Source organism: Pinus tabuliformis, chromosome 8 (genome assembly GCF_031772625.1).
Source record: "Pinus tabuliformis cultivar Carrire ecotype Pingquan chromosome 8, CPIR1, whole genome shotgun sequence".
In the NCBI taxonomy this organism is placed as follows: Eukaryota; Viridiplantae; Streptophyta; class Pinopsida; order Pinales; family Pinaceae; genus Pinus; species Pinus tabuliformis.
This window is the reverse complement of record NC_142294.1, coordinates 1,002,346,048-1,002,490,226: the sequence shown is the minus strand read 5'-3', so window position 1 is coordinate 1,002,490,226 and position 144,179 is coordinate 1,002,346,048.

Genomic DNA, 144,179 nt, shown 5'->3' with positions numbered 1-144,179 from the left:
ATATATATATATATATATATATATATATATATATATATATATATATATATATATATATATATATATATCTTGTTTGTCAGAGTTTGTTACATCAAAATCTTAAAAAATATTGTTCTGAGACACATGGCTTTCAAAGCCTACAACAATGCAGATAAACATGACTAGGAATAGGCTATTCGCCCACATGATGCTCATGATAGCATGAGACCACTCTAATCACTCGACCTAAAAACCGACCTAGTATCGTGGATACTCCTACTGTATGCCTCTTGTACCACAATGGCACATCATCTATAGTCGTGTACTCTGGAATCCCCAGAGTAATCACTTCCAGGTTTCAATCTATCTCTACTATAGGATCTTCTCCTTCCTCGTATGAAGAATATTCCTCTATTTGGTGTGCTACCCATCGTGCTATTGGGGACATATTGGGAGGTATTTCCAGTCCCACATCTGCAAAATTATCATAAGTAAACTCTCAAATACATTTAAAAAAAATCATAAAAGTTAAAAAATTCCAAAAACCAAGTTTTACTTGCATCGGTCCACTGTGCACCAGGTGGTAGATGACAATTTGGGTCTCCTCTAAAGTTTGTGCCCACATAGGCATAATCATCCACTACGATCAATTGTTGGTGTAGCCAACCAAAAAACGGTGGAGGGAAATTCATTCGTTGACCTCCTCCCCCTCAAGGCATGATCTCACCCCATCTAAGCAACCTCGGATCTCATGGAGGTAGATCGTCCGCCTCTACCCACTGGTATCAAAATAGGGGCACACTCTCCAAAACGAATGTGGCCAAGATTGATCCAAACCCAAACTGCTTCAAGTGTCTTGTTTTACCCTTGGTAAGTTGTCTCTTCATGTTGACCAACAGTCCTTTGCACCAGATAAATACTGTTGGAGAAAGGAAATCCACTACGTATTGGAACTATGATTTCATTGCCTCACGCAACTCTTGAGCCCCATCTATATGGGTCATGGTGTGAAAAATCATCCTCAATGGAATGTTATCAATGGTTTCTATCTTAACCTTCTCACCCACGGTTGTTTCTGCACCTGGGAAATGCCTTCTAATCAGGGTATTGGAGCTCTCTCCTCCAACACGAGCTCCAAAGAGTTGGACCATATCCCCTCTTCTAGATAATCCAGTGATAAAGTAGATGTCAGGTACTTCTAGTTCTAGTTCTTGATATCCAATGATGAAGATCTCATGATCGACATCCCATAATCAAATGAGATATTCTAGCATCTCATTCTAAGCTCTGAGTCCCTAGGTTTGAAAGAATTTAAGTAACCCACAGTCCCTCAAAGTAGTAACGCATTCATCACTTTGGGCAGCTTTGTGGTCTTCTACCTCGTGTCCTCTGTCTTTTCATTCGATGGCCATAATTGTCGAAATCCCCTGCAAACAATCCATAAACAATGTTTAGAAGCCTTTCAATGGATCCAAAATTTGAAAAAATGGATTCAAAGAGGAATTTTCATTTTATTTTACACTCGAGATAATTGCCCCCGATAATAAAAATTAAAATCCTCCCCTTCAGCAATCAAAACTTCTATGAAATGGAAAAAATGGTATAAAAATCAAGATAAGAGAAAGACCTCTTACTTGCAGTTGACAGTTTGTGAAATGGTGCCTCAGATCTCCCACATCGTTTTTCTAAAGAATCAAGGAAAATAGGGTAAAATGCACTCTCAAAATTACTCCAAGTGAAATGGTAAAATGTTTTTTTACTTTTTGTCTATTTATATGTTTTAAAATACATTTTACCAATATTTTATTATTTTCCTCAATGTCAGTGATATGTGTTTGTCTTTGTGTATTTACAGGACCTTTTGGGTGGTAACAGTTATCATTTTTGACTGATTCAACGAGTTTTTTTTTATCTCTTTTTTAGACTTGTTAAAAATAAATGAAAAAGGAACCCCCCTGGAGTCATATTTAAGCTCTTTTCTGACTCTCGAAAGATAAAATACCATTGAGTACTTTTCTTTTTGACCTCTTTAAACTAAATGAATTGACATCGTCTCAGTATACGTTTACCCCTTTTTCGGGTTGGAATTGGCTATTTACGAAAAAGGAACACCTTGGTCGACATGGTCAAGAGGTTCTCTCGAATATTGTTTTCTACTTTTTCAGGTTCGAAAGAAAAATTACAAAAAGGGACATGATGGAATTTTCTTTTTCATCTCTTTTTCACTCTCTAAATATGAAAAAGACATCGAGTTACTCTTCCTTTGGACTCATAAAAACTTAAATGATGAAAGACTTGTCACCAAGATGAGACCGAGTTTCTCCTTCCTAGGACTCGTAAAAATTACTAGGATTGATTCATTCGAATAATAGGCTTACATGACAAGCATATGCTATCCCCTTCACGCTTGTGATAAGAAATAATTGGGGTACTCACTAGAAATAGTGGGGGAAAATAAAATTGAAACATCTCTTGTATAGGCAGCATGTCGCTCTTGAACATGACACTCATATGTTTCTCATGTCAGGTTTGGGATATCCTCACTTAGTCACTTCTCCTATAGGTTTGGGTGATGCATTTTCCTTCTCATTTGACTATTCCACTTCATCATCATGACCCTTGGTCCTATGTTGAGTCAAATGCTACCACACTCTGGATTCGTGTCACTAATATGTTCAAGAGAAGTCCTATCTATGGTTTATTATCTATACATTATCTCACCTTTTGCCATAGTCTTGGATCATACTCATTTATTCCACTTTATTCCTTGTTTCATGTCGACAATGATGGTATCATTATGTATGTTCTTCGACGGGTCACTTCCTATCAAATTGAGCTCATTATCCAAGAATATGACTTAGGAACTCCCTTTCAGTACCTTATAGCTTTCATGCCTTAATGGCAAGTTCTTCGCATTAGACAACATGTTTTCATCATTGGCCTTCAATTGAATGATTCCACGAGTGTTCAACTTCAACTTTATTTTCACATTCATGGATTGTACTATCCTACCTTGAGAGCCATTGTCATTATTGGTGGCTTCTCTTGTGCTTGTTAACGGTTTGCATCATTAACCAGTAATCAGGTGGTTTTCTAACATGTTTGACTTCGACATATTCATTCGCATATTAGAATTTTCACTTTGATCGGGTTGGGATGGAGCACAAGACCTTAATTTTTGTCTAATATAACTTAGGCTACGTGGAGTTGTGTATTATTCATGATTGTATACATGTTTCCTCTATACAGATGGTTATTACCATACCATGGGACCTTATATTTATGATGATGATGATCCTTCTATATCAGGCAACTATGTCCATACTATGGATCCTAGACTTCTAGATGATCCTTTTCATTTAGATGGATGCGTGCATACCGTGGATCTCTTCACATGGTATTTTTTATTGGGATGGCTGCGTCCATACCATGGATTCATGTTTTTCTATATATGACAGAAATATCAGATATGTATATGTATATGTGTCCTTGATTTACAGGTCTCCTGACGATGTTTTTTCTCATCGTTGCAAAATCTCGTAAAGCATCTCAGCCATTACTCCCTATTCTCCCTTCATGCTTTAGGGGGAATCTATTACATAGTATTTTGTCACACCTCCTGCACTTCCCAGTGTCATACTCGAGAGTGCCCAAAACTTGACAATTACGTAGTGTACCCATCCTAATATGTAGTCCATATCTTCCCTGAAAAACTAATTAAAACATGCCTTGAGCCTTCCCTGAGGAAATGAGCTCAAAACCCTAATTTCAGGGTCAGCGCGACTATGACACTGCCTACTCGTGCTGATGGTGGGTTGCACCATACTAGCCTCGCACTGGTGGTGTAGTTTTTACCTAGATACTCCCGTTGATCCCTAAAAGTCAAGTTTTCCTAAAGAGGACAAGAAGCTTCATGATCTAGAAGCTTCCAGAACGATGAGTTGGATGTTGTTCTTTATGGATGTGGTCAAATTCTCCTAATATTACTCTTTGATCTTATCCCTATGAGCTCCCTCCTTGAGATGAGTACCTTCACCTATCTTTGGTGAGATCCTAACTCCCCCTTCCTGCCTATATATTCATCCTCTTCCATTCCAAAATGGTTGGTCTTTGATTATTTTCACCCTTATGCTGAGATAGTGCCTACATGTTATTCATTTTGGTTTGGAGAAGGAGTGCTTAGAGAGCTTGAGCTTGAACTTGGACATTCACACAAGGAGGGCTTACTAAGATCAAGGCCTGGGTTGTATGCTTCCTCTTTTATTCATTAATATATACAACTACTGGTTCAATTTCCATAAATTCTTCTGTCTGTTATCTATGATAACCCTAAATAAAAAAGAAATAAAATAAAATAAAATAAATAAATAAATTAGTTTGATTGGTCATTATAGATAGGGTTGTTATGTCTAGGTTCATGTGACAACTGTTATAGGGTCCATTCAATGTTTAATAAGGTAATAATAACAATAAAAGGTCACAATTCCATCCATTTTGAGGTCCTCACTTCATATTAGATTGGTCTAACACTTTTACAAACTTTCGCAGCAAATAGAGTTATGCAAACCCAGAATTTTTCTACTCTGGTCCACTTCGTTTCACTTGCCTCACTACGACAATTTCTAGTTGTATAATGGTTATTGTAAATGATTGTTAGTGATGTTGAATGTACTGAGTCATTATACATCTTGATTCCTGTGTCGTCCACTCCTTTTAATTCACTTTTAGCTCTCCTTTTTCCCTTTATACCATCTTCTCTTATCAAAGGGGTTCACAGGTGTTGTCATGGAATAGGGTTTTCTCTATCAAAACAATCTTAGTCGTGGTCTAAGTGAGGCCAAGGTGTTCTAAATTTGGTTTTCAGGTGAAGAGGAAGTAGCTCACAAGCATCTCTCGACGTGTTAGCAAGCATGGCCACCAAAAAACACTACAAAGGAGGGGATGTAGTATGTTATGAGCCCACAGACATGAAACTTCTTGAAGAAGACCCAACTTTTATACAATAATTTTCCAACGTGGGATGTCTTTGATTTTGTCAAAAATTTTAGGGTTTTCATGCACAAATCACCAAGGACTTCACCCTCAATTTCACAAGTATTGGCACAAAGATGGGCATCCTAAGTTTGAATGTTTCTCCAGAAACGATTGCTCATGCTACTAAAATCACAAGGTTAGGGGAAACATGGTTTAAATTTCAGAAGTTCCAGCTGCAAAATTGTGATGAATTCTTGAAGGAAGAATATCAAGGGATTGATATGACAATGGGCATCCCCAGAACTTGCCTTAAAGAAAATTATTCCAAGTTACTGATGGTTATCCAAAAGTATTTTACATGTGAAGGAAGGTTCCATATGGTCTACCAATACCACTTTAGGTTGATGCTTCACTTCACAAGTCAACAGTCCTTAGATATCACTTTCTATCTCTTTATAAGTTTTGGGAAGACGGCTGATAGCTAAACTAGATGCATGTGGTACCTCTGTTTTTCATCATGGTATTATCAAATTGTTAGTAGTTGAAGAGTTAAATATATTGAATAGGGATTTGATTACCCTTTGTTTCTAAGTGGATATGAACTAGATGTTGCTACTCCCTCTAGAAAAACTCCAAAATCAAAATCTACAACCCCTAAAGCAGAACAACAACCTAGAGAAGAACAACAGTCAGTGACAGAGCAACCTATAATTGAAGCTTCTACAAGTACTAAGAGGAGAATGACCAAAAGACAGAAGAGAGAACAAGAACAGAGTACAAATAAGGGAGGATTGACTGACATTATAGAAGCTATAGACATTGAAGAAAGCCCAATTGAGTAGCTTGTAGAAGTGACCCAAACTAAAACCAAGAATAAAAGTAAGAGAGCAAGGAAGTTAGATTTTACTCAAGAAGAACAGGGTTTAATTTTTAGGCCAAGGAAACCTATCACAAGGTCAATGCAGCAAGTTGAGAAGATACCTAAAGCACCATTGAACAAAATAGAGTTATCAAAGAAACCATCAAAGAAAAAGAAAGGAAAAGATGTTGTTCAATGAAAAAGTGAAATAGAAGTCCTACAAGAATAGTTAAGGGAGGCTATACAAGAAGTGATCAAGACCAAGATAGAGTTTGATGAATACCAAAATGAAGTGTTTAAGCAAGTAGACTTTTATGATGAAATTGGAGATAAGTCTAAGAATATGATAAAAATTACTTTGCCTTTACATGTAATGTTGGAACATATGTATAAAAGAAATATCTCGTTACATGCAGATAGAAAAAGCCTATAAGGACAAGTTACAACACTAGAAAGTCCAATTGACATGATCCAGGTTGAACTCAAGAAGGGAAACCTCAAGATTGTTGTTGAAGTAAGTGTTGCTCCATGATATGGCAAACTCTTCAATTTTGTCTTCTCTATACCTAATTCAATAAACTCAATCATATGTATATTCAACATGATATTAAGAGTCATAAGGGGGAATTAAAATCATGGAAAGTAGAAAAAGTATAAATTTTGGAACTTTCATAGCAACTACCCATATTGAAGCCGAGAATTTGCTACAAAACTATTGTATCTTTCCATGGGGGTTAAGGTTGGTCTAAAGTTCAGCAAAGGTCATTCTAAAGGTCTATGTTTAGCTTATAAGCATAAAAAAAGACCTCAGAACCAACAAAGGGAGAAAAATGGTAGCATAAGAGTGTTTTTTGAAGTTGCTACCAAAGTTTGCTATGAAACTATTGAAAACATTGTTTTTGCTATGAAATCATAAAAAATTCTGTTTTTCTACCTTTTTGAAAATTTTTGATATCAGACATCCAAGATCCAAGTGATAAAGGGTTTCCACGTCATCATGATAAACTCCTATTTTTCAGCCTGCCAAGTTAGCAAATAGCCACATCTACAAATTAGCCAGCTCATAAAGACAGTCAACAAAAAGGGAAATTAAATTGATGTCTATCAACAGTTTGAAGATGTAATGACACTCCAACAAATCTAGCTTGCAGTTGGATTCGGTTATCTACAACAATAAATAGTGGTTATGGTTTTAAAGCTAGTAGAGTTCTAGTTGAGTTCCAACTGTTGTAAAATAGAAAATCCCTATGAGGGCTCTATTAGTTAGAAGAAAAGTAGGAATAGGTCTCTAGAATAGTGGATCAAATTTGGCCTAGGAGGAAAGATATGTAAAGAGATATTTTCTCTTTAAATAAGTAGGTCTTCAACTTTGAGAAGGGTTGATGAAGAATGTGAAGAACTAACCTTTTGTAATATTTTGATCCTTTAATAGAAAATTTGTGGCTACTCTGTCTATGTACCTAAGATTCATGTCATGGCTTTTATGTCCTTTTACCATGTTCTTCAAGTATTACATAGTACCTTGATTACCTCGAAATCTTGTCAAACTACTCCAATATCCTTCATTTACTATGTATGGCTGTAGATGTTCATTTGCGTCAGTTTCAAAGCTATATATGCCTCAACTTCCATTAAACACTATTGTTGACCATAATTTGTTTTGATTTGACTCCATGCCCAATGGTAGTAGCCATCATCTTTTTCTTCACCTACAAAATCACAAAAAGAGATTAGAGTTAGTCATCTAACTTTTTCAATTTTTTCAAGAATATTTGATAAACATTTGAGAGAGCCCTCTCAGGTTGGAGGGATGAACTTCTTGTTCAAGTGGTCTAGAATAGTTGCACTAGGTTAAAGTTTGAAACAATCCAATTCTTTCTAGCCCAGTGATAATAGTGCCAATGCTTTATTTATCTTAATGCTCCTTGATATGTTAAGTGGATTACATTCGATTATGCTTGTTTCACTTGTATGATTTGTTGTGTCTTCGACCTCTTGTGTAGGTATTCAAACGTTGTGAGCAGTAAGGACTGAGCCTAAGGAGCAAGCAATCAAGATCTTCAACAAAGGAGCACATTATAGCATCATAACGAGGTAGGTATCCTTCCTCTTCTCTTATTTCAATTGTAATTTAGGAAAGTGTCTTGTAGATTGTCTAGTTTGTTGTTAGACCCACTCATTGGGATAGAGGGATTATCTCTATCTGTAGAGAGGATTTACATAGAAAACTGGGATTAATATTATAAATCATAGGTATATAAACCCTAATATAAATACTATAAACCCTAAAATAAACATGGCTAACCATGTTTTACCATGGTCAATTTTCATATTGAGACAATATTTGTGACAATGCAACCTTGGAGCATGGTTGACCATGGTTGTTTTTCATATTGAGACAATCTTGATCACAATGTGACACTGGACCATTGTTGACGATTGTTGATTTTGATATTGAGACAATATTTGTCACAATGTGATATTAGACCATGGTTGACCATGATTATAAACCCAAGGGATTTATATTAAACCCTAATATTAATATTATAAACCTTATGAATAATATTATACCCTAGTAATATGAACCCCTAGATTAATAAACCCAACGGATTGATATTATAAACCCAAGGGAACAATAAACCCAAGGGATTAATTCTAAAACCCCAAGATACTATAAACCCAAGGTATATAAACCCTAAGATAAATATTATAAACCCTTAAATAAACATGGTTGACCATGGTTAATTTTCATATTGAGACAATCTTTGTAACAATGCGATTTTTCACCATGATTGACCATGGTTGAGCATAATTGATTTTCATATCGAGACAATATTTGTCACAATGTGATGTTGGACCATGGTTGATTTTCATATTGAGAAAATATTTATCACAATTTGACATTAGACCATGGTTGACTATGGTTGACCATGATTATAAGCCCAAGGGATTTATATTAAACCCAAGGATTAATATTATCAACCCTATGAATAATTACACCTTCAGAATATGAACCCTTAGATTAACGAACCCAACGAATTGATATTATAAACCAAAGGGAATAATAAACCCAAGGGATTATAAACCTAAGGGGATAATATTAAACCCCAAGGGATTACTATTATAAAACCTAGGTATATAGGCCCTAAGATAAATAATATAAACCCTAAAATAAACATGGTTGACCATGGCATACCATGGTCTATTTTCATATTGAGACAATATTTGTCACAATGCAACATTGGAGAATGGTTAACAATGGTTGATTTTCATATTGAGACAATCATTGTCACAATGTGACATTGGACCATAGTTAACCATGATTGACTATGGTTGAGTATCTCCATGCTCATTCTCGTCACTTCCCTGGTAAAAAATTCAGGGTTCTCAACACTCTTGCCACCCATTCTCTAAGAATCTCCGATGATAGCCACCTTGATCAAGATAAGTGTCATCTCCTTGAATTTTCTTAAAATAATGGTGATAGTAGAATCGAAAGCCTCAAGGCCTTTCTCAAAGCCAGCAAAAAACCTAAAGCTAAACCCGCTCGAGTTGATCCTATCTTTAAGGTTCATCTCCCTTATATCCAAGGTACCACTGACAAGATTTCCCACATTCTTAAAAAGATGAATGTCTCCTATTCTTTCAAACCTCTCCAAACCATAAAAAACTCCCTTAGATCTGTCAAGGACCCTATCGACCCTAGAGACTCGAAAGGAGTTTACCTTATTCCCTTCTCGTGTGCTATCCCCTACATTGGAGAAACAGGAAGATCTATTAAGATGAGAATTGGTGAGCATGTTGCTGACATTAGATAGAATCACTCTTGCACATTAGCCCTTATCGAGCATGCAGAGAAATCAAAGCACCATGTCTGCATTGAAGAATCCAAAGCCATTGCTAGGGTGGATCATTTGCACCACAGGAAACTCAGAGAAGCGATTGAAATTGAGAGGCATGCCAAAAACCTTAATAGGGATGATGGCTAGAAATTGAGTAAAATTTGGATTCCAGCTCTCTCCTCTTGACTCTTCCTCCTTTCCTCTCCTTTCTCCTCTTAGTTCCTTCTGGTTTCCCCCCCTTTTTCCACCCTCGGGCCCTCCCTTTTTTCCCCCTTGTTTCTTTATCTTCATGTTGGTGAGCTTAGCTTATCCTGATTCTTTCCTTGTTATCCTTTAGATTTTTCTTAGGAAGGTTAGTTCACCTCTAAATATTTCAATCTTAATCAATCCAATTACCAATCCTATTTTCTAGTAAACCTTTAATTTCATATAAGATAAATAGGTTTTCATCTAATAATTTTAACATTAAATTATAATTATATTAAAATATTTTATCCCAAATTTATTCCAAGCTTGCCTTTAACCTAATTTAACTTGAATCAATTTCAATTACATCTCATAAACCTCTTAAATTATTATTTACTAATAATATGGGTAGATAATTAATTTATATTAACATAAATAATTAATTATTTATAGATAATATTACTATTACTAAATAATTAATTTCATAATTATACATTTCATAACGACTAGTATCCTCCAAATATGAGACCACTAGATTAGTCAAACCCTAACAAACAATTAATTATTCTAGATAATATAGAACTTGATATTATTTAATAATAAAATTTTAATAAATAATAAATATTTAACTAATATATAACAACTAGTTTCTAACTAAATTATTAACAATTTAACTAATTAATGACTATTTTTCAACTAATTAACATCTATTTCTCAAATGGCTAACTCTGGGCATGATACATCCCTGCTAATTCACTCTGATTGATCGATTTCCAACCCTGTCTTGAGGATGAACCACATTAGTTGGTTCGAAACGTCGACCAAATCCTAACAATGTGATTAATCTGAAAGACTGATATCTACATAATGGTTGACCATGGTTGATTTTCATATTCAAACAATATTTTTCACAATGTGGCATTGGACCATGGTTGATTTCCATACTGAGACAATCTTTGCCACAATGTGAAGTTGGACCATGGTTGACAATAATTGATTTTCATATTGAGACAATCTTTGTCACAATGTGACATTGGATCATGGTTGACCATTGATTACCTTGATTATAATCCCAAGGGATTTATATTAAACCATAGTATTAATATTATAAACCCTAAGAATAATATTATACCCTAGGAAAATGAACCCTTAGATTAATAAACCCAAGGAATTGATATTATAAACCCAAGGGATTAATAATGAAAACCCAAGGGAATAATATAAAACCTAGGTATATAAGCCCTAAGATAAATACTATAAACCCTAAAATAAACATGTTTGACCATGGCGTACCATGGTCTATTTTCATATTGAGACAATCTTTGCCACAATACAACATTGGAGCATGGTTAACAATGGTTGATTTTCATATTAAGACAACCATTGTCACAATGTGACATTGGACCATGGTTGAGTATCTCCATGCTCATTCTAATCACGTCCCTAGTCAAAAATTCGGGGTTCTTAGCACTCTTGCCACCCGTGCTCTAAGAATCTTTGATGATAGCCACCTTGATCAAGAGGAGTCTCATCTCCTTGAATTTCTTAAAAATAATGGTTATAGTAGACTTGAGAGCCTCAAGGCCTTTCTCAAAGCCAACAAAACGCCTAAAGCTAAACCCACCCAAGTTGATCCTATATCTAAGATTCATCTCCCTTATATCCAAGGTACCACTGAGCGGATTGCCCACATTGTTAAAAAGATGAATGTCTCCTCTTCTTTCAAACCTCTCCAAACCACAAAAAATTCCCTTAGATTCGTCAAGGACCCTATCAACCCTAAAGACTCGAAAGGAGTTTAATTTATTCCCTGCTCCTGTGGTATCTCCTACATTGGAGAAATAGGAATATCTATTAAGATGAGAATTGGTGAGCATGCTACCGACATTAGACACAATCACTCCTGCACATCAGCCCTTGCTGAGCATGTAGAGAAATCAAATTACCATGTCTGCGTTGAAGAATCCAAAGTCATTGCTAGGGTGGATCATTTCCACCACAGGAAACTCATAGAAGCAATTGAAATTGAGAGGCATGCCAAAAACCTTAATAGGGATGATGGCTGGAAATTTAGTAAAAGTTGTATTCCACCTCTCTCCTCTTGACTCTTCCTCCTTTCATCTCCTTTCTCCTCTTAGTTCCTTCTGGTTTCCCCTCCCCCCCCTTTTTCCACCCTCGGGATCCCCTTTTTTCCCCCTTCTTTCTTTATCTTCATGTTGGTGTGCTTAGCTTATCCTAATTCTTTCCTTGTTATCCTTTAGATTTTTCTTAGGAAGGTTAGTTCTCCTCTAAATATTTTAATCTTAATTAATTCAATTACCAATCATATTTTCTAGTAAACCTTTAATGTCATCTAAGATAAATAGGTTTTCATCTAATAATTTTAACATTAAATTATAATTATATTAAAACATTTTATCCGAAATTTATTCCAATCTTTGTGCCTTTAACCTAATTTAACTTGAATCAATTTCAATTACACCTCATAAACCTCTTAACTTATTATCTACTAATAATATGGGTAGACAATTAATTTATATTAACATAAATAATTAATTTATATTAACATAACTAATTAATTACAGATAATATTACTATTACTAAATAATTAAACTCATAATTATACATTTCATAACAGCTAGTATCCTCCAAATATGAGACCACTAGATTATTCAAACACTAATAAACAATTAATTATTCTAGATAATATACAACTTGATATTATTTAATAATAAAATTTTAATAAATAATAAAGATTTAACTAATATATAACAGCTAGTTTCTAACTAAATTATTAAACAATTTAACTAATTAATGACTATTTTCAAATAATTAACATCTATTTCTCAAATGGCTAACTCTAGGTGTGATACATCACTACTATTTATTCACTCTGATCGATCGATTTCTCACCTTGTCCTAAGGATGAACCACATTAGTTGGTTCGAAACGTCGACCAAATCCTAATGACGTGATTAATCCGAAAGACTGATATCTACATAATGGTTGACCATGGTGGATTTTCATATTCAAACAATATTTCTCACAATGTGGTGTTGGACCATGGTTGACCATGATTGATTTCCATATTGAGACAATCTTTGCCACAATGTGAAGTTGGACCATGGTTGATAATAATTGATTTTCATATTGAGACAATCGTTGTCACAATGTGACATTGGATCATGGTTGACCATGGATTACCATGATTATAATCCCAAGGGATTTATGTTAAACTATAGGATTAATATTATAAACCCTAAGAATAATATAATACCTTAAGAATATGAACCCTTATATTAATAAACCCAAGGAATTGTTATTATAAACCCAAGGGATTAATAATGAAAACCCAAGGGAATAATATTAAACCCAAGGGATTAATATTATAAACCCACGGTATATAAACCCTAAGATAAATACTAAAAACTCTAAAATAAACATGGTTGAGCATGGTTTACCATGGTTTATTTTCATATTGAGACATTCTTTGTCACAGAGTAACATTGAACATGATTGATATTCATATTGAGACAATATTTTTTACAATGCGACATTGGACCATGGTTGACCATGGTTCATTTTCATTTTGAGATAATATTTGTCACGATGTGACATTGGACCATGGTTGACCATGTTTGACAATGGTTGATTTTCATATTTAGACAATCTTTTTCATTATGTGACATTGGACCACAATTGACCATGCTTGACCATCGTCATAAACCCAAGGGATTTATATTAAACCCTAGGATTAATATCATAAACCTTATGAATAATATTATATCCTATGAATATGAACCCTTTGATTAATAAACCCAAGGGATTGATATTGTTATCCATGATAACACTTAGAAATAGTTTTTGAGTCAATTGGTCAAATTAGCTAGGGTTTTAAAGTTTCTCAAAATAAAGGTTCATGTAAAAAGTGTCATTTGGCCATATTTTCATTATGTAGGGTAAATGTGAGTTTAAATAGGGTCAATCATAAAGGTTAAAATCCAAACTTTCATGTGTGTCAGGCTTATTTGTTCATGACTAGCATTTTGACAGTTTTGCAGAAATTCGTAGCAACTCCAGTTAGGGAAACCGAGGGTTTGCTACGAAATTCCTGACACTTCCATAGCAAATACGTATCTTTGAACATATGTCCTACTACATAATTGTGCTTCTGTGGTAACGATATATTTTTTTTTAACACGTTGTGAGTCAAAGTCATGGTGGGTCATGAATACATGATATTTGTCTTTATCCATCATTCCCAAAATGCATACACCATATAACTTCATTCCCATATCGTTTTATTTCCATTTTAAATTGATCTTGTTGTCATAAACTCGGTCTTATTTCCATTGGAACTGCTTTTTCTATCAAAATCTCGGTTTTACTTTCATGTAAGTTGGCCTTTTTGTCCTTAGGATAGGTCTGTTGTTTTCAAATAAGATCTAGATGTCTTTAGGATAATTCGTAGGTGGTAAGAAGGAACTCTCTACGTGTTGCAGCCATGGCACAAAAAAAGAAGTATAAGGTGGCTCAGTTGTATGTTATGAACCCATAGACATGAAGTTGTTGTAGGAAGACCATGTTTTCATCCAATACTTTTCTAGCGTGGGATTCCTGCGTTTTTGCAAGAAGTTGTAAGGTTTCCATGCGTAGATTGCCAAGTAAACCTGTCACAAGATCACAACAGCCAATTGAAAAGATGCCTGATCTGTCCTTCTAAAAGATAGAGCCATCAAAGAAAAGAAAAGGTAAAGATCCTATACAAGAAAAATCCCAAATAGAGGTTTTGCAATAACAATTAATAGAAGGTAGATAGAGGTAATAGAAACGAAACTAGAAGTTAAGGATTTTAGGAAGGAGATTTTAACGCAATTAGATTTTTATGAAGAAGTTGTGGAAAAATCCAGGAAAATGGTGAAGAGGACTTTGCATTTCCACATAATCTTGAAGCATATGTATAAAAGGAATAGTTGGTTGTAAGCAGACAAAATAATATTGCAAGGACAAGTCAAAGCCTTAGAGACTCAAATTAAAATCATCAAAGTTGAGCTTTTAAAGAAAGGTCTCAAGATTTTTGTTGAAATAGATGCCACCCCTTGAAAATGGTATCATCCTTAATTTTTTCCTATGGTATGGTTAATGAATAGTTTTAGTAGTATACAAGCTTGTAAAAGCTATTATAAATGACATGGAGGTGGAAGAAGTCATGAAAATACAAAATCTCATAAATTTGACAGTTTTGTAGCAACTCCCCATATTGAAGGTGAATATTTTCTATAAAATTGATGTAGCTTTTTAGTGAGGAGAGTGCAAGTAAAAAACTTAGCTAAGGGAGTTATAATGGCATGTGTTTAGCTAAAAAACATCAGTGAAGACTTCAAAACTTGCAGAAAGATTAGAATGGTAGCAGAAGTGCGTTTTTTGTAATTTCCTACCAATTTTTTCTATGAAACTATTAAACTTTGTTTTTCTGCGTTATAAAACTTTTGATTGGGCATCAAAAAACAAGGCAACTAGATGGGCTACAATTCATAGGAGTGTCCACATCATCATACAAAGGACTCCTATTTTTCAAGAAGACATGTCAGTAAGTCAACCAGGTTAGCACATTCAACAGTTGGTTGGATTTGATAAGGTTAATCAACATAATTTTGTTGAGCTCATAAATGATGGAAGAATCCTATTTGTATTCAAATTGTGCAAAATAGAAAAATACCTACAAAGGCTCAATGTTTTGTAAATTGAATAGGATTAGGTCTCTTAGCTATTGATCGAATCTAGCCCAGGTGAAAGATTTTGTTAAGGAGATCTCACTCTATATATATGTAGTTTCTTGACTCTGAAGAGGTTGATCAATGCTGTGAGAAGGCCACTTTATGTAAATCTTTATATCAGTTAATATACATTTGCAGTAGACTTTGTTTTTCTACCTGAGATTTAGTTTTGGATTTATGTTTTCTTATCATACTTTTATGTTGTTATTAGTGTTCATAACATATTGACTACTTGGAATTCATGTCAGATTGCTCCAACTTCCTTCAATTTCTTGTGTTTTACTGTAAATGTTTACTTCACACCAGCTTAAAGCAAAAAATTCCTCTGCTTCCATTAAATACTGTTGTTTGTAATTGAATTTTTTCTTAATTGACTCCATTCCTAATGGTTGTAGCCATCACACTTTTGGCTTTATGTTTTCTTATCATACTTTTATGTTGTTATCAATGTTCATAACATATTGATTACTTGGAATTCATGTCATATTGCTTCAACTTCTTTCAATTTGTTGTGTTTTACTGTAAATGTTTACTTCACACCAGTTTAAGGCCAAAAATGTGTCAGCTTCCATTAAACAATGTTGTTTGTAATTGATTTTTTTCTTAAATGACTCCATGCCCAATGGTGGTAGCCATCTATTGTAGCGGCTATAGCCACCCTCCAAAATTTTTCCTTAACCTGTTTTGGAGCCTCCCTACCAACCTTACACAACACTTTGTCTTGCTTCATCAAGTACTCAAGCTTGAAGTGTTTTCCTCGCACAAGGGTAGCCTATCGATCATAGTTGATCCATTCCCCTCACATACTGCTCACCTGGACTTGGCCCAACTGCAGGTTGAGAAGCTTCCCCTTGAAAATTGCACATTTCTAGAGGGCAACCAGCCTTCCCTCTAGGAATTGCATAATCATCTCTGACAACCTGCTAGGCTCCAGGATTGCGCAATCCTTCCAGCCAACCCTCCCAGCAGGATTTGCACAAATCTGAGTAGTAGTTAGCTGCTCTACCCAAAAATTGCACAAATCTCTTGGGCAACCAGCACAAATCCCAACTAAAAATGTGCATTTTTCTCCAATAGACGAGCGGTGTCTTGCATGTGCAGCTGAGTTGACCGCGGGACTGAGAAAAATAGACTTGCATGCATGGACTGCTTCTCCCAAGGCAACATGCAAAGGCATCCCTTGTTTTAGGCATCCATGTTTAGCTGTTGGAGGTTACATGCAAGGAGAAATTCTGAAACCTCCCAACAAGTGTTGCTTCCCCTAGATTTGTGGCATGCATGAACCAACCTCGATGTTATCAAAACTCATCAACCAGATGCTGCAAAGCTCATTCCTCAAATCAACCTTGCAGCTCTGACATCCCACATCACATCTAGGAGCAAAAGGCACATTCAACTCAGCTATTTTGGGATAAGCCAGCTTCCCATGCCTTGAGCTGCATTTTTGTTGCTTTTTGTGTTTTCTCCTGTGGAGTACTATTTTCTTGATTTATTTGAATGCTTGTTGTTGTTTACATATAGACTAGCTTGTCCTAGAGCTGTTTAATTTTTTTTTGCTATCTCACTATTGTCACATGCATGAAACTGTTTTGCACAGACATTTGCCCAACTGTCGAACTACCTCACCCACATGCATGTTGATTTGTTTGTTGAATCTTTCATTCATGTTTTGCATGCACTATCAATCACTTATGCTATCACTTAGTGTAGCCATGCGTTCACTGAATTACTTGCTTTTAGTTGTCCGTCGGTGAGTCAGGCCAACCTTGGCCCGGGCTCTCCCTTCACCAAGGCTGCATTGTGTAATATGGGAAAGGAAAGCTCACCTTCCTCTCTAGATTTGCGCATTCCTGCCTGACACTAGCCTCCAGGACTGTTTTGCGCATCTCTGAAGGACAGTGGCTGCTTGGCGCCAATTGTTTAGATTTGTCCCTAGGCTAGCAATCCTTCCTAGCTTGAATTGCACATTGCACAATCCCAGCAGTCGGGAGATAGACTGTATTGTGCATTACGTAGTTCCAGTAGTCATCTAGTCTCCCAAAAGCCTTACTGTGCCTTGAGTAGTCTTGGCAGTCAGTTTCCCGATCTCTCGACTGAAATTGCGCAACCTTGATGATCATTCACCCAGGTATGTTTTAAGTCAGTTCTCATGTTCATTTTGGTTTTTGAATGACAGATTGATTACTATGAGTGTTTCCATGTCTCCAAGCATCTCAGGCGTTCATTTTCCTCTCAATAGTATAGGTACAATGGTTTCCTGTTGAGCAGAGATGAGGACACAGTTCAGAGCACGCTTGGGGATGCAGTCGATCAAGTGTCTATGAGCTTGCCTACTCACAAAGAAATCAAGTTGTTCATAAACAAGGACATCAAGTGGCAACATCACACTGAGCATAATCATGAACAATAGCCAAAGACATCATACCAAATGCAACAAATGCAAGAGGAGGGTTGACAACATGGAGGCAAAACAAGGTTGCAAGCTCAAGGAGGTCCATTGATGATGAAAGCAACTTTGGAGACTTCGGCTATAGAGTGACGACGTGACATAAGATCGTGTGAAGGCAGAATATGTAACAAAGAAGGAGTTGCATGTGTTGAAGCAGCAACTCAGGAAGAACATGAAGCTGCGTAGACATACGAATGAGTTATAGTAGGATCAGGAATAGCAGTGGGTGCAACATGCACTCACGGATGAAACTGCGCCCAGACAAGTTAAAGATACATCGTAGCAGCTAGCATGGAGTAGACATGGTGATCAGTGTGGTTGATCACATGCAAGGGATTTAGCAGCATGCATGTCATTGTCCACATGCATGCAACCCATTCAACACACTCACCAAGGTGATGATAAGAAGCAATTTCAACTGGAGCCGAACGGGTACCTCGACAAGTCAATGTGCGTGACCACCAACACACACTTGAAGATCAACACAAACAATATGTATCAGTGCGCTTTTGGTTCAACCACACCCAAGAGACCATGCACATGTTAACAAATGAGTTGGATGAAGGGGCCGAACCAATGCATTGGTTGCAATGAAAGAAATAGTTCGCTTCAGCAAGATGTCAACATGAGCTACATGCACACCATCACGGATGACCAAGCTTGAAATCAGCTCACCAGCTTCACCATCACAAGCATGTCAAAGAGTTGGTCTCACCATAGTGAACCGAGTAGCAGTGATGTCTTGGAAGGCTTTCTCAAGCCATGATGTCTCACATGAGTACATGTGCATTATAATGTTGAGTCATGTCAAGTGTAATTCAAGTGTCAACAATTGCATGTAATAGTCATAGAGTAGGTGAAGAGTCACGAGGGTAGTTGAATTGTCACAAAGGGGAATGTTAAGGGTCACCCCACCCTTTGCTATAAATAATCCCTCATAACTCATTGTATAGGATTTTGATCAGCCAATCTTCTACTAAGACTATCTTGAAGAAGGTTTAGACAGTATTGTAACACGCCTTGGCTTCTCCACCACCTGGAGCTAGTACATCTCTTTGGAGGAGCAGGCGGATGTGGCTGTAACGTTCCACTGTTGGGGCTAGGAGGTTTACATGGATGTATTGTATGATTGTGACTTACACTTCTTTAGATAATAAGAGCCAAAACATTTTCATGCATATGTTGTTATTGTAGTTGGACTGCTCCAATTGCTCTTACGATATATGTTGTTTAACTTACGTACTTGTGTATGAACTGATTCACATGAAATTATATGAATCTTGTTTTTAATCTAGTCATCGTCTATGTCAATTGCTCTACCGAACATCAGACATACCTTTCACTTGAACCTTTCCATAACAACCATCGTACTCATCGCGAACTAATCCATGAGTGTTGTACGTGTTATCTTACTTTGTATGATGTGACTTCCACATCCGAGTGGATTGCTTCACCAGAAGTTGTGCATGTCCTTTGTGTTGTGTGTTCCTAGCTGAGTTGGGATTGATCCCTTTCAACCTGGAACTCACCTTCACCTCCTTTCCCCTTCGAAATGTTGGAACCTCTCATACACCTTCCTTGATTCACTGCATCAGTCACACCCTTGTTGCTGTGCGACATCGTGGTCAAGGAATTACCTTACGACCCATTGCTGGGACTCCTACACCAAACAGTCTGAGGTCTAATTGGGACTTCTTATCGAGGATATCCCCTTGACATGTTGGCAGGTCCAACATCGTCAACATTTCTGGCCCTAGAAGGAGGGCCTGATGACAAGCTGTGTCCTCTCATCTAATTTTGAACCTTTGCATATCTTTCATGGAGTCTTGCACTCTTCTTCCCCCGAGGTGTTTTTTGAATCGTGAATATGTCTCCATGTTAGGGAAGATTTTCGATCTCTTGTCCACTCACACATATGATGGTGAAGGTGAAGTGGCTTGGCCTGAGCACTTATATAAATTAATTTTCATGATTTATGAGGAAGATGAGTTTTCTGACGAATTGGTTTGTTGCTTGCATACACACTTTGCGAATATCCATTTCGTTGGGTGCTTAGCCTACCAGCTGACACCGTGCACTCATTTGAGTAATTTTGTGATCTCATTGAAGATACGTTCTATCATTCTAATCCAGACTCTCTTGACCAGAAACTGTTACAACAACGGAAGGCTCCGCATGAATCCGTTATTGATTTTTGGCTACGCTTTCGTGACTTGCAGTTTCAAGCTTCGAAGACCCTGATGAAATTTGCTTATCTTTGGGACCAGTTCAAGTATTTCCTTAAGAAATATACCCATCCCAAGAGGAATCTTGATATCAAGCCTTGCTCGACATTCTTCATTGATGGAACTACGCAATCTCATGGGGGAGCGAGCACTATCTCAACTGACTGTCTGCCTCCCTCTCATTCAGCAGCTCCACCACTACTCAGTGATGTTGAGGATCATGTTCACACACATGTTCATCCTTCAAACTCTCCCAACATCACTCCACTCAATTTTTGCACAGATTTGGTTGTGATTCCTTCGAGTTCTCATATGCATTCTTTTCTTCGATCTCCATCTTCGCACTCAATTGTTCCTCTAGATGATGTTGTCTTGTATTCGTCCATTCCAGATTCTCAACTTTTTGTGAACAAGGAACAACCCAGTGACGAATTTGGTGTTGCAAAACCAACATGTGCTGTCATTCATGAAGAGTATGAGTGGGATCTTGAACATCAACACTCGGTGAAGGATTACTCCCTTATATCTGACTCCCCTCCATTCTTTCGTAACCTCTTTGGTGAACGTTCCATCCATGGTTTTGCATGTGTATCTTCATCCATGGATGCACCCATTTTTTATCACTCGCAAGACTCACCGGTTGTTAGTCCATCATTCAACAATGAAGATGATAAGTTACTCATTAAAAATCCACTTGGTCCTTCATTTGTCTTTTCTGGAAACATAGAGGATGAGTTTGTTCACTTTTCATCTACACCTCTGTGTGATTCATCCAACCATGAGGATGTCGACCAACATCTTGACTTTCTGATATTGGTTGTCGTGATTTCTTCACCTCGTCAGCTGATCATGATGTTGATCCACTGATTGTTAATCTGTCTAAGCCACTGGTCTACAAAGATCCATCTATCAACGAAGTTGAAACCCTGCAGAACATCAAGGCACTTCAGCCCGAGTTGATAGTTATGTCAGGCCCTCGCTGTCTTCAGGTTGGTTTCACTTCCGATCAGGAAATTTTTCAAACAGTCAAGGCTCCTCATCACTCATATGTATGCACTCAAGATCAATCCAACACTTAGATTTTACTTCCTCCACTCGAACTACACGATCCCATTGCTCATGCATTGGAGGAGTCTTACATTGCAATCACTCGTGCACGATGCAAGTTAACTTTGTTTCTTTCGTTTGCTTGCATCTCATAGTCAAGAGTGTGCTTATGCTTCAAATTTTCATGTAGTGTCACACAACACCATGATAAGTCCGCAGACTACCTGTCATGCACATGCACTCACTTATGTTCCGTGGGCACTTTGAATCATGAAGTGTGGTTGTCTTCATTATTATATCTTTCTTGCTTGCTGGTTTGCACAACTAGGTTGTTCGCGGACCAACCCTTCACCAACATGGGTGCACCAATGCACTAGTGGCTACATTGGAAGTATCACTTCATGTGATCTAGCCCATGTACCATTAGTGTAGGAGTAGGAGTAGTGTTTGCTTTCAATTGTTTGCTTGCATGCTTGTTTGCTTACGTGCTTTGTTTGCTTGTTTGTTTGCTTGCTTGCTTGTTTACTTGTCTCACTTTCATTTTTCCTTTTGCTCTTACTTTTATTTGTTGAATGTTAGTTTTTTCGCTTGTTTCGTTCATAGGTTAGTTTTGCATGAAACCATGTATGAATCTTAAAGCAAGCTCGGTAAAGTACAAGAGGGCTTGTACAACTATCACTACTTGGTTATCTGTCATGTTGCCTCTATATAATGATCTTGTTACTTTTATTCCATGATATGTCGAAGGAAAATATGTACTGTTCGAATTGAACCTTGGTGTAAACACAAAATTTATGCACTAACTAGTGTCACCTTCTCTAGTCGATTTTTTTTTGGTTAACCCTTGTAAGTTCAGTCAAGTACAGTAAGGTGAGGGGGAAAACCTTAACAAGCACGTCAGAGATATAATAAAATAATTCTCTTTTGGAACAACCTCTTCTACTCTCAATAAGCCTGGATCCCTCTTCCACCTATGAAATGAATAAGTGATATGCACAGTGAAAATGAAAAAAATGGAAAGTAAAAAAAAATCAAAATGAAAAATGATTAAGGTGAAAGAAGAGAAAGGCTTCATGTGCAGGGAGTGATGCAAGTAACTCTGCCGGGGTATTGACCAGGCTCACTTGGTAGTGGAGCCATGCTTGTCTTCCTATCTGACTCCACCGAGGTACTGTCCAGGGCTACTGGCAGTGGAGAAACGTCAGAGATGAAACTAAGACTCTGGCAACTATACTACTTGTGCACCTATATACCCCTCAACCCCAATCAAAACAACTGTGTTGCCTTGGCTTGGAATGTGTGTCAATCGACCAAGATTCTCATAGATGCTACATCTTACAATCAAACTAGTGTGAAGCCAAGATGAGCTGAGACTTGAACAATACTTTCGGAGGTGTTAGACTTACTTTTCATGAACAAGGTCCATTCAGAGAGCTATAGTTCTACCAGTGTGTCACCAAGTGTTATAACGACTACAACCACCCTCCAAAATGTTGTCTTATCCTGTTTTGGAGCCTCCCTACCAACCTTACACAACACTTTATATTGCTTCATCAAGTATGCAAGCTTCAAGTGTTTTCCTCGCACAAAGGCAGCCTGTCGATCAATGCACAATTTTCCCTCTAGGAATTGTGAAATCCTCTCTGACAACTTGTTAGGCTCCAGGATTACGCAATCCTGCCAGCCAACCATCCCAGCAGGATTTGCACAAATTTTCCATGTAGTAGGTTGTTCAGCCCAGGATTTGTGCAAATCTAGGCAGAAATCAGCTGCTCTACTCAGAAATTGCATAAATCTCCTTGGCAGCCAACCCAGCTCCCAGCTAGAAATGTGTATTTTTCTCAAGCAATCGAGCATTCTCTTCATGTGCAGTTGAGTTGACTGGTTCCCTCTAGGATTGAGCAAAACAAAATTGCATGTATGGACTACTTCTCCCAAGGCAGCATGCAAAGGCATCCCTTGTTTCAGGGATCTATGTTTAGCAGTTGGAGGTTACATACAAGGAGAAGTTATGAAACCTCGCACCAAGTGTCGCCTCCCCTAGATTCAAGGCATGCACATCATAGCCTCAATGTTATCAAAACTCATCAACCGGACACTGTAGAGCTCATTCCTCACATCAACCTTACATTTCTGACATCCCACACCACATCTAGGAGTAGTTGACACATTCAACTCAACTATTTTGGGGTAAGCCCACTTCCCATGCCTTGTGCTGCATTTCTATCACTTTTTGTGTTTTTGCTTGTAGGAGTATTGTTTGCTTGATTTATTTGAACACTTGCTATCATTTACATATATACTAGCTTGTCCTAGCTCTGTTTTAGTTTTCGTTGCTATCTCACTACTGTTACATGCACGAAAATATTTTGCACAAACGTTCATCCAACCGACAAACTATCTCACCCACATGCATGTTGATCTATTTGTTGAATCTTTCTTTCATGTTTCACATGCACTATTAATCACTTATGCTATCACTTAGTGTCACCATGCATTCACTGACTTACTTTCTTTCAGTCACTCGCCAACGATTCAGGCCAACCTTGGCCCAAGCTCTCCCTTCACCAAGGTTGCATTGCGCAATCTGGGAAAGGAAGGCTCACCTTCCTCTCTAGATTTGTGCATTCCTACCTGGCATTGGCCTCCAAGACTATTTTTCACATTTCTGGAGGACAATGGCTGCTTGGAGCTAGAAATTGTGCAGATCTGTCCCTAGGCCAACAGTCCTTCCCAGCTGGAATTGTGCATTGTGAAATCCCAACAGTCAGTAACCAAAATAGACTATGCATTGCGCATTTCCAGCAGTCAACTAGTCTCCCAGTAGCCTAGACTTTGCATTGAGAAGTCTTGGCAGTCAGTCTCCCGACCTCCTGGCTGAAATTGCACAACTTTCATGATCATTCACCCAAGTATGTTGCAAGTCAGTTCTCATGTTCATTTTGGTTTTCGACTGACAAATTTCTTGCTATGAGTGTTGCCATGTCTCCAGGCATCTCAGGTGTTCATCTACCTCTCAACAATATAGGTACAATGGTTTCCAGGAGATCATAGACGAAGACACCATTCAGAACATGCTTGGGGATGTAGTTGATCAAGTGTCTATGAGTTTGCCTACTCACAAAGACATCAAGCAGAAGCATCACAGTGAGCAACATCATAAAGAGCAGCTAAAGACAACATACCAAATGTAACGAATGCAAGAGGAGGGTTGTTGACAACACGGAGGTGGAACAAGGTTGCAAGCTCAAGAAGGTCCATTGATGATGAAAGAACCTTTGTAGACTCCAGCTATGGAGTGATGGTGTGACATGAAGATCGCGTGAAGGCAAAAGATATAACAAAGAAGGAGTTGTATGTGCTGAAGCAGAAACTTAGGAAGAACATGAAGTTGTGCAAACATACGAATGAGTTGCAGTAGGATCAAGAATAACAGTGGGTGCAATGTGCGCTCACGGATGAAACCACGCCTAGAAAAGTTAAGGATACATCCAAATAGCTAACACATAGCATATATGGTGAGAAGTGTGGTTGACTACATGCAAGAGATTCAACAACATGCATGTCATTGTGCGCATGCATGCAACCCATTCAACACACTCACCAATGTGAAGAGAAGAAGCAAGTCCAACTGGAGCTGAATGGGTACTTCGACAAGTTGATGCGCATGACCACCAACACACACTTTAAGATCAGAACAAACACTATGCATCAGTGTGCCATCGGTTCAACACCACCCAAGAAGACCATGCACATTTTAGTAGACGAGTTGAATGAAGGGGCTGAACCAATGCACTGGTTGCAACGAAAGCAATAGTTCACTTCATCAAGATGTCGACATGAGTTGCATGCACACAATCACAGATGACCAAGCTTGGCATTAGCTCACCAGCTTCACCGTCACAAGAATGTCAAAGAGTTGGTCTCACCACAATGAACTGAGTGCCAGTGATGTCTTGCAAGGCTTGCTCAAGCCATGTTGTCTCACATGAGTACATGCGAATTGTAATTTTGAGTCATGTCAAGTGTAAGTCAAGTATCAACAGTTGGATGTAATAGTCATAGTGTAGGTGAAGAGTCATGAGGTTAGTTGAACTGTCACAAGGGGGAATTTCAAGGGTCACCCCACCCTTTGTTATAAATAGTCCCTCATAAATCATTGTATAGGCTTTTAGTCAGCCAAGCTTTTACTAAGACTATCTTAAAGAATGCTTGGACAGTATTGTAACGCGCCTTGGTATCTCCACTGCACGGAGCTAGTACATCTCTTTGGAGGAACAAGCAGATGTGGCTATAACATTCCAATGTTGGGGCTAATAGGTTTACATGGATGTATTGTATGATTGTGACTTACACTTATTTATATAATAAGAGCCAACAAATTTTCATGCATATGTTTTTATTGTAGTTGGACTGCTTCGATTGCTTTAATGATATATGTTTTTTAACTTACATACTTGTGTATGAACTAATTCACATGAAATTACATGAATCTTGTTGTTAATATGTTGCATATGTCGTTAATGTTGTCACCATCTATGTGGATTGCTCTGCTGGACATTAGACAGACCTTTCACTTGAACCATTCCATAACAACTGTTGCACCCGTCTGAGACTGATCTGTGAGTGTTGTACATGTTCTTTTACCTTTTATGATGTGATTTCCGCATCTAAGTGGAATGATCTGCCAGAAGCTGTGCATGTCCTCTGTGTTGTTTGTTCCTGGCCGAGTTGGGACTGATCTGGGCCTCCTACACCAAACGATCTGAGGTCTAATTAGGAATTCTTACCAGGGAGATCCCCTTGACATGTTGGTGGGTCCAGCATTGTCGACACCATCACACTCTCTTTCAACTGCAAAATATTATATTTTTGAGTTTCATACAGTGTATTTTATACGTATTTTAAGAGAGCCCTCTCAAATTGGAAGGCCTAACTTCCAGTTAAAAGTTGGTTTGAAATAGCTATTCTTGGTTGGAGGTTGACATATCCCAACATGTTCTAACCTAGTGATAGCATATATTATAAACCCAAGGGAATAATATTAAACCCAAGGGATTAATATTATACACCCAAGGTATATAAACCTTAAGATAAATATTATAAACCCTAAATAAACATGGCTGACCATGGTTGACCATGATTCATTTTCATATTGAGACAATCTTTGTCACAATGCAATGTTGCACCATGATTTACCATGGTTAAGCATAGTTTATTTTCATATTGAGACAATCTTTGTCATAATGCAACCTTGGACCATGGTTGATTTTCATATTGAGAAAATATTTTTCACAATGTGACGTTGGACCATGGTTGACCATCATTATAAACCTAAGGGATTTATATCAAACCCAAGGATTAATATTATCAACCCTATGAATAATATTACACCTTAGGAATATGAACCCTTATATTAATAAAACCAACATATTTATATTATAAATCGAATGGATTAATACTAAAAACTAAAGGGATTATAAACCCAAGGGATTAATATTATAAACCCTAGGTATATAAACCCTAATATAAATACTATAAACCTTAATAAACATGGTTGACCATGGTTGATTTTCATATTGAGACAATCTTTATCACAATGTGACATTAGACAATGGTTGAAGTTGATGATGGTTGATTTTCAAATTGAGACAATCTTTGTGACAATGTGATGTTGGACCATGGTTGACCATGGTTGATTTTGATATTGAGACAATCTTTGCCACAATGTGATGTTAGACCATGGTTGATTTTGATATTGAGACAATATTAGTCACAATGTGACATTGGACCATTGTTGATCATGGATTACCATGATTATAAACCCAAGGGATTTATATTAAACTGTAGGATTAATATTATAAATCAAAAGAATAATAGTATACCCTAGGAATACGAAACCTCAGATTAATAAACCTAAGTAATTTATATTATAAACCCAAGAGATTAATACGAAAAACCAAAGGGAATAATATTAAATCCAAGGGATTAATATTATAAACCAAAGGTTTATATACCCTAAGATAAATACTAAAAACCCTAAAATAAACATGGTTGACCATGGTTTACCATGGTTTATTTTCATATTGAGACAAACTTTGCCACAATGCGATGTTGGACCATGGTTGACCATGGTTAATTTTCATATTAAGACAATCTTTGTAAAAATGAAATGTTGGACCATTGTTGAACATGGTTTATTTTTATGTTGAGACAATCTTTGTCATAATGCGATGTTGGACCCTGGTTGACCATGTGTGATTTTCGTATTAAGACAATATTTGTCATAATGTGACATTGGACTATGGTTGACCACCATTATAAACTGAAGGGATTTATATTAAACCCTAGTATTAATATTTTAAACCTTAAAAATAATATTATACCCTAGGAATATGAACCCTTATATTAATAAACCCAAGAAGTTGATATTATAAATGCAAGGGAATAATAAACCCAAGGGATTAATTTTAAAACCCCAAGGTATTATAAAATGAAGGGCATAATATTAAACCAAGGGATTAATATTATAAACCCAAGTTATATAAACCTTAACATAAATATTGTAAACCCTAAAATAAACATGGTTCATTTTCATATTGAGACAATCTTTGTCACAATGCAACGTTGGACCATGGTTGACCATGGTTGAGCATGATTGATTTTCATATCGAGACAATATTTGTCACAATGCGACGTAGGACCATGGTTTATTTTCATATTGAGAAAATATTTGTCACAATGCAACGTTGGGCTATTGTTGAAAATGATTATAAACCTAGGGGATTTATATTAAACTCAAGGATTAAGATTATAAACCCTATGAATAATATTACACCCTAGGAATATGAACCCTTAGATTAATAAACCCAATGAATTGATATTACTGGACCATGGTTTATTTTCATGTTGAGACAATCTTTGTCACTCTATGACATTGGACCATGGTTGACCATGATTATAACCCAAGGGATTTACATTAAACCATAAGATTAATAATATAAACCTTATGAATAATATTATATCCTTTGAATACAAACCCTTATATTTATAAACCTAAGGGATTAATTCTAAAACCCCAAGGTATTATAAACCCAATGGAATAATATTAAACCCAAGGGATTAATATTATAAACCTAAGGTATATAAACCATAGGATAAATATTATAAAGCCTAAAGTAAACATGGTTGACCATGGTTCATTTTCATATTAAGACAATCTTTGTCACAATGCAACGTTGGACCATGGTTGGCCATGGTTGAGCTTGATTGATTTTCATGTCGAGAAAATCTTTGTCACGATGCAATGTTGGACCATGATTGACCATGGAAAATGAGTTTTCCACAAAATTTGGAACCCCATCTACTTGCTCTTCTTTTTTTCCAAATGAAAAGGCTATATACCATATAATTAGCAATATAAAGAATGAAATTACTAATAGATACTACACAAATTTTAGTTATTTTTAACTGTATGGAATGAAGAAGTAGAGGCTTTGAAACCATGTCCATTGCATGCCACATTCTTGAACTTCTAGATCAATTGCTGACATTTCAAATAATAGAAAACATCCATAACCCTAACTTGACAACTCAACATCAAATAATATATGCAATAATATACAAACAAAGAATAAATGGAAATATCATATAAACAAACTGATAAGGCTATTGTCCCATGTTATGCATGGACATAAAGCGAATCCATGGTCGTAAAATGTATTCAATGGACATAATACAATTAAAAGGATGGTGGGAAACATATGGGTCTATGAGGGAAAAATCTTAAATTGTATTTCTAGAATGGAAAAATATATAATTAAAAATATATAATAAAGTTTAGGTTTACAAGGTCTTTATGAGATTATGCAATTAGTTTTGAATATTATAAACTTTTTCTTTGATTGAAAATGAATACATATTTACTTGAGATTCACAAGGTTTACATAGTATATATAAGTTTCATTTTAATATTTAAAAAATAGAATTAAATGGCTAGTTGCTAAGAAATAATCATGTTAAATATTATTTGTAGATAGATAAATTTAGTGGTTTTCTTTCCCATTTATCCTTTATTGTGTGCTGACAATCAACTATGTAAACTCAACAACTTAAAAATACAATTTCCTCAATTTTAAATCAATACTTAGATTGTACAAACTCGACAACTTAAATTAAAATTTTCCCAATTCCTAATCACATTTTAAACTAAATCAACCAAAAAATTACTTCATTAAACCAATACGTAAAAATTACAAATAACAATATAATAATAAAATAATTCCCATTAATAATTCAAATTCACTCATGCTTCTCAGAGGGTTTTCTTTAGATGAAGGTCGTTACGATAGCTATGGTTTAGGGATGCAAGATTCAGTATGGTAGGGTCCTGTCAAAGCAACCAACAAAATGTTAGGTAAACGTGGAGGACATGTTCCATCTTGTTTTCTGAGCTGCAGTCTCCCTCATCGCGACTATTTCATTGTAATGAAAAAACAATGTAAACCCTAGCTTGAATATCGAAGAGGGAAAGGTGGGATCTGGTGTGAAAAGAGCTTTTTACAATTGTGGAATTTTTTTGTACTACATATTAAAGGGAAAGGAGGAAGGGAGGATCAACTTGGAGCTAGATCCATTACACATCCTGGTAGTTTGGGGGATAAAATAAAATAAACAAAATTTAGAAAAGGTCCTCCCTCCATCTGAGACTCTAGTTGGATCAATTGCCGGGGTTTTGCAGTCCATGGAACTGAGAGTTGGTATGAGGAAGGAAACAATTGGAAAAGGACCAAGGGAAGAGTTAGAACATAGGAAGGAAAAACTTGCCAAGAAAGTCGAAGCCTTCTCTTTGAACTCTAAAATCTTCCATTTCAATAGGTCTCTAGTTCCTGAGGTAAGTAGGACATTTTCAGAACCCCTAGCCTATAATGTTTCATTTTCTCAAGGCATAGTTTTCTTGGGTGGGGGGGGGCGGGGGTGGGGGGGATGCAAGATGTGGTAAAACATTGTGCGTTGAGATTTAGCAGTGGGATTCAAAACTCAAGTTCTTAGAGGAGGGATTGTGGGCAGTTGGAGGAGAAAGGGGATCTATAGACAAATCTCAATCCTAGCAGAGAGTTAACAGGGTTACTAGGACAAAGTAGTAACTTGATAGTTGGGAAAGGATCTCAGGGTTTTATCTTATGTCTCCTCCGGTGAAAAAAATCTAGTGCACCTTGGGATATCAGTTTTGGGGGTGGAATCATAACAACCCACTCCAGAGGTTCGACCCTTCTCTGGATTAGGGAGGGGTCAAAGAGCCAGAAAATAGGTCTCTATGTAGTGAGGGTTTCCAACTTCATGTAGCCAAGGACATGGAGTTGTGGAGTCATGCATTCGAGGGTCAATTCAAGGCGTGGTTCAAGAGTTTGTGAGAGTGGGACCAAAAAGGAACAATGCAAATAGGTCTGGAAGCATTTAGAAGGAACAAGGGAACAATGACCTACTTGGTAACAAGGTTCAAGTAGAGGTTGATTTTGGATCAGAAGGAGAGGAAAATCATAGGAGTGGGTCCACGAGAAAAAATTTGAAAGGAATTTGTAGGAAACATGAATATAAAAAACCTCGTCCTCAGTAAGGAAGTTCAATTTGAGTTAGCCATGTCGGTGTTGAGGCATATCCTAGTGGGCAAGGGGAAAGGGAATTACTACACAACGAAAGAAGTAGAATATTGGGTTAAGCACACTTGGAAGAAATCCCCAATGTAGGAAGCAAAAGTAACGGTTCTAGTCATGCTTCAATTCAAGAAAGAGGAGGATGTGGCGTGGGTGATGGGAAAATTTTTTTTCATAGGATCATCCCCAATCCTTTTGAAGAGGTGGAGTCCCTTTTTCGATGTAGTGAGGGAGAAACTAGAAGTTCTAGTGTGGGTCCAATTATCAATGCTACCTCCCCAAATGTGGAAAAACGATGTCTTCAAGGCATTTGGCAATAATATAGAAGAATTTATGGAAGCAGACATGTCCTTCATTGCTTCAAGGACTAGAAGGATGGATAAGGTTATCATTAAGCTCTATCGTCATGAAGGCTTGTTTGAAAATATGAAACTTTCCTATGAAGGAGTGATGAGCCCTGGTATTGCACCAAGGATGTTGAAACTCCCAAGGGATTCTCAACTTCAATTATCAACCCGGGGTTCGTACAAACTTAGAGGTGACAGTACTATATGCACATCAAGTTAGGTTCTACTCATCTCACCCTCACTCATGAAATCAGAATAAGGTGTTCACAAACCAATCCTCCCACTAATGATAGTGAATACTTATTATGAAAGCATAAGTGAATTATTCAAACTACAAAGGTGAAAATGCCATTCATAAAATGTAAATGTTGATTGAAATTACATGAAAGGAAAAAGGATAATATGTTTGCAGAAGTACATCATGCCACTTACATGATTAATTTAAATCAATAACCTCCTTGTAGGAATAAATTATCTACTCACACTTGCTTGAAAATGTGGAATCCAATATTTAACATACCTATGAAGAAAATTACTAATTCTAAATATGTTTTTCCATCTGATGGTTGTAGTGATGAAAATATGAGGTTGGAGTGTTTAGAAAGTCTTCCCTAATCATCAAATCATAGTGTGGGGGCCATTATTCAAATTAAGTATGCTAGATTCAAAGTATGTAGAAAAATTGGTTGAATAAAACAATGTTATAGGTCTGCTACAACAGGTGGTACAGGAGGTCCTATATTGCTATAGGAGGCATTGTTTTGCTACAAGAGGAGGTTTCAAGAGCTTTTTGAGAAAATAAATGGTGTATTGAGAGAAAATGGAGGTGGATGAAGGTAAAAGGAGGTGAAAGAAGGGTGTTGGGACCCCTTAGCCAAGCCTAGTAGCCCTCATAGGTCTATCTTGTACCAAAGTTGATGTGAACAGTGTCCTTCATCTACCTTAACAGAGTGAATAAAGAGACAGAGTTTGGAAGCAAGGTGAGGTGCCTAAGAGGAAGATGGGAAGGTCCAGGTGGATGTGGGAAGGTGTGCCCACCCTTGCAAACTAGCACGGTTCTTGTAACTATCCAAGTACATGCATCAAATGACCATTATTGTAGCAAAGTAAATAATCCTTGAAAAGATGAGTTTATTTTTATTGAATTCTACCCTAACCTAGAACACAACTCCAATTTCCAAACCAATGCTACTAAATCCTAAGTTACAAAGATTATACATGTAGAGAGATTTCTATCTAATACCTAAGAATTTCCAAAAAATCATAATCAAATATTTTTGAGTTGTTATTGTGGATATTTCCAATCACTCTCACCGTAAGAGAGGTGATAGGAAATCCTGCAATTACAAGTTTTTATGTTATAATATCTACTAAAATAAGGAAATAATTTCAATACTTTGAAACAAGAAAAATAAATAAATACAAGAGGGGAACAAAATCCTATGGGTTGGGCCCAAACCCAAGGGTTTTAGCCCTCCAAAACTAACTCAGATGAAAACCAATAGTAACCTTCTCATTAACAGAAAATCATAGTCACATACATCATGAAAAATAAGAATGACAATGTCAAGCACTAGGCTCATAGTAGCTACTTCTAGCTACAAAAAAAATTCAAATCCTAATGAGCCTCTTGGTTGGTTTATTTATACAAAAAGGTAGTTGATGGAAGCTCCCTTGAAAAGAGGAGTGATTTCCTCCAAGATTTAAATATTTGTGGATCTGGTCCTCCTTGATCTTCACATGTACTTGGAGTGCCTTAACTACTAGTGAATTCGAGCTATGAGTGAGGGTTATGTGATCTCTAGCTGAGTTAGAGATTTAATGAGGTGGAAAATACCCCTATATTCTCTCTTGGTTGTCTCCATCAATCCCCTGCATAGTAAATGCCTCCAAAAATGCTTATTTTCCTGAAAATTAATCACATTAGGCCATACAATATGAAAAACATCCTTTAGTCTTCCTACTAAGCATATATGGCTAAAAATATGAATTAATGTGAGAAAATGATAGTTTTAAGGGTACACAATGTACCAATTTATGGGACCCATCATCATCCCCCTACTGAAGGTGTTTCTCACCCTCTAAGAAACTTAGTCACTGGTATGAAGCTCATTCATGGCCCTGGTGACCTTTCTGACATCCCAATACACCTCAGATGGTGTGTCTTGCTCTGGATAGAAATATGCATTTGCCTCTATGTCTGACCATTATTTTTATTCATATGTCTAGTTTCTTCCTTATTTGAGGCCAAATTATAAGGGAGGACTGAGTTTGAGTCCTATCCATTTGATCTTCAACCTTTTCATGATTCTTCTGTATAGTGGGTGTTAGGACCCTACATTGTCCCTTTTTGCTCTATATTTTGCTATCATTCCATCCTTTTTCAATCCATAATTAAAGCCCATGTTATTACTTTAATCCATTTTCCAAAGGTATATAACATTTTTTTTCATTACTATATGTTTAATTTGTTTTACATATAATTTTACATCACCTTCATAATTAATCGTTGATTGGATAGTTGTTGAAACAGTTTGAAGACTGTAGATTTATCATTGCAGTATACGTTGTTGAAATAGTTAGAACAGTGCACAAATCTTGTTGCTGAAACAACCCATGATTTGTGTTTTAGATTCGGTAGCAACAGGAGGAGATCATCGAAGGAGCTATAACACTGGCCATAACAACTATATTCCAAAGTCAGCATTGTCACAACCATTGTAACAATATTTTGTTAATGGAAGAATGATTATCCTATTTTAGCATATCAGGTTAAAGATAGGATTTATAATGTAATCAATTGTATAATAGATGTCTCCTCTTTAAAAATAGGAGACATCAACATTAGAGGGGATAGGCAGATTACGGGAAGGTCTAGCTAGGAGTAAAGGAACTTGAATCTTTTTGTAATGTGATATTTTGACAGATGAATAAAATATTGTTCTGATCATTCCTTCTTAAGTTCCATTTTCTGGGGAATCTTGTGAGAAGGAAAGGGCCCACCTTCATCACAAGATTCACCCATTAATTCCTATAGTGTGTTGAATATTGTTTTTCATTCATACCTTGTTAAACTCTGTTTGTTGAATTTGCTTATGCATTATTGGAACTCTGTATTTATTGTTAAAACTATGTTTCTATTTGATTATTGCACTGTTTCCATAAATTCATTCATAGGTGATCAACGATTATTTTAATTGGTTTTCCAGAGTGAGTTTGTGAGCATGGTAATCAGAAACAGGTGCTGAAGATTCCTGCTTGAGGAATAGGGTCCTGTTTTCTGTTAGAGCACAACTAGTCTTTTCCTTTGCAACTTGAATTCCTTTCATAGATTGTCCTTTTTTGTAATCCAGGATTCTTTTGATAATTGTCTGCAATAGAGAGATTGTTCTTGTTGTAACTTGAAGTAGAACTTTAGTTTGCAAGGTGTGATTAGAGTAATTGTTACTACAACTTTTCATTGCTTTTGGGATTGAGCATACACAGTGTGTGATTGCCTTTGAAACAAACAGACTTCCCTTGGTTGACAATTCATGTAGCACTTGGTTGTTTAAATTAATAATCAAATAAAGTGACCAAAATTTTGGTGCCACTGCGAGGGAAGGCAATTGTAGATTTCAAAAGCATTAATGTTTTTCTTTTATATATGCAGAATGCATGAGAGGACGCAAGAAAACTAACCATACAAGTGGCAAGGGCAAAGGTGGAGGAAGAAAGACCTTTATTGACGATAAAATAACAAAGGCTGAAACGTCTCAGAGGCTAATCTCTTGGAAGCCAAATCCTCAGCTCTCTCTTGAAACAAACTATGAAACAGAGGAAGTTGTGGGCTCTGAAAAGGTTGAGGAACCAGTAGAAGACATCAAGGAACCAGTCGTATACATTGAGGAACCAATCGAAGACGTTGAGGAGCCAACATAAAACATTGAAGACAGAGCGAGTGCAATAGGAGAAAAACCAATGGAAGAGAAAAATGAAGGATTATTTGGTGGAGGATAGGTAGAACCTGAAGGAAGAGATGAGAATTCTCTCTCTACCTTGGGATTTCCTATTGGTGATCTTCCCAGAGGAGCAACTCCCATGAAGAATATCCCACTTTCGGCCTTACCTAACTTCCATGGTTTATCTTTTGAAGATCCTGATGAGTTTCTTTTTGAGTTTGATATATTATGCAGAAGCTATGATTATGTTACTAATGCTCAAAAACTAAAGCTGTTTCTAGCAACACTAAAAGGAAATGCACTAAGATGGTTCATGAGTCTGGGAGGCCATGTAATCACAACATGGGAACAGATGAAACATAAGTTTCTACTCAAATATCAAGACTACTGCTGGACGAGAGAAAAAAGAGAGGAACTATTTAATATGGTACATAAGGAGGACGAAAATTTGGAGGAGTTTGTGGAAAGGCTACAATATAATTTGCAGAGATCCAATCATCCTGATGTAAGGATATTCTTAAAACAATATTATTGAAAGGGGTGAGGGATGGTTGTCTAGAAATGTTAAATATGCTTGGTAAAGGGGACATATCTAAAGAATCATATGATGAAATTTTTAACCTTTGTAAAAGATGTTCAAGAGGAGCTACAAGGAATAGATCAAACAACAAGGATAATACATATTCAAGAGTTCAAAAATCAGCCAGTGGAGGAGCAACAAGAGCTGAAATAGGTAATTTACTTGAGGAATTTAAAACTGAAATGTTAAGTTCTTTTTCTTCACAGATTGACGCCTTGTAGGTTAAGAAGAAACAAGAAGAAGCAGAAGCTGCTTTGGCTATCTTTTGTTCCAAATGCAGAGATAAACACCCACTAAGGGATTGCCCATTGGACAAAGTGCCAATTTGCACCCTTTGTGAGAGGGATCATGAAACAAAACAATGGCCTTATTTACTAGGAATAAAAGAAACATTGCAACCAAACGAAGAAGAAGTTGAAGCAGTTTATCTGCTGACACAGAGAAGGAAATGGTAACCATGAGGACAAGGTATGAACTCTAAGATGCCATTTACATTTTCTAATCGTTGGAACAATTATCCCTCTTTTAATCAAGCAAATTACCCACCCTTTAATCAGATGAAATACCCATCCTTCAATCAAATGAATTACCCACCCATGCAACAAACAAACCCTCCCTTTGTAGACCCAGCTATGTGGACTCCTTGGCCTCCACAACAACAATCTTACTTTAATAAATGGAATCCAAACTGGAGGGGTCAACAACTCCCGTTTCCAAATCAATTTCCTCAGTTTCAGCAACCACTCCCTCTACCATCAGGCGCTACACCAAATAATCAAATGATGAGACCCCAACTACCGGTACATCCAAAACCTAACCCCAATAATAAAGCTGTGCAAGTTATTGATATTCAGAACCAGCCTATACTTCCTGTTTTCCCTGTGCAGTGTAATGATATTCACTTACGATCTGGGAAAATAGTCAAACCCATTATTGATGATATTGCCTCTTCTGATTCTAATAAAGAAGAGGCAGAGAAAAATAATTCATGTAAGGAGGTACAACCACCCTCTAATAAGGGTGTTGAAATAGCAGAGCCACCATTCCCTGAGCGTTTAGCTTTGACTAAAATGCCTGAGCCACCTGCTTTCAATCTTTTAGGGGAATTACAGAATCTTTATGTTAAAATTCCACTTTTACAAGCACTAAGAGATGTACCAATTTATGCCAGAACTATGAGAGATATTTGTATTAAGAAACCCGGTAGGAAAGCTAAAGATCCCCATACAATTCATGTTATGGGTGGTCTATCAGCCTTAATGTCTGGTAAAGCTCCTCCTATTAAATATGGTGATCCCGGCCATCCTACTGTTACAATACAAATTGGAAAAACTATCATTTCACGAGTTCTGGTAGATTTAGGTGTTGCTATAAATATTATTACTCTTGAAATTTCACAACTATTACAGTTGAAGAATGTGATCAGAGAGACACCAACCATTCTAGAGTTAGTTGACAATTTTACAATCAAACTGGAAGGAGTCATTGAAGACCTAATCATCTCAATTGAATCCTGGAATTACCCAGCTAACTTTGTGGTATTAAAGACTAAAAAAAAGTTGGGGTGACATCCTCTAATTCTGGGAAGGCCCTGGTTGGCCACAGTCGATGCCTTTATCAGTTGTAGATCTAGTTCAATGACAATTTCTAATGGATGTGAAACCAAGCAACTTACTCTCTACCCTCATGCCACACCCATGATTGATAATGATAATTTTCTATGGTTGGACTATGATGATGATGCTACTCAACCTATTTTGACTATCAGACAATATTTAGGCCTTAAAGATACCATCAAGGATGAAGTAATTAATAATTTTATTTGTGAACCCTCCTCAGTCACTTCTGAAACACATAATCAGTTGACTGCAATTTTGAAATATGATACTGTTAAAATTGGCAACTAGGGAAAAACTTCATGTGGGTCATCTTATTCATGGCTGATAATATTTTTATTATATTCCTCTCATTGAAAGGTGTAGGATTGATATAAAAATCATCCGATTCCGATAAGTATTCATGGAGATATGAATTTATTTTGATTATGGAATTATTATCAAGCCGACCTACAACTCATGTAGGCTCAGAAGCCCAACAGTCGCATCTATTCACCCACCAATGTTGTGTATAAATATAAGAAAAATTTTCCTCATTTGTTCTCACTCATCTCATCACATCTCTCTCTCTCTACTGCGCATATATGAGTCTCTTCTCTACTGCGCTGAAATGGGTCTCTCTCTCTCACACATGTGAAGCCGGAAGCTGTTGAAACTGAAGCTGCAACTACATAAGTAAAGATTGACTTGTGTGGCCTAGAAGATCTCCTCATCTAAACTGCGCTATAGGTTCATCTGAACCTCCTTTGAAAGCTGCAACTTTTGGTGGTGGAATGAAGTCAATCCGACGAATGGTTTGCAAGATATCGACTGCCCTAGTTTGAAGCCGGAAACTACTGAAACTGAAGCTACAACTGCAGAAGTAAAGATTGACCTGCGTGGCCTAGAAGATCTCCTCATCTGAACTACACTGTAGGTTCATCTGAACCTCCTCTGGAAGCCGAAACTTTTGGTGGTGGAATGAAGTCAATCCGACTGTCGGTTTGTGAGATATGGTCTGCCCTAGTTTGATAATGAAGCCGCTAATGCTGATGCTACTGATCTAGGGTTTGCTACTGCTGATATGAATCAGATTTATTGTACTATTTCTCTCTGCTGAATTATTGAAGATAAAATAAGATTTGATCAAAGGGTTTCCCCATACATTGTGGGGTTTGTCCCTGGCTAGCCGCCACATCTTGTTTTCTGTCGATCGTTTAATGTTCTATCTGCACTTTACTTTATGTACAAGTGATTGCTAATCGGTGGAATATAATAAGAAAAAGAAGTAAACTATTATAAGCATAGAACATACCATAACTTAACATGGTACCAGAGCTGAGGTGAAGACAAAGCCCGAGCAAGAGCAAGAGCAATCATTGAAGAGAAGATTGGCAAGACTATTCTAAAAGAACTATGGGGTCCTCAACACTCTTCCCTGCCGAAGACAAGCTCCGTGAGAAAGTTGACTATCACAGATGGAAGATGTCTATCGATCTAACCCTTGAAGATCAAGGAGTGCTAGACCATGTAAGAGGCAATATTGTTGAGCCTTCATCAAATGCATCTGCTGTTGCCTGGAACAAATGGAAAAATGGAGAAGTCAAAACAAAGAAGATCATCCGGGACTCTATCGACAAGCGCTTGGTGGCCTACATCTCTGATCTAGACACCTCCAAGGAAATCTACGACAGATTGGTGAGTTTATTTAAAGTTAATGATGCAAATCAAGTTTTGTTTCTTAGAAATAAGCTGAGGGAAATCAAGAAGGGTAAAGATGAAAGTATGCAAGCATACTTCTTAAGAATCACCGAGATCAAGAACGATCTCCTATCTATTGGGGAAACTATTACTGATAGAGAAATGGCACTCACAACTCTTGAAGGATTACCATATGAATGGTATGTGTTCAAGACTACTCTTCTGAACTATAATGTAATTCCTGGTTTCGAGGAATTAATGGCTAGATGCATTCAAGAAGAAACAAGGGAAGAAGTGTAAGAAATTCCTCCTGCTGCCTTTTCTTTTCATGCAAAGAAAAGAAATAATTCCGAGACTAAATCAAAAGGAAAGGCTGGACCTAAGGCTAGAAGAAAATGAAGATGTTACATTTGCGATAAAGCAAGTCACTATGTATGAGATCATGAGCATCATGATGAATGAGATCATGGACGTAAAGGGAAACATGAGATCATGAACATATAGGATAGCATGATGATGATACACACTAGTTTGAGCAGCATTATGATGGATAAAATCATGGACATGGGCAGCATGATGATAATCATGATCATAGAAGCATGGTACAGTATGCAGTGGTGCAACTCGAAATCCCTCTGATGGCAATCAAAGGAATGACAAATTCAACAGCAAAGGTAAGAGGAGAGCTGAGAATCAAGGAAGAGGACAAGCATTCAAGAAGGCCAGAAATTCCAGGATGTATTAAATGCACCTGACCTCAAAAAGAACCTAGTGTCCATCTCGGGAACGGAAGACAAAGGCTACAAGGTAACCTTCAGTGATGGCAAGGTATGTATATGGAAAAATAATGTTAAAGATGCCTTTACTCTTGGGTTTAGTGTTGATTCATTAAATCAGGTCGATGGAAGTCTGCTAAGTATCATGTCTTATGACATATCTCTTCAGTCCAAACTTTGGCATTAGAGGTTTTCCCCCCTTCATTATAAAGCTATACTCGGTGTAAGACAAATGGTGATAGGGATGCCCGAATTCTGAATAGAGAATGAAGGTGTATGTCCAGGATGTGCTGAAGGAAAGCTCAAAAGGGGACCATTCCCCTCTGATATATTACAATTGGTTCACGCAGGCATACCTGAGGTTGGCATTAAGAGGGAGACTACTACACCACATACTCCTGAGCAGAATGGTGTGGTGGGAAGGAAGAACCGCACGATGATGGAAGCTGTCTGGGCCATGCTACATGATCAAAGACTTCTGATGTTTCTATGGGCTGAAACTACAATCACCGTCATATATGTACAAAATCGATGCCCTCATCGAGCATTCGGTTCCAAGACTCCTAAAGAAAAGTTCACCGCAAGGTGAACAATCTTTCGACTTTGAGGAGCTCTCAAGAAGCCAACACCAGGGAACCAAAAGAAAAGGATGATGAATTAATGCTTGATGTAGAAGAACCCATGGATCTAATAGATTCTCATCCACATGAGCCTTCCTCTTCTAGGAAGAGGCCTTCATGGCTTAGGGGGATACTTGATGATGCTAAAGGACATGCTTCACCCTGAGGAAGCTTCCGTCAAAGTAAGAAACTTAATAGGTATCAAGGATACCTGACCATTATGAGCACGATCATACAAAATGAGCCTTCGTCATTCTCAGATGTCGTCAAGCATCAAGTATGGAAGGATGTTATGACCATAGAATATGAGTCTATTATGGAGAATGATGTTTGGGAAGTAGTTCCCAGACCCTGGACAAGACAATTGTTACTTCAAAATGGCTTTACAAGATAAAGCATGCAGCAGATGGAAGCACGGAAAAGTATAAGGTTCGTTTTGTTGCTCGAGGTTTCTCCCAAAAGGAAGGTACAGACTATGATGAGATTTTTTCACCTGTTGCCAGATATACGACCATCCGCTCGATCATAGCCCTTGCCGCTTCACAAGGATGGAACCTACATCAGATGGATGTCAAGACTGCGTTCTTGCATGGATCGATCAAAGAAGAGGTCTACGTGGAGCAACCCGAAGGATTTGAGATTTATGATCGAAAATCTCATGTATGCAGGTTGAAGAAAGCTCTCTATGGGCTGAAGCAAGCACCCTGAGCATGGTATGAGAGGATCGATAGCTACTTGATAAAGCTGGGATTCACTAGGAGTGAAGCCGATCCTAACCTTTACTTTAAGGTTGAAGATGACAAGCCTCTCATACTGGTATTGTATGTGGATAACCTCTTTCTAACAGGTGTAGACCCTCTCATTCACAAATGTAAGAGGGAGCTGGCCTCTGAATTTGAAATGAAATACCTAGGACTGATGCACTACATCCTAGGACTTGAAGTATGGCAGAAGCCAAGGGAAATTTTCCTATCTCAAGGGAAATATGTGGTAAAGATATTGGAAAGATTTGGTATGATGGACTGCAAGCCTGTGACTACCTCGAGGATCTTAACTTTTAGAAGTTATATGGTAGTGATGTCGGACCAGATTTGGGAAATGCCTCTGAGTTTCATAAACTCATTCGCATTGATGTTCTTGGTGAACCTCCGTCCGAACATATTTTTTGCAATTAGCATTGTGAGCTCATATTTGGTTGAGCCTCACTGGATTGATGCCAGGAATCTTCTGAGATGTCTTCAGGACACAATCTCTCATGGATTAAGATACACTGCCAGAGATGTGAGACTACTTGGATATACCGATGTTGATTGGGCAGGCAGTGTTGTGGACCGTAAGAGCACTTCCGGGTGCTATTTCACCTTGGGATCTGCTTCGATATCCTGGATGAGCAGGAAGCAGAAGTCGGTGGCTTTGAGCACCACCGAAGCAGGATATATTGTTGCTAGCATAACCTCATGTGAGGTAGTCTGGTTGCGAAAGCTCTTCAGTGAGCTGTTTGGATTTACATTGGATACCACTGTGATTCTCTATAACAACCAGAGGTGGGATTCGATTATTGAGGAATCCCGTATTCGTCGATTGCTCTAGCAGATAGACATCATCTTGGATATGGTAAGTTGATGAGAAAGGAGGCTCCATCGCATTAAGATGATGTACAGGTTGATACACCTTGTCAAAGCCCCGAGGAAAGATCTAATCTATGATTTTCCCAAACGACTTGGAGTCAGTAAGAAACCCTTGTACAAGGGTCCTACATGTTGCATACATTGAGCTCTGGGAGCTCTGAGGGCTTGCGGTTATTACTGGAGCAACATACGACCACAGGGTGACTCACCCTCCCCTAGTGGTGCGCACTGGAACAAGATGATTCGCTCTCTTGTGGGAAAAGATGATTCGCTCTCTTGTGGAACAGGATGATTCGCTCTCCTGTGTAGCAGGATGATTAGTTCTCTTGTGAGGCCTGGATTGATGAGCATACGACCACAGGGTGACTCACCCTCCTCTGGTGGTGCGCACTGGAACAAGATGATTCTCTCTCTTGTGGGACAAGATGATTCGCTCTCTTTTGGAACAAGATGATTCGCTCTCCTGTGTAACAAGATGATTAGTTCTCCTGTGAGGCCTGGATTGATGTGTTCTCCATGGCAGCCTGGATTGATGTGTCCTCCATGGCAATTGTAGCAGGATTGATGTGTTCTCCTATGAGGCCTGGATTGATGTGTTCTCCATGGCAATTGCAGCAGGATTGATGTGTTCTCCTGTGAGGACAGGATTGATTAGTTCTCCTGTCGAGGCATCCTACCCATGCAGTCTGGGACTCATGGAAAGTACCTCTCATCTGATCAATGAGCAGGGAAATGAAGTTAGGGACCATAGTAGTACCGATGGATGCATCGTTGTAACTACCGTACTCCCTACACTAGGATGACCTCCATTGATCTGGCATCAATGATACTGGTCTGGGATCAGTGGTAGGAGTGGTACTTATTATGAAGCTGACTTCGGGTCGGCTGAGACTGGTCTGGGACCAGTGGTATGCACTCTGAGACTGACTTTGAGTCAGTGGAGGATGATACTGGTCTAGGACCAGTGGATTTGTACTCACTATGACGCTGACTTCGGGTTGGTTGAGACTGGTCTGGGACCAGTGGTACATACTCTGAGACTGACTTTGAGTCAGTATGATACATCCTCGATCATTTCTTCTTCTTCATAATTCGGACAAAAGCAAAGCAGAATAGAACAATGCAAGAGCAGAGCAGAACAGAGAAAAACAGTACAGATCAGTGCAGGGCAGAACAAGACAAAGAAGAACAGGTAGAATAAAGTAGAGCAGAATAGAACAATGCAAGAGCAGAGCAGAACAGAGAAAAACAGTACAGATCGGTGCAAGGCAGAACAAGACAAAGCAAAATAGGCAGAATAAAGCAGAGCAGAATAGAACAATGCAAGAGCAGAGTAGAACAAAACAAAACAATACAGATCAGTGTAGGGCAGAACAAGACAAAGCAGAACAGGAAAAATAGAGCAGAGCAGGGCAAGGGTCAGGCTGTACAAGGTAGTGCATTTGATGGATGAATAGTAACAACCGATAGACAGATTGCAGATGAAGTTCTCCATGGTTGAGAGGGAGTGTTAAAATTGGCAACGAGGGAAAAACTTCATGTGGGTCATCTTATTCATGGCTGATAATATTTTTATTAGATTCCTCTCATCGAGAGGTGTAGGATTGATATAAAGATCATCCAATTCCGATAAGTATTCATGGAGATATGAATTTATTTTGATTATGGAATTATTATCAAGCCGACCTACAACTCATGTAGGCTCAGAATCCCAACAGTCGCATCTATTCACCCACCAATGTTGTGTATAAATATAAGAGAACTTTTCCTCATTTGGTCTCACTCATCTCATCACATCTCTCTCTCTCTCTACTGCGCAGATATGAGTCTCTTCTCTACTGCGCTGAAGTGGGTCTCTCTCTCTCACACATGTGAAGCCGGAAGTTGTTGAAACTGAAGCTGGAACTACAGAAGTAAAGATTGACTTGCGTGGCCTAGAAGATCTCCTCATCTGAACTGCGTTTTTGGTTCATCTGAACCTCCTTTGAAAGCTGCAACTTTTGGTGGTGGAATGAAGTCAATCCGACGAATGGTTTGCAAGATATCGACTACCCTAGTTTGAAGCCGAAAACTACTGAAACTGAAGCTGCAACTGCAGAAGTAAATATTGACTTGCGTGGCCTAGAATATCTCCTCATCTGAACTACACTGTAGGTTCATCTGAACCTCCTCTGGAAGCTGAAACTTTTGGTGGTGGAATGAAGTCAATCCGACTGTCGGTTTGTGAGATATGGTCTGCCCTAGTTTGATAATGAAGCCGCTAATGTTGATGCTACTGATCTAGGGTTTTCTACTACTGATATGAATCTGATTTATTGTACTATTTCTCTCTGCTGAATTATTGAAGATAAAAGAAGATTTGATCAAAGGGTTTCCCCACACATTGTGGGGTTTGTCCCTGGCTAGCCACCACATCTTGTGTCTCTTGTCTTGGTTTGTTTTTTGTCGATCGTTTAATGTTCTATCCGCACTTTACTTTATGTACATGCGATTGCTAATCGGTGGAATATAATAAGAAAAAGAAGTAAACTGTTATAAGCATAGAACATACGATAACTTAACAGATACCCAGGAAAAGCTTAAATATGAAGATGTACCTCAAACATCAACTACCATCTCCTCTAAAAGCATAACAGTAGAAATTAAACCTGGCAAGTCATTGAACATAAACCCCAACTTGACAGATGCTGAAACACAACAACTAATGAAGTTACTTCGTGAAAATAAGGAAGCATTCGCATGGGATTATATAGATATGAAGGGAATCTCTCCTGAATTATGTACCCATTGCATCTATATCAAGGAGGGTTGCTGACCAATCTATCAACCCCAGTGACGCATGAATCCCAATTTGAGGGAAATTGTCAAAGAGGAACTTCAAAAATTGCTTAATGCATGGTTTATATATACCATATCTGACAGTGAATCGGTTTCTTCGTTGGTAATAGTACCTAAGAAAAACGGGAAATGGAGGGCGTGTGTAGATTATAGAGCTTTAAATAAAGCCACTCAAAAGGATCACTTTCCCTTGCCATTCATTGATCAGTTGTTAGATAGTTTGGCAGGGAAGAAATTCTTCTCCTTTTTAGATGGTTTTAGTGGGTATAATCAAATCAAAATTTCACCCCAAGACCAAGATAAGACCACTTTTACTAGTCCCTGGGGAACTTTTTTCTATAGAGTTCTCCCATTTGGACTATGTAATGCACCAGCAACCTTTCAAAGAGTAGTGATAGGAATCTTTTCTGATATGCTTAATGACTCTATGGAGATACTTATGGATGCTTTTACCCCTTATGGTGTGTCTTTTGAGGATGCATTACAAAACCTTAAAAAAGTACTTAAACGTTGTGTACAAGCTCACCTTTCCTTAAGTAATGAAAAATGTCACATGATGATGAATGAAGGAATTGTACTTGGACACTTTATTTCATTTCAAGGAATTCAGGTAAATCCATCCAAAATATAGGTAATTCACAACCTTCCTATTCCCAGAACACAAACTGATGTGAGAAGTTTTTTAGGACATGCAGGATACTACAGAATATTTATCAAAAAAATTTCCAAAATTGCTTCTCCTTTTGTTTGTGTTACTTATGAAAAATGTTGAATTCAAGTGGACTTATCTTTTCCAGAAAGCATTGGATGAACTCAAGCATCAACTATCTATAGCTCCTATTTTAAAGGGACTTGATTGGGCACTTCCCTTCCATATATCCTACGATGCGTCGAATACTGCAATTGGAGCTGTCTTGGGAAAAGAGGAAAACGATCTTCCTTATGCTATCTATTTCATTAGTAAGAATATGGCTCCTGTTGAGCTTAATTACAAAGTGACTGAAAAGGAATTTTTAGCAGTCAGTTATGCTATTAATAAGTTTCGACATTACATTACTAGTTACTCTACTTTTTTCCATACTGGCCACTCAACTATTAAGTATTTAATGAATAAATCTATCACAGATGCCCGAGTTACCAAGTGGTTATTATTATTACAAGAGTTTGATATTACAATTGTAGATCGACCAGGTAAAGAAATGTAGTTGTTGATTTCCTTTCTCAGTTAAAAGCTAATGATAATACTCCAGTAGATGATTCCTTTCCTGATGAATATTTATTTGCAGTATATGTTCACTCACCTTGGTATGCAGACATTGCCAATTATCTGGTTGCAGGAAAGTTACCATCACACCTATCACATCAAGAGAAAAGAAAGATCATTCAACAAAGTGCTCGATATAGCTGGATAAGTGAGTGTCATTTCCACACAGGACTTGATCATGAAATTCAGAGATGCATTAGAGAAGATGAGGTTTATGATATACTGAAAGCTTGTCATGATGGCCCATGTGGAGGGCATTTTTCTGATAAGAGAATGACACATAAAATTCTCAGGATGGATTATTATTGGCCCTCAATCTTCAAGGATGCAAAAAATATGTTGAGGCCTGCGATAGCTATCAGAGAATGGGTCAACCTAATCATAGAGATGAAATTCCATTGAATCCCCAGGTAATACTTGAACCCTTTGAAAGATGGGCTCTAGACTTTGTAGGTCCCATTAATAACAAAGTTATAGGAGCCATTATAACAAAAACAGTGAAGGAAAACAGGAAGGATTGGTCTCAAAGGCTCACTGAAGCACTATGGGCTTACAGAACTACCTGGAGGAATACTACAAGATTTTCTCCCTATGAATTGGTTTATGGTAAAAGTGTTGTTTTTCCTATGGAATTTGAAATTAAAACCTTAAGAACTGCTTTAGTTGTTAACCTTGATTTAACTAATGCACAAACAGCTAGGTTGCAGCAGCTTTAGGAATTGGATGAAAAGAGGTTAGATGTCATTCATCAAACAACTATGATACAACAACAAAGGACAAAATGGCATGATAAAATCATCAAGCATAAGCAGTTCCAAAAAAGGTAATTGGGCTTTATTGTATGATTCTCGGTTTGAAAATTTTCAAGGGAAACTACGTACAATATGGCTGGGACCTTACGAAATAGATACTGTTTTTCCCAATGGAACAATAAGGCTCCTAACAATTGATGATTCTAGAACAGCATTATTAGTAAATGATCATTGGCTCCGTCTGTACCAGCGACCCATTTCCAAAGAGGATTTTAAGGCCACTTGCATGGCAAAGTCACATTATCTCTTTTTGGGGGAGACTGCTGCCCCTCACTGCATTTAATTTCTGCATTGTGTTTTTAGTATTAGATTAGATTTCTTAACTAATAATCGTTGTCAAGGGCTGGCATGTTACAATTGATTATTTTGCAGATTCCAGATTTAGGAAAGGTTGATTGAAAAGGAAGATCCTACTACAAGCGGATCCAAGCTTCATCCTATGAAGCACTGACATCTCATTTCAATCCATCCAAAGTTCATTTACCCATCTTCCAGAAACATTCCCATCATTTCCCCTCCTTTATTTTCCCCATCTTTCCCATCATTTTTCAGCAACATTTTTCCTATTTGTTTCATCAATGAAATAGTACTCTTCAGCAATATCTTCCCTATTTTTCCCATTCCTGGAACACTATTTTTCAGCAACATTTTCCCTATCTTTCCTGTTGTTGAAACACCACCTTCGCCCATTTTCCTGTTACTAAAACACTATTCTTTACCCATTTTCCCATTGCTGAAACACCATTTCTTTTCAAAAGACATCACCACACAGTACTTTCCATCATGAAAATCACTTCTTCCATTTCTATGCTAATTCTATCCTTTCACTGCCTTCTCCTATGACTATACAGACCTTTAATATAATCACCCTCATGCCTCAGAAAGCTTCTTCCACGACTATTGATGATCTATTGTCATCAAGCACTATATTTTTTGAAATATGGATTAAAGGTAAACATGAGGTATGTAAATATTATGTGTAAATACTATTAAACTATGGTTAAATGAGAAGATTATGTCATTATTACCATGATCCCCATACATTTAAAGCCATTATTTCAGTCGTAGTTGGGGGGGGGGGGGGGTGTGTGGGGGAGGGGAATACCAAGATTATACGCTATCATTTCACAGCAAGCCAATTACCGTCATTTTTCTTACCCACTATCACGTCTTATCACGTCGCCTCTATGCTGTTACTCCATGATCTTATTCGCAAAATTTACTCTATCCGAAGTGTGGTAACTCGGTTTTTTACCGAAGTTGGTTAACTATGGTAGGACCCACTATTTGACATGAGCCTGGCTCAATAGCTCTACTCGAATTACATCCAGAGGTATATCAGATTTTTCAGCAGGCAGGCTGGGTAGAATATTTTCAGAGGCTTCAGGGATTTGATCCATAACAGGTCCTTGAATTTGCACGTAATCTATGGGAGGGCCATTCTACTATTCAGGGAGTTCAAATTCCGGTCTCAGAGCATGACATAGCACAGGTTTCAAGCCTGTCAGTTACTGGCATTCGATGGTTTAGTCACAAGCATATCATCCTGAATGCACAAATGGATTTTCTCCTGCCAGGAGAAAATGTCGAGCCCAAGGGCTGGGGTGTCCGACTTCACTCATTACCACCTCCATGGTCGACGGTTGCTGAATTCATCACACATTATCTCACTTGTGAAGGTCGCTACCAGGTAGTCTATCAACATTATTTTGTCTTATTATTAAATCATTTGAGACATGGTCGACTGTTAAATATTCCGTATTATTTACTTGGGTGTCTAAAGAATATGTCACATTACTATTGATAGGTAAAATTCCCACTACTTTCCCTCACCCATCATCATCTTGTCCAGCTACTAATTCAGAGGGGTTTTTCTCAACAAATCCCCCCTCTCAATAATCCACCCCTAGACCCTGAACAGGCTGCTAAAATTCCTCAGCAAGTTGCTGAAAATCTTCAAGAAATTCTTGAAAATACCCGTGAACAGCAACCAGAGAATATTCTTGATCCCCCGGAAATCCCACCAGCAGAATCAGTCAATCCAATTGACCCTCCCACCACATCAACTCCATCCCACAATTTAGCAAAATCATCTAATCTTACCATTCATATTCCTAGTGATGATTCTGAAGATAACCTTCCCATCGTTATGCTAAAAGGAAAAAGGCAAATTAAGATGGTTTTCCTACCAAAGAGACGAACGAGGGCCTCAACCAAAGAAGCTACCATTTCTGATAGCCCTCTCCCTCAGAAGAAACCCACTCATAAAGGAAAATTATTGCTCTCCTTGCCTTTTTACCTCGAAGATGAATGAGGGTGTTAACTGAAGCGACAACTGTTGCCACCATTCTAAATTCCCCACCTATTTGTCTAAAACCTCATACCCCACCACAGTCCTAAGTCCTTGAATCTTTACCTGTCTCACCCTCGGGCACTAAAACACAAGAACCAGATGCTCAGGATTTTACAACATGATTTATTTCAAAGCAAGTAGCTGTCACACAAGAACCAGCTACTCATGCAACAACTGTCACACAAGAACCAACTATTGATCCACAAAATCTAGATGCCCAGGATGTTGCACAACACACAGCTGTCACACAAGAACTAGCTGTTGATCCACAAAATCCAGATGCCCAGGATGTTGCACATGACGTAGCTACTACACAAGAACCAGCTACCCATTCAATAGCTACCACACAAGAACTAGTTGCTGATATACAAAACTCGGATGCTCAGGATGCTACACATAATGTAGTTGCTACATAAGAACTAGCTACTCATTCGGTAGCTACCACACAAGAACTAGCTACTAATTCAGTCGCTGCCACACAAGAACCAGCTACTGAGACTATGACTGATACACGAAGCCCAGTCACCCTAGCTTCCCTTTTACAGGAAAATGAGTTTCTAAAATTAGAACTAGAAGCTTATAAGCAGGAATTAGTCACAGTAAGGGAAGCCTATGACAGAGAGCTTAATTTGTACACTTTAGCCCATGCAGTATCCACGACCAAGAAAAGTACAGAGAGAGACCAGTACAAGGAATATATGTGCATCCAATGCGGTAATATTTATCATCAAGCAAGGTATAAAATAGTTGAAATTCCACTACCTGGAGCCTCCCCTACATCCACATCTTCTGCAATCAAGGAGGAATACCCTACTGTTACACAAGAACCAGTAGGGCCTTCAAAAATTTCTACATCCATGTCTCCTGCAATCAAAGAGGAATGCCCTACTGTTACACAAGAACCAGCAGGGCCTTCAAATTTTTTTGAAAAAGAGGCTAAACCACAAATACCTAGGCCTACTATGCCTATTAAAGCTGAAGATCCAGTACCTCGACCTGCAAAAACTGTTTTTACTCAGACTAGCAGTACTGAAGAACAAATTGATAAATGGAAAAAGGAATATGTTATGTCGTAAGATAAGATCTTGCAGGAGCATAAATCACTCTGAAAAAATCACATATATTCAAATTGGGAAGCCTTAGAGCAAGTACTCCAGCAATCTCACGCACAGAAGAAAGAGAATAAAGAGCTAAAGAGTAAACTTTCCTTATGTTTGATCTTGTTCACAAATTATTAGTTGCTAGGAAACCATCTTCCAATTATTCTCTTTTTCGTGCAGAACGCTTGGCGTTCTTTCATATAAAGGCAATTAAAAATGGGATACCTCATGAAGTAACAACACCTGAGTAGTTTGTGGAAAATTTCGCAGAAGCATCCACCACTGATCAGCATTTGCTCTATGAGTTGTATCTCGACAATAAGGCTATCCCTGAAAATAGGAAGATCAATCTTAACCCTTTGGTTGGTGATGTTCAGATCAAGGCATTTGCCTCCTTCCTTGCTAATCAGATCACATGGTAGATTGCCTTTCTTGTAGCAAAGCATAATGAGGAAAACCACCTCCTGTGGATTCAACCAGAGCAACAAAATCCTGCCATTTTCATTTGGGAATATGGTCAATTTTTGAAAGAACCAGGGATGGTTGAACACATCAAGCAACTACAAGCAACAATGCTACAGGATTGCCAACATTTTGTTAAGACTAAGGAAGCTCCTGCATTAAAAGCAAACAACTTATTCTGGCAACAGTCCTCTAAGGAAAGGCAGAAGTATAACCCTTTTAGTCCCCCTAATCTTGAAGCAGCAATTTCAAGGGTATCTGACTATATCAGATGTGTTCAACAATGTGCTGAAAAATGGATAGGATATCATTTTCATTTTCCTCTTCTATGGATGCCAGCACAAGAATATAAGGCTCATTACAAGTTGAGTAAAAAGGAAGAAGCAACAGTATGGTAGAGGCTACAAAATGTGCACGGGTTCAGAGATCTAGCTAACCATACCTTCTATAGTTACTGCTTAAGTAATTTGTATCCCAAGGCTCAGTACCCAGACTCGAATTTAGAGTGAAGTTGCATGAGGACATGCAACCCTTTCAGTTGGGGGGATGTTAGGACCCTACTTTGTCCCTTTTTTCTCATATATTTTGCTATCATTCCATCCTTTTTCAATCCATAATTAAAGCCCATGTTATTACTTTAATCCATTTTCTAAAGATATATAACATTTCTTCTCATTACTATATGTTTGATTTGTTTTACATATAATTTTACAACACCTTCATAATTAATCGTTGATCAGATAGTTGCTGAAACGGTTTGAAGACTGCAGATTTATCATTGCGGTCTACGTTGCTGAAACAGTTAGAACAATGCGCAAATCCCGTTGCTAAAACAGCCCATTATTTGCATTTTAGATTCGACAGCAACAGGAGGAGATCATCGAAGGAGTTGTTACACTAGCCGTAACAACTATATTCCAAAGTCGACATTGTCACAACCATTGTAACAATATTTTGTTAATGGAAGAATCGATTATCCTATTTTAGTATATGAGGTTAAAGATAGGATTTATAATGTAATCAATTGTATAATAGATGTCATTAGAGGGGATAGACAGATTACAGGAAGGTCTAGCTGGGAGTAAAGGAACTTGAATCTTTTTGTAATGTGATACTTTGACAGATGAATACAATATTGTTCTGAGCATTCCTTCTTAAGTTCTATTTTCTGGGGAATCTTGTGAGAATGAAAGGGCCCACCTTCATCACAAGATTCACCCATTAATTCCTATAGTGTGTTGAATATTTTTTTTCATTCACACCTTGTTAAACTATGTTTGCTGAATTTACTTATGCGTTATTGGAATTCTGTTTTTATTGTTGAAACTCTTTTTCTATTTGATTATTGCACTGTTTCCATAAATTCATTCATAGGTGATCAATGATTATTTTAATTGGTTTTCCAGAGTGAGTTTGTGAGCATGGTAATTGGAAATAGGTGTTGAAGATTCCTGCTTGAGGAATAAGGTCATGTTCTCTGTTAGAGCACAACTAGTCTTTTCCTTTGCAGATTGACTTCCTTTCCTAGATTGTCCTTTTTTTAATCCAAGATTCTTTTGATAATTGTTTGCAATAGAGAGATTGTTCCTGCTGTAACTCAAAGTAGAACCTCAGTTTGCAAGGCGTGATTAGAGTAATTGTTACTACAACTTTTCATTGCTTTCGGGATTGAGCATATATAGTGTTTGATTGCCTTTGAAACAAATAGACTTCCCCGGGTTCACAATTCATGTAGCACTTGGTTGTTTAAATTAATAAGAAAATAAAGTGACCAATAGTGGGGTTCACTTTGAGGCATTCCTTAGTCTTTCTGGGAAGTGATATTCTCTGATTTGTAAACTATGAGGCAGGGCCTACCATATTATTTGGAAATATTAAAAAATTTATGTCTGCACCATCCTAAAAGTGTCCTAAAAATGTAGGATGGATTTCTCTTGGGCTTCTATGTACCTAGGTGCCAATTCAAGATTAAAGGAGATGAGAATGTGGTTGCTGATGATAGACTTAAGGCTCACTAGTTATCCTCTAACATATAAGGGCTCATTCTCTTCTTTTTTCATCTCTATTTTCACTTCTCCAACCCTTGTCTCCTCATAGGCCAACTAGGAGGCTAATTCCATTAATTTCATGTCTCCCAATCTTGAGTTTGGGTCCCAGAAATTCATGTATGTGAGGATCGAATTATGCATGTAAAACTCATCTAGTTTGGCTCTATCCTCAATACTTCCTCCTTTGCAAAATTAAATGAATTTCCTATAGCCTTGGAAAGGCAGGGAGCCATATTGTGCCAATGTCTTACTTTGTAACTACAAAAATTGGTCCTTGAGGAAAATGGCATAGGATTTGGATGGTTTCCTGCATTGGATGGCCTCCATACATAAGGTTTTACATAGTATCAAGTTGTGTCTCTTTTTCTTGCAACTGCTATCTTAGCCTTATGTTTTCTTCCTGTAGATTCTCTCATGATCGAATCTCTTAGTCTCATATCGTTCAATTATTTTCCCATCTCATTGAATTTATCCTCCATGAGGTTGACATCTTCTACATTTTTGGATTTTGCAATTTTCATCCATCTATGTGCTCTGCCTCTTTCCTTATCTAATTTAAAGAAGATTGGGATGGAAAATTTCTTAGGTATAATCCTACCTCCCTCAATAATTTTATAGTAGGATTCCAAATTGAGTTGTGGATCAGGTATCATTTTAGGATGGTTTCCCCTTCTTGTATCACCGCATGTTGCTCATGTAAAAGCCACTGTTTCTCCTATAGAAACCCTTATTTGTCCTGTAGCTTCTATGTTTACTCCTATAGCTCTTCTTTTTCTTCTTGTAACAAGGAATCTTGTGTCTTGAGCCTCTTAAAGGTGAATTCCCTAGTGGTGGGCCTTCCCATTGGTGGCATAGGTTTCTTGGTTTTGGCCTTAGAGAGGTGACTTCTTCAAATTTTCCCTCACTAGGTCCCACTTCTTCCTTCTTACTTCTTGAATCATCAATAGTGATAGGGATTGTTGAAGGAGGTTAAGGTTCCCTTGCCTTATACTAGCTCTCTTCCTTGTTTTTAAGTATAAGGGACCTTGCTTTGGATGCCTTCTTTTGGGCTTGAGAGGTATGCCCAATGTGGCCAATGTTACAACCACTTCTTGTTTTGTGTTCCCTATAGAGATACTTTTTCTTTGTCCTTTTTTTCTGTCTCTTGAGGCTTGGAGGTCTCTTCAGGTTTTTTTTCTCTGTTACTTGTTTCTCTCCTCTCCTTCCTCAGTTTTTACTTCTTCTTCCTATGTTTCTTCTACCTCCTCTTCTTCCCTTTTTCCTTGCCTACCTTCAACACTGGAGGCTGGTGTTTCTTCATGTGTGATGGCTTTGGTTTCAATGAAAATTTCCCAGTCCATGTCTACAAAATTAGTCCATAGCACAAGGTTCCTTAGGTGACTTGAAGCATCCATAATAATCAACTTAATGAGGGCATGGCAGGAAATATGTTGGTGCTTCCTTTTACTCACTTTATGGCTCATTTCAATGATAGATTGTAGGATGAAATGGGGAACACCGAGTCTCTGTGGAATAGGTAATTCTTCTTTGAATATTAGGCATATACAATGCTCAACCTCCCCTCACAAGATATGTATTTGAGTATGTGATAGGCCACTGCATCCCAAGGGTAAGGTAAGATTTCTCCTCTCACTCCATTTTTGTCTTCTACAAGTGATTTGAAATTAGAGGAGAGGTTCTCCTTCCTAAAATTGATTATTCTCTTGACATTTTGCAAGGAAAAATGGGTCTTATGACAAATAGGTTTTCAGAGGTCTCTTCAAGTTATGAGTTGTGGTTTCATGTAAAATTTAAACATAAGCAACATCTCATCATTTAAATCATACAAGCATTCATGAATAGAACAAATAAATAATTTGGTGACAGAGTTCACCCCACCGAACTACATCTTTGAGCTTGCCAACACAGCGAAACCGCTCCATATATTCAGTGGAAAATAGTACATAAAGTTTGCTAATAAAACAAGTGGTTAGTTCCCCCTTCAAGGAAACATTAATTTGCAAAGAACTCTCACTATAAGCATCATGACAACCTCCAGTTAGTCATGAAACCATTAACAAATAAAATTGTCTCCTACAAAGACCGAATACTCCATTTAAAAATGAGCATACATGAGCATACAAGTACTTAAATTCCACATTGAAATACAAAACATAGTTCTCCTCAACAAGACATAGTGAGAAAATAATAAATGAGCTGAACCCTACAAGTAACAACTACTGAAGTGAACATATAAAGGTAAATAAACCCCTACAACGCCTTCTCTATGCTCAAACACCCTCAAGAAATACTCCAAAACACTGATTGATCCATACACCCATGGACGTGAACCTACAAAACTTTCTTCAGATGTGCTCTTGGAGTGAAAGAAGAGTCTATCTAGGGGGTTTTGAACATTTTGGATCCAATGGCAACCTCTATTTTCTAACTAGAGCACATTTGAAGAAATCTTTTTAGGTTCACGTCCATGGGTGTATGGATCAATCAATGTTTTGGAGTAGTTCTTGAGGGTGTTTGAGCATAGAGAAGGCCTTGTAGGGGTTTATTTACCTTTAGATGTTTACTGCATTAGTTGTTACTTGTAGGGTTCAGCTCATTTATTATTTTCTCACTATGTCTTGTTGAGGAAAGCTTTGTTTTTTATTTCAATGTGGAATTGACGTACTAGTATGCTCATGTATGCTCATTTTCAAATGGAGTACTGGGTCTTTGTAGGAGACACCTTTATTTTTTGATGGTTTCATGATTGAATTTAGGTTGTCATGATGTTTATAGTGAAAGTTCTTTGCAAAATAATGTTTCCTTGAAGGGGAAACTAGCCACTTGTTTTATCAACAAACCTTATGTACTCTTTTCCACTGAATATATGGAGCACTCTAGCTATGTTTGTAGGCCCAATGATGTAGTCCAAGAGGGGTGAACTATGTCACCAAATTCGTTTTTGGTTCTATTCATGAATGCCTGTATGATTTAAATGATGAGATGTTTCTTATGTTTAAATTTTACGTGAAAAACCAACTCATAACTTGAAGAGACCTTTGAAAACTTGTTTTTTCATAAGATCCATTTTTCCTTGCAAAACATCAAGAGAATGATTAATTTTAGGAGATCTCACTCTATATATATGTAGTTCCTTGACTTTGAAGAGGTTGATCGATGATGTGAGAAGGCCACTTTACCTAAATCTTTATATGAGTTAATATACATTTGCAACAAACTTTGTTTTTCTACCTGAGATTTATTTTTGGCTTTATGTTTTATTATCATACTTTTATGTTTTTATCAATGTTCATAGAATATTGATTAATTGGAATTCATTTCAGATTGATCCAACTTCCTTCAATTTGATGTGTTTTACTGTAAATGTTTACTTCACAGCAGTTTAAAGCAAAAAATTCCTCAGCTTCCATTAAACAATGTTGTTTGTAATTGAATTTTTTCTTAACTGACTCTATGCCCAATGATGGTAGCCATCACACTTTTGGTTTTATGTTTTCTTATCATAGATTTGGAGTGAAAGAAGAGTCTATGCTCAAATGCCCTCAAGAACTGCTTGAAAACATTGATTGATCCATACACCCATGGACGTGAACCTACAAAACTTTCTTCGGATGTGCTCTAATTAGAAAATAGAGGTTTCCATTGGATCCAAAATGTTCAAAACCCCCTAGATAGACTCTTCTTTCACTCCAAAAGTAAAAAAATTAATCATTCTCTTGAAGTTTTGCAAGGAAAAATGGGTCGTATGACAAATAGGTTTTCAAAGGTCTCTTCAAGATATGAGTTGGTTTTTCATGTAAACTTTAAACATAAGCATAGGCATTCATGAATAGAACCAAAAAATAATTTGGTGACATAGTTCACCCCTCCCGGACTACACCTTTTGGCCTACCAACATAGCTAGACCGTTCCATATATTCATTGGAAAAGACTACATAAACTTTGCTGATAAAACAAGTGGCTAGTTTCCCCTTCAAGGAAACATTATTTTTCAAAGAACTATCATTATAAACATCATGAAAACCTACAGTCAATCATGAAACCATCAAAAAATAAAGGTGTCTCCTACAAAGAGCCAGTACTCCATTTGAAAATGAGCATACGTGAGGATACAAGTACTTCAATTCCACATTGAAATACAAAACAAAGCTTTCATCAACAAGACATAGTGAGAAAATAATAAAATGATCTGAACCCTACAAGTAACAACTAATGAAGTAAACATCTAAAGGTAATTAAACCCTTACAAGGCCTTATATATGCTCAAACACCCTCAAGAACTACTCCAAAACACTGAATGATCCATACACCCATGGAGATGGACCTACAAAACTTTCTTCAGATGTGCTCTAATAAAACTCTCCCAGTTATGGCTTCCTCAAGTTCTCTCTTAGCTTCTTTTTTATCCATCATAAAAATCAGACTAAAAATCTAAATGTCCTACAAATTTTCCCTGATTTCCATTGTGGATGCGACAAATTCACCCGTCAAAGGTGCATTTTGCTAGATAATAAAATTTCCCAATAAATATTTAGCATGGAAACTGTGGCCACATGGGTGCCATAGTGTTATAGACATTTTTGGGAACTATAACCCCAAGCATGAAATGTCCATAAACCAAGGGCTCCTAAGTCCCTAAAACTGTTGTTCTAACCCCTAAAGGAACAAGGTCAACTGATTACAGCTTCTCCCAGAAGTTGCCATGAAAAACTACTTAGAACTGGTCAAAACTGGATCATTTCACTTGCTCCATGGCCAGGGTGCGATGCATCTCACCTTGTACACACGGGAAGTGAGTTTCATTTCAAAAATCCCTTCTATGGGGTGCGATGGACGAGAAAAGACAAGTGGCAGAGACAGTTTGCGAGGTGGATGATCTTGGAATCTTCTAGAAACTTCTCCTGGGACACTTGCCTCTCAGAAATGCCCAAGGATGAGTAAGAGATCAATGAGATCTCCAAGTGGAAGCAAGAACTATCAGAGGGAAGACACTAATCAAAAACCCAGAGCTGTCTCACACCTCTGAAAATATCTATATATAGATCTCTCATCTTAGAGATCCAGGAGGTTAGAGGCTGGAATTTTGCATATTGTAAGGAATTGTTGTTGGTTTCTTGAGACAAACATCAGATTGTTGGGTGATCTAAGCTTTGTTTGAGGTGAAGAGGGGCTTCTTTGCTGGGAGATTGATGCTGGGTCAGAACAACTGGTTGTAACTCCTCTTGGCTCTTTCTTGTTTATCAATAAAAGCTATTCAAGTTTTCCTCCATGCTCTTGTGTCATTGATGCTTGCTACATTTGTATGGTCAATTTACATCTGATCCTAGATTGTTTATGATTATAGATCCATGTCTTTGTATAGTGCTATACTTCTGTGATCTTACAGGTACTTTGTGACGCTGGGCGTGCAAGGGAGTAGGTAGCTAAAGACTATCAAAGAATAGGGGAATCAAATCAGGAGATTAGCGTAAGACAGAGGTTGGTCTTTCTGTTCCTCTCTATCTATAATTCATAAAGGAAAAACGAAAGTAGCTTTTCTCTATTTGTTTCTAAGGCAGCTGTCACACCTTAGTGGGATAGAGCAGTTCTATATAGACACTTTTCCCTGTAACAAAATGGTGACTCCACTGGGGACGAATTAGTTTGTTTGTTTATCTTCCTTGTTGTCTATTTCATAAACTTACAGGTAGCATTCGAACTGCATTTGCCATAGCAAATGCAAAGTAGATAAATGCTACTTCAGTCCATATACAGGATCTGTTTATGATTTAAACAACTGATTCACAAACTCTCTGATTGCCCTTGTGATAGCTCTTAGATCCTCCTTAGATCTACCCCTGATTGTTGAAGTACTGATTACCTTTTGCTCGGCCAAAACCCATGAACTGAACTGCAAACTGTGACTCGGAACCGAAGCAAAGTCTCGTTTTTGGCCCAGCGCAGGTACTATTCTGAGAATCTGAAATTCAGCGCACTTCCCGAGTGTAGAAGGTGCGCTGCATTTCAAATTCCCTGTGTTACAGGTGCGCTGATCAGACTAGGCTTTGTGCAGAGTTGGTTTCTGTGATTCATTCTTTCTAGTTCTATTCCTGAATTTTGTTGCCTGTGATCAGTATATGTCTGTTTGAAACCCCTTTTCCTTGCTGTTATTCCGCCTCCTTTGTACAAAAGAACTGTAAATGTTTTTGTGTGTTTGTTGAGTCATTTTCAGTTCTCCTTTGCAAAAGTAGCATAATCGTACTGTCGTCCTTTGATTTGAAACTGTCGCAAGTGTCGATTTCAATCGTAGGAAAGAGTTTGATTGCTGTTGATAGTCGATTATCCTATTACTATTTTTTTTGGTCTGAATTTGTAATTTTTCTAGTGTCAAAACAAGTATTCATTTCAAAATCGTAAGGTGTTGTGATCGTCTCCATTTTCTATTTCGAAAAGAAACTTGTTGATATTTGTCGGTTGAAAAGAAATTCAGATTTGTGCATCAACTTTCTTCTTATCATTCATATACTAAGAAAGTCGAAAACAAATACATGCATGTGCATTTGCATTTAGACAGTCTGATTGGTTTGATTTAGGAAAGTGCATTTAGAGTGTGCTCTTTGCTCTTTGTGAAAGAATTCTGTCTTTCTTTCCTTAGTAGCTAGGATTTTCATTGCACAAAGAAGATAAAAAGATTGTTTATCATCTTAGATTGCATTTTAGGAATTACATCTACATCTCGTGGTGAACCTGAAAGGCAAACTTCATAAACAAGATCAACTATAAAATAAATTCAATGAATCTAACAACGCTTTGGAACTTAACGCACAACATTTAGAAGTCTAGGCTAGAGACGTATTCCAGCGTCGTAAAGCCTGGTAACTGTTGTTCTCACTGATGGTTGGGTGATTCCTCCACTTTGAGACGATAAGTGCCAGTACAGACTTGTGCTCCCACGTACCATCGAGTATATTTTGGGAGACCATAATAGGCTTAATCCTTTATCCATAGGAAGCCATGTCTTCTGCCCTATCGATCGCAATGCACTGAACACAGCATTCGGGAAGATTGACTGCCGTACCGTAAAAAGTATTCTGCAGTTTTTCGATTGGTTTGGGAATCCCTCTACCTAGATTTCCAGAGCAGTCCCTTTCGTTCCTTTTCAGACTCTTTAACAGAAAAGGTCCATCTGAGCACTTGTCACTTCAGGCTCATTAAAAATCGAAGGAGACTAGAGTCATCTTTTGTTTTTTCTCGACTCTTAAAAATTGAAAAAACAAGTTGTGTCAAAGCGTCTAAAATTTATTTTAATCGGAATAATGTCACTTTTCCCTCGTTAGTCTTAGAAGTTAGTCTCCCTTCATCGCAAGTTCTTGTAGAATCGCTAGAAAATCTTTTGGATAGACTAGATATGTCTGAACAACCGTCGACATCCAGGACTGTGTCATCCGATGCAGCAACGGCAGAGCCTCCTGCTGCTACTCCAACGATGTTCAATGGTATACCATATGTCCCGACAAGTTATCAACAACAAGCCAAAGTCCAATCAGGGACTGTTTCGACGACATGGTTAGTTCCTATTTCTTCATCCGAATTACCATCTGGTATTTCTTATGTTGAAACTCAACAAATTGATCCAATGTGTCTTCAAAGGCCAATCTACCCTTTAAGTACTGGATTGCCACCATATGGAGGGCAGTATGCCTTTTCATTGTTCCCTCCTGGAGAACAACCATATGGGAGTTTACAACAAAGTTCAAGTCAAACTGGAATTACATCCAGCGGTTGGGTACCAATACTGCCTCAGCAACCAAGGGTTGTATATTCAATGCAACCAATCCACCCTGTGTCAAATATTCCCACTATACCTACTATGGTGACTGCATCGCAAGTACAAGCGTTACCTGTTGTATGTCAACCCCAAGTTTCTCAGGTTGCAATACAATAGCCTCTTGTCTCAACGACTCAATCACAACCTCAGGTTAGTGCCTCCTTATCTGTAGTGACTCAGGCTCAAACAAGTTCTATGACTCCTCATCTTGGTCAATCATCCAGTATTGGGCATCAGCAAATGGTCCAACAACCATGGCTAGTTCAATCTCAACAACCGCCATTCCAGCAATCATATCAAGGACCTGAGCAACAAGTCTTTGTAAGTAATGGGCAACCACATTTCCAAAGCGGTTATCAACAACCATATTATAATGGTTATGCCCATCAACCTTGTCAAAGTTTTCAGCATCAAATACATTATGCTGGTATGCAAAGACCTACTGCTCAGGCGATTCCATATTATCCTGGGTATGCTTCGCCTAACCTGAATCAACAGTTGCCCTTTGTAGCAACTCTAGAATTACTAGATCTAAACCGGCTGACGAATGATCCAATTGCTTATGCCCCTTGGTGACCAGCGATTCCGCATAAACTTCCATCAGATATTCCTAAATTTAATGGAAATCCGGGTGAAGACCCGTCGAATCATGTGATGACATTTCATCTGTGGTGTTCATCAAACACCCTAAACGATGATTCGATTAGGCTTCCCCTTTTCCAGAGGACGTTAACTGGTCCAGAAACAAAATGGTATATCGAGTTACCTAGAGCTTCATTTGACAACTTCAGTACCCTAGCCACAACCATTTTAACCCATTTTCAGTTGCCGATAAGGTATGAAACGAGAACAGAACTTCTTACCAATTTCAAACAAACAATGGCCACTCATATATCTGATCATATACATGAGTGGCGACGTCGTCGTAGAATGGTGAAAACGTATGTTCCCAATAAGCTTTTAGCTGAATGGTTTATTAAGTCATTATTACCTTCCATCACGGAAGATGTGGCAAAAGGGGGAGTCGTCACCGAAGAGCAGGTTATCGCTCGTGCGCAATATTTGGACTTAATTTACACTCAGTCCAGCACGCTCTACGATAAAATACCTGACGCTCCTAGACCGGAATTCTCAGTTCCTCCTCCTCCTAAATCAAACAATGACTCTCATGTCGGCGATGGCGTGATTGGCCCAACAGACATGAAATCGACAAAGGCTACATCTAAAAAGGCCCGTAATATTTCTAGTCAAAACGCAAATGAGGAACTTCTTGCCTCAGAAGTAAATGTCGTGTCGACCGACAAGGGCAAACAACTTAAGCAACCAGGGGGCAAGAAGAAAAAGAAAGGGAGAAAAAAGAAGCAGGATGAGTCATCTCCTGAAAAACCTTCTGCAAACCCTTCTGGGAAAAGGAAACCCCCTGCAGGGTGTCATATATGCGATGAGGATCATCGGACGAGAGATTGTCCACATAAAGCTGAAGTTAAGAAACTCTTTAAGAGTTCAAAAACCTCAGCAGTATTGATTGATTCGTTTCCAAACCCGGGAACCAAACTGGTTGCTAATCAAAATGCTTCCCGATCCCAAGTGCTTATGTTGTCTATCTCAAAGCAGCAAAATGATGCTTTGACAAGGAATAAAGATTACGGGAATCCACAACTACCGAATAACAAGGCTAATGAACAACCTAGTAGTTCGACAACAACTTTGACCAAAGTTGTGCCACCCATCATTCCTGAACCAATGATAGAGCCACCAAAGGGAGTAGTACACAAATCGACATTTAATCCTCGTGCAAAAGTAGCACAGAATTATAATATAGTAGAGGACCTGGCCCAATCGCCGTCCGCTATGTCGACACTTGAGGTATCGTAAAATTGCCCCTCCCAAAAGAAAGCTTTATTATCAGCAATAGGTGGGATTGACCCAATGGATTCCAATCTTGTGGCCTTTGATCATAAAGGATATGACCCTCAATTACCGGCTCAACTAGCTTTCCTTATTCAAGTGAAAGCCCTCAACAAAACTGTTCATCGAACAATTATTGATGAGGGGGCATCTACATGTATTATGTCGATGAGTTGCTGGAAAAATTTAGGCTCACCACCCTTGTCGAGATCATCAATGACATTAAAAGCATTTGATGGACGATCATACACTCCATACGGGATTTTAAGTAACTTGCAAGTTGAACTGGGGGGCAAAAAAGTAGAAATTGATGTTGAGGTTATCCATGAAAACCTCGATTACAACATCCTACTGGGAAGGCCCTGGATATATGCCATGGCCGCAGTTGTGTTGACCTATTTCAGGAAGATTGCATTTCCCTTTCAAGGAAGAATTACAATCGTCGACCAACAAACATTTCTCCCCAACAGTTCACAAGTTACGGGAAGAATTCCAATGATCCATGGAAGCAATCATTCACTTCAAAATATCGGAGTAGGTCTCCTAAAAGACCCTGCCTTAATGGGTACTTTTACCCTACCGCCTCCAAGGAATCTGGCGGAAGTGGCCACAGTGGAAACTCGCAATATGAAATCTTCTATATCTAATGGATTCAGAAGATTCCTAAACATTTTGTCCGCATGGATCATCGCCATTTTAGAAATATTGTAGCAATCAATTTTCTTGGCTTGGGGGGCAAACCCAAATCAATTCTCATCGAGTGTTTGGATAGATAGGTCTAAGGAATATGGTACCTCTTCAGATCCTTGGTCGCATGTACATTCTATAGACAAAGGAATCAATCAGTCAATGATGTTAGGAGAGGCACCATGGGAAGATCAACACCATCGTTCACATCTCCCAGATTACAACGAAGATTATTCCAATGACCTTAATCATCCTTTACTTTTTGATTTTTTGTCAAATACTGTAAATACGGTGGATTATGAAGATAGTTCTTTTACTGTGTCAACCTCATTAAAAAATGAAACGACTCCCTTTCCAAATCGAGTCTTTGATTACGATCTCGTAAAATCAAAGTCGAGTCTTTCGAAGATCTCGAAGGTAAACCTTCATTCCAACCACCAAGATGAATGCAATGAAGCTTGGGGGCATGCACCTCGATTTGCGTTATTATGCTGGGGGCATGCAAACTTATCACAAGTAGTGTTACCACAGGGTTCAAGCTCATTAAAAAATAAACCCGCCACGAGCAGTGTTACTGCAGGGTTCAAGCTCGTTAAAAAATAAACCCGCCACGAGCAGTGTTACGGCAGGGTTCAAGCTCGTTAAAAAATAAACCCGCATCGAGCAGTTTTAACGCGTACTTCATGCTCGTTAAAAAATAAACATAAGCAATGAGCAAATGTTTCCCCTAGTGTTTAAGCTCAATAAAAAATGAACCAATTCCCGGTAAATAACCATCGTGAATGTAATACTTAAGCCTTTAAAGCCTTGGTTGTGTTCTCATCATCACCTCCACTCTGTATTGGCCGATCATTCACCTCCATTTGATTGTTTACCCCTTTTTGAGAAACAGCTGCGAAGAGTGATCTCACTAGCCATCCCTGTAACACTGTCGTGATTGGAAAATTCCAAACCTTACCTGGAATCAGCTGCTACCCATTTTATCACTCGTTCCTCAAAATATGAGTCTCCTTTAAGCTCTTTTCAATTGGCTCGTAAAATATGAAAAGATTGCCGAGTCATTGGCCTCTCCAGCTCGTTAAAGGGACCAGAAGTGCTATCTCTCCTCTAGATTTTAATCTTTTTGGACCTGAGAGATTATTACACAAAAATATCGAGCGCTTGTTTTGTTCGGCTCGTTAAAAGTATCGAAAATTCATCCCTTCTGTATTGTTTTATACTTTTTCGGACTTAAGGGATTAGATGATGAAAAAGGAATTTTGGATTTACCTTTACGTTCCTTTTCAGACTCTCTAAAATTGAAAAGGACCGAGTTATCTTTGTCGTTAAACTCGTTAAAAGTGTAATAGCGACAAACTTGTCTATAGACGAGAACGAGTTTCACTGTCGCTAGGCTCGTTAAAACATAGCGATGGGTTTGCCCGAAGGGCAAATTATAGAACAAGCATATGTTATCCTCCTCAAGCTTAACAAAAATAAAGAGGTACTGGTCTGCAATGACTAGGGAAATTGGGAAGAAAACTTGAAGAAACTTTGTTGGTAGCAAGTCACTCTTGAACATGACACTTCCACTCCATGTCCGAGTCGGGTTGGGTTGTTTCATTCACCGGTCACATCACCATGGTCCCATCATACCATCCACATTTTGGGTTAATGCTACCAATCCATCACATCAGTGTCTCCGATATGTTCAAGAGAAGTCATTCAGAGAATTCACCTGTGTCTCACCCACTACCATACATTTATATTCCATTCTTTCATGATCGTCACCCTGAACCTTATATCACCAGATCATTTTCACCTCCATTAAAATCATTTGCTCCGTTCCATGTCATTGATGTGGGATTCATTAAGGCCCTCCTGTGACGGATCACTTCTTGTCGACATCAGCTCATTATCCAAGAAATTGATCTAGGAACACCCCATTCAGTACTTTGAAGCTTGCATGCCTCAATGGCAAGTTTCTCACTTCCGGCGACAGGTTTACATAAATGACCTTCAACCGAAAGATTTTGTGTGGTGTTCGACGCCAAGTCCTTTATTCACACCACGTGAATTGTACTGCAGTACCTTGAGGGTCATTATCATTATCGGTGATTCCTCTCGCGCTTGTTAACAGCTTACATCATTGGCTGGTAATCAAGCGATGTCTTTCCATGTTCGACTCCAGAACATCTCTCACATGGATAGACTTGTACTTCGAGTGAAGATCAAACGAGATTGAAGACCCCGGATCTAGTTTCATCCATCCGGGCTGCGATATATATTCAGGGAAATAAAGACATCAAATGTACATCATTGCTGCACAGATAATCATCCAATCAAAGGGATGATGGCTCTATCAGAATCATCAGTCTACACTCAGACGATTGTCTGTCCTATGTACATGAAAACGAATTTATAAAGTTGAGCATGGGAATGCCCACCTCAGCTAGATCATGAAAATATTATGAAGATAATGTATTGTATTGTATCTTATTGTAGGTCTCCTCCCAGCTTGAAAGAACTTCGGATCCTCATAATAAAGCATTTCACCCGACATAAAAAGATTAACGACCTCATGCTTTAGGGGGCAACTGTTATAGCCATTTTTGGGCACTACAACCACAAGCATGAAATTTCCATAAACCAAGGGCTCCCAAGTCCCTAAAAGTGTTGTTCTAACCCCTAAAGGAATAAGGTCAACTGATTACAGCTTCTCCCAGAAGTTCTCCATGAAAAACTACTCAGAACTAGTCAAAACTCGATGGCCAGGGTGGGATGCATCTCACCTTGTACACACGGGAAGTGCGTTGCATTTCAAAAAGCCCTTCTATGGGGTGCGATGGATGAGAAAAGACAAGTGGCGGAGACAGTTTGCGAGGTGGATGATCTTGGAATCTTCTAGAAACTTCTCCTGGGACACTTGCCTCTCAAAAACGCCCAAGGATGAGTAAGAGATCAATGAGATCTCCAAGTGGAAGCAAGAACTATCAGAGGGAAGACACTAATCAAAAACCCAGAGCTGACTCACACCTCTGAAAATATCTATATATAGATCTCTCATTTTAGAGATCGAGGAGGTTAGAGGCTGGAATTTTGCATATTGTAAGGAATTGCTGTTGGTTTCTTGAGACAAACATCAGATTGTTGGGTGATCTAAGCTTTGTTTGAGGTGAAGAGGGGCTTCTTTGCTGGGAGGTTGATGCTGGGCCAGAACAACTGGTTGTAACTCCTCTTGGCTCTTTCTTGTTTATCAATAAAAGCTATTCAAGTTTTCCTCCATGCTCTTGTGTCATTGATGCTTGCTACATTTGTATGGTCAATTTACATCTAATCCTAGATTGTTTATGATTATAGATCCATGTCTTTGTATAGTGCTATGCTTCTGTGATCTTACAGGTACTTTGTGAAGTTGGGCGTGCAAGGGAGTAGGTAGCTAAAGACTATCAAAGAAGAGGGGAATCAAATCAGGAGATTAACGCAAGACAGAGGTTGGTCTTTCTGTTCCTCTCTATCTATAATTCATAAAGGAAAAACGAAAGTAGTTTTTCTCTGTTTGTTTCTAAGGCAGCTGTCACACCTTAGTGGGATATAGTAGTTCTATATAGACACTTTTCCCTGTAACACATAGGCTAGAGGGTCGGGGCTAATCGCCTACCCCCATCAGCCTAGGTGTCATTTATTTGGGTTGTTGGTCATGTAGTTCCCATAGGGCCGAGCACCAAGCTAATGACCTACCCTTACCGTTGAAGCCCCCTCCACAGTATGTGGGGATCACATGTTGTCGTAGGTGACCAAGGACCGAGGGTTATTGCCTAACCCTTCTACATTGAGCCCTTATGATCTCCACCTAAGGTCTTGTGAGTGCCCCATATGCATAGGGTTGAGGCTTTCTTCTGCTCCCTTCACTAGTTTCACTATGCAATGGTCCCATGCAGGTCTAAGGAGACAAGGGGCTAGGGCTTATAGCCTGCCCCACTCCACTATTGGCGCTCATTCCTTCTGACGATGGTCATGTGGGAACATTGTTTATGAGCCTCATAAATGGGTAATTATATGGACTCATTTTACCTCCTAACCTAGTCAAAGCAACCATTATCTTAGGTTATTGTATAATTTTTTGATTATATTCATGCTTATAGAGTGAGTTGATTTAGTTATTGTGCCATGTGGTCTAACATGTATTTAATGCAGATTATTGATGGATTCTGAGTTTAAAGTCAAAGATCCAGTGGACAAATGGCAGAAATAACTCAAAGTGGATAGAGGAGACGACTTATAGGAGGGAATCCCCCTCATTTATTACTCCTCACTTCGAATTCCCCTTCGTTCAGCTCGGAGTACAAGCAGTCGAATCATGCACTAGAAGGCAGCCAAGAAAGTGGAGGATGACTGATGATTATCTTGAGTTTCGGGAGCCAAGCCTCCCAGATTTTAAGGAATATGTTGGTAGCTTCATTTGTATAAGTAGAGAGGCCTAGGGCCTCACTAAGGTCGGATTTTTGCTTATGTAAACTCTGCTCAAATTTCGAGCTTATTATTTTTGTGACAGCTTCATGTCATTATGCTATTGTTGTGAAAATAAAGATGGAATCCTTTTTGAGCTAGCATTGAGTTACCTCAGAGAGCTAAAGCTCTTAGGTTAGGGCCCAATCCAAGCATCGAAGCTTCTCTTTACTTGTATTTGTAAGTTTACTTTAGTTTGTGAATTAATTTGTTGTTGGATGTATTTCTTTCATGGTTAAGAATAGGTTTTTTTTTATGATTTAGTAGTTTGCTTTTATTTGTGCTTTCTGTAGCAGGTTAAGCAGTGATCAGAAAAAATTCAAAAGGCCAGCAACAGTGCCTTGGCCTCTCTTCCTTGTTTGGTGTGGAGCCTAATTATCTTCTGTATTCAAAGGTTTCAGTCAGATGTATACCCTAGGAATATTGTACATCCCTCCACGCGGGGGGGTGCGGGGAGGACTTGTCCCCCCCGCGGGGGTCTAGGGGGGCTAATCCCCCCCAGCTGGGGGGTCCAAGGGCCAGTGGTCCCCTGGCAAGGGGTTTGGGGGTAGCGCCCCCGAAACTAAAAATAGATGTAAAATTGCCTTGTAAAAGTCTAGTAATTTCTAGTCAATCTGGGCCGTTCATTAGGCGGATGGTCTAACAGTAGAAGTTATGTTTAATTTAGGGTTTTGTGCCCTAGAAGCAACCCCTCACTATATATGAGGGAATTGTATTGTGTCTATGTAGATCTATATTCTAAGTGAGGAAGAGAAATGAGATTGAGAGCAAAGAGGGTGTTACAGTGGATTTGCTGTAGGTTGTATCTCTTCAGTTTGTTGGATAATATAAAAGGAAGGACTGGTTGTTTCTCCATGGATGAAGCCCAAACTGGGTGAACCACATATATCTGTGTCTCTCTTGTTTTATGCATTTTATGTGTTTATATTTTTGCAATATTTTATGTGTTCCATTGCTCTGTAATATATAATTTTCTAACAACTGGTATCAGTGCCGAAGGTCTATTTGGCTGATAAACTCGCAGGAGAGAAGGGTTCTTGTTTCGAGTGGGAGAAATGGCAGAAGATGGTAGGTTTAGGGTCGAAAATTTAACGGCCAAAACTACTAGCTGTGGAAGATGCAGATGGAAGATTATCTGTATCAGAGAGATTTGTACCTACCATTGGGCAGAAAGACAAAGAATCTGACGAGTATGATAGACACAGAATGGGATATTCTAGATAGAAAGGCACTTGGAACAATATAGATGTGCCTAGCGGCGTTGGTAGCATTTAATATTTCAAAGGAAACGACAACACAAGGTTTAATGTCGGCATTAGCCAAATTGTATGAAAAACCCTCGGCCTCAAATAAGGTATTTCTTATGAAGAGTTTATTTAATATGAATATGTCAAAAGGTGGATCTGTTGCAGATCATTTAAATGATTTTAATACAATTACAAGTCAGTTAAGTTCTGTAGAGGTAAATTTTGATGATGAAGTTAGGCCTCTGTTATTTTTGTGCTCATTGCCAGAAATTTGGAATGGTTTAGTTATGGCCGTTAGTAACTCTATCTCTGGATCTAGTACTTTAAAGTTTGATGATGTTGTCGGTGTAATCCTTAGCGAGGAAATGCAACGGAAAAGCTCCGATGAGACATCAAGTAATGCTTTGACTGCAGAGACTAGGGGAAGAAAAATGGAAAGAGGAAAGAGCCCAGGATATCGCAGTAAGTCAAGGAAAGGAAATAATTCAAGTTCGGGGATAGTGTGCTAGAAATTCAGGAAGAAAGGACACCTAAAGAAAGATTGCAAGTCTCGGAAGGGAAAAGAAGGAGATGCGCATCAAGGAACTAATCATGAAGTGAATGTAACAGGTGATGTGTTGCAAGATGTTTTGATTCTTTCATTATAAAATATTATTGATACCTAGGTGATAGATTCAGGGGCCTCATTCCATGCCACACCTGATAAGAAACATTTTCATGATTATGTTCAAGGAGATTTTGGACAAGTTCGATTGGATGATGATAAACCCTGTAAAATCATTGGAATGGGTACAGTTTTCATAAAACCGCAAAATGGAAATCAGTGGCTATTGAAGAAGGTAAGCCATGTTCCAGATCTGAAGAAAAATCTGATTTCAACAAGGCAGTTGAGAGGTGAAGTTTGTGTAACTACTTTCACAGATAAAAAATGGAAGGTCACTAAAGGATCCCTGGTAATAGCGAAAGGAGAAAAGGTTGGTACATTGTATTTATCCAATGGTATTTCTAATTATGTTAATGCTTTAATCTCTACATGAGAAGATACGACATTGTGGCATCATAGACTCGGGCACATGAGTGAGAAGGGGATGCAGATTCTTCACTCAAGAAATTTGTTGCCAGGTTTGAAGCATGTTGATTTAAAATTCTGTGAGAATTGTGTTTATGGAAAACAAAAGAGAGTCAGATTTCTTAGAGTTGGGAAAGAAAATAAGAGCGAAAAATTAGAGCTTGTGCATACAGATGTATGGGGAGCTGCTTAGATCTCATCTCTTGGTGGCTCTCATTATTATGTTACTTTTATTGATGATGAAACCAGAGAAACCTAGATTTATTGTATTCGAAGATAAATCTGATGTATTTGACACTTTCAGAAAATGGAAAGCTTTGGTTGAAAATGAAACAGGGAAAAGGTTGAAGTGTCTCAGATCAGATAATGGAGCTGAATTTTGCAACAAAGAGTTTGATAGGTATTGTTCAGAGAATGGAATTCACGGAGAGAAGACAGTTCCAGGAACACCACAAGAAAATGGTGTGTCAGAAAGGATGAACAAGACAATCATGGAGCAAGGTGCATGATATTGCATGCAGGATTGCCTTTACAAATTTGGGTAGATGTTGTAGATACTGTTGTTTATCTAATAAACAGAGGGCCTTCAAGTTCCTTGGGTGGTGGTATTCCAATGGAGGCATGGATAGGTAAAAAGGTAAACTACTCATTTTCAAAGACTTTTGGTTGTGAAGCCTTTGTCCACATTAACAAAGAAAATAGAACAAAGCTTGAGGTAAAATCAAAGAAATGTACCTTTATTGGATATGGTGTTAATGATTTTGGTTATCGCTTATATGATTATGAAAATCACAAAATCATTAGGAGTAGAGATGTAATATTCAATGAAAAGGTCTTGTATAAGAATCGGTTGTAGGAAAAGAAATAAGAGAAAGAAAACATAGAATACACAGTGATTGACGATATCCCAGGAAAAGTGATGGTGCCTAAAAATCATAATGATCAATAGCTAGAACAACAATCACAATAGCAACAAGCACTTCAAACACCTGAAAGTGGTGTTAGAAGATCTACCAGGATAAGTAGACCCCCTAAACGATACTCTCGTTGATTATATTATGTATTGTTGACTAATTCTGGTGAACCAGAATGTTATGAAGAAGAAATGCAGGTAGAAACCAGGAAGAAGTGGGAGCAAGCCATGAAAGAAGAGATGTACTCCTTAGCACATAACTAGACTTGGGACTTAGTCAGGTTACCTGCAGGTAAAACAACATTGCAGAATAAATGGGTTTACAGGCTGAAGGAAGAAGATGGAGGAAAGCAGAGGTACAAAGCTAGACTTGTGGTGAAGGGGTTTGCACAGAAGAAAGGTATTGATTTTGATGAAATATTTTCTCTTGTTGTTAAAATGACTTCAATCAGAACTATTTTAAGTCTAGTAGCAACTGAAGATTTGCATCTTAAGCAGTTAGATGTAAAGACAGCCTTTCTCCATGGGGATTTGGAGAAAGAGATATATATGCAGCAGCCACAAGTATATGAGGTAAAAGGGAAGGAGAAACTAGTGTGCAGGTTGAAGAAGAGCTTGTATGGCTTAAAACAGGCTCCAAGGAAGTGGTATCTAAAATTTGACAGGTTTATGTCTGAACAAGGTTATACTAGATGTCACTCTAATCATTCTGTTTATCTCAAAAGGAAAAAGGATGGAAGCTATATTATATTGTTATTGTATGTAGATGACATGCTTGTTGCAGGTTCTAACATGCAGGAAATAAATGTGCTCAAAATGAAATTGGCAAACTCATTTGTAATGAAGGATTTGGGTGCTGAAAAAAAAATCCTTGGTATGAGAATAACTAGAGACAGGAAGAATCGAAAATTAACATTGTCTCAAAGAGAGTACATAGAAAAGGTGTTGAAAAGGTTTAATATGCAGAATGCAAAACCAGTTAGTATACCTTTTGCTAGCCATTTCAAATTAAGTAAGGAGGCGTGTCCAAAGACTCAGGAAGAAATGGCTCATATGTCTAAAGTTCCATATGCATCAGCAGTTGGAAGCTTAATGTATGCAATGGTCTGCACAAGGCCTGATATTGCACATGCAGTGCGAGTTGCAAGCAGGTACATGAACAATCTAGGAAAAGAACATTGGATGGCAGTGAAGTGGATTCTCAGGTATTTGAGAGGTACCACAAATCAAGAATTATGCTTTAGTGGTTCAAACATTGCTCAACAACGATATGTTCATGCAGATATGGCAGGTGATAGAGATAACATGAGGAGAAAAATAGGGTATGTGTTTACTATAGGTGGAACAACTGTCAGTTGGGTTTCAAAAATCCAAAGTGTTGTTGCACTTTCAACAACAGAAGCAGAGTATGTTGCTACTACCGAGGCTAGTAAAGAAATGATTTGGTTACAAAGGTTTCTGGATGAATTGGGTAAGAAGCAGGAGTTGGGCAGGTTATATAGTGACAGCCAGAGTGCCACACATCTTGCAAAGATCTCTGAATTTCATTCCAAGACTAAACATATACAGCTCAAGTACCATTTCATATGGTCAACATTGGAAGATGGATAGTTGAAACTAGAAGAGATACACACTAGCCAGAATCCTACAGATATGCTAACAAAAGTTGTAACCAGGGAGAAACTGAGAATCTGCTCAGTTTCAATTGGTCTTCAAGTATGATGAAGAAGATGAGAAACAACCAGGTCCAAAGTGGAGTCATTGTCTAGCAAATGAAGCAGTGGTGGAGTCGCTGTAATCAGTCTCCAAGTGGGAGACTGTTGGGTGTGGAGCCTAATTATCTTCTGTATTCAAAGGTTTTAGCTAGATGTATACCCCAAGAAGACTGTACACCCTCCCATGCGGGGGGGACTTCCCCCCCCCCTCGTGGAGGTCCTGGGGGACTAATCCCCCCCGGCTGGGGGGTCCAGGGGCCAGCGGTCCCCCAGCGAGGGTTCAGGGGCAATGCCCCTAAAGCTAAAAATAGATGTAAGATTGCCTTGTAAAAGTTTAGTAATTTCTAGTCAGTCTGGGCCGTTCATTAGGCGGATTATCTGACGGTAGAAGTTATGTTTAATTTACAGTATTTTGCCCTAGAAGGCAACCCCTCACTATATATGAGGGAATTATATTGCGTCTATGTAGATCTATATTCTAAATGAGGAAGAGAGAGGAGATTGAGAGCAAAGAGGGTGTTATAGCAGATCTACTGTAGGTTGTATCTCTTTAGTTTGTTGGATAATATAAAAGGAAGGACTGGTTGTTTCTCCGTGGACGTAGCCCAAACTGGGTGAACCACGTATATCTGTGTCTCTCTTGTTTTATGCGTTTTCTATGTTTATATTTCTGCAATATTTTATGTGTTCCATTGCTCTATAATATATAATTTTCTAACATTTCTCCCTCTGGGACCATGATTTGAGGCAAAGACTCTTGCTGCCCCAAAAACATAGATTTTCCTCATTCCTAGGACTTCTAGTGTTTGCAGCTTTTTAGTAGGTTAATAGTCCAGCTTTTCTTTGCTCTAGGTCTTCTTCATCATGCTCACTTCTTTATTTTCAATAGTCTTCTTTCATGCTTTCCTTTCCTGTAGCATTTCTCAGTATTTCCTTCCATAGATCATAATTTAGACTATTTTGATGCAAAACTCTATTTTTCTAGACACACTGATTTCATTGTTTGCTTGATCTTTCTGGTTGACTGTCAGTTCCTTTGTAGTAGATCTCTTCCAGTAGTAGGCCAGCCTATCAGAAATCACACCCTCCATCTGATCAATGCCCTATAGGTCTCCCAAATCTCACCTCAATTCTGCCCTAGTTTCCTGCATTTTTCCATAGAACTTCTTCCTCTCTCCTTGAGCAAACCCAATAATCTTTCTCTCTCTTGGTGATCCATGGTAGACCTTAGGCACCCTAACACCTCATTCCAACATTCATCCATCATTTTCACCCACTCTCACACCCGAGTTTAGTTATTCTTCGATGTGAAAACACCAAATTTATAACCCATATTAAATTAATAATAAATAAAGATTAAGGTGTCCATTGGGCCCTCCTTCACGATAATATGATAATGGACAAATCAAGAAATGGTGAAATATTGATGTTGACATGAGCTTTTCATTTATAACACAACCACATCATTCCTTCCTTGAATAACAAGTGATTCTCCCCTCTCTCAAGAAGAATTATTCTAACTAAATATTAAACACAAACTAAAATATCTCAAGTATCTATATCTATATATATATATATATATATATATATATATATATATATATATATATATATATATAGATTATAATTATGGAGTAGAATTACTACTCTACAAAATATGTCATTCTAGATTAAAAGCTAACATTCTTTGTTGTAAAGAAGACTACGACCTTATCTGGCTTACAAAATAGAGTAATCATCGGTGGTAAAGAATTTCAAAGGACAAGGGATGAAAACTGCTCTCGGCCTCCTCTTGTAGGCCTCCTATAGTTTCCCTGTTTTCCTCATGTAGATTTCATGTGTCCTCCTATAGATTTTCTTGTAGGTTTTCTTTTGAAGGATGAGTGTGGGAAAATCCTCCAGAAGGCCACCTGAGACCTTCTAGGACCCATCCACACCATCCTACATCCTCTCAAGTCCCAAAACCACCCTTCAATGCCACCTATTCGCTGCCACATGCACACAAAATAAATTACATGCATGTCAAATTCAGATAAAAATACATAAAAATCCAAAAATATGTTTTTTTCTTATTGACATCTAGAAATAGCTTAGTTAGATGTTGTTTACTTCCTTGAGTAGGTAATGGCATTCCTTTCATGGTTTTCATAGTGCTTCCTGCAAAAGTAGAATTAGTTGGTTAATTAGGGTTTACTAGGTTTGCTTTACATTTCAATCTTTCTCCTTTCTGCAGTTAGAATAGCATCTGTAGAGCAATATTTCTTTCCTTTAATCATATATAGAGATTCTTCTAGAATCCATAGAAGTTGGCTTGAGCTCCCAGTGATCTTGCACTGGCTAAACAAGTGACAACCTGCAGTGAGAACTAGTACTTGTGCATACAACACCGACACTTCCAAGTTTGTTACAAACTACCGGGTTGATAAGAGTAAAATAGGAAGCCTAGGAGTTGCAGCATTATTGCTGAAATACTGGTTCTCACCACATTTTGGTGCCGTTTTCAGGGAAGCATCAAAGTATTCTGTGATTACCACTTTCTTCTATTTTTTTCCTGCAACATTCTGCTAATAGTTTATTTTCGCGAAAGTAGAACTAGTCATTTCCTTTCTTTCAAGTTCTGCATTTCCTTGCTTTCCTTTTCAATTCTACAAATTTCATTTCAGCAAGTTCATTTCAGCTAGTTGCAATTTGTTTTTTTCAAATCACAATTTTAGTTTTTGCAAGTACTATCAGTGTGGGGGAAAGAAAAAACCAACCAAAAAGATTTCCTTTCATGCCTTGTAGGAATAGAGATAACTCAGGAAAAATTTTGCCCAACACCCCCACTGCTTCACACAGCCAACCTTCTCTCTTATTCAGTGGCTGTGATCAAGAAGAACCCTTAGGTTAACAGCCAGACATATTTGAAGAACCTATAGGGGAAGAAGAAGAAGAAAACATTCCTTTGGAGCCAATGTCTGAAAACAGAAATGCTAGGGGGAATGGTGTTATAGACATATTTGGGCACTACAACCCTAATCTTATATGTCAATAAACTAGGGCTCTTTAACCCCTAAAAGTGTTGTTTCATACCGTAAAGGATCATGGTCAATTGATTACATCATTCCCCAAAAGTTCCACCTAAAAAACCATCTAGAACTAGCCAAAACGGGACCATACTGACTACTCCACTGTCAAGGTGTGATGCATACTGACTCCTACACTAGTCGGGTGCGATGCATACTGAACAGGCCTTCTGTGGGGTGCAATGAGTGAGAATGGACAAATTTTTGAGATAGTTTGCTAAGTGGATGCTCATGGAATCTTCTAGAAACTTCTCCTATGACACTTGCCTCTCTGAATTCACCTAGGGATGAGTAAGAGATCCAAGAAATATCCAAGTGGAACCAAGAAGAACAAGTGCAATGACACTAATAAAAAACCCAGAGATGACTCACACCCTTGCACACATCTATAAATGGATCCCTCATCTGAGAGATCTAGACGTTGGAATTGGTAATTTGCAAGGAAGTGCTGATAGTTTATCAAGCAAGGAGTTAAGCGGAAGATCCAGGTTGGTTCCTTTGTCTCTCTTTTATCTATCATACATAGAGGAAATCCTAAATTTCTTTGATTCTTTGTTTCTAGGATCGTTGCCAATCTTAGAGGGCTAGCAGATCGAAAAGACACTAGTTTTCCCGGAAACAAAATGGCGACTCCACTGGGGATCGAATAGATGTTTTTTGGTTGTTGTTGTTTGTTTTATAAACTATAGATAGAGCCTAAAGTTAGCCAGATAGCCTTCAAACTGCTCTTACTTTGCAATTGCATAGTAGATGAATGTTGCTTCAGTCAATCTCCATTTTAGTGTATGAATTGAACATCTAACTTACAAGCATTCTAGATGCCTTTTTGGTAGCTCAGTAACCTTTCAAGATCATACCTTTGTACTTTTCTCTTTATTGTCCATCATAGCTTAGCTTAACTCACTAAAATCAACTGCAAATTTGAGCCAAAACCCATCTCAGTTGTGCTCCATGGCCCATCGCACTATCTATCACTGTCTACCAGTATGCATCGCACCTACCAAGCCTGAAAATTGTGGTGCATCCCTATTTCTATGAAGCCCAGGTGCGATGACAGACTAAGCCTATTTCTCTTATTGAAATTTGGGGTTTTTTGTCCTTGTTTTCAACTTTGTTTAGTTGTTTTTGTTGTTTATGAACAATATCTCATTGTTGAAGCCTGCTTGCATTACATAGACCAGCCTCCATTGATTAGGATTAGTAAATGTTTTTATGTATTTGTCCATCATTTACAATCCTTAGTCGAAAATTTACTTAAATCGATTTGTCGTTTTGGTACAATAAAGTGTCATAACTGTCATTTTGTGTCCAAAAGAGAAGTTTCATTGAGTCTTCCTTATCTGGATAGTCTATTGAAATTTTTGTCAAGTATTTGATTTGATTTGTTGACATTTGAAGTGTTGAAAGCATTTTCTATTCGAAATCTAAAAGTTTTGTTTAGTCTTCCTTTCTATTTTGAGAAGAAATTGTCGAAATGTTGCTTTGAGTAAAAATATTTCAGATCTTTGCTATACTTAGTTTTCATTTTTGGCATTTTTCACATTAAGGGGAACGAAAAAAAAATACATGCATTTGCATTTGCATTTAGACAATGTGCGAAAAATGATTTAGGAAAAGTGCATTTAGTGTGTGCTCTTTACTCATTGTTTGAAAGAATCGTAATTTTCTTTCCTTAGTAGCCAGGATTTTCATTGCTAAAAATAAACAACGATTGTTTATCATTGTAGATTGCATTTTTAAGAATTTTACATCTACATCACGCGGTGAACCATTGAAAGGAAAACTTTTAAACAAGATCAAATCTAAAATAAATTTCAATGAACTTAATAACTCTTTTGAACCTAACGCAACACATCTAGAGGTCTAGGCTAGAGACATGTTCTGGTGTCATAAAAACTAGTAACTATCGTTTTCATCCAAGGTTGGGTGATTCCTCCTCTTTGATACGACAAGTGCTAGCACGAACTTGTGCTCCCCGTACTATCGAGTATATATTGGGAGACCACAATAGGCTTATATCCTTTATCCATGGGAAGTCATGTTTGTCGCCCTATCGATCGCAATGCACTGAACATAGCATTCGGGAAGATTGACTGTCGTACATATGTCCTTGGTAATTTCTCTTTAATTTATCAACAACGTGTATATTGTAGTTTTGCAATTTTTTTGGTAATCCCTCTATCTAGATTTCCAGAGTAGTCACTTTCATTCCTTTTCGAATCTTTAAAAGAAAAGGTCCATCTGAGCACTTGTCACTTCAGGCTCATTAAAAATTGAAGGGGACTAGAGTCATCTTTAGCTTTTTCTCGACTCTTAAAAATTGAAAAATAAAAGTTGTGTCAAAGCGTCTTTAAAATTTATTTAATTTAGAATAACATCCCTGTTCCTTCATTGATCTTAGATTGAGATAATGGAGTCCACTAATCAAGGAAACCCTTTCGAAAGGAATCCTAGTCCATTTTCTTCTTGGGGAAATATTGGTGCTCCGTATATAGCTACATTGTCCCTTTCGGGAATTAAAATCGGCCTGCCAGTATGGCTATTCTCAACCTCTGTTGTTCAAAATACCACGATTCCTCAACAATCGAATCAGCAACCAGTTGATACTCAAGTTGACCCTTCAACTTCTACTTCGTTCATTTCTCCCTACCCTTCTTCCTCTTCGCTTGGTGACAATAGTGATGCTAGTAACCAGGTGACTGAGAAGAAGAAGAAGTCAGTTAAGCAAGGGGGCAACCATGCAGTGTCTGGTGAAAATCCACACACTAAGCTTTTCAAACCCAGGGATCCATGCATAATTTGTAGAGGAGACCATCTTCATTGAGAATGTCCGTGCATTCCTCGGATCTTGAGAGAATGGTCCCCCCATTTGCACCAAAGAGTGTCATCAACCCCTGGTGATCATGTTGACAGCACACCGTCTACTAGTAATAATGGGTAGAAAGAAAGGTTCAAGTTCCATGTAAGTTATGTGAAGGGGACCATACCCTTCCCCATTGTCCTTTTTTGGATGAAGCCAAAGAAGTCTTGCATAACCATCCTGCTTCACCACAGCGACTTCCATCTGGATATAGGAAACTCTCCTCAAGTCCTTTACTAGTTGAAAATCTGAATGACATAACTCAACCGTCGGCCGAAACACCTATCGTTGAAAGTGAATCTTCTGAGTCCATACCAGACCAAATTCAACAGGTAGAGATGGCAGTCAACCTAGTTTTACCTTTAGAAGATCATATCCTTCCTAAAGAGAGTGAGAATGATACCATTCAAATTCTTTTTGTTTCTTCAGAGCCTGATGAACTTGGGAGCAATCTGCCCATTCCTTCATAATAGGAAGGGAATCCCCCAGTTCCTGCTACTCAAGGGGTCATTTCTCCTATTTATTCGGTACCCCATCCAAGCAGTCTAGTCACTTCCTTTGATTGGAATCGACTAGCAAAATCCTACCTTCCTTCTAATGTACCATTCCAAATCATAGTACAAGTTTACAAAATGATCGTGTTTGGCATTATCATAGATGAAGGAGCTTCAGTGAGTATCCTTTCCTCAACTTCTTGGAAAGTGCCTAGTTTTCCATCGATTATACCTATTACACAAAATTTGTCAGGCTTTAACAAAGGAACTAGTCGACCATTAGGGATCCTCCCTAAGTTATCGATAACTTTGGGAAGGAAAACCATTCACTTGAATGTGATGGTAGTCCAAGGGCCATTAGATTACAATCTACTCCTTGGGCGTGACTATGTTTATAACATGGAATCTATTGTTTCAACACTCTTTTGAGTGATGTATTTCCCACATGAAGGCAAGATTGTCACTATTGACCAACTTTCATTTCCCAGTTCAATCATAGCTCCAAGTCGATCATCATCCCTAAATGGTCCTTATACATTAGCAGTGTCTCTCGAACCTTCATCCCATCCACCTAATTACCGTGAGTAGTCTGGTGAATGTAATGAAGCTTAGGGGGCATGCACCCTTGTCTATTTTGAGATGAACCCAGCTGAAAAGATAGGTTTCCTGGTAGGTTATGTGATTGGTCTGAAACACCATTCACTTTTGTCCAGTGTCCACTATGTGGAAGAAGCCATGGAAGTGTTTTGTTACTGTGTTTTCCAAGGAAGCGTTTTGTCTAAACACTGACAAAAACCATCCTGCTTAACCACAGTGATTTCCATATGGTTACTAGAGACTCTCCTTTTCATCATGTTGGGGGCATGCCAACCTTTTTATGCAAGCTAAAAGTGACCAATTTCATTTTTTAGCCTTTTAGCTTTTTAGCTTTTTAACTTCTTAGGTTAGGTGATTGGTCTAACACACCATTCATTTTTGTCTATTTTGAGACAAAGCAAAGGAAGCGTTTTGTCTAATCACTGGCAAAACCATCCTACCTAACCTCAGTAGTTCCTTAGCTTTCTAGTTTTTCTAGCTTTTTTAGCTTTTTAGTTTTGTCGTTTCTAGCTTACATAAAAAGAAAAACTAAAAACTGAGCAATGTTGTCGCATGGTTCAAGCTCGTTAAAAAATAAACCTACCATCCTCAGCATGTTTTCGCATGGTTTAAGCTTGTTAAAAAATAAACCTACCACTGAGCAATGTTATCGCATGGTTCAAGCTCGTTAAAAAATAAAACTACCCCTGAGCAATGTTGTCGCATGGTTCAAGCTCGTTAAAAAATAAACCTACCACACTGAGCATAGTTTCTCCCGGTCCAAGCTTGTTAAAAAATGAATCCACCTTCAATAAATAACCTTTGTGATTGCCACGCTATCTGCCTTTTTGAACCTTGGTTGTGTTCCTGCCATCACCTCCATTCTTTTGGCTGATCATACGCTTCCACTTGATTGTTTACCTTTTTGAGGAACAGCTACGAATAGTGGTCCTGTTAGCCAACCTATTCACATCACCATGTTTTGAGAAGTTCCAAGCTTACCCAAAACTAGCTGCTACCCTAAACGCCACTCGTTCCTCAAAAACAAGTCTCCTTTAAACTCTTTTCAGGCTCGTTAAATATGAAAAGATTTTCGAGCTATTGGCCTTTCCAGCTCATTAAAGTAATGGGAAATGCCATCCCTCCTATATATTTTAAATCCTTCTCAGACCTGAGGTATTATCTCATGAAAAAGTTCGAGCGCTTATCTTTTTAGCTCACTAAAGTGATCAAAAAGTCATCCCTTTCGTATTATTTTATCATATTTTAGACTTAAGTGATTATACTAAGAAAAAGACCTACTGGAGTTTCCTTTTCATCCCCTTTCAAACTCTCTAAACATGAAAAGGACTGATTTATCCTTGTCATTAAACTCGTTAAAACAATAGTGACAAACTTGTCCCCTAGACAAGAATGAGTTTCACTGTCGCTAGGCTCGTTAAAACATAGCGATAGGTTTGCCTGTAAGGAAAATTATAGAACAAGCATATGTTATCCTCCTCAAGCTTGACAAAAATAAAGAGGTACTGGTCATCAATGACTGGGGAAAAAGGGAAGAAAATTTGAAGAATTTTATGGTAGTAGGTCACTCTTGAACATGACACTTTCACTCCATCACCATGATTGAGTCGGATTGGGTTATTCCGTTCACCGGTCATATCACCATTGGTCCTCCATACCATCCATCTTTTGGGGTTAACGCTACCATCCATCTCAGTGTCGCTGATATGTTCAAGAGAAGTCATTTAGTTAAGAATTCGCCATCCAGTTAATGCCTCATCCACTACAATACCTTCACCCTCCACTTTTCATGACCGCCATTCCTGAACCTTGTTTCGTTAGATCATTTTCACCTCCAGAAAATCATTTGCTTTGTTTCGTGTCGTAGATGTGGGATACATTAAGGCCCTCCTACGATGGGTCACTTCTTGTCGACATTAGCTCATTATCCAAGAAGTTGAATTAGAAACAACCCTTTCAGTAATTTGAAGCTTACCTACCTCAATGGCAAGTTTCTCACTTATGGCAACAGGTTGACATCAATGGTCTTCGATCGAAAGATTTTGCGTGGTGTTCGAAATCGGATCATCAATTCACACCATGTGAATTTACTGTAGTACCTTGAGGGTCATTATCATTATCAGTGATTCCTCTCACATCTGTTAAAAACTTACATTATTGGCTGGTAATCAGGCGATGTCTTTCCATGTTTGACTTCATAACATCTTTTCACATGGATTGACTTGTACATCAGGCGAATATTGAACGAGTTTGAAGACCCCAGATCTAGTTTCATCCATCTGGGCTGCGATATATTCAGGAATATAAAGACATCAAATGTACACAGAAGCTACACAGATGGTCATCCAAGCCAGGGATGATGACCCTACATATGAAGAATCACCAGTCTGCAACTGCAGACGATTATCTATTCTATGTACATGAAAATGAATTTATAAAGCTGAGTATGGGAATGCCTGCCTCAACTAGATCATGAAAACCATATGATGATGATGTATTGCATTGTATCTTATATAGGTCACCTTCTAGTTCAAATACCTCGGATACTCATGATAAAGCATTTCACCTGACATCAAAGATTTACGACTTCATGCTTTAGGGGGAAACTATTATAGACATATTTGGGCACTGCAACCCCAATCTTATATGTCAATAAACTAGGGATATTTAACCCCTAAAAGTGTTGTTTCATACCCTAAAGGGTCATGGTCAACTAACTACATCATTCCCCAGAAGTTCCACTTGAAAAACCATCCAGAACTGGCCAAAACGGGACCATACTCACTGCTCCACTGTCAGAGTGTGATGCATACTGACTCCTACACTAGCCGGGTGTGATGCATACTGAAGAGGCCTTTTGTGGGGTGTGATGAGTGAGAATGGAAAAATGTCTGAGACAATTTGCTAAGTGGATGCTCATGGAATCTTCTAGAAACTTCTCCTATGACACTTGCCTCTCTGAATTCGCCCAGGGATGAGTAAGAGATCCAAGAAATCTCCAAGTGGAATCAAGAACAACAAGTGGAATGACACTAATAAAAAACCCATAGATGACTCACACCCTTGCACACATCTATAAATGGATCCCTCATCTGAGAGATCTAGAGGCTAGAATTTGGTAATTTGCAAGGAAGTGTTGATAGTTTGTCTTTGAGAAAGAGCATTGTATTGTTGGGTGATCTTGCTTTTCATGAGGTGAAGAGGGCTTTGATGCTAGGAGGATGATGCTGGATTAGATAGCTGGGTTGTAATTCTCCATTTATATTTAATAAATTTCTTTGAGTTTTCCTCCATACAATCGTGTATTTGTGAATGTTGTTATTCGTGAATGCCATTGTATGTTCATTGTATTTTTGATTCTGCAATGCTTATGATATGATAGATCAAGATGCTTTGACGGTGTTTTGTTACTTTGTTTCTATAGGTATTCTCTAAGCGGGACAAGTAGGAGAGGAGTTGCAAGCTTTGTCAAGTGGGAGAGAGATCAAGCAAGGAGTTAAGCAGAAGATCCAGGTTGGTTCCTTTGCCTCTCTTTTATCTATCATACATAGAGGAAATCCCAAATTGCTTTGATAGTTTGTTTCTAGGATAGTTGCTAATCCTAGAGGGATAGCATATCGAAAAGACACTAGTTTTCCCCGAAACAAATGGAGAGAGAATAGAGGGTACCTTTCCCATTCGAGAGACCAATGGGGACACAAAAATGAAGAATATAAACCCTTCTGCCCTACCCCATTTCCATGGTCTGACTACAAAAGATCAGGACACCTTCTTGTTCGAGTTTGCTGCCATCTGTAAAACTTATGACTATGCATAAGATGAGAAAAATTTGAAACTGTTCCCTTTTACTCTCAAGGATGCAGCACTATGTTGGTTCATGGGATTACCTAGCAATAACATCACAACTTGGGCTTAGATGCAGCAAGACTTTAACAAAAAGTATCGAGACTATTGTAGGTCAAAAGATAATAAAGAAGAAATATTCTAAATGACCATAGGAAGTGATGAGTCCCTGGAAGACTATGAAGAGAGGTTCTAGCTCATTTACAAAAGGGTCAAGTGGACACTTGACCCTTAGTCTCTGAAGTTGGTCCTACTCAGGGGAATTCAGGAAGATATTTTAGACACCCTCCATCTATTGGATGGGGAAGACATCTGCCAACTATCCTATGAAGACATAAAGACTGTTTTCAGAAACCATTCTAGAGCAGCCAGAAAGAAAGGTAGGGCGAGTCAACCCATAACCAGTACCTCTTCCTCCAAGTCATCCATTAAAGGAGAAATTGGAAACATCTTGGAAGACTTCAAGAGTGATATGTTGCAAACTCTTGCCATGGAAATGGATATCTTACATATCAAAATAAGACAAGAGGAAGCAGAGAGGTCTTTGGTCATTTTTTGTCCTAGATGCAGTAGGAGGCATCCTAGGAATGAATTCCCATTGAACTCTATAGAGGTTTGTTCAGTCTGTGAAGAAAATCATTCTACAGATAAGTGCCCTTCCTTGCCCGAACTAAAGGTTGTATATCAAGGGGCAGAGGGAGTCACTGAACAACGCTATTACATAAACTAAAGGAGGTCGCATGGACTTAGACCATACCATCAGAGGATACAAGGGACATCTCAGGCATACTACAACCCCAACCAAGTCACATCCATACCTTCTTGGGGCCCTCCTGTTCATCCTTCCTGGTCCATGCCTCCTCCTTGGTCCTTCACATCTCAATATCATGCCCAACCAGCCACCCATTCATTTCAACCCTATGCTTAGCCACAACCTCAGTGGAATGCATCTCATCAGGGGTGGAGGCCCCAATACGACCCTCTTCCTACTCTTTTGCCTCCACCACTTGCCCAACCATAATCGTTACCTTCTGTTCCACCAAAGCAACCCCAAATGCCTTCCCAGCCAAATCCGACCTAAACAAAAGACAAGCTCAGCAAGTGTATAGTGGGGAACCATCATGCCCAACTTATGTGGTGGAGATTCAAGAAATCAACTTACGATCTAGGAAATTTCTCCGAGATAGCCAGCCTCCACACAGGGAGGTTGAGGAAGATAAAGAGGAAAGCGAACCTAAATCAAATCCACCATTTCCTCAGAGACTATCCGTGACAGTCCAACCTACCCCAAAAGAGACTAAACTCCTGGGGGAATTGAAACATTTATGTGTAAAGATACCACTTATTCAAGCCATGAAAGATCTTCCTATCTACAATAGGTTGATCAAAGAGAAGTGCTTTAGGCATCCAGGAAGGCACAAGAGAGATGCCCCAACCATTAATGTCATAGGACAACTGTCCGACCTGATGTTGGGGTAGGCAATCTGTCCAAAATATCTAGACCCTAGAAGCCCAATAGTTGATGTCCACATTAATGGCACAATGATCCCACATACCTTGATTGATCTAGGAGCTGCCATTAATGTGATGACAAAGGACACAATGCTCAAACTTAACATCTAGGGCTCCTTGGGGAAGACCACGATAGTGCTACAGCTAGCAAACCACTCCACAGTGACCCCTGAGGGGATTGTGGAAGATGTGATGGTCTCCATTGATTCTTGGGAGTACCCTGTTGATTTCTTAGTTCAACAACCAAAGGCAAAGCTCACTGGGTATCCTCTCATTTTGGGAAGACCCTGGTTGGCTACAACCAATGCCTACATCTATTGTCGAGCTAGGAACATGACCATAAAGAATGGGCACATGTCCAAGCAGTTAACCTTATATCCTCCTGCCCAACCCTTGCTAGAACATGATCTACCTCTCTGGTTGGAGGAGGAGGATGAGGATGAAGTTTATTCTACAGTGCTTTGTGCATTAGAAATCGCCATGGGGGGAAACCAACAAGATGAGGATGATATGATTGAAAATTTAATTCAGAATCCACCTCCCAGTGTATCACCATTAGAGGACATAGTAAGAGAAACCCAAAACAACCCCTCAACTGATCTCTGTGCAGCTGACTCCACTTCTCTCCATGTTAAGAAAGAAGATTGGCCCAGAAAGAAGATTGAAAATCAATCCATCCTTATCCACTTCCTAGGAGAAGGAACTGTGCAGCCTCTTAAGAAAACATCTAGATGCCTTCACTTGAAGTTATAAGGAGATGAAGGGGGTGTACCCTTCAATATGTACTCATCATATATACATCAAGGAAGATTGCAAACCAGTTAGGCAGCCTCAAAGGAGGATGAATCCAGCACTTAAAGATATTGTTAAGGAAGAACTACAAAAATTGCTTGATGCAGGATTCATCTATCCAATCTCTGACAGTGAATGGGTCTCTCCTTTAGTGCTAGTGCCAAAGAAAAATGGTAAGTGGAGAATCTATGTCAGCTAGAGGGAATTGAACAAAGGCACTAAAAAGGACTATTTTCCTTTACCTTTCATAGATCAAGTGTTAGACGGTCTGGCAGGGAAAAAAAAATTCTCCTTCCTAGATGGGTTTAGCGGGTACAATCAGATTCAAATCAGCCTGAAAGACCAAGATAAGAACACTTTCACTTGTCCTTGTGGTACCCTTACATAATGAGTCCTTCCTTTTGGTTTGTGCAATGCTCCAGCCACTTTCCAAAGAGCGGTATTGAGTACATTTTCTAAATTGGTTCTTGATGCAGTAGAAATATACATGGATGATTTTATTCCTTATGGCTTTGATTTTCAGGAAGCTTTATCTAACCTAGGAAAAGTTCTGGATAAGTGTATGAGATGAACCTATCCCTTAGTCTGGAAAAATGTGAATTCTTGATGACTAAAAGGACTGTGCTAGGTCATGAAATATCTCAGCAAGGACTGCAGGTGGACCCCAACAAAATTGCCATCATCCAAAGGGTCCCACCTCCTCAAAAGGTGAGGGATGTCAGAAGTTTCCTAGGCTTAGCCAGATATTATAGGATATTCATTAAAGACTTCAACAAGATAGCCTCTCCTTTGTTTAGCTTCCTAGGTAAAGATGTTGAGTTCATATGGTCGGAAAAATGGCAAGAAGCCCTAGATACCTTGAAGAGCAAGCCCGTGACTGCCCCAATTCTGAGAGGCCCAAACTGGGCCCTACCATTTCACATTCACACAGATGCTTCGAACAAAGTGATAGGACAAACCTTAGGAAAAGTTGATGAAAAGTTACCTTATGCCATATACTTAAGCAAAAATCTGTCAAAGGCAGAGTTAAACTATACAGTGACCGAGAAGGAACTCCTAGCTGTCGTGCATTCCTTAAACAAATTCAGACATTATATCACAAGTTGTAAAAACTTTATGCACACTGATCATGTTGCAATTAGATATTTAATGAACAAACTAGATGTAAATGCTCGCATTATTAGATGGTTTCTTTGACTGCAACAGTTTGATTTGACAATTATTGATAACACCGGTAAAGAGAATGTTGTTGTTGACTTCTTGTCTAGAGTGAATCTGCCAGTAGGTGAAGAAGGAATGGTGGATGACCAAATTCCAGATGAACATCTGTTTTATATATCAGTACTCTCTCCATGGTTTGCTGATATAGAAAACTACTTGGTTTCAACATAGTTCCCACCACAACTATCCTCAAAAGAGAAGAGCAAGATAGTAAGAAAAAGCACCCCTTTCACCTGCATTGCGGGAAATCTCTTCAAACTTGGCCCAGATTAGATCTTAAGAAGATGTATATGGGAGAAGGAAGTCTCTGACATCCTCCTGACCTGTCATGACGGGCCTTGTGGAGGTCATTTTGCAGCAAAAAAGAACTGCCTTCAAGATATTGCAAGCAGGCTACTACTGGCCCACTCTTCATCAAGATGTGAGGAGATATACAAGCCAGTGTGATCAGTGTCAGAGGATGGGGAAACCTACTCCAAAGGATGAGATGCCCATGCAACCTCAAATGACCTTTGAGCCATTTGAGAAGTGTGGCATGGACTTTGTGGGGCCTATCAACCCTCCTTCAAAGAAGAAACAATACATCATTGTGTGCACCGACTACTTGACAAAGTGGGAAGAGAAAAAAGAAATAAAAGCAGTGACAGAGGAAAAAGTAGCTGAGTTTTTGAGAGAAAACATATTCTACAAGTTTGGGTATCCGAGAGAGTTGGTCATAGATCAAGGTAGTCAATTCACTTCCAACCTGATTGAAGACCTGCTCACACATCGTAAGATCAAGCATAGAAATTCCACCCCTTACCATCCACAAGCCAATGAGCAAGTGGAGGTCACTAAAAAATCATTGGAAGGGATCCTGACCAAGGTAGTGAGAAGCAGTAGAAAAGACTGGGGGGACAGATTAGTTAAGGTCACTTGGGCCTAGAACACCACATGGAATACCACCACCAGGTTCACACCCTATGAACTGGTCTATGGGAAGAATTCTTTGTTGTCAATAGAATTTGAGTTCAATACACTAAGATGGCAGCTCAGCTGGACCTAGACCTCAGCCATACATAGAAGGAGAGATTACTTCAGCTCAATGGATTGGATGAGTATAGATTGCAAGCCCTTCTCCATACAGAGGTAGTTCAGCTTTAGAGAAAGATATGGCATGACAAAAATATCAAGGAGAAGCAATTACAAGAGGGAGATTAGGTACTACTCTACGATTCAAGATACAAATATTTCAAAGGAAAGTTGGGGACAAGATGGCTGGGACCGTACACTGTGGAGAAATGCAATGACAATGGCTCATTTCTGATCAGAACCATTGATGATGAAGCCATCCCCATGCTTGTCAATGGACATCGCTTGAAAGTCTACAAGAAACCCCTCTCCAAGCAAGAGTTCATCGAAGGTTTGAATAAAATAGTGATGGTAGTGGAGCAGGTCTTAGCTTCCACTTCACCCACTCATTGAAGAAAAGCAAAAAAAAATAAGGACAAGTGAAAACCTCCATGAGGCACTTGAGTCCCATCATTGGGTTGAAAACCTCTTCTGAGGCGGCCCAGTGATGTCAAAAAAAAGGGAAAAATAATAAGATCCCTGGGTTGAAAACTCCTTTGGAGGTGCCCAGGGTAGGCAATTAGGGTGAAAACGTGTCTGAGGTGCCCTGGTTGTTTTCAAAAAAAAAAAAAGAGAAAAAGAAAATGAATTTTTGTTGTATTGCAGGTTTGCAAGAGGACTACAGGGAGTAGAAGAAGGTGCCAAGGGGACCCTGACATTCATACTAGTACCCATCTCATCTTCTCCACACCTTCCTCCATCATTTTTGGCATTTCTTTCACCCCACTGTACCTCTTTTTCAAAAACTATGTTTTCTATAGGAGGCTCCGTAGGAATTACAAAGAGACAAAAATATCTGCAGAAGGAAATTTGAGGGATCGAGAGAGCTTCACGAGGAACTTATCATCCATCTTACCACCTTCAAGCCTCCTTGTTATGATTTCCAAGCCTTCATCACACCCCCAAGCATCATTTCTTTTCCTATCCAAATAAATAAATAAATATAAATATAAATATAAATAAATAAAAATAAACAGTTTTCCGATAAAATAAAAAAACAAAATACAAAACAAAAAAAAACAAAACAAAAAATGAGAGGAAAAAGCACCATCAACCTCACCTGAAGCCTACCTACTACCTTTCCATCTTTATCTACACCTCTAGCATCATCCTCGAGCTCCAAACATAGGAAGAAGTTGAGGTTTCCAGGGGAGAAGTAGCTACAGGAGCTCCTATAGGCTTTCTTGTAGTAGCTGATCCCATAAAAATCTAGCACCAACATCAAGAGAGTGAAAACATGAAGGTTGAAGATGCACTTGAAGCTCATATCCAACTAGAGAAGAACCTGCACAAGCACACAACCACACATCAGCAAGCAGAGACAACATGCAAGAAGGGAAATAAAGGCATGTAGCAGAGAAAGCCATAGAACCTCACAACCAATACACTCGGATCACAAGTAACTAAGTCACTCCTCTGTTTGCATTTGTGTAATTATAGTTCATGCAAGATGGTTGAGGTTGAATGAGGGAAACATGGCTAATTAACTTGACCACCTTCATCTAGTTGACTCCACTCATCCGAGATGTCACCCACACATGCGCACAGTCAACTCCAACACAAGATGCCAAGGACACGTAGTGGAGGAAGTGTGAAATCTGATCCAATAATGAGGGATGATTATGAGGAGGGGCCATGATGACCAAGCAGGTGGGGACCAATGGTCCGAACATGGCTAATGTATACCTTGCCAGCTCACGACTCCTCAACAAAAATATCCATAAAGGATAATAAGTACTCCTGGTCCTCCCCGAGCATTCTCACCACCTTTTCCTTCATTCTCTCCTCGTAACTCAGCTAAAGTAGTCTCCTTGTGCCCCCATAGCCTGATAAGCATCATCCTCCATCAATTTCTCCCATATTCTTGCTCTTGGCATTTTCTACAGGAGCACCTATAGGAAATCTACAAGAGGGACAACAGGCTTCTACAGGAGGGGTAGTGAGTTGTTTTGAAGGGAGAAAACACGGTTTATAGCACGATTTTTGGTCTAAAGAGGTAGGGTTCATGCATACCCCCTGTTGAATATCAATATATAAAAGAAGTGGTTTCAATTTGAGGAGGAAATAAGTATTTAGGAGAGGAGAAAATACATTAAAAAAAATATGCTTATTTAAAAAAAAAAAACACAGTCTCCTCTGTTTCTTTTCTTTTCTCAAAATTCTTTATCTCCACCTCCATATTTGGTTTTCCAAAAGAGTATAGACAATATGACATGAGGGTTTATGAGAAAGGAGCCCACTAAATCCACTAGGCTCCATGCACATCCCCAAGTAGTGGACATATTCACAAGAACAAATTGGATGAACTTTTTTTAGAAATTCCAAGGGTTTGATGAGGAGATTGCCCAAGAATTTTCCCTCTCTTTGGTCCCTCACACAAGAAAACATGCCACTGTCACCATTAGAGGTATTTCCATGGAGATAACCCCTGAATTTATTAGTAGGGTCACTACCCTTCCTCTTGAGCTGCCTTGGAGTAAAGATGAGAAACGAATTGGTCAAGCTGCTAGGAAGAAATGTTTCCAAAATCATGAAACCCCTGTTGAAGATAAAATGGCATTAGAAGGGCTAGCATACCATATCCTTGGGATGAGGTTAGCTATCAAAACAAATACATTTCCTGTGAGGGGAGGTACAATATTGTTTATGGTTATCACTTTATAATCCTCCAAGAATTAAGGTATGGCATGGACACTCCAGCCCCTCAGAAGCTAAGCATCCCTTACTTCCTCCTGCAGTCCCTCATTGAATCCAGCACCAAGGTACAAATAGGAAATTCAGAGGAGCTAGCTCACCATGGCTTAATCAAAATCTTAGTAGAGGAAGCCCTCCATACCTTTACACTCCCTATAGCATGGGAATTTTTCCGAATCATGACAGCTGAAGATGACATAAAGGCCTTAACCTATGATGTCAGCCCTACTGGCAATGAGGAGGAAGAACAGCAAGGGGGAGAAGGTGGAGCCAGGGGTGACATAGTAGAACAAGAAAGGAAGGAGGAAGGAACTAAAATAGAGAAGGAGAGAGCTGAAGAAACAGAGTGGGAAGAGACACAAAAAGAGACAGAAGAAGGAGAAAAAGAGGCAGAGAAGGAAGAACAAGGATAAGAGTCCACTGAGACTTTGGAAAGGGAGGTAGGAGCTGCCCTCACTGCTCTCAATAAAACAATCAAGACAAAGAAAAAGAGGAAAAGACAGACCTCCATGTATTTCAGGGCTAGGAAGAGCACAAGAATTAAAACAGGCAAACCTCAACCCTCTTCAAAAGTGCCAATTACCATTGAAGATTCACCCTCTGCCAAGGGGAAAGAATCTCCTTCCAAGACACCTATAACATATGAAAGGGGGACTCTTATATCTTCCAAATGGAAAGAAAAGGCAGTACTACAGGACCCAAAAATAGTCCTATAGGAGGCTCAGACAGTTCTACAAGAGACAGTGTCAAAACTACAGGAGACCCAAAAACTTGAGAAAAGGATAGAAGGACAGCCACAGGTGAAGGAGGAAGCACAAGAGATACAAGAGCATGACCCGCAACCTAGTCTTGCCTCCTATTACAACCTACTTGAGGGAGGAAAAATAATTCTACAAAAATTTGCAATCCCACTATTTTTCAAATTGGGGAAAGAAAGAGTGAGGACACAGGTGGATGCAAATAGCCAAATCCAAAGGGATTGAGGATGTTGGCCATATGGAAAACAAACTCAGGGAAATGGGTAGAGAGTTGAGTGCTCTCGAAGACAAGGAAGAAATTACAAGAAACCACCTTGAAAATGAAAATGAATTGCTAAGGAGGCAGCTGTAAGAGAATGAGACCCAACTAGCATGCATGGCCGACTTATCTATGGAGGTAATGCAATGTAGAACACCATGCAAATCCTATGGCCTCTATCTAATGGACCAAGGGTTACAATTCCAAATAAATACTTTGACACAAAGAAGCAAGATGCCTTTCCAATACTACAGGCAGTTCATGGATTTGTGCGACCAAAGCACCTCAAAGGATAAAGAAAAGATGGCAGAATTCTACTTACACAACATGGCCCTCATAAACATGAATGTGTGGGATCCCAATGCCAAGCTAGGGGACCTGCAATTAATGGTCATGGCCTCATGGATGAACCATGAAGAATGAGGGGCAGCAGAAATAAAAAGATTGATGATAAAGGATCAGAATGAGCCATTAATGATAAGAGCTGAGCCACCAGATCCTATGGCACTCATCAACACACACAACCTGCTTGCCAATGACCCTCAGATTGCCCCTAGATATCTCACCAATTAGGCACAAGCCATTGCACACTTTAAGGATATGCAAAGGCTACTTGGGGATGACTATGTGCATGCATGCATGAGTAGATGGAACACCTTACCACATAGTTTTTAGATCAGGTAATATCATTCCCCCATGAGGCTAAAGGAAGCATTGAGAAGAGTGCTAATGTACAAGCACTCCATGCAGATGCTGAAGGTCAACTAGATTGGCCTCAAACTGAGTCCCCAATTGCTGTTAGGCATACTGGAAGGCAGAAGAGAAGAAGAAGAGGAGGAGTAGTGAAAGGACATAGAAAGGGAGGTAGGATTCTATGGCGAAGAAGAATAGACCACATCAGAAGCCTGGGATGCTAGGGAGGCCAGCAGGGCCATAAAAGACGAGGAGATTGACTAGGTTTCTCAGAGGATGAGAAACACCTTCAGTGGGGGGTGATGATGAGCCTCATAAATGGGTAATTATATGGACTCATTTTACCTCCTAACCTAGTCAAAGCAACCATTCTCTTAGCTTATTGTATGATCTTCTGATTATACTCATGCTTATAGAGTGATTTGATTTAGTTATTGTGCCATGTGGTCTAACATGTATTTAATGCACATTATTGATGGATTTCAAGGTCAAAATCAAAGATCCAATGGAAAAATGGCAGCAATAACTCGAAGTGGACAGAGGAGAGGACTTATAAGAGGGAATCCCCATAATTTATTACTCCTCACTTCAAATTCCACTTCATTCAGCTCGGAGTACAAGCAGTCGAATCATGCACTAGAAGGCAGCCGAGCAAGTGGAGGATGACTGATGATTATCTCGAGTTTTGGGAGCCAAGCCTCCCTGATTTTAACTTATGTAAACTTTGCTCAAATTTCGAGCTTATTATTTTTGTGACAGTTTCATGTAATTGTGCTATTGTTGTGAAAATAAAGATGGAATACTTTTTGAGCTAGAACTGAGTTACCTCAGAGGGCTGAATCTCTTGGGTTAGGGCCTAATCCAAGCAGCCAAGCTTCTCTTTACTTGTATTTGTAATTTTACTTCGATTTGTGAATTAATTTGTTGTTAGATGTATTTCTTTCATGGTTATGAATAGGTTGCTTTTGATGATTTAGTAGTTTGCTTTCGTTTGTGCTTTCTGTAGTAGGTTGAGCACTGATCAAAAAATATTCAAAAGGCTAGAAATAGTGCCTTGGCCTCTCTTCCTCCCTCTAGGACAATGATTTGAGGCAAAGACTCTCTTGTTACCCCAAAACACAGATTTTCCTCATTCCTAGGACTTCTAGTATTTGCAGCTTTTTAGTAGGTTAATAGTCCAGCTTTGCTTTGCTCTAGGTCTTCTTCATCATGCTCACTTCCTTATTTGCAATAGTCTTCTTTCATTCTTTCCTTTCCTGTAGCATTTCTCAGTATTTCCTTCCGTAGATCATAGTTTAGACTATTTTGATGCAAAACTCTATTTTTCTAGATGCACTCATTTCATTGTTTGCTTGATCTTTTTGGTTGACTGTCAGTTCCTTTGTAGCAGATATCTTCTAGTAATAGGCCAGCCTATCAACGATCACACCCTCCATCTGATCCATGCCCTATAGGTCTCCCAAATCTCACCTCACTTCTGCGCTAGTTTCTTGCATTTTTCCATTGAACTTCTTCCTCCCTCCTTGAGCAAACCCAATCATCTTTCTATTTCCTGGTGATCCATGGTAGACCTTATGTGCCCTAACACCTCATTCCAACCTTCATCCACCATTTTCACCCGCTCTTACACCCTCAAAATAGTGAAAACTGCTCTCGGCCTCCTCCTGTAGGCCTCGTGTAGTTTCCCTGTTTTCCTCTTGTAGATTTCCCGTGTCCTCTTGTAGATTTTCCTATAGGCTTTATTTTGAAGGCAGAGTGTGGGAAAAGCCTCTAGAAGGCTACCTAAGACTTCCTATGACCCATCCACACCATCCTACATCCTCTCAAGTCCCAAAACCACCCTTCAACGCCACCTATTCACTGCCACATGCATGTCAAATTCACATAAAAATCCAAAATATGTTTTTTGCTTATTGACTTCCAAAAATAGCTTAATTAGACGTTGTTTACTTCTTTGAGTAGGTAATGGAATTCCATTTATTGTTATCATAGTGCTTTCTGCAAAAGTAGAATTAGTTAGTTAATTAGGGTTTACTAGGTTTGCTTTACATTTCAGTGTTTCTCCTTTTTGCAGTTAGAATAGCATTTATAGAGAAATATTTATTTCCTTTCATCACATATAGAGCTTCTTCTGGAATCCATAGAAGTTGGCTTGAGATCCTAGTTATCTTGTGCTAGCTGACCAAGTGACAACCTGCGGTGAGAATTAGTACTTGTGCATACAACATCGACGCTTCCAAGTTTGTTACGAACTACCAGGTTGATAAGAGTAAAGTAGGCAGCCCAGGAGTTGCAGCATTATTGTTGCAATACTAGTTCTCACCAATTATGACCAGGGGTGGGGCCAATCCTAAACCCCCTACGGTCGGCACTCTCCATTGGCTCCCGCCTGCGGTCTTGTGGGAATCCCATGACCAGGGGCCTGGCTAAGGTCTCAAGCCCCACTCCATCTGCACCATGGATTGAATCCAAAAACATGTGCCATTTAAAATTTAAATAGACCTGAGGCCCATATGTGTAAGAATCACCTGCATGGCACGGTGGCAAGGCACTTATATTGGTTGAAGAAGGTTCTATGTTCGAATCTTGCCCAACCTTTCTGACCATAAACCAAATTTTGGCCAACCGTGGGGTGCCACCTCTGGTTGGGCCATGTGGCACACCCTAATTGGTCCACCACACACAAACATGACCTATTAAAATTGTGACATTTTAACCAATATGAGGTTGCCACTTAGTAGAACCTCATTGGTCCATACCTACACAATGGGTCTGATGATGTCAATAGTATGGTAGCCCAATTAGCAACCTTGCTCATTTTTTAACTATTGGGCCAAAAAAACTGAATGAAATAACTTGAGCATATGATGTTAGATTGAGGTGAAATGAACGTCATTGTATTTAGAATGAAGAACACTATGACTTGAATCTAGTTTTGAATCATTAGAGGAACTTTCATTTTTGAGCTAAAATTTGATCACTAGATCATACCTCACTGCTAGGAACTTTTGGACTAATAATCTAACTGTCCTACAAATTCACCCTATTTTCCAACGTGGAGGCGAAAAATTCACCCGCCAAAGTTCATTTTGTTGGACAATTAAATTTCCCAATAAACCTTTAGTGCAGAAATTGTGGCCACATGGGTGCCATAGGCCCAAGGGTCAGGGCTAACTGCTCGCCCCCACTGGCCTAGGTGTCATTTCTTTGGGTTGTTGGTCATGTAGTGACCATAGGGTTGACGGCCATGCCAATGACCTACCCTTACCGCCAAATCCCCCTCCACATTGTGTCGGGGTCACATGTTTCCACAGGTGACTGAGGGCCAAGGGATGTTGCCTAGCTCTTCTACATTGAGCCCTTCCGATATCTGCCTAAGGTCCTATGAGCACCCCATATTCCCAGGGCTAGGGCTTACTTCCACTCCCTCTACTGGTTTCACTCTTCCATGGTTCCATGCATGTCTAACGAGACTAGGGGCCTCGGCTTATATCCCGGCCCCTTCTGCTATTGGCACCCATTCCTTCCAATGGTGGTCATGTGGGAGAAATGTGACAAGGGGCTGGGCCAATCATAAGCCCCCTCCTGACGGTACTCTCCGTTGGCTCCCTCTTATGGTCTTATGGAAATCCTGTGACCATGGGTCAGGCTAAGGTCCTGAGCTCCACTCCATTTGCACTGGGGGTTGTATGGTGATTGGTGATCAGGGGTTGGGGCTGACCGCCTGACCACTCCTCCAAAAAAATGTGCCATTTAAAATTTAAATAGGCCTGAGGCCCTTATGGGGTAAGAATCACTTGCATGGCACAGTGGAAATGTGCTTGTCTTAGTCAACAAAGGTCCTATGTTTGAATCCTTCCCATCTTGTCCGACCATTAACCAAATTGTGGCCAACTGTGGGGTGCCACGTGGCACACCCTAATTGGTCCACCACACACAAACATGACCCAATAAAATTATGAAATTTTGACCAATATGAGGCTACCACTTGGAAAAACCTCATTAGTTCATACTTGCATAATGGGCCTAATGATGTCAGCAGTACAGTAACCTAGTTAGCTTCATAGTCAGCAACCCTGCTCATTTTTTGGTTGTTCGACCAAACGATCATAACGCGATAACTTGAGCATACGATGTCGGATTAAGGTGACATGAACGTCATTTGAAAAAATTCTAGGAACTTTCATTTTTGAGCTAAAATTTGATCACCGGATCAACAAGCTTTTCTATTTGAATAAAGAAGTTATTCTTGGTTGTAACACTCACTGCCTTATCCTCCTTGCTCCATCGCAATCCTAAGGGTAAGGTAGTCACTCTTCTTATGAGTTCAACATTTAAAGAGATGTAAAGTCCCCTAACAATAGTAGTGGCACTATCTTCTCCTTGAGAGTTTAGTGTCATGGCAAATTCATGAGTTATATCATCACTGTACCTCTTCAACTGTTCAAAGAAGCCCATTCATTGATGTCTTAGAAAATTATCTACCATAAGAGGATGTTGATGAATTATTTTTGTTCCTGTGGGTTATCTTATATTGAAACCTCCCCTCATTTCTACTCCTTCTCAAGGTTACATAGGTGTATTTCAAATTTTTTCCTTAGAGCGGTCTTGATTGTAGAGATAGTGTCAAGTTTTCCTTTTCATTAGAGGGGGAGAAGTATGCTAATAAATTTTTCATCAAAACAAAATTTACTTTGATCCTATCTTGCCTTCACATCTAATAATTTCCCAAAGCCTATACTATTGCACAATTGTTTGCTACAGGGCACTTATATCAAGCAGAATTTTCCATGCGGGGGTATGGAAAAAAAATAGGGAGAAAGCCACTTACTCCTTTCAAGATAACTATGTCATGTGCATGAGTGTTTGAGGACAAATTTGGGTATTTTTTGCTCCCTCACACCTTTCAATTCTCTCTTGTAGCTTCCTTTTGGGCCTCCTATAGCATTTTAGAGCCTCTTATAGCTCCTCCTATAGCACTTGCAAACATTGTTCGAAGCAACTCAGTGGAACCTAGGTATTCTTTGATAGCACTAGCTCGTCCTTCTCTAACTGTTTTCTAGAAATGAGTGATTATACAAATGGAGTTGAGCCTTGTACTTAATATTCATTTTTGTGGTAAAGGCTCATAGCGCTTTGGTGACATGGCTCTTGCATGAACTTCCTTTTTTTAACCATTTTCCCCACTCCTTGCAATCATCGCCATGATCCTAATGATCATCACCTCACTCCTTGTAATCACCACCTCACTTGAGTTTACTTTTCCACATGCATGTGTGACTGAATGAAATTTAATTTACTAATCGAAGGTAGCCAATTTTAATGGCCACCTCCAACCCATAAAAAATTCCTTTCTCGACCATTACACATTTTATCATTATATGAATAGGGAAGAGGTGAGGGTTTTAATACCTAAGCCTACCTATGATGGAAATTTGATGGATATGCTTGCATATTGGAGTTGGACTTCATAATATGATGATATTGAAGTTGTTGGTTTCCCTTGCTTGCTTCTGCACAGGTCCTCTTAGCTTGATGATCCTTTGACTGATAAAATTGTTGTGTGTGTAGGTTTATTCCCAGTGTCCCATCTATAGTTCATGGAGTATATGGAATGCTTCCTAATAAGGATGTACCCTTTCTCAACTTCAGAAATGGCTTCATGATGCTCAAGGTAGATGGATATTTTTCTATGTGGGTGAAAAAAAATGATGTTGAGTTCTATTGTAAATGTATAAGCTTCTATAGGAGGAATCCTCTTCCTATAACAATCATTTAGTTCCTCTTTGAGACCTCATTATTGCATGTGGGATTGATGGCAAGTCATAGGAGGTGTAAGGATAGGGTTACAATCATAAATAAGTAGTGTAGGTGGTGGAAAAGTTGATGACAGAGCCCTTTCTGATTTTTTTTTTTATGGAACGTAGTGGAATTTGAAGATGACTCTTATCTAGATGGAGTGGATGAGTGATGAATATGATATAGGTGGACCCCTCTCAACATTTATTAGAAAAGACATGCCCTTTTGGCTCCTTTTTCCAATTAGATCTGCCTCCTATAGTATTTTGGGTTACTCTTGTATCATTTCAGGACAATCCTATAACACTTCAGGTTGGAGGCAAAACATTATTCTATTATTGGCTAGATGATGGATAGAGGTAGGGAGGTGGGTGAAGACGGTGAAAATGCAATGGATGGATAAAAAAATGGAGGAATGAATCTGTAGAATTTTTTGTGTAGACATGGTTCTGTTGATTGTCTGGAGTCCTGCAAAAGAGAGATGCTAGCAAAATAGGTGGAAGAAATCCTTCCATGTGTTTTTCCCCTTTTTATTTTTCTTTTCTTGAGACACGCATGATGCCTCTGCAGATGTTTTCAATCTGAATGCCTACCCTAGGTGCCTCATAGGAGGTTTTCACCTTGGGATCTTTTTATTTTATTTTATTTTTTATTTTATTTTAATTTTTTTCTCTTGGGTTACCTCAGAGAGGTTTCAACCCTATAGTTGGCCTAAGATGCCTCATATAAGTTTTCACATAGGCCCTTTATTTATTTTTCTCTTTTTTGTTTTTAAAAGGGTTGTGGATTAAGGAATGTGGGCCTCGCAATCACATTCAATTCTCTATTCATTGATCTAATAAATTCTTCCTTGGACAAAGGTCTTTTATACAACTTTAACCTATAACCATTGTCAAGTAAGGGAATCCATTCCTCATCAATTTTTATGATTTGAAAAAACCCACTCTCATGAAATTTATCTACTAGATAGGGATACAACCATCTTGTCATTAACTTTCCTTTGAAATCCTTGAATCTAGAATCATACAGTAGGGCCCAATCTCCTTCTTGAAAATTCTTCTCTTTGATGTGTTTGTCATGCCAGATATTCCTTTGTAGTTGGATTACCTTAGTTTTCAGGAGAGATTGCAACCTAAATTCATTTAGACCATTGAGTTGGAGTAGCCTCTCACTTTATGCTATAGTGAGGTCCAAGTCTGACTGAGCTGGCATCCTTAAGGTGTTGTATTCATATTTAGTAGACAGTAGGGCCTTCTTCCCATAGACTAGTTTAAATGGAGTGAATCGAGTGGTGGTATTCCAAGTGGTGTTGTGGGCCCAAGTGGCTTCCACAAGTTTGTCTTCCCAATATTTTTTGCTGCTGCTAACAACCTTGGTTAGAATGTTCTCCAATGCTCTGTTTGTGACCTCCACCTACCCATTGGCTTGAGGGTGATAGGCATTGGATGTCTTGTGATTGATGTGGTGTTGATTCATGAAATCTTCAATCAAATTTGATGTAAATTGTGCTCCTTGATCGGTGACTAACTCCCTTGGAAAACCAAACTTGCAAATAATTGTGCTCCTTCATCGGTGACTAACTCCCTTGGAAAACCAAACTTGTAGAAGATGTTATCCATTAGAAATTCAGCCACCTTTTTCTCAATTGATGTCCTTACTGCCTTTCTTTCAGCACATTTAGTCAAGTAATCAGTGCACACAATGACATTTATTCTGTCCCAATGGGGGATCAATAGGTCCAATGAGTTCCATGCACCACTTCTCAAATGGATCTAGAGTCACTTGCGATTGTAAGGGAATTTCATCCTTGGGTGTCAGTTTACCCATCCTTTGGCACTGATCACACCTAGTGGTGTACCTCCTTGCATCCTAATGTAAAGTGGGCCAATAATAATCTGATAGTAGAACTTTGAAGGTTGTCCTCTTAGCATCAAAGTGATCCCCACAAGGTCCATCATGGCATGCTAAGAGGATGTCGATGACCTCCTCTTCCCTCACACATCTCCTCAGGATCTGATTTGGTTCCAATTTGAAAATATTTTCCCCAATCCAAGTGAATGGGATACTTTTCTTGACAATATTGCTCTTCTCCTTGGAGGATAGATTAGGAGGGAACCTCCCAGCAACCACGTAGTTGGCTATATTAGCAAATCAAGGAGAAAGCACCTACATGGCAAAGAGATTCCCATCTGGAAGTTGATCATCCACAATTTCTTCCTTTTCTGCAGGCATGTTTAGCCTTGACAAGAAATGTTCAACTACATTCTCTTTCCTCGTTTGATCAATAATAGTCAAATCAAATTGCTACAATAATAACAATCATCTAATTATCCTAGCATTGACAATAGGTTTATTCATTAAATAATTAATGGTTACATGATCAGTGTGAAAAAAAAGTGGATAACTAGTGATATAATTCCTAAACTTTTTCAAATAATGTACCACTTCCAAGAGTTACTTTCCAGTGACAATATAATTTAGCTCAGTTTTGGAAAGCTTCTTACTGATGAAATAGATAACATAAGGCATTTTGTATTCCACAAGATCTATGTGTATATGGAAAGGTAATGCCCAATAGGGACCCCTAAGGATGGGTGTAGTGGTAAGCTTTTCTTTCAATACTTCAAAAGCTTCTTGACTGTTGTTTGTCCAACAAAAATATAAATCTTTAGCCAACAATCCAAACAAGGGTGAAGCTAATTTACTAAAGTTTTTAATGAACCTTCTATAATACCCAGCTAATCCAAGGAAACTCCTAACATCTCTTTGTTTTTTAGGGATGAGAACCATTTTGATGATAGAAATTTTGATTGGGTCAACATGTACCCTTCCTTGGATATAGAATGACCAATGACAGTCCCTACATTCATAAAAAAAAAATCACATTTCTCGGGACTCAATGAAAGATTCATTTCAATACATTTATTTAAGACTTTGCACAAATTAGAAAGAGCTTCTTGGAAGTCACATCCATAAGGAGTGAAATCATCCATGTATTTCTCAGTAGAGTCATGAAATTTTTTAGTAATGATACTTAGAACTTCCCTCTAGAAAGTAGCATGGGCATTACACATATCGAAGGGAAGGATTCTATAGGCAAAGGTACCCCAAGGACATGTAAATGTGGTCTTATCTTGTTCTTCAACATTGATCTAGATCTGGTTGTTGTCACACGGAATCAGTCAAAAGTGCGGACACAACCGACCTTCCTAGAAGTCTAAGACATTCTAATGACAAACAAAACAAACTGGAGCTATCCTTCTCTAAACATGCATTATGATATGAGAAATCAAGTGTTTCGTTCTTACCTTTGTCCAAACGCTGTTGTAGAAGTCCAAGCTTTGTTGATCTGGATGAGCTCCTCCTTTTCTCCAAAACCTGCAATCACCAACAGTCAAACAATTAAATAGCACCTGATTATAACATAAAACAAAGCATATTTAACATATAGACCAAGGAGTACATGAAATAACCCATAAACAACAAGTTATTGAGAAGAATGGACCAATTTGCATTAAAGGTAATCAAAAGGAACCATTAAAACCTGAGCCTTGGTGTTGTGCAAGCTCCTTCCAGGGTCCACAAGAGTCTTCCTCTACTTTGACAAAGCTCACCCACTTCCAAATAGAACAAGCAAAGATGGCAATCTCTCCTCACAAGCTTCTAAATGGGAGTCCTAATTCCTGCAGCATTTACCCTTAGAAAATGTATAGCTTCAACCTCCCCTCCTTCTGGCCCAATGCCTGTATTTATAGTACTCAAGAGGAGGTTAATCAGGTCCACCATCAATGGGATAGTCCCCTCTTTGGATGGGATCACTCCCTTATTGATGGGATAAGTTCCTCTTTGATAGGAGTGCATGAACCATCTGGAGGCGCCCAATACACGTCGAACAACCTTCTAGAATGCTCTAGAAATGACCACAAGTAACTTTTTAAAGATGAAACTTGCGCATTCTAACTTTTACAGGGGGACGCACCTGTCCCTTTACATACAGAGCGTCTTTGGACGCAGCTTTTGTGAACATTGGGAGCGTCCCCGCAGGTAAGTTTGAGAGAACCTGCGTCCCCAGAGATAAATACATTTATACAAGACTTTCTCTCTTTTTGGAGTTTGACATGGAGAGCAGAGGCATAAGACTTGCCTAAGAGGGTAGCATGACTGTTGATTGAGCCATACTAACTGTAAATAGTCATGGTGACATTTTTTAGTGTAACAGATTGCCCCCTAAAGTGCGAAGCCTGGAATAGATTAGGGTTTGTAATATCTAGGAAGGGTGAAGCGCTTTATCATTTCAAGGATTATCCTGTGGAGAGCCTGGTCAGAACCTGCAATTTTCAACACAAAATACATGTATAAGATTATATCATCACTGAGGTAGGCATTCCCATACTCAGATCAAAACTTTAACTAACAGACTAACTATTCTGATACAGGAATGATTTTGCAGTACATCACAATCATAGACTTTTGTAGACACAGTATGGACGCAGCCATCTGTTTATGATTAGTCTACTTAGATAATGAATACAAAACTCCTCGCAGCCTGGATGGTGGAAACTAGATCCAGGGTCTTCATTTCTACTTCCCGAATTGGTACGATTCTAGCCATGCGAATAAATGAGTTGATGTCGAACATGGTAGAAACCACTTGATTACCAGTCAATGATGTAAACTGTTAACAAGCGTGAGAGAGACCACCAGTAATGTCAATAGTTCTCAAAGTACCCAGTACAATCCATGAGATGTGAATGAATGAGTTGATGTCGAACATTTCACGGAATCCTTCGATCGAAAGTCAATGATGTAAACTGACGTCAAAGGCGAGAAACCTGCCATTAATGCATGCAGACTTCAAGGTACTAACGATTTCTAAGTCATCTCTCTAGATAATGTGCTGATGTCGATAGAAAGCGACCCGTTGCAGGCAAGCCCGCAACACGAAATCATTGTTCAAGTTGAAGAAATGTTGCTGTAAGGACGGACTCAGGGATGGTCAAATGGATGACAAGTATTTTGCAGATGAAAGTTTTGCTTGCAGACCTCTTGAACACACAACGACACGACAGATGGCTTGGTGACGAATAACTCAAAGTTAATCCCTGAAACCCAGTTAAAGACTTTCAAAGGTGGTTTGATCAACTGTGAGGTGAAGAATTTCCAAACCCAGGTGAATGAAAAAGTGTCGCGTTCAAGAGTGGTAATAAAGTTTCTTCTGAGACAAAGGATAACAAATAGGCTCATTCTTCTCTTTTTTCCCCCACCATTTCTGGCAAGTACCTCTTTATTTTTAACAAGCTTGAGGAGGATAACATGTGCTTGATTATAAGCTCATCCTTCGGATGAGTCCAACCTAGTTTTGATTCGAACCCTAGGAAGGAGTGGTTCGTTCCTGTTTGTAATTGAACAGGTCCTTTACTGTGAAATGTTTAACGAGCCCAGTATAGGAGAAACTCGGTGTTTTTCAATTTTAGAGAGTCTGAAAAACTTAAGAAGACTCCAAGTTGAACTTTTTCGTAGATTTGTGTCCCTCAAGCCCGAAAAAGTATAAAATAATACCTGGGGGAACCACTTGATCTTGCGACCAAGGAGTACTTTCATAATTAGTGCCACTGACCTGAAAAGTAAAAAGAGATCAAGGACACGTCGTTTTATTTTCGTATCGAGTTTGAAACGACAAAAACCCGGCAATCTTTTCCTGATTTTACGGTCAGAAAAGAGCTATAAGGGGACCGTCTTTTAATTCCGTTTTAACGAGTGTAAAAGAAACACTCGGCAATCTTTTCATATTTTAGGAGTCAGAAAAAGGGCTTAAAAGATGACTCTGATATTTTGTTCGTGAAAAAATAACAATTTTCCCTCTAAGTCCCTTTGTCCTGCACAAAAGCGACACATTACTCATACCTGTTTAAGATAGGCAAAAATACATCGAAAAACATCTTTCCATGGTGAAAAATGAACAAATTCATCCAAAAAACCTATAAAAAGACTTTTTACCATGTCATTTTACCGTTTGACTGTTGAGGTTGAAAAAGGAGCTTTTGACAAGAAACTTCCCGTGGTCGCTGCGGAAAATCCGACCGTCAGAATCGAACGTCGTCTCTTCTAGGTATTTTACAACATCTTACTCTTCATTTCTATCCGATTAAAATTGTTTTTTAGGTTTTAGTTTTGTTTTTTGGGAGGGTTTAGGTTTCAAAATGCGCTCCTCGGTGGACGCAGGTGCCCTTCGGGTGACCTGCGTCCCCCGACTTTTTCCTATACAGGAAAATGGTCGGGGGACGCAGCCCACCTTCAGGCCAGCTGCGTCCCGACGCCCTGTGTTCCAAACGCGGGGTGCGTCCTCCGTGGAACGCGGAAATTGAAACCCCAATCCTCACAAATGACCATTCAAATTTCCCCAAATTAATTCTAATCATCATTTCTTGGTGTGTAGGGCACTCACCATGTTGGATTGGAGAGAAAGAGAGCACGAAGAGGTTGATGAAGCTGCAATAGAACACCAACCTTCCCTGGATGCCCTAAAATCATGCGGGTTATACAAATACTGGGCCATACCGGGCATGAGGGCTCAGGTAAGATTCTTAGAATGGCTGGTTGAGAGATGGAACGTTCAAGAGCAATGCTTTTACATAGGAGGGCACCAGCTCGAGATAGAGCCCTCGGATGTATACTTTCTCACTGGCTTGCCAAACAGAGGCGAGCAACTCAATCTAGCCGGGACTAGGCCGGGTGGCCAATCCCTTGTTAGTCTCCGGGAAGATTGGTGCACACCTGGGGCACACCATTCGAAAGGCGTGGAGATCAAACACATCTCTCTGCGTGAACTCAAAGTTATTGCTTTCACGGTTACCAAAATTTGCGGCGCGGCCGCTTTGCACATTGCTTCTGGGTCCCAAATGCGGATGGCAATTCACTGTTACCAAGGCACCATTTTCAACTGGTGTGATGCTGTGTCGGCTAATATGAAGAGCCAACTGACTAAGGCAAAGAACGGACGACTGAAAACTTTTGGATATGAGCCTTTAGTCATGAGCTTTGCCTTAGAGAGAGTTCCGATGCTGATCCCTCAGCAACTCACTGTTGATATCTTGGGTCCTCGGGAGCCAAAGCTGGTACGATGGGTTGCGGTGATGGCCCGACATCCTGACGAGGGCGCGGCAGTTGTTCGATTTTCTGATAGTTACTTTCACTGGTTGGAGGACCAGGTTTTCTCGATCCAGGACTTTCCGTACGCCGGAGTAGATTTTCGACATGATCCGGACATGGTTCTTCCACAGGGAGAACAATGGGATGACAGAGGTACTTTATTTTTCACGAGTTTTCAAATTATGTATTTTTTTTTTTTTTTTTTTTTATATATATCGTCTCAAAACTGACAGTGAAAGTTTCAAAATGCAGATGTTGGTCCACAGCGTCCAGCCAACCTCCGGCCTTTTGAGAGGAGACAACCAGCTGCACTGGTACCGGCCCCACAGGACGCGGCTGCAGAAGTACTAGCTGAGTTGGAGCATGATCTAGAGCGTCTGACGGCAGATATGCCTGAGACTACTATGGATGACATTCCTATCAGGCTTCAGCGCTTTGTAGTCGCAGTCCCTGGACCGTTTAGGAGATTTTTGCGTAAGGTAGCCCGTGCAGTGGTGTCGTACAGGGAGCACCACCAGTGATTGGCTAGTCACTTTGTAGACACATGTGACATTTTTGACTTTTTGTACTCTATCATTTTTGCCGATCATAAGGTGTTTTTCAACCTATGATCGAAGACGATGTATATTTTTTGACACACTCCTATCTATATATATATCACTATTACCGGCTTATCTTGTTTAACATGTATGATGAAATGTTTTTAAATTTACTTGCATGATTATCGTAAATGTCTGTCCAACACTCGAGAAGCAATTGCATCTGCTAATGTATTTAAGGACCTTGGAATATGCTGATATTCAATGTAATCAAATTCACGTTCCAAGAGACGCACTCTCAAAAACAACCTTAATAACACAGGATTTCTAATGGCATAAACTCTATTAAGCTGTAATACAACAAGTTCAGAATCTAACCTCACTATCAAACGTCGAATTCCAAATGAAATAGATTCGAATAATAATTCAACCACTGCACTGTATTCTGCAATGTTATTCGTTGTTTGACCGAGGCTTACCCCATGCATAGAAACTAACTCGTCAGAGGGTGAATAGATAACCCAAGCTGCGGAAGAGATATTCCGTGTACTACGACAAGCACCATCAGCAAATCCAATGTATGTTTGGAGAGGCGTCGACATCTGTAATATCAAGAGTAAAACCAAGATAAGCCAGAATAACGACGAAAAACACACTCACTAAGCTAAGCACACTGACTAACTAACAATCATACTAGCTAGAAAGAAAACCTAACCTAACTAAAAATTCTCCATACCCACCATTTAAGCATAATACCTCTTTAGGTAAAGTCCATTTCTGGGTTTACCCAAAGAGTCCCCATCAAAATCTACCAGCTCATAAGCCCCTTTTGCTAGCTTTCGCTTTACAATATAGGGTCCATGCCACATAGGAACGAATTTTCCAGCACCTAGCTTATCGTTAGCTTGATCATATAAAAGCACTAGGTCTCCCTCCGAAAAACTTCGAGGGGTCACATTTCTATCATACTGAGCTTTCATTCGCTTCGCGTGAGTCTCGATTGCCAATGCAGCATCACGTCGAGTCTCATCTAATTTAGCTAAGTACAATAAACGTTTCTCCTCTTCGGAAGTAGCTGGAAGTAATTCGACAGCCATATGAAGTGATGGGATTTCACATTCAATGGGTAACACTGCTTCCAAGCCATAAACTAGCTGGAAAGGAGTGAACCCTGTTGAGGTTTTCACTGAGGTTCGGTATGCCCATAGCGCCGAAAATAACATGTTGTGCCAATTCGACCGATGAATACCAATGGTTCGTCGGATCATGATAACCAGAACTTTGTTGATAGACTCAACCAAGCCGTTGGCTTGCGGATAATAAGGAGTAGAGCTGTCGTGGCGCAAACCAAGCTGGCTTGTAAGTTCAGTCATCATGGTGTTTCGAAAATGGCTCCCATGGTCAGTAATGATTGCTTGTGGGACACCAAACCTAGTTATTATATGATTGAATATGAAAACTGCAGCTGTTTTGCCGCTTGCGTCGAATGTAGGCATCGCCTCGGCCCATTTAGTGAAATAATCAACCGCGAGGATGATATACGCATGCCCCCCAGCCGAGTGAGGGTTACAAGTAATAAAGTCGATACCCCATTTGGCGAATGGACCAACGGCAATTATAGGGTGGAGAGGAGCAGGCGGTGCGTGCATCTTTCGATCAAACACTTGGCAGTTGTGGCACTTCCGGACTGCAATGATACAATCTTTAAACATAGATGGCCAGAAGTAACCAGCGCGCAACACCTTCTGAGCTGTGGCATACCCAGACATATGACCGCCACATGCTCCAGAGTGACAATCATTCAAAACTCTCTCAGCCTCTTCGTGAGTTAAACAACGTCGAAAAACTAAGTCTGCCCCCCGGCGATAAAGTGTATCTCCAATAATTTTGTATGGCTGGGATTGAAACCGAATTTTGCGACGTTCCGCCTTTGAAGCTTCAGGCCGAAAGGTTTGGGTTTGGAGATAGATGATTATATCCCCGTACCACGGATCTACAGTACTAATAAGAAACAAAGATTCGTCCGCAATGGACTCTTCTGCCACAGTCTCTGTGTCAGCACTTGGGAAATCACACATCAATTCCACAAAAACTAAGGATTTCTTAGACTTGGACTTCTCGAATTCCAAGTCGAACTCTTGCAGGATAACGATCCATTTAGAGTACTTGCCCCCTAGCAATTGTTTTGTCAAAATGTAAATCATAGGGTTGCAATTCGAAATAACTGTAGTTTTACAGAGAAGAATGTAGTGACGGAAACGCTGGACAGCTTGAACGGCTGCCAGGGCCAATTTCTCCACATGCGAATATTTTAACTCAGTGGGATTTAAGGTCCTACTGAGATAATATATCACATGTTCCGCTCCGAATTCATCTTCTTGAACTAACACCATTCCAATGGTGGAATGCGAAGCTGCGAGGTATAAGAAGTAGTCCTGGTTGTAGTTGGGAGGATGCAACAACGGTGCATGGGTCAACGCGTGTTTAAGTGCATCAAAAGATTGTTGGGCAATCTCGTCCCAAAAGAATTGAACGTTCTATTTCAACAACCGTGTAAAACCTTTAGTGACCTCGGCGTAGTTTGGGATGAATCGGCGTAAAAAGTTCGCTTTCCCTTGCAAACTTTGGAGTTGGCGCAAACTCGAAGGAGGAGGCAATTTGATGATAGCCTCGACTTTCGAGGGATCGACGCGAATGCCGGCTTTTGAAACAACAAATCCCAGCAATCGACCTGTTTCTATACAGAAAACACACTTGTGGGGATTCAACCGAATTCGATAATGCCTACACCTCATAAAGATTGCTCATAGGTGGACAAGGTGATCAGCTCGACGTAAAGAATGAGCAGGCAAATCATCGAGATACAGTTGCACAATGTGCTTGATGTCATGAAATGCATAAGACATCGCCCGTTGAAAAGTGGCCCCGACATTCTTAAGCCCAAAAGGTAATTTGCAATAAGCAAATGTTCCCCATGGACAAATGAATGCCGTTTTTGGTTGATCGGCAGGTAGAATATTGATTTGATTATAGCCCGAAAAACCATCCATAAAGGAAAACATTTCACTTCCGGCACAATCATCAATAATTTGATCGATATAAGGCGTAGGATAGTTGTCTTTTGGACAAGCTCGATTTATATCCCTATAGTCGATACAGATTCTTATTGTTCCTTGTTTCTTATTGACGGGAACAATATTCGATACCCAATCCGTTAACGGGATCGGATAAATGAAACCTGCTTTCAACAGCTTTTCGACTTCTGCTTTAATCGCAGCCGCTTTTCGAGGGTGAATTTGACGCAACCGTTGCCGGATGGGTTTAGCATCCGGGTAGGTCTTTATTTCATGAATAACAATGGCAGGATCGATTCCCGGCATTTCCTCGTAAGACCAGGCAAACACATCGCGGAATTCTTGGAATAGGGCCTTGTAAGTTTGGATTTCATCTTCTGTACATGCGGCACCTATATGAATGTTCTCCTCAATTCCGGGCTTCACTGAAATATCAATGGGAATAGTACGAGAAATATTCCCTAAATTCAACTCTGAATCAGAATGTTTCGTTGGATCCTGAGCGTCTTTGACATATTCAGTGGTAAAGATAGATGAAAAATCATTTTCAAATGCATCATCCTTAGGTAAAAACGAAGATCTGTGATGGAGATCCTCCCATGGTAGATCGTCTACACTTAGGATTTCGCGAAGTTGTTCGTCAGATGACACGACTTCGGGAAACGCTATCCGTTCTAAGGGTGAGGTGAAAAGTGACTCTTCACTGACCACATTCATTTGGTCGACCTCGGTTGAATGAAAGTCGGTAAAAGACATGAGAGCTTCATAAGCAATTTCATATGGACTCAAGGGCATAGCATTACCGAATGAGTCTATCTCAGAGTCAGATGGGACAAACCAAGGATCATCATAAATAATGTTTTCTGATGTAATCATATGAATTGTTGCAAACGAAGGTTCTACGCTGAGTGGAGGGAGAGGAAAAGTTCCCAGTAAACCGGAATCCTTAACTAAACCTACACCAACGTCCCTATAAGGGATTGTCGTCTTACCGACATGCTGGATACTTTCTGAAGAGGCTGGGTCGGATGAAAAGTATGTCAGCTGATCAATAGTCATGATCTTACCGTTATGTGGAAATTTAATTACTCTGAAGACCGATGAAACGACCGCTGTCATAGCATATGACCAACTTCGACCCAAAAGAAGGTTGTAGTCTAGAGGGGCATCAACCACTTCCACATCCAGACTAACGGTTTTACCTTCTACCCCTATAGGCAATTCCTGTAGAATACCAAACGGACGGAACCCACGGCCATCAAAGGCCTTAAGGATGGTGGGGGATTGGTTCAACGAAGGAGAACCAAGGGATCTCCAACATTGAATCGACATAATACACGTAGAAGCTCCCTCATCAATCACAGTCCTATGAATAGGCCTGTTTTTTACTATCACTGGAATTTGGAAAGCCATTTGATGGGGGAGACGCGGTGTACTATTTTCTAGATCGAAGATCATTAGATTCGGATCCTGAACGTCAACAGCTCCTATAGCCGACAAAAGCAATTTTCGTTGTGCTGGACATGATTGCAGCACTTCTAACGCCGACATTGCTGAGGGTGAAACAGCTAAGTCCTCAACAATGTTGTAATTCTGGGCCGCTCTCGCATGTGGATTGAAAGCAGACCTTCGAAGTACACCCTTGGCGGGTGGTTTAATTACTAAGTCTGGGTTAGGTTTCTCGATCTGTAGTGGATCGGAACCAGGAGCTGAGGTTGATGGATTAGAATGAGAAGATTCTGCTTCCTTACCATCAACAGGATTCTTACTACCATAATCTTGTGATCGAGTCGCAATCCTCACATGAGACATCATCAAAATGGGTTCTTCACTGGCATTCGAGGAAGAACCTATCATCTTATTCTCCTGCTCCGGAAATGGATTTTTTAACACAGCAGGAGTGGGAGAACCTTTGACTATTTTCACTACCTCGGCCCGATGAGGGCAATCTCTCGTAAAATGATCCTCTTCGCAAATAAGACAAGGATATCGAGGTTTGCGCTTTTCGTCATTGGTTTCCGACTTTTTTGTTTTCTCCTTCAGAGCCTTGTCTGCTTTAGCCTTCTTCTTTCCTTTCTTCTTTCCACCGTTTTTTGATTTGGCCGTAGATGACTCTACAGCGTGAATATCAGCGGTAAGTTCAGGAGAAGACTCTCCTGTCGGAGAATCGGGCAAAGTGATAATTGGAGTAGTTGAAGCCTTGGAAGACTTCTTCTTGCTCTTTGTATTCACGATACCAATCATACCATTAGCGACATGAGATCCCGAAGGAGCAGCAGCGATTTGATTCGACTTTGGAAGATCCAGAATCTTCTCGTGTAACGTACCCGACTGAGTGTAAACTAAGTCAAGGTATTGCGCCTGAGAAATGACTTGCTCCTCAGTAACTACTCCGGCCTTAGCTACATCTTCAGTAATCCTTGGTAATAATGATTTAACAAACCATTCAGCTAAGATTTGGTCCGGGATAAAAACTTTCACTAGCCTTCTTCGACGTCTCCACTCATGAATGTGATCAGAAATATACGTGGAGGTTGATTGTTTTAGTGAAGTTAATAACTCCGTACCGTTATCGTATCTGACCGGTAACTGAAAGTGAGTTAAGAACGAGGTAGCTAACTGGCTAAAGTTGTAAAAAGAGGCCCGTGGTAACTCAATGTACCACTTGGCCGCGAGACCAATGAGTGTACGCTGGAAAAGACGTAGGCGGATCGAATCATCCGAGATAGAATTTGAAGCACACCAGAGGTGGTAAGTCATCACGTGATTGGACGGATCCTCTCCAGACTTACCTTCGAACTTGGGTATATCGCTGGGCAACTTATTTGGCATTGGCGGCCAGAACGGAAGATATTGAATTGGATCGTTCGTTAGGCGCGTCAAGTCTGGTAAATCCAAAGTTGCGATAAACGGTAACTGCCGGTTAGGATCTCTAAAACTCTGGGTCACAATACCAGCCCCAGGAGGAGGATATCCAGGATAACTAGGAACAGGAGTCGCATTTGGGATATTATATCCTCCTGGAAAACCAGGATTAACCGGACCGTACTGGGGTTGTTGAGGTTGTTGATAAGTGTACCCAAGATACGGTTGATACTGGTAAACCGGTTGTTGGACAGCTTGCCCAGGTTGATACTGTCCCTGGTACGGAGGTTGAACAAATTGAGGTTGAGTAGTGACAACCGTACTTATACCAGGCTGGCCTACAGGCTTCTGGACCGTGGTTTGAATCGTAGATCTGGACAACGGTACAGATGTCTGAGGAGTGGTTACAGAGACAGTAGAAACCGGAGCCGTCGATACTCCAGAAGTAAGTATGGTAGATGTGGCGGTAGCTGCAGCAGCCGTTTGAGATGGAGTACTAGGTGCAATTGGCGGCTGAGTAACTACCGAAGTTACAGAGGTTTGAACACTTGACTGGACAGGTTGCGGTTGCTGGGGTGGACCAGAAACTACAGGTTGTCCAGCTTGAGGTACCGACTGCATACTTGGCTGCAACATCTGTTGACCCTGTGAAGGATCCCACACTAACATTCCAGGGTATTGACCCATAACAGGTTGAGGATACTGAGATCCATAGCCAGATTGAGGATAGGATTGATAATTGTAAGGTGTAGTTCCCATACCTTGACCATACGATTGACCTTGAGGTGGTTGATAACCTTGATTTGAGTATTGACCTTGAGGTTGATAACCTTGAGGTAAATACGGATACTGGGGTTGACCTTGACCTTGAGGTTGGTACCCTTGAGGTTGATAACCTTGGGGTTGATACCCTTGGGGTTGCCATCCTTGAGGTTGCCATCCTTGAGGTTGATATTGATACTGAGGTTGACCTTGGGGTACATATTGAGGCTGGGGTTGACCTTGAGGTATGTATTGCCCTATAGGAGTGTACTGACCTTGAGGTTGCCCCCCAGACACGAATGAAGTACCTTGAGGTTGCCCTCCAGGCATTAACGGAGGCTTCCCCCCAGGCGGTAATTGGCCACCTTGAGGTTGGGAAACGAGAACTGAACCTGACATCATGTAAATGTCTCCTACACCCAATGGTACATTACCACTGTTTCCAATTAATAACCCATGATCAACGGGTTGAGGAGATGCTCCCGCAAAGGTACCAGAAAGAGATTGATACCCAGTAGGAACAGAAGGACCGCCATGTAAAAAAGATTCAGGACTTTGTGTAAACATGGACAACTGACCAGACATATTTACAGGAGTATGAATACCTCCAGGTGGAAAAGGAGTACGAGGTGTAGAAAAACCTAGCCCAAAGTTGTCTAGATAATTTGTTAACGAAAGGTACCAAGTAGTACTTCTAGGAGGACTGTAAAAGATAGATTCACGCTCCCTTAGATCAAGGGTAATTTGATCTTCAGGATCAGAGACGCCTATTTCTTCCTCTGGAACAAGTTCTTCAATAGCAATCAAACCAACAGGAAGATTTTCGGTGATAATTCTTTCTATTCTCGGTGAATCAGGAACACTAGGAGTCGGAGTAACAGGTTCGGATATTTCTGGTTCTTCGCCTGTATCACTAGCAGACGAAAAACTACCAACAAGCTCAGAAACTGTAACAGCTTCGGGATTATAACCTGTCTCTAAACTTTGGTAATCTGGATGGACCACCGAGGAAGATTCTCCTTCTTCAGGTGAACCTACTCTACTGCCACTAGGAGGAGTTACAAGGACCTTTAAACCTTCTAAATGACTGGACTCGTCTTGAGGAGGTTCACCCCTAAGTCTACGGGATCTTCTCAACAATTCGGCCACAGAAACAACTTCAGGAGACTGGCCCCGCAGTCTACGAGACTGTCTCGGTAATTCCGCCACAGCTAAAAACTTTTAACTACTACACACGAAAACAAAATAAAATTTCAAATCAAACCACCTAAAGTCTCTAAAGAACCAAACAAATTTGAATCACACGCCTAAAGAATCTAGGGCATCAAACCAAACACAAACAAAAGTCTTCCGGACCAAAAGCGCTAGTTGGTGATGAAGCCCAACCTCGTTGGATTCAGTACAGAAATGGCGGGTGGAACAGTTACCCCGGCAACCTGCTTAATGAATAGACTGAACCAAGTTCCTCCACTTTAACCGTCTCGAGTGAAGTGAACCCCCCAGAAAATCCAAGTGAGTATAACCGACGTCTGCTCCAGGTACAGTGGGACCTTCCCTCCACTGTCACCTCGGTAGAATCCTAAAGATAATGGCCACTAAGGTTACCAACCGCAACAAATGCACCTGGGGGAACAGTCTAAACTCCGACAGCACGCAAGGGCAGAGTAGCAAGCTCAATCCCCTTACCGGCTCCTTGAGAATAATCCAAGGTTTACCGACAAGTGACCCCTGGCTCCTCGACAATGGTTAATCCGAGGTTTACCGTTTGTAATACGTGCGTGTCTGGCGTCGTTCCCAACGAGGGGGGAATGATCCCCTCACTGGTTCGGACACGAGCTCGTGCTTCTCCTTTAAGAGGAGCTTTCCAGAGTACAAGTGAGACAATTGGATTTATTCTATCACAAGATAAGCTACTTGTTTGGTTTTGTTGTCTTGGAGAGTTAATTACTCACCTACTCCAAGACACTAGCCTGATCTGAATTGGTGCTTCAGAGCCTTAGTAAATAAAAGTTACTATTTCAATTTTACTTTAAGCGTTACTTTTATGGTTGTTCTTTAAAGTCACAAGGTAGTGGAAGTAAAACCAATGGTGTGTAGACTCGACTCCAACCACTACAAAGATGCACCTAAGATGATTTACGCTACTTTCCTTTTTCAATGAAATTCTTAACTAAGAGAGTTGAGAGAATGCAAATTTTTAGAGAAAACAACTTCCTTAGAAAAGACAATCAAAGAAACAATTCTCTTTTTCTTTTCAAGCACACAAACATGACCACTCTTTACTTGCACGAAAAACTTTTTTTCTTTCAAAACTTTCAAAGCTACTTGAAACAAGACTTTTAAAGAAGATGTTTTTGTATTTTTCTTTTAATAAAGCAAATAAATCTAATTTAACAAAAATCAATCTTAACAACTATTAAAATCTACGAAAATTCACTCACAAGCAAACTAAAAGGTAAATTTACTCTAAGCAAACTTAACGAGGCCAAAACCTACAAGGATGTTTCTAGGTTGTTTTACTTGACCAAAATCAAATCAAGGACCAGCTATTGCAGAATCAAGAGCTGATCAAAACAAAACTCAAATCTTTTTGTTCTTTTTGTAAAATGGAATTCAAGACTTAATCAACAAGCACTTTTAAATTTGACCAAAGAGACAACTCAACAGGTTGGTTGCTCACACGGGTAGACTTACGACAGATCCGACTCTTAAGAAGGTTGACCAAACCACAGAGATCTAAGGCTTGACAACTTCCACCATTAAAGTCACTACAGGATCTACTCAAAAATCAAACCCTAGGCTTAAATTTCAATGAAATCCACTAAAACACTTAATGCTATGAAAACAAGTTCAGGTGAAGATTCTTGGCACGGGACTAATGAATCTGGGCAGAAAAAACTAAGAAACAACAAAATCTAAGAGTAAAAAAGCAAAAAATGGAGTTTTCTCAAATTTTAGCAGGGGGACGCAGGCAACCCGTTAGCACAGGTGCGGGCCCGCTCTGTGCACACAGCAAAAGTGCGTCCAGGGATGCACTGTGCAGCACTCAGAGGGTGCGTCCTACTGAAAAACTCAAGAAAATGCAAAATAAAACTAATCCTAAGCTAACCCACCCAGAGACAGAATCACAGAGCCAAAACCAGAAAAATAAACCAATTTTCTCAAAGCAAAGTTCACACAAAAGAAAAGACTCTTCTCATCAATGGATTCCCCAGCGGAGTCGCCAATTTGTCACACAAAATCAGTCAAAAGTGCGGACACAACCGACCTTCCTAGAAGTCTAAGACATTCTAATGACAAACAAAACAAACTGGAGCTATCCTTCTCTAAACATGCATTATGATATGAGAAATCAAGTGTTTCGTTCTTACCTTTGTCCAAACGCTGTTGTAGAAGTCCAAGCTTTGTTGATCTAGATGAGCTCCTCCTTTTCTCCAAAACCTGCAATCACCAACAGTCAAACAATTAAATAGCACCTGATTATAACATAAAACAAAGCATATTTAACATATAGACCAAGGAGTACATGAAATAACCCATAAACAACAAGTTATTGAGAAGAATGGACCAATTTGCATTAAAGGTAATCAAAAGGAACCATTACAACCTGAGCCTTGGTGTTGTGCAAGCTCCTTCCAGGGTCCACAAGAGTCTTCCTCTACTTTGACAAAGCTCACCCACTTCCAAATAGAACAAGCAAAGATGGCAATCTCTCCTCACAAGCTTCTAAATGGGAGTCCTAATTCCTGCATCATTTACCCTTAGAAAATGTATAGCTTCAACCTCCCCTCCTTCTGGCCCAATGCCTGTATTTATAGTACTCAAGAGGAGGTTAATCAGGTCCACCATCAATGGGATAGTCCCCTCTTTGGATGGGATCACTCCCTTATTGATGGGATAAGTTCCTCTTTGATAGGAGTGCATGAACCATCTGGAGGCGCCCAATACACGTCGAACAACCTTCTAGAATGCTCTAGAAATGACCACAAGTAACTTTTTAAAGATGAAACTTGTGCATTCTAACTTTTACAGGGGGACGCACCTGTCCCTTTACATACAGAGCGTCTTTGGACGCAGCTTTTGTGAACATTGGGAGCGTCCCCGCAGGTAAGTTTGAGAGAACCTGCGTCCCCAGAGATAAATACATTTATACAAGACTTTCTCTCTTTTTGGAGTTTGACATGGAGAGCAGAGGCATAAGACTTGCCTAAGAGGGTAGCATGACTGTTGATTGAGCCATACTAACTGTAAATAGTCATGGTGACATTTTTTAGTGTAACAGTTGTATCCATTAAATCCATCCAAGAAGGAGACAAATTTATTTCCTGTAAGGCCATCTAGGACTTGGTTAATGAAGGGAAAATGAAAGTGGTCCTTCTTTGTATCGTTTATAATTTCTCGCTAATCAACACAAATCATCCACCTCCCATTCTTATTAGGGACTAAAACCAAAGGTGACACCCACTTATTGTTTGAAATAGGATATGTGAACCCTACATCTAGTAACTTTTTCAATTCCTCTTTCACAATTCCCTTAAGAGTTGGGTTCATCCTTCTCTGGGGTTGGTGCATAGGATTTCATCCCTCTTTGATGTAAATATGATGAGTACAAAATGAGGGATGCACACCTTTCATTTCATTATAATCCAAAGCAAAAACATCTAGGTGTTGCCTCAATGCACCACATAACTTTTCTTCCTTAGTTGATCTGAATTTGAAACTACTTGTAAATGCTTAGCAAGGTATTCAATTCAGTAAACATACATGTTTAAGTGATGTACATTTCTTGCAGTTAAAAAAAAAAGAGTTTTTTAGCTGTTTATGACCCTTTTATGTGTAGTAGAATTAATTCATTTCTCTGTTTAACATACTAAAAAAGATTTATTCAGGAAAATAACTCAACCACAGATGCAAAAGAAACTGATAACGCAATTCACCCCTCCTGGGCTACATCTGCCGGGTCCAAGGCTCCCAAATGGGCATGTCCTTGATTTGATTAAAAGCTAAAAATGTTTGTACAGTTGAATACAAGCCTCTACAGGTGAAATAGACTATAAAAATGGATTCAGAACACTCAAATCCTTCAGGATTGACTACTGGTTCATCTCCAATGGGTACCTGCAACCCAATACAGCTCTCACAATGCTAGGTCCTAGTGGCTCCTATAACTTCCATGGAGCAAATACACCTGCAAACGACCTCTGATTGCTCTCTAACCTATGCCAATGGCTTCAGCATCATCTGAATACCCAAAATCAAAAAAATATTGTCCAAAAAGGACTTTCCTAGCCAAAGTTATGGCTCATTGAAGATTTCCTCCAATTTGGCCTACAATCACTCTAGCTAACTGTAGTTAGAGTCCAGATAGGCCAGCCAAATATGGCGGCTCCGCCAATTTTGGTGCTCCGCCAATTCCACCGCTAACTGATCGCCAGTTATCCGTTTGTCATAGATGTGCATGTGAACGGGATTTCAGGCTAGGCAGTTCTGCATAGGATTCCATGCCCACCTTTAAGAACTAGCAGTTAAACTTACGTGTTAGCCCCCGACTTACGGGAATGTGACCACGTTTCAAAGGGCGGTGACCGTTATAACAAAGCTGCGCGGTTTATGGAAGGAGCCCACGGTTCTGAGGGTAAGGGCATATGGAATGGGGGCTGGACCCCTTCATTTCCCGCCCAAATGGAAGTTCAAACTCTTTCTCCATGTGATTCTGCACACATTTCAAATGTGACCATTGTGGCACGTTGGTAAGGCGCTGCATTATCCCATGGTAGGTCGTGGGTTCAAACCATGCGGCCCCCACAATTTTGATATACGCCATGATCCATGCTGACATCATCAGACCATGTGGCTGCCTTCGGGCCTGCCACATGGTAGCCTACCATTCGTTGTTCAAAACGGAATATTCCATAGATTTTAATTTTTTTTTTGAAAAAATTCAAAATTTCAATGTTATTGGGCAATTATTCTTTTTGGCATAACTTTCTCATACGACGATCATTTTCCGAACTGTTTGCGGCACCAAAATCAGGAAGACGAGCTCTATTTAGTCGTTTAGGTTCAAACCAGTTCTGAACACTTTCATCTTTGACCATTTTACGACACTTAGTCCTAAGCTCCTGATCATTAGCAGAGAGAGAGGGGTTGATCTTTAGAGTTCTTGATGGGCCAATATCCACAATATTGGTATGTTCTAGGGTAGAGTCAACCTAGCACAAATCAGTCCAAGGACTATTCTCATATTATTTCATCAATTCATCAACTTGTATAGTAGTGGGAGGTTGATTATGTAGGATATGGTAAATAAGGTCATCTTCATCAAGCTTCCCAATCTTATAACTGTGTCTAAAGTGCATATTGGGTAGAGGGATGTTTGATAAAATTCTTCATTTTCCTCATCCTCTAACCATAAGGGTAAATAATGCTCAATAGAAGGATGAGAAGGAGGATACAACACAAGTTGTTTTGATACATGTCCATTCTTAAAATTCATGTTCCCATCCTTGCAAGTAATGTAGGCATCAACAATGGCCAACCACGGTCTTCCTAGGATGAGAGCATAACCATTAAACTTGGTTTTGGGCTGGAGGACTAGGAAATCAGTGGGATACTCCCAAGAGTCAATGGAGACCATCACACCCTCAATAACTCCCCTAGGAGATACTGTGGATCTGTCAGCAAACTACAACACTGTAGTGGTCTTACTTAAAGCCACTTGGAGGTTGAGCTTAAACATGGTTTCCATGGTCATTACATTAATTTCAGCCCCAAGCTAAATCAAGGTCTTAGGGACCATAATGACATCAATATGCACATCCACTACCATGCTACCATGATCCAAGTAATTTGGATAGATCACCCTCCCAACCATCAGATTAGATAGTTGTACAACAGCATTGATTGCGGGGGTATCTCTCCTTCTCCTCCCAAGCCTTTTGAAACATTTCTCCTTGATAAGCTTGTTGTAAATGGGAACATCCTTGATGACTTGGAGAAGGGGTATATTGACACACAAGTTTTTAAATTCTCACAGGAGTTCAGCCTCTTTTGGGGTGTGTTGTTTAGGGTGGACCAAACTTTCAAGATAAGGAGGTGAAATGGCTTGAGGTATACTCTCTTACAACTATTCCTAAAGTTCTTTAGGTGGAGAAGGTGGGTGATGATTTGGGAGAACCTTCCTAGGCCGAACGTTGATATCTTAGATTTCCACAACATTAGAAAGATAGGATGTCTCCCCAGTGTAAATGTATTATGCTTTCTTATTGTTTGGGTTCAGATTAGGTTGAGATGGAATTTGAGTTTTCTTAGGTGGATTTTGGTGAGGAGGTTGTTGTTGAGATTACGGTGGAGGTAGGAAAGTAGGTGGTTGGGTGGTTTGAGGCCTCCACTCCAGTGACAGGTTGCCCCATTGGGAAGGTTGGGGTGGGTATGGCTAAAAAGGAGGGTTGATAAGTTGATGAGGATATTGAGGAGAATAAGACCAAGGAGGAGGTGTGACCCATGATGGATGAGTGGAAGGGTACCAAGGCTAGAAAGGTGCATTTTGATTTGGATTATAGTGAGGATAATGTGCACCTTATATGCCTTGTTTATATGATCGAGGACTTGGGGGTATCCATACAGTAAGTTTTGGGCACATTTTTTGAGGTAGGTCGTCCAACATTTAATGTTGTTTTATTGCTGTAAAAATTTCTATTTTGGTTGTTTGTTGATTTACACAATTGTCTAAGTGGAGTTCAAGCACAGAATTCGAGATGAGTTGTAATTTGTGGTTTCTGGAATTCTTACTGTGTATTTCAGTTTCTCTGTAAAAGCATTTTCAGAAATAAAGAAGAGCTCTCAAACTAGTTTTCCCCAAGATTTGTAGGGGGTTTTTTCGAGGGTCACATTGAACAAAAATCACTGTGTTATTTTCTGTGTGTGGCTGTCATAATTTTGTTGTGTTTTATTTATGCAATTTCAGCAGTTGTGAAATCTCTAAATTTGTGTTTTCAGAAAATATTGTCATTTCCAAATTTTAGAATTTTTTATCATGCTTGGATTTAAAACTAAAGGCATGGAGTGATAAGGAAAACTAATAACTGGAGTGGGGGTTGAAATTCTTCATGGTATCAGAGGTTGGTTGGCTGAAAAGTGCAGTTTGGGATAGCAAAGTGAAAATTACAGCAAGCTGATTTTTACACAAAAAATAGAAACCTTTACCACAGATTTGAAAATTTTAGTTTGGTAGGACAATGAAACATGTCTTTGGGTTTGAGAGTTGAAGATAGGTTGGATTGGCAGAACAACTACAGTGCATGGAATGAGAGAATCTAGAGCATCTTTGAGGAAGCAGAAGTTTGGGGCATTATGGTAAACACCACACAAAACCCAGTAGCAGTACCTGTTGCCCTGTACAGTGGGAAAAGTTTTACAAAAATAATGCTAAGGAAAAAATATTGATTCTGGAAGGAATCAAAGACCATGTCATTCCTCATGTGAGAGGAAAGACTTATTCACATGAGATGTGGATAGCCTTGACTAGTCTTTACCAGAGCTCAAATGAAAACGAAAAAATGGTCCTAAAGGAGAAACTGAAGGCCATTAAATGGCTAAGACTAACAGTTCTACAACATACCTCACAAACATCACTTCAGTGAGAGATTAGTTGGCAGACATAGGTGAGATCATTTCACCCACTGAGTTGGTGAGGATTGCTTTGAATGGTCTTCCCAAGACTTGGGAGAATTTTGTGGATGACATTGTTGCACGGGAAAACCTTTCCAATTGGGAGAGGTTGTGGGATGATTACATTTAGAATGAGATCAAAAAGAACAATCTTGGGGCAACCAAACAGGTGGAGGAGGATGACAATGTGGCATTATTAGCAAGAGGCAATAAGGGCAGAGCAAAGAAGCAAGCTTCCAATAGTGGAGGAAAAGGCAAGGGCAAAGGAAAGTAGAAAAACAAGGATAAGGACTATTCCAAAGTCAAAGTTGGAATTGTCAAAAGTTGGGACACTATGTTGTTGTGTGTCCGGAGAAGAAGAACAAGAAAGGGAAAGACAAACCCATGGAAGCTTCTGCAGAGATAGAGAGCTTCTCAGAGAGCTTTGATCGGGAGTCTGGGTTCATAGCTTGTGAGGCCCCTAGTGAAGGATCACCTGCCACACAGGTTCAGAGGGAGTTTTCATTCCTCGCTACTAGAAGAGCATCTTCTAGCATTTGGTGTGTTGACAGTGGCGCTTCCCGCCACATGACAAGAGTCAGATAGTAATTTTCAGAGCTTTCAGAGGGTGATACTAATATGGAGGTAGTACTTGGTGATAACATCATTGTTAGAGAAGTCGGTGTGGGGACATTGATATTTGATAGGGTACCCAAACCTCCCTTGAAAGTGTTAGATGTTATATATGTGCTTGGAATGAAGAAGAACCTGATATCCATCTCAACACTTGAGGATAGAGGGTATGATGTGTTGTTCAAGAGAAGGCAGGTTCTTATATATCCTAGGAGAACTCTAGCTTCTTTAGCTAGAGATATTGGTGTGCGCCATGCTGAGGTGTACAAGTTCTCTTTCCAACCCCTGATGGCATTGAGTAGCATCACCCGAGACAGGACCAAAAATAGATCTAGTAGTTCATAGTTGTGTGAGATTTGGCACCGCAGGATGGGGCACATGTATCATGGGGCCTTGAGTACACTGCAGGAGATCACCACTGGTGTGCCATATTTCAATTCTAATCACCTTGATGTATGCAGAGAATGTGCTATGGGGAAGTTTTCTAGATCCCCTTTGCCCAGCAGTGACATCAGAGTGACCGGGATCCTTGACTTGATTCATATTGATGTGAGTGGTCAGATGTCTCATGTATCCTTGAGTTGTTGGAAATAATACTGAGAGGGGGGGTGAATCAGTATTATCAGATCAATAAAACTTTTTCAATGCTCAGAAACATATACGCTACTTCAGTTAAGTGAACCAGCGTGTACACGCTACTGTGTCTAAAGAAACCAGCGTATAACCATAAATCTTATAATTCAGTTAGTTTATCTTCAGTTAAATGCATCAGGACATTATTCATCATATTAAGAGTAAACAGATGCAGTATAACAGAACAGATCATCACACAAAAGCCACACACATGAACACCATGATATAAGGTGGAAACCCAATGTGGGTGAAAACCACCTGCTGCAAGTTGTCTCTATCTTTCTTTAATAAGAACTTCAGTTTACAATCTTTTGTACTGGTGCAGCCTTATACCAGTACGCAAGCTACAACCTGTAGAAGGCTTCAACCTTCTCTCGTTCTCCAAACTTCCTTGGAAGGGAGCTCCAACCCCCTTTGCTCTTGTACTAGCTAAGATACTAGTACGTAGGTGCTGGCCTACAATCTTCTTTCCTTCAGGTACCACTTTTCATCAATTTTCAGACTGGATACTCCTGAAGCACAACATTACAATCTGAAGACCATGATTCATTCACAAATCATTGAAGCATAAAACAACCAATACTAGCATCATCAATCTTTGAATCACTGAACCACTGAAACCCTGTCAAACCCAGTCACCAGAACACAGAGCAGACTACAGAACTCTGCAATAACAGTCAGACCCAGCTGCAACCCAAAAATCAAGATCCAAAAGATATACGCTACTACAATGAAGGCAACCCGCGTATACACGCGGTTTTACCGAAGACAACCTGCGTATAGATCTAAAAATAATTTTTCATAACTTGCAGCTGTACCAGATTTCAGTTATACCCAGAACATAACATTGCGTCAGTATGCAGATCTAGAAATACGCATAATCAACCATATAAATATAGTTCATTTCAAACCATTTGATCCCGATCTCTCCTTAGATCTTGTTCTCCATCAACCGATGAGATCTCTCCTTAGCTCAGATCAAGCAATACATCATCAACCAATAACCTGCATACTGGATCTAATACTTCATCAGATATTCAAGACTTTTTCAGATGCACTTGCCTAATGATTTCCTTCTCCTTATATAGCCTTAGGCCTTGTTCAATACCAAGAGCCAAAACCATAGAAATCTAATACCATCATCTTCAAAACTAGGGATCAACACGTCCGTCGAGACACCAAGGTCCAAAACCATAGGCACAACTTCCAAGGAATAACCGCCGTGGACCAAAGATAAGTTTTCCACATACACGCGCTTTTACTGAAGCCAACCAGCGTGTACACGCGACTTGGTATATAGCGAACCTGCGTATAGGCGACTTGGTATATAGTGAACCTGCTTGTATACGCGACTTGGTATATAGTGAACCAACGTGTATATATTTTTCTTCATACTTGTAGACTGATCATCAATTCCTTGCTGCTATCCTTCTGCACTATGATGTGTTATCAATATGATTTGCCATCAAGGACAATACTTGTCTCATAATGCCAACAATCTCCCCCTTTGGACTTGATGGCAACAACACCAAATCAAATCACTCTCCCCCTTTGTCATCAAGGGCAAAGGGTTGTGCTCCCCCTGAGTACATGCTGATATCTTTGCTTGGCTGTGCTGAAACATGCTCCCCCTGACTGTAGGCAAGATCTGCAAAAGATGTTCTTCAAAAGAACCAAGACTTATACACCATAAGGGACCTCCCTATCATCAAAAGACTCAATCCATATTCCCAACCAAGAGGGGATACATCAAAAACAACCAATTATATTACATCATTCATCCCAGGCATAGTGGGGAAACCAACATAGGCCGTTACATGACCTTGACACCATAAAAGAGATATTACAAAAAAAATACATGACATAGAGACAACAGATCTAGACCAAGACTTATGAAGATCACAAGCAGCATCTGATAAACATCTTTTTAGATCAGCAACCAAGATTTCCTTCTAAGCTCCTTCTCCTGAAACCAACAACAGTTGTGTACTAGAACCAAAAGCATCTAAATGCCAACAATGCTTTATCAGACTTTAAGCTGCTCCCCCTGAACCTGTGCCTGCTGCACCCCCTGAAACTATGCCTGAAGAATTCTGGCATACCCATCTCAGACCTTCTCCAACCGGAGTCTGCCCTTGCTGTTCAGAACTCCATGTACGCAAATTCTCCTGCATAAAACAGCGTATGCACGAGGATATGCTTTTTGCAACACGCATACACCATACACGCGACTTTCCCAGCATGAATCGGCATATATACGCGGATATCCCTTACGTAACTTGCGTATACCAACTTTTCTGCAGAACAGACAAGCTTCAACAGCAGGATGAAGCATCAACTACTCCCAGCTTTTGTCTGAGATATTCAAAAGTTTCCCTGGGCAGTGGTTTTGTGAGAATATCAGCAACTTGTTCCTTAGAAGGAACATACTCCAGCTTGACCTTCTGCTCAAGCACTTGTTCTCGAAGAAAATGGTACTTGATTGGTATGTTCTTGGTCTTTGAGTGCATGGCTGGATTCTTAGAAATGTTGATTGCACTTGTATTATCACATAAGATAGAGACTGGTGGAGTGCAAGTGATTTGAAAATCCTGCAAGGTATGCATCATCCAAAGAAGTTGTGTGCAACAAGATGCCGCAGCCACATATTCTGCTTCAGCTGTAGATAAGGCAATCGAACTCTGTTTCTTGTTGAACCAAGATACTAATCTGGAACCCATGAAGAAAGCACCACCACTTGTGCTTTTCCTATCATCCACACTTCCGGCCCAATCTGCATCTGTGTAAGCATGAAGAGTGAGATCTGTATCTCTAGGATATCATAAGCCATAGTTTTGGGTCCCTTGAAGATACTTGAAGATTCTTTTGACTGCCTGAAGATGAGTTTCCTTTGGGTTGGCTTGAAATCTTCCAACAATTCCTACTGCATGCATAATATCTGGTCGGGTACCTGTCAAATAAAGCAAACTCCCAATCATGGATCTATAAGTGGGTTGGTGAACTGCTGCTGATTCGTCATTTGCACTGAGGCTGCATCCTGTAACCATGGGGGTACAAACTGGCTTTGAATCTTCCATGCCATACTTCTTCAAGATCTGCTTGAGGTACTTGGTTTGGGACAAGAAAATACCTCCATTTTGTTGGATTTGCAATCCAAGAAAGTATGTCAATTCTCCAAGTAATGACATTTCAAATTCTTTCTGCATAACCAAGGCAAAGTTCTGACTCATAGCCTCTTCATTGCTACCAAAGATAATATCATCTACATACACAACAAGTATTAGCAATTTGTTATTTTCAACTTTCATATAGAGATTGCTATCTGCTGATCCTTTTGAAAAACCTTGTTTGTGAAGATATTTGTCCAAACGATAGTACCAAGCCCTTGGAGCTTGTTTGAGACCATAGAGAGCCTTTTTCAATCTGCATACAAGGTTTGGATCGTTCCCAAGAATGAAACCATCTGGCTGCTCAATATATACTTCTTCTTCTAAGTCTCCATTCAGAAAGGCTGATTTCACGTCCATTTGGAATACCTTGAAGTTTTGAAAGCTTGAGAGAGCAAGGAACATTCGGATGGCCTCAAGTCTTGCAACAGGAGCAAAGGTCTCTTCAAAATCTATTCCTTCTTGCTGCGCATACCCTTTGCAAACAAGTCTAGCCTTGTTTCTAATTACTTCTCCATTTTCATTCAATTTATTTTTGAAGACCCATTTAGTCCCTATGACATTTTTATCTTTTGGTCTAGGAACCAATTCCCAAGTATTGTTCTTTTCGATCTTCTCAAGTTCTTCATCCATTGCTTTGACCCAACATTCATCTTTGCATGCCTCTTTCTCATTTTGTGGTTCAGTGGAAGAGAGTAATGCCAAATAGCTTGAAGCTTCTGCAATTCTTCTTCTTGTTTGTATTCCTGCTTCTTTCTGCCCCACAATCTGAGATTCTGGATGATTCTTTTGAACATATCTGGATGGAGTCTTCTCTTCTATTCTTGTCTGCTCCTCTGGTTCTTCTTGAGGTTCTTCTTCTTCTTGAGGTTCTTCTTGAGGTTCTTCTTCTTCATCATTCTGCCTTTGAGGGTAGCCTTCATCTTCTTCAATGTCTTCATGATGAACTTGCCTCGGAATATATCCCTTCTCATCAACCACTACATCAATGCTGTCAACAATTCTGCCAAGTCTTTTGTTGTAGCACTTGTAAGCTTTGCTGTGTGGAGAATAACCAAGAAGAATGCCTTCATCTGCTCTTGGTTCAATTTTTCCAAGTTGCTCATCAGTATTCTTAATATAACATTTGCTCCCAAAGATTTTGAAATGCTTCACTGAAGGAGTCTCACCACTCCAGAGCTCATGAGGTGTTTGAGTGCTATTTACTCGGACATTTGTTTTGTTAAGAATAATAACCGCAGCATGTGCAGCCTCACCCCAGAAAGTTGCGGGAGTACCTGATTCATCAAGCATAGCACGAGCCATTTGTTGTATTGTTCTGTTCATTCTTTCCACAACCCCATTTTGTTGAGGAGTTCTAGCTGTAGAGAATTCTCTTCTTATCCCATGTTCTTCACAGAAATCGAAAAATTCGTTTGAGGTAAACTCCCCACCTCTGTCAGATCTGAGGCACTTAATTTTGTGTCCTGATTCATTTTCAACCAAGGCTTTGAAGGATTTGAATTTTTCTAATGCTTCATCCTTGTGCTTCATAAGTCCTAACCAGACAAACCTGGAGAAATCATCAATGAATAATATCAAATATTCTTCTCCTCGAGGTGTCCTTTTCCTAAATGGACCACATACATCTATATGGACTAGCTCAAGAGGTATGCTGGTTGATCCTTCCTTCTCTGGAAAGTTAGTTCTGGTTTGCTTTCCAAACTGACAAGATTTGCATATAGTGTTGTCTGGAATTTTGATATCTGGAAGACCACGAACTGCCTGATATTTGCATGCTTTCCTTATTTGTGAAAAGCTTAGATGCCCCAACCTTCGATGCCATAGCCAGTGTTCATCATCCTTGCTCAAAGAGCATTGTTGTGGTCCTTCTTCAAATATGTATAGATTATTTGGAGTCCTTCTTCCTTTGATCACTGTTTTACCTGTATCAAGGTCACGAACACAACATCCATTTGATCTAAATATTACTTCTGTTCCTTGATCGCACATCTGACTGACACTCAGAAGATTATGCTTCAATCCATCAACATACAAAACATTTCCAGCTTTGACCTTCTCTTTCAATGGAGCAACACCTTTTCCTTTTATGGCTGCAGAGATATCGTTTCCAAAAGAAACTTTCTTCCCCTTTTCTAATGCGGTATATGACTCAAGCTTTTCTTTGTCCCCTGTCATATGCTTCGAACATCCGCTGTCAATGTACCATAGACTTTCTTGACCTTCTGCATAAAAGGCTATCCCACATCTTTCTGGTTGCGGTTCCTTTATTCTCCATGTTCTGACATTTGAGGTTTTTTCCTTCTGAGTTGTCTTCTGGAACCTGCTCCTGCATTCAGATTCTTCATGACCAAAGTTATTACAAATGGAGCATTCAACTTCATTTTCAAGAACCGAAAAGTTGTTATAAGTCCTTTTCATGGTTCCAGACATTCTCCCTTGCTTTTGAGCTTCTCTAGTCATGATTGTCTTGTAGGCAACACATTGAGCTGCTTTGTGACCGAAGTTATGGCAAGAAAAGCATTGGCCATAAAAGAAACTTCTGCGATAATCAGATCTATCATCCAATCGATTGTAGCTTCTATTCACATTCATTCTTGGAGCAAATTGGGAAGATTTTACCTGAGGCTGATTGTAGCTTTTGTTTGTCCTTAAGGCAGTTTGTCCCCGAATTTCTTGATGGTCTTTATTTGTTCTTGAGGTAAACTGTCCCTGATTCACCTGATGACTTTTATTTGGCCTTTGCTCGCTTCTCCTTGCTGCATCAAGATAGCTTTTAGAGGTAGAGGCTTGAGATGTTTCTCCATTATATCCAAGACCTGTCTTGATCAGAGGAGATCGCTGCACATTGATAATCTCATCCAAGGTTTCAGATCCTTTAACAAATTTAAGATTAATCGCTTTTGTTTTCTCAACCTCCTTTCTAAGACAAACAATCTCACATTCCAATTTTTCAAGATGTTTTTCCTTTTCAGCTAGTTGACATTGTAGAGAATCAATAATAGCACTCTTCTCTTCTAAGCAAACTTTGAGATCTTTGATTTCTTCACAAAAGCCTTCTATATCTATAGCATCCATATAGTCATCATCTTCAAAAGCCATTAACAATTTATATCTATTACCTTGTTCATCTTCATCAGTATTTGAAAGACCATCACTATCTTCATGAGTGTAATAGCTTTTCTTCTTTTCATTTTGTTTCTTGTTCCATTTAACAGGTTCCTTTCCCTTGTCATTCTTATTTTTTTGAGGATATCTGGCAGCATAATGACCTACTCTTCCACAAGTAAAGCATTTAAAAGGTAACTTACCTCTGAACCTTCCAGAACCCCTTTGAAGATTTCTGACAAAATTTGATTCCTCTTCTTCATCTTCTGGCACGTGACTTGCTTCATAATACTCTTCTTTGCCTGAAGCCTTGAAGGAAGCTTCTCTTCTGTCTGATGGACCTCCCTTTCTCATTTCATAAGCGGTTAGAATCTTGTGAAGCTGAGACATAGTAAGAATTTGCAGATTTTCCTTTTCTTCTATGGCAGACACTTTAGATTCAAACTTGGGGGACAAAGATCTTAGAACCTTTTCAACCACAATAGCCTCTTTTATTTCTTCACCCAAGTTTTTCATGCAAATAACAATCTCATCTACTCTAAGGAAATGGTTAGCCACACTTTCATCATTATACATTCTGAGAGTCTCATACTTAATCCTGAGAGTTTGAAGTTTAGCACGCTTTACCTGTTCGTCTCCTTCATAGCTCGTGACAATTTTGTCCCATATTTCTTTTGCAGATTTATAGTGCATTACCTTCATGAATTCTGATTGAGATATACATCCCAATAGAGTATTGACTTCTTTCGCATTTGTTTCATATTTCTTTTTCTCGGCTGCATCTGTAGGAGTAGCTGAAGGAAAAGTGTAGCCTGTCTCTACGATGTCCCAAACTTCTGTACCAAGAGATTGAAGATAGGCAGTAACTCTTACCTTCCAATAATTGAAGTTTGTCCCATCAAAAACCGGTGGCCTGATTGATGCTTCTCTCTCGTAGTTGCTCATGATGAACGATCTACCTTCAAGCGATCAAGCTTCTCTGAAGGACCTGCTCTGATACCAATTGTTGGAAATAATACTGAGAGGGGGGGTGAATCAGTATTATCAGATCATTAAAACTTTTTCAATGCTCAGAAACATATACGCTACTTCAGTTAAGTGAACCAGCGTGTACACGCTACTGTGTCTAAAGAAACCAGCGTATAACCATAAATCTTATAATTCAGTTAGTTTATCTTCAGTTAAATGCATCAGGACATTATTCATCATATTAAGAGTAAACAGATGCAGTATAACAGAACAGATCATCACACAAAAGCCACACACATGAACACCATGATATAAGGTGGAAACCCAATGTGGGTGAAAACCACCTGCTGCAAGTTGTCTCTATCTTTCTTTAATAAGAACTTCAATTTACAATCTTTTGTACTGGTGCAACCTTATACCAGTACGCAGGCTACAACCTGCAGAAGGCTTCAACCTTCTCTCGTTCTCCAAACTTCCTTGGAAGGGAGCTCCAACCCCCTTTGCTCTTGCACTAGATAAGATACTAGTACGTAGGTGCTGGCCTACAATCTTCTTTCCTTCAGGTACCACTTTTCATCAATTTTCAGACTGGATACTCTTGAAGCACAACATTACAATCTGAAGACCATGATTCATTCACAAATCATTGAAGCATAAAACAACCATTACTAGCATCATCAATCTTTGAATCACTGAACCACTGAAACCATGTCAAACCCAGTCACCAGAACACAGAGCAGACTACAGAACTCTGCAATAACAGTCAGACCCAGCTGCAACCCAAAAATCAAGATCCAAAAGATATACGCTACTACAATGAAGGCAACCCGCGTATACACGCGGTTTTACCAAAGACAACCTGCGTATAGATCTAAAAATAATTTTTCATAACTTGCAGCTGTACCAGATTTCAGTTATACCCAGAACATAACATTGCGTCAGTATGCAGATCTAGAAATACGCATAATCAACCATATAAATATAGTTCATTTCAAACCATTTGATCCCGATCTCTCCTTAGATCTTGTTCTCCATCAACCGATGAGATCTCTCCTTAGCTCAGATCAAGCAATACATCATCAACCAATAACCTAAATACTAGATCTAATACTTCATCAGATATTCAAGACTTTTTCAGATGCACTTTCCTAATTATTTCCTTCTCCTTATATAGCCTTAGGCCTTGTTCAATACCAAGAGCCAAAACCATATAAATCCAATACCATCATCTTCAAAACTATGGATCAACACGTCCGTCGAGACACTAAGGTCCAAAACCATAGGCACAACTTCCAAGGAATAACCGTCGTGGACCAAAGATAAGTTTTCCACATACACGCGCTTTTACTGAAGCCAACCAGCGTGTACACGCGACTTGGTATATAGCGAACCTGCGTATACGCGACTTGGTATATAGTGAAACTGCTTGTATACGCGACTTGGTATATAGTGAACCAACATGTATATATTTTTCTTCATACTTGTAGACTGATCATCAATTCCTTGCTGCTATCCTTCTGCACTATGATGTGTTATCAATGTGATTTGCCATCAAGGAAATACTTGTCTCATAATGCCAACATGAGTGGCTATGAGTACTATGTTTTATTCATTGATGACCACTCCAGGAAGACCTGGATTTATTTCTTGAAGACCAAGAGTGAGGTCTTCAAGCGGTTTCAAGAGTTCAAAGCTCTTATGGAGACCCAAAAAGGTAGGAAGGTGAAGGTCCTAAGGTCAAACAGTGGAGGGGAGTATACCCTTGGTGAGTTTGTTGATTTTTTTGTTGAGGCAGGCATTAGAAGGGAGTTCACAGTTCGTTACTACCCCCAGCAGAATGGGGTTGCGGAGAGGAAGAACAGATCCATTGCAGGGGCTGCCAAAGCCATACTTCATGATTAGGGGTTACCTTTATTTTGTGGGTAGAGGTCTGCAACACCATTGTGTACTTGTAGAATAGGAGTCCACATTGTGCCTTGGGGAATGTGACTCTGAAGGAGGCTTTTTATGGGAAGAAGCCTAATGTTGGGAACTTTCGTATCTTTGGGTGCCTTACATATTCCTATGTCCCCAAGGAGAATAGGAACAAGCTAGAGCTCACTGCAGAAAATGTCATATTTGTCTGTTATAACGAGACCTCAAAAGCTTATCAGATTTATATTCCTGCGCAGAGAAAAGTGGTTGTCAGGCGGGATGTTAAGTTCGAGGAGGAGAGAGCTTTCAGGAGGTCACAAGAGTTAGAGTATCTAGAGTCACCAGACCCTCAAGAGCAGCTGAGTCAGTCACAGGGATCCAGTGGTTAGGGATCAGGTGGTACGTCGATTACAGTGTTAGGTCCACAGGGGCTTCACTCAATGAACCTCATACATATCATGTGCGTTCATGGCATATTAAACAATACCCTTAATTTGAGTACATATTTGAAAATACCTCTAAAAAACACATTATTTAATCTCCTACCAATATAGATCCAATACACCTTCCTAATTTGAAAACCCCTACTTTTAGTAAATATTGGAGGTATCCATTTTTTCATTAACATTTTTTATACCCCCTTTATATTTTTTCATTAAATTTGGGCTCCATTTTTTATACCTGCCAATATAAAAACCCTTTAACCCCTATATATCACCCAATATATTATGTGACTTTATCCTAAATAAATTTCCCCCAATATGAACCCACATGGTATGGTATTTCTGCCCCAGTGAAGCCCCAGTGGTTATGTCCATCAGTGAGAAGTGGCTCTCAGAGTCAGGTGGGTGGTTCTTTAGACAGCATGTAGGGCAGGTCGCAAAGTAGTTCATAGGTTAGTCCACTAATGGAAAGTTGGCATGGTACTTCGGCATCTACAAGCATAGATTCAGGTATGAGGTCAGTTGGTAGGCCTTAAGGAGTTCAAGCTTTTGATGATGATGAATATTCTTTCACTCCAATGGGAGAAGCATGCTCAGGGAAGAGGAATCCCAAGTGGTTTCAAGATACCTTGCGCGAGGCCACATCAGTTGTTTGGCCAAAGAGAAAGGTTAGAGAGAGTAAACCACTTGAGCGGTTTTGTAGTTACATGGCATTGGTAACAAGCATTGTTGACTCTGAGCCTTCTAGTTATGAGGAGGTAGCCTGCCAGTAGGTCTGGAGAGAGGCCATGATGGAGGAGTATTGTTAGGGTCCAACCCTAACCCCTTTATTTATGTAATAGGTTCGAGTCATAGTTATAGTTAGTTAAAGAGTCAATAAAGCCCGTATTAATAATTGTAAGTGGTTGACCCACATTTAAAGAAAGGGACCACAATTAATTGCAAACGAGCCATGGTATTAGATAGATGGTATTGAGAGAACCATGGTACTGACCCATGGTATTGCATGTATGAATCCTATATGAAGGATATATACTTCCCATTGAGGAGCGTTGTCTCTTATTTTGTAATCGAGCTCTGCTCTGTTGGAGGTTACCCCCTCGAAGAGGCAAGTGATCATTGCTTTCATCTCTGAATAATAAAACACTTGTTGTTTTTTCTCATTTTGTTCTATGTTCTGGGTTGTATTTCTTTGTATATTTGGTGTTCTAGCATCTTCTCATAGGTCAAGAGCATAACAAGTGGTATCAGAGTGCTTTCCAGGGCCAGTGGTATCTCCATTTTTAGCAGATTATTTTTTTAGGCTAGAGACATGTTCCGACGTCTTTAAACCACACGATATGTCATTGAGCGTATAAACCTACGGATTTGGGGAGGTATGCACACAGGAAATACAAGAGGTGGTCATGCTTGTTGGACTCACTTGTAACCCCTGTGGGTACCCCTTCGAGTGGTAGTGCATTAGATAGAACCATGCATAGACTATCTTCCACGTACCCTTTGGGTATATCGGAAGCACCCTAGGCTCACCTGAAGCCTCGCCTTAGATACACCATCGGCTGTCTTTCTTCTCTAGTACACCAAGAAAAACACTTGAGGAGATTATTCGCGTGCATGGTAGGGTAGTCGGGTAATACGACTAAGGGTACGATTGATCCTCCTTAGTTAGTGCCTTGAAATATTGGGGTGAGTACGACTGTTAGACCCTTATGTATATTGTGATCTGTAGCACTTGACACTCCTTGAGACCATAGTTCCCTCGTCTCTCTGAAGATCGCCCGTTATCTTCTTTGCCAGATCAGATCTAGCAGTTGGGGTTCTGTCGCAGCCGCAACAATTAGATCCACTAGTTGAGGGTATATCGCCATAGTACCATTCAGATCTAGTAGTTGGGGTTCTGTCGCTGCTGTAGTCCAACTCACATTCAACAGTTGAGGGTCTCGCAGGAAGATCTAACCATTTGTGCAAGGAGGCTTGTGGCTCCTATACCCTGAGGAGATTATCATAGGACATTGAGTAGGATTAAGTTTTCTAGAAATTGGCCACTACAGTATTGATAAGCAGGGAGTAAAAATCCATTCAGAGAAAAAAAAAGAGTTTGAGGCCTTCCAGGGATGCTTATAAGAGACATAGCCCATAAGAATCAAGACGACGAACTGATCGAGGTGGTACCATTCGCTTGTAAGCTTCAATTTTCAGGTGGTCCCAAATTTTTTCATAGTGACGACAAGTGACCAAGATCTACGTATGGTAGAAACCAGAGCTCAAGTCATGGCCAACAAAAAGATTGAGAGCCCTAAAAAACAGTTGGATTATTTCAAGAGCATAGCGGACTAGATGCAACAATTAATGGACACATTCACAAGGGGCAAGTCAAGGTTGCAATCAAGGCACATGGGTTTAATGAAGACCTTGAAGGTGAATCTAGCCATCATATTCACTTCCATGGAAGTCACCAACATTCCTACCCTCAACCACCCAAGCTGGACATGTACAAACTTGACGGCTCTAATCTGACAGTATGGGTTGCACAAATGGATCAATATTTCACTCTGAATGATATCGTAGACGATGAAACTAAACTACGTGTGGGAGGCCTTTACTTGGGCCAAGAGAGATGGAAATGGTGGCAGTGGCATTGGAAATGCTATCTCAGGAAAATTACTTGGCAAGAGTTCTCAAAATCCATTTGTGACCACTTTGACCACGAATATAATTTTTTGGGTCATCTTACTAAGCTTCGACAGACATGCATAGTAAAATACTCTCCATTGCAGCCTTTGAGACATTGGCCATATTCATAGAAGGTCTAGGAGATGAATTCTACTTTGAATGTTTTATAAGTGGTCTCAAAGAATCCATCCAAGCCCATGTCCGGATGCACCACCCACCCACATGGATGGACACTTGCAAAAAGGCTATCAAAGTGGAACGTGCTTTAGCTGCCCAGTCATCTCATCCAAATTTCATAGCCAAGGATGCCCTACCCAGGCTCAGGGCATTACCCAAACACTTAAGGTTCAAAATTTGTCCCCTACAGAAATCGTTGAAAGAAGAAAACAATGATTATATTACTACTGTGATGAAAAATACTCCCCGTGGCATAAATGCAAGGAACCCAAATTCTTCCAAATTGATGTGACTAACCACAACTCATCTGAGGAAGTCCAACCCCTTGAGGGACCAGAGGAGGAATATGAGGACACCTAGTAGGACAATGAGCTCCTAGCTACGCTAGAAGAACCAGTTATCTTGCTACATGCTTTGGCAGGCATTTCTGCGCCCCAAACTCTCAAAATTAGAGGTTTTATTAAACATCGCCCTGTAGTGGTATTGATTGATAGTGGTGGCGCTCATAACTTTATCCATCAGAGAGTTTTTGAGGTTGTTCATTATTTTGTCAGGGCAGTCTCTAATTTCCAGGTCCAGATTGCTGATGGGGGGACAATGAAATGTGAAGGCCACTGCAAAAATATCAAACTTCATATGGGAGATTACCACCTAAAGACCCACATGTTTTCCATCAACATGGGTGGTTGTGACATTGTCTTGGGTGCTGAATGGATTCACACACTAGGTCCAATCAAAATGGATTTCTAGGAGTTATATATGAGTTTTAAGCAGAATGACCACATACGTACCCTCCATGGACTCCAAGCAGGTGTTCCTTCTATCATCAACTCACATTGAATGGAAACATTATTGAAAAATGGCCATCATGGAGTTATCACCCAATTTAATGCCATCTAGGCCATCAAGCCCACTACTCTTCATATTCATCCTGAGATGCAACAGGTCTTAAACCACCACCAACAGGTCTTTGACAAACCTAAAGAGCTTCCACCCTCTAGAGGGGAACATGATCATAACATCACTTTGGTCCCAGGGGCACAACCGCCAAATGTGTGCCCATATAGATATCCTTTTCCCAAAAGAATGAAATTGAAAAAATCATCAAGGAACTCCTGGAAGCCAGTGTCATTCGTCCTAGCATCAATCCTTATTCATCACCAATGGTCATGGTGCTCAAGAAAGATGGGGAATGGCACATGTGTCTAGACTTTAGGGCCCTCAACAAGCTCACGGTCAAAGATAAATTCCCTATCCCGATTGTTGATGATTTGCTGGATGAATTAAATGGTGCTCAATTTTTTACTAAGCTAGATCTTCGCTCGGGCTATCACCAAATATGCATGAAAGAAGTAGACATTCCCAAGACTACTTTTTGAACTCATGAAGGCCATTATGAATTCTTGGTCATGCCATTTGGTCTCTGTAATGCCCCATCCACTTTTCAGAGCCTCATGAATCACCTGCTCAAACCATATCTCAGAAAATTTTTCCTTGTTTTCTTTGATGACATTCTCATCTACAGCCTCACCTGGGAAAAACATCTTCAGCATGTAGACCTGCTCTTGCAAATGCTCTGGAAGCATAAATTATTTGTCAAACTATTTAAGTGCTCTTTTGGCATGGAAGAAGTCGAGTATTTGGGCCACAGTGTGGGTCGTGAAGGTGTTAGGGTTGGTCCCAAAAAGATCCGGGCAATGCAGGATTGGCCCCAACCAAAGACCTTGAAGAGTTTAAGGGGAATCTTGGGTCTCACAGGCTACTATTGCAAATTTTTCCACAATTATGGTCACATTGCTAGACCCCTCACTAACCTTCTCAAGAAAAATTCATGCCTTTGGACTGATGAAGCACAACAGGCATTTATGGCTCTTAAACAGGTCATGTGTTCCACTCTTATATTGGAACTACCCGACTTCACCAAATATTTTGTGATTGAATATGATGCTTCAGGTACTAGTATTGGGGTTGTCTTAATGTAGGAAGGTTGACCCTTGGCTTGCACCAGCCAACAACTAAGTGGGGAACATCTAGTACAATCTACCTATGAGAAGGAGATGATGGCCATCTTACATGCAATAGAAACCTAGCGACCATACATATTGGGGCGACATTTCCAAATCCGTACAGACCATCAAAGCCTCAAATATTTTTTGGAGCAATGTCTATCCTTGCCCCAACAAAATAAATGGCTGGCCAAAATGCTGGGATATGATTATGAGATAATTTACAAGAAAGGGTTGGAAAATGTAGTAGCGGATGCTTGATCAAGCCAATTTGACGATGAGAGAACCTTGCTATCAATCTCTCTTCCCATTCTAGATTGGATTGAAGAAGCCCTCAAGGAATGGTTTTCACATCCCTTTCTCGCCCAACTCATTAATAACTTGAGATTAGATCCTAATTCCACAGTGGGCTACTCTTGGAAGGATGAGATTCTTCGCTACAAGGATAGAGTAGTGATATCGCCGTCATCCACCCTCAAAATGCACATTTTGGTAGAGTTGCACTCATCTCCCACTGCAGGACATGCAAGCTTTCAGAAGACTTATTCTCACACTCGTCATTCCTTCTTTTGGACAGGCATGAAAACTGACATTCTTACTTTTGTAGCTGAATGTCATGTGTTTCAACGCAAAAAAGGAGAAACAATCAAGCCCCCAGGAACCTTACAACCATTGCCCATTCCTTCCTTCATCTAGATGGATGTTTCAATGGATTTCATTACTGGTCTTCCAAAGTCAGCCAACAAGTCAGTCATCATGGTGGTTGTGTACAGGCTTTCTAAATATGCTCATTTTTGCACCCTACCCCACCCATTTACCCCCACTTTGGTGGCTCAAGCTTTCATGGACCAGATATTCAAAATGCATGGCATACCCACTTCCATTGTGTCTGATTGTGACTCGACCTTCACTAGTAACTTTTGGCAAGAAATTTTCAATCTGCAAGGCACCAAACTCCAACTAAGTACTTCCTATCATCCCCAAACTGATGGTCAAACTAAAGCAGTCAACAAATGTTTGGAGACCTACCTAAGGTGCTTCACTTCAGAAAAGCAACATCCATGGGTACAGTGGTTACCTCTAGCTGAATGGTGGTATAATACTAACTATCATGCCACCATCAAGATGACTCCATATGAAGCAGTGTATGGTTAATTCCCACCTTCACCTACTTCTTATATCCATGGATGCACTACGATGCAAGCAGTGGATCAACTCCTACAGAAATGTGCAACCATGCTAGCCCGTCTCAAAGATAATCTCCATCAAGATTAGGATCGCATGAAGTAACAGGAAGACCAACATCGTTCAGAGCACACATTTCAAGAAGGGGATCAAGTATTCTTGAGGTTGCAACTATACAAGAAAACATCACTCAAAGATAAGGACTATCAGAAATTAGCTCCAAAATTCTACAGACCTTATCAAATACTTCAACACATTGGAGAAGTAGCCTACAAGCTAGCCTTGCCACCAACTACAAAAATTCATCTCATCTTCCATGTCTCATGCCTCAAGAAAGTGGTGGGGAAAAATTGCAGAATTCACACCAATCTACCTGAATTGGATGAAGAAGGTTTACTCTAGCTCCAACCTGAACAGGTCCTTGACACACGAGAACGACATCTGCGCGGCCGGATGATCAAGGAAGTCCTCGTCAAGTGGAAAGACACCTCTCTAGAATATGCGACATGGGAACCAGCCACTATTCTTCAGTAATTCGCGCAGCTTTAGCCTTGAGGACAAGGTTGTTTTTCATGGGGGAGGGCATGTTAGTGTCCAACCCTAACCCCTTTATTTATGTAATAGGGTCGAGTCATAGTTATAGTTAGTTAAACAGTTAATAAAGCCCGTATTAATAATTGTAAGTGGTTGACCCACATTTAAATAAAGGGACCAAAGTTAGTTGCAAATGACCCATGGTATTAGATAGATGGTATTGAGAGAACCATGGTACTAACCCATGGTATTGCATGTACGAATCCTATATAAAGGATATAAACTCCCAATTGAGGAGCGTCGTGTCTTATTTTGTAATCGAGCTCTGCTATGTTGGAGGTTGCCCCCTCGAAGAGGCAAGTGAACATTTCTTTCATCTCTAAATAATAAAATACTTGCTTTTTTTTCTCATTTTGTTCTGTGTTTTGGGTTGTATTTATTTGTATATTTGGTATTCTGGCATCTTCTCGCAGGTCAAGAGCATAACAAGTATTCTTCTATTATGAAGAACGATGTTTGGGAGGTAGTGCTGAGGCCTGAAGGTAAATCAGTTGTTACTTCCAGATGGATCTAGCTGCAGATGGCAGCATCGAGGAGTTCAAGGCTCGATTTGTGGCGAGAGGGTTATCACAGGTAGAGGGAGTTGATTATGAGGAGACCTTTGCTCCCGTAGCTCAGTAGATATCTATTCGCTCCATTATATCGATTGTAGCAGAGATGGGTTCGAAGATCCACTAGATGGATGTGAAGACCACATTTCTCAATGGCTTCATTCAGGAGGAGGTTTATATTGAGCAACTGCAGGGATTTGAGGTGCATGGAAGGAGTCCCATGTATGCAGATTGAAAAAGGAACTCTATGGCATGAAGAAAGCTCCTAGAGCTTGGTACTCTAGGATTGATGCATACTTGTAGCAATTGGGTTTCACAAAGAGTGAGGCTGATCCTGGTGTTGTATGTTGATGAGTTGATCATCACTGGTGCAGAGAGACTCATTGAGGGTTGTAAGAGAGATCTTTCTTCAAAGTTTGAGATGAAGGATATCAGCTTGATGCATTATTTCCTTGGATTGGAGGTGTGGCAGGAGGAGGGGCATTTCTTCATGGGACAAGGGGAGTACATTGTGGATATTCTTAGTAGATTTCACATGGAGGACTACAAACCCATGTCTACAGCTATGATCACTAACTGGAAGAAGATTCACACTTCTGATTCTGAGTTGGTGGATCCTACTCACAATTGATTGGTTGTTTGATGTATTTGGTCAAAACCCGACTAGATATATGTTTTTCAGTTAAAATTATGAGTCAGTTCATATGTGAGCCCAAGAGAGTGCACTGGGTGGATGCAAAACACATTCTTCATTACTTGCAATGGATAATGGATTTTGGTCTAGATTATAGACAAGGTGATGGAGTGAGATTGGAAGGATACATGGATTCAAATTGGGCAGGTTGTGCTTTAGATAGGAAGAGTACTTCCGAGTGCTGTTTTGGGTTGGGTTCGACAGTTGTGTCATGGATCATCCAGAAACAACAATCAGTTGCATTAAGCTTAGCTGAGGCAGAGTATATGGCTGCTAGTTTGGCTAGTTGTGAGGCCAAATGGCTTCGCAAGATGTTGTTTGGTCTATTTGGTCAGGCATTGAGACCTTCAGTAATTTACTGTGATAATTAGAGTTGCATAAAACTTATGGAGAATCCAGTTTTTCATGACAGGTCAAAGCATATTGAGATCAAGTATCACTTCATTAGAGACTATGTCTAAAAGGGAGTTGTCAAGCTTGAGTACATTTCCACAAATGAGCAGGTAGCAAACATTTTCACCAAAGCCTTACCACGGGGCAAACATGTCTACTTCAGAGACAAGATGGGAGTGGTGAAGAACACTTTCCTCGGTAAGAGGGAGTGTTAAAATTTGGATACCAAAGGACAAGTGGTTCCCTAAGGATTTGATCTTTGGCCTAGGGAAAAGCATCCAAATTTATTTTTTACTTTCTCCTAAAGTGACTTTACAAGTGGCAAAGTCAATTTAATTTAAAAGTGATTTTATAAGTGGTAAAGTTACATTCTAATTTAAAAGTGACTTTATAAGTGGTAAGTTACATTCTAATTTAAAGGGGACTTTATTAAATTCAATGAAGAATTAGAAAGTGAAAAAGTGACTAAAGAAATAAAAGGCTTAGTGGGTCTTTATTTAAGTGGGTGAGTTAACAAATAGAAAGCGAGAATTAAATGCACATTTATTCTCATCCCTAGATATAAATGAACCTCAACCATTAGATCTTAGGGTAACCCAAAAGGTCATTTAGAGAATAAAATGAGAAGAGAAGAGGAAAAGATCAATTCATTCTTTCATGAGCATTTGAAAGAAAGAGAAGAGAGAGCAAGGAGAAAATTTCTGAGTAGTGAGGAAGTGAAGGAGAGCAGCAAGAAGACATTTCAGTAAATTTGGGTAGCAATATTTATTAGCAAACATCCCAAGGCAAAACCATACAGCAAGAGAAAGGCATAGAAATCAAGGAAGAAGGACAACACAGAAATCGAGGAAGAGGGACAGCAGCAAGGGCACAAACTTCAAGGCAGATTTGGGCACGAATTTTGAGGTAGCCATACTACTGAAATATGTATAGTCTGTAAAACAAGTTCTGGGCACATTTTTCGAGGTAGGCTGTACAACATTTAATGTTATTTTATTGATATAAAAATTTCGGTTTAGGTCGTTTATTGATTGGCACGATTTTCAAGGTGGAGTTCAAGCATGGAAATCGAGATAAGTTGTAATTTGTGGTTGTTGGAATTTTTACTATGTATTTCAGTTTCTTTGTAAAATAATTTTCCGAAATAAAGAAGAGCTCTCAAACTGGTTTTCCCCAAGAGTTGTAGGGGGTTTTTCTAGGGTCACTTTGACAAAAAATCACTGTATTATTTTTTGTGTGTGACTGTCATAATTTTGTTATGTTTTATTTCTGAAATTTCAGCAGTTGCGAATCTCTAAATTTGTGTTTTCATAAAATATTGTCATTTCCAGATTTTGGAATTTTTTATCATGTTTGGATATAAAACTAAATGCATGGAGTGATAAGGAAAACTGATAACGGAGTGGGGGTTCAAATTCTTCACTTTGAAGCATGAAAGAACAAGTTTCTTTTTTAAAATTTCACTTTTTTTGCAAAGAAATAAGATTGATTCAAAACTGGAAAAAAAAAAGGAAAAAAAGAAAAAAAACAACTCTTAAGTAGAAACAACACCTACTTAGACACCTCCCCGACAACGACGCCAAAAAGTGATGATCCCTGTATTAAACCAAGCATGTTGCAACTCCCAAGGGCTTCTCAACTTACATTATTAACCTAGGGTTTGTACAAACTTAGAGGTGACAATGGTATATGCACAACATGTTAGGTTATACTCATGTTACCCTCACACATGAAATCATATTAAGGTGTTCAGAGACCAATCCTCCAACTAATGACAATGAAAACTTCTTATGAAAGCATAAATGAACATGATTCTAACTACAAAGGTGAAAATTCCATTCATCAAATGTAAATACTGATTGAAATTGCATGAAATGAAAAAGGATAATCTATTTGTAGAAGTAAATCATGCCACTTTACTTACACACTTAATTTAAATTAATAACCTTCTTGAAGGCATCACTTATCTACTCACACTTGCTTGAAAATGAGGAATCCAATATATAACGTACCTATGAAGAAAAATACTAATTCTAACTCTATTTTGCTATTTGATGGTTGCAGTGATGAATGGATGAGGTTGGAATGACCGTAGAGTATTCCCTAATCATCAAATCATAATGTGGGGGCCATTATTCAACTTACATATGCCAAAGTCAAAGTATGGAGCAAAACTAGTTGAATAAAACAGTGCTACATGTCTACTATAGGAGGTGCTACAGCAGGTCCTGTTTTGCTACAGGAGGAGATTCTAAGAGCGTTTTGAAGACATAAATGGTGTCTTGAAGGAAAATGAAGGTGGAATAAGTTAAAAGGAGGTTAATGAATGGTGTGGGGAACCTTTAGCCAATCCTAGTACCCCTCGGAGGTCTATCTTGCACCAAAGTTGATGCCCACGGTGTCCTTCGTCTACCTTAACAGAGTGAATTCAGAGACAGAGTTAGGAAGCAAGGTGAGGTGCCTAAGAGTAAGATGGAAAAGTCTAGGAGGATGTGGGAAGGTGTTCCCAACCATGCAAAACAACATGATTCTTGTAGTTAGAAAAGTACATGCATCAAATTACCATTATTGTAGCAAAGTAAATAATCATGGAAAAGATGAGTTGAATTTTATTGAAGTCTACCCTAACCTACAACACAACTCCAATCGCCAAACCAAGGTTGCTAACTCCTAAGTTTTAGAGATTAGACATGTAGAGATATTTCAATCTAATACCTAACACTTTCCAAGAAATCATAAACAAATATTTGTGAGTTGTTATTGTGGATATTTCAAATTGTAGAAATTTTGAATAATATGACACATATTCAATGGAGATTATCCTGATCATGTACTATTGCGGAATAAATACACAATACATAAGCTCCTCTACGTTGATCATCAATTTACAGAAGCAGAAACATTCACAAGCGCACATAGAAGCATCAATCAAACTCATTAACACAGTATGTATCCCGGGGAAAGCATCTCGCTAAAAACCCCAACTATCTGTATATTATATTGATTGAATCATGTAACATTACAAAGTACAATGCTTATCACAAGCACTAAGTACTATCTCCACATGCTACACATAATACAGCTTAGATCTGATCTCCAAATCTCCCACTGCTTGCCTGCCTCCACAGCTCAATACCTGCTCAAGAATGAATGAGAATGGTTTACCAAACTCGTATTTAACCTCCAAAGAATCACTCACACTGGGAAAGACGTGAGCAGAGGCTATAATACTTGGTATTGGCCAATTCATTGGCATACTCAATCCCTTTTATTGTGCAAATCATCATGCACAACTATAGTCACAACTGATAACAATCTGATCCTCTAACACCTGTCCATGCTGAACTGAACATGCACTGACATGCAACTGAGTTAACTGATGTATTCTATAGTTGCATTATGAGTTAATAATTA